This window comes from Artemia sp. Qi Xiang Cuo, chromosome 7 (genome assembly GCF_049724085.1).
Source record: "Artemia sp. Qi Xiang Cuo chromosome 7, ASM4972408v1, whole genome shotgun sequence".
NCBI lineage: Eukaryota > Metazoa > Arthropoda > Branchiopoda > Anostraca > Artemiidae > Artemia > Artemia sp. Qi Xiang Cuo.
In genome coordinates, this window is record NC_142800.1 from 76,448,636 (window position 1) to 76,592,814 (window position 144,179).

The 144,179-nt window shown below is 35.4% G+C and overlaps 1 protein-coding gene, 1 non-coding gene and 1 pseudogene across 2 annotated transcripts; 2 read left to right on the forward strand and 1 right to left on the reverse strand.

Moving 5' to 3' along the window:
• Positions 1-5,539: 5,539 nt before the first annotated feature.
• On the forward strand, positions 5,540-94,160 carry LOC148950699 (retinoic acid receptor RXR-alpha-B-like). Its single transcript, XM_089092574.1, has 10 exons — positions 5,540-5,659; positions 27,172-27,293; positions 53,253-53,432; positions 62,828-63,006; positions 69,466-69,680; positions 80,674-80,815; positions 82,907-83,009; positions 85,648-85,842; positions 88,126-88,263; positions 91,518-94,160. The coding sequence occupies exons 1-10, from the start codon at positions 5,625-5,627 to the stop codon at positions 91,604-91,606; spliced, it is 1,398 nt and encodes a 465-aa protein (XP_088948700.1). The 5' UTR covers positions 5,540-5,624; the 3' UTR covers positions 91,607-94,160.
• Positions 76,033-76,105, reverse strand: TRNAV-CAC (transfer RNA valine (anticodon CAC)). The gene has a single exon. It is a non-coding gene; the product is annotated as a tRNA-Val (tRNA).
• Positions 94,161-122,471: 28,311 nt separating the features above from the next.
• On the forward strand, positions 122,472-124,029 carry LOC148950701 (signal recognition particle subunit SRP54 pseudogene; annotated as a pseudogene).
• The last annotated feature ends 20,150 nt before the right edge of the window (positions 124,030-144,179 follow it).

Genomic DNA, 144,179 nt, shown 5'->3' on the forward strand with positions numbered 1-144,179 from the left:
TTTTGAAATTGACAGCCGACAGATTGTCTCTACAGCTAAATTGTAAGTTTGCACACTTTTTTTTTGCTGTTATTAGATAAGATTTTCTTAATGTTCAATACTCAATTGTTGAGCGCCAGATAGAAAATACAATCTTCTTTCTGAAACATTTTTACCCCCCCCCCCCAAAAAAAAACCTTCTATTGAGAAAAAATTTAGCTATAAACTAAGCTCTGCACAAGGTTGGGGAATTAAAGATTGAAACGTAATTTACCCCAAGAATATGATTCATAAATAAATTGTAAATTATTGCCGATAGGGGGGCGGGGATAGGGGGATATCATTTTTAAATGATAATACCTCATTTTTTTTTTATTATTGAAAGCAGGGATGCCAAAAAGATAGTTTTTTTTTTCATTTAAAGTAGAGACAGAAGAAAACGATATCAAATTCCCTGGGAAACCATTGAAATACTTGGATAGACCCAGGGCCCCCATTAGAACTTGTTCATTGTCTTGGGTATTTTGCGATTTCTCATAGGCTACTGGCCTAATTTGGCTTTTGTGTGTGCTCCCTTTTAATTAGATTCTTTGGATCTTATTGAATACCACGGCGAATCTATGACTCAGTTTTCCAATAATTTGAGGTATATCTGAATAATTTCGACATTTTTGTTGTTGTTTTTGTACCCCTTTACTCATACCCTCAATTTTTTTCAAGGAACACTAAGCTGTTTAAAGTTATTTTGCGTGTTTGTTGGAACCATATAGTGACCTAGTTAATTATTAAGTAACTTATTTTTCTAATGAAAGCTGAGACGGTATCCTATCAAGGTGGTATCCAGAGGGGGGAGGGGGTATTACATTTAAATGATAATATCTCGAATTTTTTTTATTGAAAGCAGGGATCCCAAAAAGTTATTTTTTTTATTTAAAGCAGAGACAGCATTTTATCAAGGTGGTATCCGGAGGGGGGGGGGGTAGTGAGCTATAATATTTAAATCGTAATACCTCGATTTTTTTTGAAAGCAGGGGTGCCAATAAGTTAGTTATTTTTTCTTATTTAAGCAGAGACGGAATCCTATCAAGAGAGTATCCAGAGGGGGGCATAGGGAGTTATTATATTTAAGTGATAGTACCTTGATTTTTTTTTTATTGAAAGCAGGGATGCCAAAAAGTTGAAAAGTTGACAAAAATTAACAAGATTTTCGTGAGTTATACTTGATACAGCACTTGCATGGCTTTATCGTCCAAAGGGAATGGGACATATCCGTCCAACCCGTTTTTTTTTTCTTATTGATGAAACGGGTTTAATTTGAAAACATTCATTAATAAGTAACAGATACAGTTACACTACAGCAAATGGGTGTAATGAAAGTGATATCGGCATACCTACTTAATTCTGCGCTCGAGTGACAACGACCCCCTTGGTCCAGTGCCCAAGTTACATTAAAAGGCCAGGTCTTAATAAAAGCTTTCAATTTGGGAGGTTCAAGGAGGAGTCTTTGACAGTCTTATGACCTCAGGGTACGAGATGTTGCAACGTTCTAACGTATAAGTGGTTTAAAAAATTCGATCACCCCACAAATGATTACCAAAAATATGCACAAATATAACAAATGTAAAATTTGAAATATTATAACACTTTTTTCAAAGCTTTGAAGAAAAGCAAAAAAGGCTAAATTCCCCTAACTACGCTTGAAAGCTATTTTAAAAAGAGACTCTTTGGATATTTCCGTGGAAATCTCCGTAGCAGAAGCTTTGAGCCAGGGTGGGAATCAAAGAGGAGTCTTTGAGTATTTTGACCACAGGTGACTTATTGTTGCGACTTTCTTAAATTTGGTAATTTTTGTGAGCATTTGGAAATCAAAGCTTAAACTCAAGAACTGATACTAAGTGTCCTAACATTTTGCTTGGATTAAAAGTGACGAACCAGGATGAAAATCTCAACATCTTCCTGGAGCTACTTCAGTCTGCATATTATTTCATTTAGTTACATTTAAAACGGATGAGCTTTTCATTTTTTACCAGAAAATAGCTGGCACTTCATTTTTCTTCATACCGAATCAACCATTAAGTGTTTTTTGTTTCATTGTAATTGAAATGTTCTCATGTGAAGTGTTCATCATGTATTTTTCAATTTGATAAATTTGCTCCTTTTAGATGCAGTTTATAATTTGTCAAATATTAGGTATTTATCAATTTATAGTTTGGAATGAATCCCCAAAAGAAAAAAATGAATCATATCCAAAAGAGCAGCCAAAAGCAATAAAACAGCAGCAGTTCAGCCTTAGCCTACATGACATATATTCCATAAAGAAGCCAAAACAAAACTTTAAAATGCACTTTTTTTAAATTGTTATTAAAAACCACTTTTTAATACAAGAAGCCTTTTTAAGAATCCAAAAGAGCAAAAAAAAACAACAAACAATCTATATCAAAGTCGACCATTTCAACTGTTTTAAAGGTGATAGGCAAAGGGCATTATGAAAAAAATGAAGCTTCTAAGTTCAAAGCTATATTCAAAGTTTTTACCCAGATAACTGACGAATTTTGTTTTACGGTATTTGAAGTTTTGTATGCAGTAATGCTCGATGAAAAAAACTACTAATTTTGATAATTATTTATGTTAAGAATGCATAGCTAATAGATACTTCAACTACTCGTATTATGCAAGGGTTCTGAAACGCCACAGCCATTTCGTTTCTACCAGATTTCTACTTCTCTTAATGAATAACGAAGTAGACCAGTTTCCAGCAGGTGACTTGTGAATTTTTGAACTCATGAATAGGCTCGAATCTGCTGTAAATTTAAGCTGTGATTTGAAAAAGACTGATGAAAACATTAATGTTTGCGGTCAACATTGATCGGGCCGGCGGCGCACCACCGACATCTTACCGCCGGCGTGGCGTGCTGTTTTTAGCCCCACCGCCCCCGGTCTTGCTTCATCGGCGCGGCGCCGGGGTCTAATTAGAGCTTTCAATTTAAGATTGAACCGCTTTCGAAGTTTCAACAACAACCCTTTCTACACGATGTGCCTTGGTCAAAACTAAAAAATAAATAATAACCTTATCTTTCTTTCATTCATTAAATGAAAAAATAAGTTTCTCTACTTAAAGTAAGGAGCAACATTAAAACTTAAAACAAAAAGAAACTATTCCTTATATTCGAAGAGCTGCCCCTTCCTCAATACCCCTCTCTTCACGCTAAAATCTTTCAAAGAATTTTTAAAAAAGGTCTTGATTCAACTACAAGGCACTTGTGTTTCAAGAATCGTTCTTAAAAAATTACACAAGGTCAAACATTAGCGTAGGGAGGGGGGTATTGAGGTGGGAGTAGCCCACGTGATATACGGAATAATTTCTGTTAATTTTAAGTTTTAATATCACTCTTTACTTTCGGTAGAAAAGACTTTTTTTTATTTATTCTGATCATTTTTCAGATAATCCCAGGAAATCCACCCCTCTGTGGAAAACTTCCCCACAAAAAATTCCACTATATGGGGAATTTCCTCTCATGTAAAATTCTTCCGCCGGGAAATTACCCCCGGACAACTCCATCCCTGCTGCAAAATTCTTCCCCGAAAATTTTTTGCTTACAATTCTGGCTGAAAAATACTCCTTAGTACAATTTTTTTTGAAGAAAGACTTGTTTTCATTTAGTTTCTGATCCTTTTAAAGATCATATCCCTGTGTGGAAAATACCTCTCCTCCTCCCTTGGAAAGTTTCTCCCCCAGAAATTTTCCATGGAGAATTTCTCCTGGTGATAAGTTCTCCATGGAAAATTTCTCCCGTTAAAAATCCCCCCATAAAGATCCCCAGAGAATTACAACTCCGCTGAAAACTTCCCCCTGACAATTCTCTATAAGTGTCTCCACATGTACAATGGGATCAACAACGAGAAAGTAAGACAAATAACACAAATTTTATATATAAATTCTGGCAAATTCTGCCCATGTGAAATTTCCCCTGAACAGGTCAACCCCAGAAACTTCCATCCCAATAGGAAATTCTCTCCGTAGAAAATCAGTCCTCATAAGATCTCTGTCCCCCCTTAGAAAATGTCTGTATCATTCCCTATAACAAATACTATATTTAAAAAATGGGCAATTTTCACAACTTGCGGCCCTTCCTCTAGAGGTTCTGAGGGGTCATGTCATCTCCAAACACATATTTATTGTACCTTTTAACTCTAATGTACAAAGGTCTATCTAAACATTTTGATCAGGCTACACTCGGGAAAAAAGGATGTGGGACGGGGGCTAGTTGTCCTCCAATCTTTCGGTTACTAACATGGGACAATGGATCTTTTAATTTTCGCTTAAACGAGTCCTCTTCCAATACTTTACCACCAATGATTCAGTTCGCGCATGCCTTAAAAAAGCAACAACAAAAAATAAGCATGATTCGGCCATCCTTCTTCTCGGAAACACTACAAAATTTCATATTTTTATAGATAGGAGCTTGGAACATCTACAGCGGGGTTCTCTGATACGCTGAACCTGATGGCGTGATTTCCATTAAGATTCTTTGACTTTTAGGGGGTAATTTCACCTTTTTCGAAAATTTGGAAAATTTTTTCAGGCCCGTAGTTTTTTATGGGTAACACTAAACTTAATGAATATTATATATTTGGAATCAGCCTAATCAGCTAATTCTTTTTTTACATCTATCGACATTGTCATTGATTCAAGATCATCAAGAATCCAATTGATTTTCTTTAGCTAACTTTTGATTTCAAGTTAGTAATACTTGATAAATAGATAGATGGTTTTGCCTGACTATTTGAAGCCGGTAGCGATTGTGAACGAAAAAGGTGTTATCTTGACTGCTTGCGTATTGTCTTGACTGTAGGGTTAAAGCAAGGAGAAATAAAATCGTTTATAGATGATAAAATACAAACTTGTAAAGAATATCAAGAGTATTTGCAGATAGTTGTCTGCAGGAAAGAGCAAGCAACTCCCAAAAATACAGTATAAAACGTAAAAAAATAGTAGAAAGTAAGTAGTTAAGTAAATTTAGTGCTAGATAAGTATTTTTAGCACTAATTTGGTGAAAAATGATATTTATGTTACAAAAATATGTATCCAACAGGGAAATATTCTATTTTATGTCATAACTATGCAAAATATGTCCCAAATTTCTAAAATATGTCCCATTTATGTCCTATTATGTCATTGTGTCCCGGCACATAGGAATATGCCCTTTGGACATAAAACATGTCCAGTTGGCAACCGTGACTACGATATCAAAAGCTTAAACCTCTTGGTGAATCAGAAACGAAATTCTTTACCTCCTCCCCCTCTCCACAACCGAAATTTTAAGTCGCCTTCCTCAACAACATCTGTACTTGAATTTCCCCCCAAATATCGTCAGATCGTAATTACATCTCCATTAATCCAAAATATGGCCTCATTTCATTTTAAGGTGTACAGAGTTACTACCTCATATTAAAGAGGAAATTACGATAATGATATGGAACAAGTTCTCCACGGTTGGTTCTTTCAACTACGCCGTCAAAAGGGAAAACCGGTTTTGGGTTCACAACCTGGGAGCATTCTAAATGTGCAAGCTATGCTAGAAGGACAGAGAAAGTTGATAAGTTAAGGAGTATAATCCAGTTGATAGACAATATTATTGGATTTTATGGATATGTCCTTGTTCCCTGTTAGCTATTCGGGGTAAGTGTGAGAATTATCTCCTTTTTTGACCTAGTTATTAAAACTCTAATTTGAATGTAGGCTATTCTCTTTTTGGTAAATATTTAGCCTAGTGGTTGGCCACTTCCGAAGGAAAAAATGAAGCTAGTGGCCAACTATTTACCCTTTTTTTGCTGTATGAAATCTAGGCTACCTCGTTTAACTTGTGGATTGGTCTATGTGTGGTGTCTAAGGAATAGTAGGCCTAGGCTATCAGTTATAGACTTGTTAGTTTTACCAAGTGACTAGCCTATCTACTGAACTAGGCTAGGTTTATGGTCTCATTATCTTTTTTGATTATTTCTCATGATCTATCGGTTCATAGCCTAACACTAGCCTAAATAAAGCCAATTCAAAAAAGACTTTGTTGTCTGATTTCTGCCTTACAATGAAAGTCACCAAACATGGGCTGCAAACATATAGTGGCAAAACTAGGCTACTCAGAGGCAGAGCCATTCCTAGGGCTTGTGGCGCCCTTGGAAAAATTAAGCGAATCAAAGTGAAAGATTTGATCAAAGTGAGTAACCTCCCAGCCGCGGTGCCCACCAAGACCTTGGTACCTGGGGCAGCGGTAAATATAGGCTAGGCTATACCAAATCATATTATTGAGTTAGGAATAAAGTTAATACAGCATTCGATGCCTTTTATGTTGATTACGAATATAATAATCATTTCTATCGGAAATGATTTTCATAAGATGGGTCAATTCTCTTTCCAGATATAATAATCACTGCCGTTGTAATTGCGTCCCAGACCTTCCCCTACCCAACAGGGCCTGATATAGCCCTAGGCTTTATACAAAAATTAGTTGATTTTATGAGTAGCCTATTTCTCATCTGTCCATGTGGACATTTGCTGATCTGGGTGTTCTTGTGCTTATTAATCATCAATATTAGACGTTTATGTGAAGCTAGGCTATTTTATGAGTTTTTTTTTTAAATAATTTCAGCTAACTTTGTATATAGCTTAGGGTCATATCTTGGTCCATGGGGGTGGGGTTGAGATACAATTTGTGACATCAGTGACTGTCATATCCCCAAAAAGTACCGAATAATATATTCTTTTTTTTTTACCTGATACCTTTCCTACAAGGAACACTGGTAAAGTTCTAAGAAATCATATTATTGAGTTAGGACTAAAGTGAATACACCATTTAATGCCTTTTTTTATGCTTTTTATGAATAAATAACGCATTAATATTAGAACTGGGAGTCAGTTCCCCCCCCTATAGCGGCACTACCTACCCAGCAACGGAATGGGCCGACATCGGGGAGGGAGGGCTGAAAAAAAATCCTGACAGAAGATCTGTTTTATTTCGTTCACCGAATAAAAAAAGGCCGTAAATTGTGTAGTAACTTTATTCATAAATCAATAATATGATTTCGTAGAACTTTACCGGAACACTAACCAAAATATGTAGGCTATATGTATTCACAACAAAATTTAGAAAATATCGAAAAGTAGAGCGGGGGGGGGGGTACTTGAAAGCACCTGAGTTAGGGCAACCAGTGTCATTTGGAGAAAGATTTATGACCTTGACCCTTCCCTAATTTTAAAGAAATGATTGACAAAATTCCAGGAAAGTCCTTTTGAAGAAAATAGTGGAAAGACTTTATGTCAAGGCGAAACGTAGTGACTCCCTCCGGGTTTTGTGAAATTCTATTCCTGTTGGAGCCTAGCCAGAAGGTCCATTTGGGGAGCGTAAGTGACTTGATTCCTTGCTATAAAATGATTACTTGATCCTAAGACTATAAAATGATTTATTTGTGCTGAAATGGAAAGTAATTTAAAAAAAGTAAAAATATTGCTTACGTTCACCCCCCCCCCCCCCCTTCAGGGAAATTCCTTGTCGTTGGCTCTCAAAGACCATTTGAAAACTGATTCATAGGAGACCCAAAAGAAAAGAAACAGTAAACTATACTGATCAACCTGAAATTATTGTGAAAGTAAAACATGTGTTTTTAGGGGGGTAGGCCCACAGGCTCTTTCTGCATGTTTTTCTGACTGGGGCACCTCATACTATTCATCGCGTCATGAATATTACGATAAACAAAAACATTATATGGCTTTCCTGGCCAATTGCCAATTCTCCTACGAGATTAGCATTTGAAACATTGTTTTCGTGTGTAATGCAAAAATTTAATTCGCCTGCCAAATTTACAACAATTACAAAAAAAACGATATGGACTGACAGGGCGAGGAGAGCCTAATTTGACTGATTTTTCCGTTTTGCCGCATCTTCCCCCTCCGGAAATATGGGCCCCAAATGCATTTCTGCGAATATGCCTGACTGTGGCCATACTAAGTACAAACGTGGTTGTCACTCAACATGTTTGCCAATGGGGCCAAAATAATTCCAAACATAACTAACCCCATGCATGTTGGCATGATTATGGCTCGAATATTAAGTTGATCAACAAAATTTTGTCAAGATATATCCTAGAATAGAATTATTTGAAGGTATTCGTTTTGGGGAAAGGCCTGGGTAAATTCAAAGACAATTCCATAATTACATATTAACAAGGCGAACACACTACTAAATGCCTTTTTTATGCTCTTTGCATATGTAATAATCGTTTCACTTGCAAATGCATTCCACTCCTCTAATTGTCCTAGATATATCCCATGGGCACTAGGCCGTGTCCAAGGGAGAGTAGCCCCCCTCTAAATGTTTGTCTGACTGGTAAAAATGTAACAAAAATGGATATAAACATATTTTGTATGTGTTTTTTGAAGTTTTTTTGTGTAACCCACCTCCCCCCCCGAAAAAATCCTGGATGCGGCCCTGCCCATGGCTACATACAATTTTTACTTTTTGACATAAAGTGTGCCCCTAGTCCGGTGATATTCAAAAATCAACATGCAGTTGTATATGACATTACGATTTTCAGGATAGGCACCACAACTGTGTTCAAAACGGGAATGGTTCCAGGTTTGACTCCCTGAAACGTGAAACATTTCGTAAGATTTTTGTTATTCAGTGAAAAGCTACTATCAAAGAAATGGATTTTCCATAGTTGGATCCCTCCAAAAACAAAATGGCCCCTCTCCCACTCTGTATTTTAATAATAATTAAAATGCTGGATACATCCGCAATAGATGGTCTACTAATCTTGAAAAAGAAGATAAAACAAATAATTCTTTGTTTGTCGTCTCGAGTAATTTGACATTAGAGACAGCCTAAAATTTAAGACTAGTGCAAAAAGTACAGCTTTTTTAATATGCAGAAGTTTTCGGCAAGTTTACCCACATGTCTAATCTTAACAATACACCGTTTTTTCGTCAAGCTGACCTGTGCTTTTAAATGCTTATTCTTCATTGTTATGGTTGCAAAGCACTCGTTTAGCAATTTGTTACTTATCATTTCTGAACACGTTAATCAGACTTACTTCCAATGAGATTTAGTAAACGCCAAGGTTTAGCAAGCGCTGAACTGAATTTCAATTTGTTGAACCTTTAAGGATTTAAATAAGGTCAGTCAAGAAGAGAGTTATCTAGAAAAAAAAGGGCTGGACAGGAACTTAAATATTTTCTAGTCCTGAAGTGGCGCAGTGGGTTTGATATCAGCTTGATAATACGGGACCCAGGGTTCAAACTGAGCTGTAGCAAGACACTGAAGGACTCAAGATTTGATCTCGGAGGTGGGATTATGCGAAATTGTCACCATATTAATCCAAAAAAGAATAAGATGAAAGACATATTTTCTAGTCCTGATCACTGTGCGCTGATCACTGCTTGGCAATACGGGCCCATGAGTTTGATCTCATCTACAGCAACCCTCCGCAGGGCCTGGAACTTCATTCCGGCAATGAGATTCTACGAAAATGTCGTCAAAATAATCCAAACAAGAAGAAGAATCATTTTCTGTGTCACAGGGCTTAGAATTGCATGAAGATTATGCATTAGCGTCTCCAAATAATCAAACAACAACAAGAAGAAGAAATATTTTGGATCTGGATTAGTCAAAACTAGCTAAACAGATAAACATTTGATGAATGGATCTAATATTAGCTGAATCTGAGCGTTTGCTAGATTGCATTGTATATGGACCTTTGATTATATTCCTTAGGTTCCTTGATTATATTGTAAAAAACCCCATAAAAATCAAGGATCTTACAAAAAGAATTATGAGGAAATATGCCAAGAATATAAGAATCATAGATGCGCACTTTTGAAACCTTTAGGGGATGGGGGGGGGGTCATCGATTTTTCTCTAGAGTGGCTACAAAATTTTCAAAGTGTGTTTATTGGCGAAAATATGCTGATTTCCTGCAATCCCTGTCATTTCGTCAAAAACAGATTCTTGGACTAGCCTCGTGACATAATTTCTGACAGGGAATTCTTCCCCAGCTTAAAAGGACTCGAAATGCTCTCTGGGAAACTTGAACTAAGATTCAATTTAATTTGTTTTTGATCTCGTCTCAATGAGGAATCGGCCTGATAACCCCCTCCCTTCCAGAGCCTCAGACCTGTTTGCGCCTATGCCTGGGGGAATTTATACCAGTGATTTTCCTTGTGGAGATTTTCCTTGTGATTTTCCTTTTCCTTGTGGAGCCTAGGTTGCGGATTATATTAGGTTGTTTGTTCTTCGTTTAGTTTGTACCAAATATACGTATATTTAAAAATGGGATGTCAAAAAACCGATATGTTACTTGTCAGGTTTTGTTTTATTAAAGTGGGAATTTTTTCCCCCATCTTCTTAATTTTCTTTTGTATTTCCGTTGGAAATGGTTTTATGAAAAAATCGACCCTTTTTACAATTTTTTTTTCAATCCATAAGACGTGTTATTTAAGAGACATTTTTGCTCTTCAAATATATTAAAAGAATAGGCAAAGTAACAACTAGAAACATATAATCTGGAAAAAGTCATAGAACTAATACTTAGAATCGTCCACAGAAGCGGATGGTGAGCTAGTTTCCTCCCGTGCGCGTGCATGGGATTTCTTGCTGGGGTGGGGGGCAAATATAAATAGCAAATTTTATGGATAATTTGAATAAGAATTGCCCAGAAAATCAGGAAATTTATGATTCCATGGAGGGGGCCCCAAGGCTTCCCTGTGTACGTCTCTCTTCCCTAAAAAGCGCATGAAATCCTTCGTGATTAAAAAAATTTACCACAAAAAGCTACCAAAGTGCTAAAAAATCATGGTTTTTGGGCCAAAGAGCACGATTTGTGAAACATCAAAACTTCCTGGAAATAACCTTGACTCCTCTTAGCTTTTGACTGTGTACACCCTTAACTGGAATCTCAGGTGAAGTGAGGTGAAGTGAGGAACGATTCTGATTTAAAATAGAACACTTCACTATTTGAGGCATATGTTTAAGCCAATATCCATCTCGACTGGGGGGTTTAGAGACGTTCGTCAAACACGTTTAGAGGCTCGTGAAATTTTCACTAAAATTCTATTTATCCCCCATCTACGGCTTTCCCAAAAAATTGAGAAAAATATTTGGGTACTTTTCTATTATCAAGTACTTTTTCTATTATGTCAAGCTAAACTATGCCACATTTAATTTTGTTATTTTGTTTCAGTTTTGTGGCCTTTTTTTAATTGTTCTTTTAATATCTTTCTTGGTCCTTGTTGTTTATTGGAAACAGTCAAGAATTATGGTTAGGTTACATCTCAGAAAACCGGTTTCATAGCTACAAAAACAAGTGACGGATGATACAATGCATTTGACAGACAAAATACGTTGGACTTGTATAATTCGGGCTATATATTTGCACATTAGGGTTTAATAATTTTGTTTTAATAATTTGGTTAGATTTTCATAATTTTGTTTCTAAAGTATTATTATATTATCATCTTTTGTTATTTTTAATTAGGATTATCCTAACTTCACTTTTTGGGTGTGTTTCCAGTAACCGACAAGTACCTCTTTCTTTTTCTAGAGAAAAAAAGTATCGGGACATGCGATAGATTCATCTGCGCAAAATTTCTTATCTTAAAAATGTTGTCTTTTGCCCCAAACATTACCTGCTTGTCTTAAAAACCTTCGCTTGCCACCAAAAACCATTCCTTTGCAATGCCAATTTGAGTCCCAATTGATGTAAAAAACTTACCTGTGATCGTAATGGCAATCTTACAATCGAAAAAATATCTTAAGGTATTTAAGAGATCGTTCCTAGAAGGGGACCTCCATGGATCCTTAGGAGGGTAAGCATAACTAAAATGACCTTCTTAACCATCTGTTGCAATACTTTGAAATATGTGTGGCTCGATGGTTTAATTAGGATCACCGTTACATCTAAAGGAAGCTGGATATTGGTTCATTGGATGTGAACTTTTTGTCTAATGTAGATTTTTCATGGAAGACCACGTAATGTTCGTGTAGATGTTTTTTGTAGTAATCTAAATGCATCATGGGCTTTAAAAAACTGGATGGGGAGTGACCTTTTGACCCCACACCTAGGAAAAGCCGCCAAGAAGCACCTTAAGGTTCGCAAAACTTGTGCATTCGGGGATTAAAATACAGTTAGTGATGCCTTAGACCAGGCACAAGTGCAAGGGGGGGGGGAGGTCTTGGGTCCGAATACCGTCTCCAAAAGCTTGTTATTTTTCCTGAATGTATGTATTTTCGATGGAATTCGCTTGGTTTTTCCTTTATTTCAAAGTTATCCTCCTTCTAAAAAAAGTCCTGCCTCAGACACTCTGATTTTCCTGAAGTTTTGGCAGAGAGCACCCGTGTATCTGAATCTAGTTTTTTGGAAATATTTTTGGTATTTGGTTAAACGGAACACACCCAAAAAGTGAAGTTAGGTTAATTCTTTCGAAATATACCAAAACAGTATGATAATAAAATACTTTAGAAAAACAATTACGAAAACCACGGCAAAGAATTATGAAAAGCAGGCCGCGCAGAACGCATTATATTAAATACCTAACCTAAATTAACCTAACCCCTAACCACCTCTAAATATTATATATTTAATTAAAATATACCTATATCGTAGTTTCTCGCTCAAAATAAGCAAATCATCATCGATTCAAGAGAGGCAAATCGGTTTTTGTCAGACCTTAGAGAGCCTAATTCTCGAGTGTGTTCAGTGTAACAGACAAGTACCATATGTTTTGCCTTAATTGGACAGCCCACCGGTAAAATAATAATAATAATAATAATAAAAAAGCCTTTAAAAGACGAGGTTTTGAGGTAGACTTAAGATTGTTCTGATTGTCTGAAGTTTGCTTTTATGCTAAATTTTCCAAAAACTTCTGTTTGAACCTTTCGTTATTCAGCTCAGCTGTGCATCCGAATTCCTGCCGTTTGTTTTATTTGGGTATATCTAAAAAGGGGAGGGGGGCTTCATTGGCGACGTTACTCAGTACAGGGGAGTTCAGTGCTATTCTGATATTGTCTCCAAGTCTATATATGTTCACATAAAAACTTTTCGATAGGGTTAAGACTATTTAAGAAAAATAAAGTGTCCGTGTATATAATTAGGGTGTTAGCAGCATAAGATTTCATGTTTACTTGATAAAAACATATCAAATAGTTTTTGTACACAATTTCTAAGCGTTATTTGCTTATCATAACATATATAGTGCAGTCATAATTTTCTTGTTAAGTACGGTATTCTATATAGAATAATAGATATATCGGTCGTGTTTTATAAGATATGCCATAAACATTAGCAAGGGCACATGCATCTTTCAGACAAGAAGCGATATAATAACAAAAAATCAATGCAAAAAATCATAACTATTATGAAAGAAAATACGAGTACGACAAGACATAAATGATTAACTGTTAGCTAAGAAGTGCTCTTATTTTGCATACCGATCCTGACATATTTAGTAACACTAGTAATAATGAATATCGAAATTATTCTTCGGATTTGTTATCATTCAATCCCAGTATGTACGTGAAAAGGTTTATCGGGGGGGGGGGCGGCCCAGTTATGAAAGAAAACAAATTTAATTTGACATTTTGAATAAGAAGTGCCTAGAAACTTGGAAAATTTTAGGATTTTTTTTTTAAAGATAAGTTAAGTTTTATTCTTCATTAGATACACATACAATATTACATGTTATTATTTCCCCAAAGGCTCATTGGCTTCTACAAAGGGGGAAGACATATGAATTGCTTACTCAGAGATGAAACAAAAGAAAATTTAAAATGATCACTTACTCACATACGAAGGAGAAGAAAAGAAAATATAGATAAAACGAAAATTATAGAAAAAATAGAATAAATAAACTAAAATAATTAATTAGATTAAATAGACTAAAAAAAATATAAATAAAAATAACTTCCCAAAGGCTCATTTGGCCTGTACAAAGGGGGAAGACATATGAATTGCTTACTCAGAGATGAAAAACAAAAGAAAATTTAAAATGAGCACTTACTCACATACGAAGGAGAAGAAAAGAAAATATAGATAAAACGAAAAGTATAGAAAAAAAAGAATAAATAAACTAAAATAATTAATTAGATTAAATAGACTCAAAAAAAATATAAATAAAAATAACTTCCCAAAGGCTCATTTGGCCTGTACAAAGGGGGAAGACATATGAATTGCTTACTCAGAGATGAAAAACAAAAGAAAATTTAAAATGAGCACTTACTCACATACGAAGGAGAAGAAAAGAAAATATAGATAAAACGAAAAGTATAGAAAAAAAAGAATAAATAAACTAAAATAATTAATTAGATTAAATAGACTCAAAAAAAATATAAATAAAAATAACTTCCCAAAGGCTCATTTGGCCTGTACAAAGGGGGAAGACATATGAATTGCTTACTCAGAGATGAAAAACAAAAGAAAATTTAAAATGATCACTTACTCACATACGAAGGAGAAGAAAAGAAAATATAGATAAAACGAAAAGTATAGAAAAAATAGAATAAATAAACTAAAATAATTAATTAGATTAAATAGACTCCAAAAAAAAAATAAAAATATAATAATGAAAAACATAAATAAAAATACCTTCTAAAGAATGTTTAAAATTTTTTTTAAACAAACCGAATGAGTGGCACCCTGATTCAGGCAACTTATGCCAAACAATATGATACGCCATTAGAGGATTAAAATCTGACCTTATGCAAGGAGTAAATGGAACTTGAACATGATTTGTCATATTGCGAAGATTATAATTATTTTGATCAGAGGTAAAACATAGCGGAACACTTAGGGGCCGGGGACGTCACCATGAAGCTGAGCAAAAGTAAAACATGCACATGAAAGAATGTACAGTGACTCAAGATCAAGTAATGGTATAACTAATGAACGATTAGTCTCCTGAATAAGGTTTCTAGCTTTATTGTAAACCTTAGAAAGTGGTTCTAACAGTGAAGGAAAAGTTGACATCCACACAATTGGACAGTGAAAAACGTAAGATTGGATCAAGCAGTGAAAAATGATTTTTAAAATCGATCCTTGAAAAGTATGTCTAAGTTTCCTTAAAATTCTGAGACTCCTGCATATCTTCATTTTGATAAAATCAATGTGACGTTTGAAAGAGAGGTTTTCATCAACAAGAATGCCCAGAAAACGAACATATCGGCAAGGCCGTATCCAGGGGGGGGGGTTACCCGGTTTACCCCCCCCCCCCCCCCGAAATTTTTGACCGAGTCGAAAATTAGTAAAACCTAGGTAAAAATCAGTAAAATTAATCGAAAACTGAGTCAAAAATTAGTAACCCCCCCCCCCCCCCGAAAAAAAATCCTGGATCCGCCCTTGCATATCGGTCTTTAGATCTATGAATTATTCCATTTGGCTGGTGAATTTCTGATAACTGGGGATAAACCTGAGAAACACGTGAAAAAATCAAAAAACTGGACTTAGAAAAATTCAGAGTAAGATAATTAGCATCAAGCCACAAAATCACCCTCTCAAGCGAACTTTCCAAATTCAATAGAAGCTCGGATTCGCAGTTTCCCAAAGGGCCAAGTGTGCTGTCATCAGCAAAACAAACAAGGACATCGGAAGAAAGCGAACTATAGTTGACACTATGGGCAAGGGAAGGCTTAGGATGACAAAGTCGACAGCAGTTAATAAGTTTCTGCTTTTTTACAACATAATATAGATCATTTACATAAATCAAAAATAGCACAGACCCTAAAACTGATCCCTGAGGGACACCGAAATTGACTTGCGAGGGTGATCGGAAAAGTGGATCAACAGAAATTAACCTATCCTTCAAATAAGACTGGAACCAAAAATATACACTTCCCCTTATGCCAAAATGAGACTTCTTTGATAGAAGAATTTCATGGGTTAAGGAATCGAAAGCTTTACGAATATCCAGGAATACAGCAGCCGGAATCAATCCCGAATCTAACGCAGAATGAACAAAATTCAAAAGGGTCATACAGGCATGTTCAGTGGAGTGCTTCCTTCGGAAACCAAATTGAAAATCATGAAGACAATTTCTAGATTTTAAGAAAGTAAGGAAACAAGAATGCATAGCCTTTTCAAATATTTTACTGAATAGTGATAAAATTGAAATTGGTCGATAATTTGCCGGAAAATTTCTTGGTCCACCTTTATACAAAACAATAATCCGAGCACACTTGAGAGCATCCGGAAAAACACCACATTCAAATGAAAGATTAACAAGTTTTGTTAGATGCAATACTATTGAAGGAAGAATAGATTTAACTACCTTAGTAGGGATAGAATCTGGCCCAGATGAAGACGAGTTTTTCAAGCCATTAACAATTTTAGTAATTTTCGAGGCGGGTTTTCTGACACGCTGAATTTAATTTTGTAATTTATATCAATACCACTCCACTTCTTTGGATTCGTTCCCCTCTAATATATGGCAAGTTTTCTTAAGCTCCTAACTTGGGATGGGAGATTCTGAGTTTTATATTTTAACATATTTAGAATCACCATGAAAAGCCGATTCTTTTGATGTATATGTTACTACCAAATTCTATTTGATGATGGACGCTAATGCTACTGCTAATTTACGAGGGTATTCTTTACATGGAGTTTGTTGGGACGAACTATTTGAAAGAGGACAGATAGTCTTTCTTAAAAATTCACTTTATTATTGCTGTCTGAATAAAATAATGCACGTTCTTAAAATTGTATTCTCTCGTTTGTTATAAATGTAATACACACAGAGAAAAGCTTAAAGCCTTGCTGAAACCTAGTAAAAGAACGGGCAACTTTTGAAGCTGTCGCCCTTTATTTGGATTTATTGCGATCTGACACCATTTTAGAAGGGTTTTGGCAGTTTTTGAAATCGCCTGAAATTTGTTTTGCAATGGATTAGCCGAAATAACAGTTACCAATGCTGAAACAGCTTCAATTCTTCCTCAGCTGACAGTTTTTTAACGCGTTTTCAAAATTTTGGTAACTATAGACTGGAGTTCGCTCTTTACTAGGCTGCATCTGATGCTGCAACCATGACTAGCACCGAAAAAAAGGATACATCAATAACACATGCTAAAACATGAATTTTTTTTCAGATTTTGCACAGGGCCTGAAAACCTACGGCACAGGAATTTTGACCATAGTGATTCCTAAGGTACACTTCTCATTTCGACCCGCTGCGATTTTCACTGATCAATATGAAAATGACATAAAAAAATGGGGTTTTCTTGAGGGAAATTGCATTTAATTAAGCACTACCAAGACGAACCTAGAAAATATAAGCAAATATACCTTTAAAAAGCTTTTCAATGTTCCAGTATCCTGCTCTTGAAAAAGGATATGTTATTTAAGTGTTTTCAGACCTGGGAACTGCAATGGTATTTTTTATTTCAATTAACCACTGTTTCTGAGGGTTTCAAACCTCTTTTTTGAAACTCATAAATTTTTTTTGTCTGCACATTGAGTATAACATGGATAATATTTACCATTCCTAAATCATTGTCAGTTGGTGATTTTTTTTTACATTTCAAAATCTATTCAAAAACAAACGATTGCCGATTGGAATAACTACCTCCATGAACTGTGCGTGTTTTCTGTGCAACAGAAAAATTGTGGGAAAATTGGAGGAATTGGTCATATAGTGGAAATAGATGAATCCTTGTTTACAAAAAGGAAAACTAATGCAGGACGAACCTTACCACAACAATGGGTATTTGGTGGAGTGTGCCGGACTGCCGGGAAACAGGTGAAAGATTTTTAGTGGAGGTCCCTGACCGAGGAGCAGAAACTTATTCCAACAAATTAAGCTTAACATATAGACAGGATCAAGAATCACTTCAGATTGTTGGAAGGGCTACAACACAACTGAGCTGGAACAAGCAGGTTTCACTCATCTGGAAGTGAACCACAAAAATAATTTTGTCGACCCAGAAACCGACTTCTCTACCCAAAAAGTAGAGAGAATGTGGGGTTCCGCAAAGTGGAGGAACAAACGGCACCGAGGTACATCCCAATATCATTTACATTCATACTTAGTAGAGTACTTGTGGCGGACGGCAGTAAAGGCTTAAGGCCGAGTTCATTTTAACGCGATTCTTGAGGACATTTCTGCGTTCTGGGAGCATATTTCCAAATTGCAGTTTTCAGAATTTTGCTTATAAAGTATTCTATTTTCATCATTTTTTTTTCATTAGCATTCACCAAACTTCACTTTTCGAGTGTGTTTTATATAATAGACAAGTACGAAAATTTACTAATTAAAAAAATTGCTCATAAAAAATTCTATCAAGTTGCTGCTATTGATTTTTGGCTATCGACTCTTAACAAGGTTGCGCAAACTGCGTAACGCAAGATTCAAAGTGGAGCTAGAGTCTACTCGACACTGTCTGGTACGGACAATATTTGCTCCGTAAGATTGCATAACCTAACGTAGTCTTATTAATCTATGCCAGTGTGAAAGCTTCTATGGCGTAGTGTGAAAAAGAACCATAAGGATTAATTAGAAATTCAGCAGAAATTTTGAGAAGCTCAGCAGAAATTTTGACTCAATTTTATGTAAAATAATAGAAGACTGTTTTTTGTGACTCATTGTCAATTGTTGAGCCTCTTACGGTTTTGATCCAAGTCAAACATCCTGTCGACTTTGTTTGTTTATATATTGCGAAAGACAGCGCCTAACTGCTTACGCCTAATTGACCTCAATAGATACCGTGATAAATTTATTTCTATCTAAGATACTGATCTAAAGGAAAATCTATTCACTATTCCAAGAAAACCGCATTTGAATTAGACTTGTACTAAAGAATTCCTATTGCCACCAAACAATCAATTGATCAAGTGGTTTCAGCTGTTAAATCTCAAAAGATAATCTCGAACAAAATTGTATTTTGTTAAAACTAGGAAAAATAATTGTTCCGGTAATAGGCAATATTTGTTAATTTCTAATGTCATGTATTCTACAAAGAATAGTTTTTTAAAAAATACTATAAATTTCTTACTAAACATGCCTGCTTAGAGTGAGGGATAGTAACAATTTCCCCCCTGAGACTGGTTCCAAAGACCACCCCCCTCTCAGAAAAAGGATGACTTAAGGGATTTACTTCCTATGTTTCTGAGCCCCTATAAAAATCACCCCTTACCCCCGCCCCCACTCGAAATCTCTAGATTTACTAAACAATTTTATCCTACTATACTTTTATTTTAGCGTTTTCCTTGAAGTTGCCCCCTCCCCACCCGAAACAAACTTCTGTGTACGTGCTTGCGCTGGTCATTCTTTTTTTCTAAAATGCCTTATTTTATATTATCTCGCTTTTAGAATAGTTGCAGAAGGGACCAGATCTAATCTGACCAAGAAAAGAATTTATGAGTTATCGATGTTAATGTTACTCCGCTTGTGTGTCATTTTTCAAAACTACTTACATGTTAAACTGTTAAGCTATATACATAGCTATGGAATTACTTTTTTCCCTTTTTTCCATATAATTTTTGTTTGGTAATACTTATTTTTACTTTATACTTGTTATACTATACTTATTTATACTTTGTTTTGTTCGTGTCCTCTTATACTTATTTTTATAGAGAGCAAGCTTTTGTCGTAAAACTTACTATAATCTGCATATCAGGGTCCTTTTAGGACCCCCTTCCCCGTGGCGCGTGTCAAGCGTCGCAGGGAATTTCCGACGCTTGGTGGAACTGTGCGGCACACTTGCTGCTTCGAGATGTAACACCAGGTGGCCAAAAGTGGGCCACTCCGCGGTTGAAACATGTTTTTCATAGTGCTGAAGCATGTTTTATTGTGTTAATCTGTTTTTGTTTTTTTTTTACCTTAGTCTATTTAAAGTTTATCTCTATTTGTCTTCCCGAGGAAATTCTGAAAGTTGTGGTTTGAAGGGGAACTATTCGTACACTTATTCCCATTAGAAATTATAGTTTCTAATAAAAAACTTAATATATATAGATATTAAGAAAGTTGGTATTAGTATTAAGTATAGATATTAAGAAAGTTGATATTAATAAATATATCTTAATGTCTCCACCTCCTCCTGCTTCTCTGGTCCTTGTCAATCTATGTCAAGGTATACTAAAATATTTGGACAATATTTTCTGGTCCCCCTCGGAAATTTGCTTGTTTGTGAGCTCATTTAGTAAATTTTGTAAATACAATTTTTCGACGAGTTTAATGTTTAAGATTTGAAAAAATAGGAAAAATTGTAATTTCATAGTATTACCGCACCTACGAGGGGAAAAAATGGGAGGGGCAATATGCAAACATATAGCATAAATTTGCTATATATTTGGCAATGTGCAAATATATAGCCCAAATTTGCTCCCGTGGAAGACGAAAATACTTCTAAGTGTAATAATTTATAATTTCTGTGTGCGTTTTTAATCAGGCCCTATGCAGGGCAGGGGTTTTCGGGATCATGTCCGCCCTCCATATATTAGAATTGTTACTGTTTACCACAGTTCATATAATTATCCAGTAAGCTTATCGCAGATCATTTCTGGTCTTCGTTCTCGGTGCGAACAAAAAGCTCCTCCCACTTCTTCGTGCAGTTATTAATAGCGGGTTTCCACTTGTTTCCGATTGTTTCGCGTCTGACTTGTCTACCCGTGAAAAGATCTGATGCCGCTTATGTTTCTACGTTCTCTGGAGCACTCGCACCCCGGTCAGGGTTTTTATAATGGGTGAGATAGGGAACGATCATACTGGATAATTATATGAGCTGTTTACCTACTATTTCTTTCATCTCCTACATGGTTAGACTTTTTTTTCAAATTGCTGTTCTTCCCCACGGAAATAGCTTTCGAGTACATTCCAATTATTAAAATTTAGCAGTACCACCTTCTCTAGAATTCTGATGAAAATGAGAAAGTATAGAGTTGGCAACCTGTCTGGGTGATTTTTATGACATCGAGGGTACTCTGCTCTAAATTGGAAAAGCCGGTGACCCAGTTATTTCTTTGCACAATCATTCACCCCAAATCGTCATTGAAGGATGCATAGGGTGAAATTAAAGACTGCCCAAGTTGCATATTTTGAAAGCGTTCTTGAATTTAAATAAACCATCTGCTCTGAGTGAGGCGACCGCTTTAGCCCTGAGCTTTTCGGTGACGGTGATTGAAGTGGCTTGGCTATTACATTGACTGTATTCTCTGCATAACAATACAGTTCAAGTTACTCATGAAGGATTTTCAACTTAACAAAAACAGTTAGGCTACTTATGAGGAAGGAATTTCTCCGGGGGGGGGGGGGGGTTAAGGAAAAGTTTGAGAAAATATGTTTTGTCTGTTTTTAGTTCAGGGGGAGCTAGAGCCAGAAGGACCGAAGAAACTGCGGAAAGTGTGAATTTTGGTAGAATGATGAAGGGTAGTACTAGGCTAACAAAAAACAGGCTTTACAAGTATGCTTGACCTGTTAATAACGCCATTTCGTAGTTGCAGCGAGGTAAAGGGCGAACCACAGCCCATAGTAATCGAAAGTTTAAGAACATGTCTTGAAAAGTGTCTAGTGAGGAAAAAAATGGCATTTGAAAACTGATTCAGGACTTTAACTGCTATTTCCGTTAATCTTAACTGTAAAAGTCTATCACGAAAAGCTAGTAGCCTTATCTACGTGTTTTTTTATAAACTGGTCTCGACAGAGCCATTTGTAGGTACCATGTGGCACTCTCTGAAACGAAAAAGCTGGGAAGCCTAAAAATAATATCAGTCCAATCTTTTTGGTCTAAAGCCCCTAACTGAAAGTTTATCTCCCCTCTTGTATACTATTCCTCCCATGCCTTAGTACGTTTCCTAAATCATCTAATGACTAGCAGAACTAACTTGCTGTTGGACCATCATAGATGTTTAGTGGCTCATTTCAAATTTCTTGATCATATCTACATGCTTAAATTTGGGTACTTGAGTATTATATGGACAGTTACAAGGAAACCAGTCACGAAAAACCCGTTTTTGACGGTTAATTCCAGACACCGCTATAACGTAATGGAAATGGAATGCATAGCGTGATTTTCATTGCGTATACGTTATTAAACTGTTGTTTTTTGAGGTTTAGGGGGAGGGGAAGGTACCTATGTTAAGTTAGGTTACGTATTTAATATATGCAATGCTCCCCCCCCCTAATGTACAAATATATAGCCCAAATTTGTTTATAAACTATTATATATTCATCCTATTTTATTTTATTTCATTAGCATTAACCAAACTTGACTTTTTAGAAATGCCCAAGTACCTAAATTTGTCTTTATAATGCCATCGTGAAGTACCACATGACACTGAAAATGGAGTTTATATTTGTCTTGACAACCCCATCTTAAGATGACACATGACACAAAAAACTGTTATATCTGAAATGGCTTGGAAGCATAAACAGTACACCATTCGAATTTCTATGACCAAAAATACTTAACCGGATTTTTAAAATCCCACTCTTGACTGCTCCTCCCGATCCCCTTAGTAAGAAGAAAAATAAGTAAACGACGAGTTTTGGAAAAAGTGACCAGTCAATAAATGTTTTCACTCAGATACACAGCTTATTCTGAAACAATGGTAAATACTACTTATGTTGATTCTAACAGTAAAAGTAAGCTGCGAAAACACCTATTGGGGAATCTTGAGGAAGAGCTTTGAATTCCTGATTTATGTGTTTGTTCTTAAGTGCTAGCGCGATACTGGGGCATTTACTTCCCCCACCCTATCAAGACGTGTGTGAATTGGCCATAGGTTTTGAGAATATCTAGTAACCATTAGGAAAATTTCGTATAAAGGTTTCAAAAATCAATGTAGTTCTCTGTATTTAAGTATGAAAGTAGTACGTTTTATAGAAACGTCAGGGGCCCATGCACAAATTATATGGTATACTTACGGGTTGTTTACTTGCCGGAATTGGGGCTGACCTCCAAGTGTCACCTGTTCCCCATGCAACGTCTCTTGATGGTACTTCTTTCCGCCACGATCCACCTGGTGTAAAATTACTTACCTAAAGCTACGAGCCTGAGGAAATTTGCCTGATTTTCGAAAAAAGGGGAATACCCCCTATAAAAGTCAAGGGATCTCAATGAAAATCACATTATCAGATTAAGCGTATCCGAGGATCCTATTGTATTTCGTATTTTTTGCCAGCAGAGGGGTCACGGTCGCGTGTTTATTTATTTATTATTATTTTTTCTTCACGGGTGATCGCATCGAACCAATAGTCTTATGATATCGGGAAAGGGCTCATTCGAACGAAAATTAAAAGTTCTAGTTGCCCTTTATAAGTGACCAAACACATTGGAGGGCAACTAGCCCCCCCTCTCAGTCCCTATTTTTGTGAAAATCGTCCAATCAAAAGTAACTATTTTGTTTCAGCATAGTTGAAAGGCCCGATAATTATGCCTTAGGAGGTAACATGGCCCCCCACAGCCCCTGGGGAAAGGTCTTTAAGTTAAAAATGTGCCCATTGTTTACATATAATATTTGTTATTGGGAAATATGCATACATTTTCCGAGTGGGATGGGGGGTGAATTTTCTGTTGGGGGATTTTCAACGGAGAAAATTTTCCTTGAGGAGGGAAAGTTCCAGGGGGTGAACTTTCTAGGGAAAATTCCACACTGAGAGAATTTGCCAGAATTCCTATACGAATTTCTTTTTATTAGTCTTGCTTTCTCTTTGCCGACTCAATTTTACATGTGGAGTTGTTAGGGGAATTGTCCGGGGAGATATTTTTACCGGGTTGGAGCTGTGTAGAGTATCTTTCCGTAGGGAGGGGATTTTTCATGGGGGAAATAGGGGAGTATTTCACGGAAAAACTCCTTATACCGAAACGTGATTGACGGATTGTTACAGGATCGTTGAAAGAAACATGGATCAGCATATACTATGTTTTTTTATGTATAGTATTGCCTTTATACGGGAGCCTTAATTTCGTAGGATCCTTTAGGAGAGAGTGAAAAAATGAAACTTTTTAGCTCCTGAAGCACCCTTTAGGGGAGCTAAAAACTTTTAGCTTTTTAGCTTCCTTTAGCGGAGAGTGAAAAAACATTTTTTAGCACCTGAAAGAATCTTTTCCGATCTTCTGAATGTGCTTTCATCAGATCTGACCTTGAAGGGATCAGAGCATTTTGGGTGGAGGGACGGACCTACCGAACATTTAATTTTTGAGTGATATAAATAGATGAATACACAGAGTTTTGTCAATAGGTTTTTCCGAAGTCCATTACTATTTCATCCTTGCCAATCTGTTTTCTGCTGTACGCAGAGACTATGTTTTGTGTTTCTAATATTCCGCAGTAAATTTTGCTTCTGAAATCCGCGAAAATCTGATTTTACCCCTGTAGATACTAGATCATTGCCCAGAAATTATAGCAAATAGATAAATTCTGATTGCGCCATTGGGGTTGCTATGTCAAAATCGAGGGAGGACCCACCTTAACTCAAAATCTTATTTTATATTGATACTTGGTTTTGGCAGAGGGTAGCAGGGTCGTATCTAAGATTCTTTTTTTCGGTAAGGGGGGTGGGGTAAAAAACTTAAAAACGCAGCAAAAATTTGTTTATATTTATGTTTGTTACGTTTTTACGAGCCGGATAAACATGGGGGGCTCATACCCTCGACCCCCCCCCCCTGGATACGGCCTTGGAACCCATCTTAAAAGGCAGCCCGAGGGATTACCCATTTTTTGCCTCCTAGTGTACATCTCAAAGCGCCATAAATGCCGCACAGTTTTGGCATGTATGGCACAGTCACTGCAACTTTTGGTGCAGCTCCGCCATGCTTGGCACGCATCACCTGGTGTTCGTGATTTTTTAATGTTTGCGACCCCTGGAGGCCAATGGTTTCTTCTTTAATCAGTTCCCCATACTTTTTGTGATAACCAATCCCAAATAATATTCTGGCAATCAGAATTCATTGCAAGAATAAAATCGAAAGTCTTCCTTTTAAAGAGGAAATGCTCCATTTTAAAATGCAATTCATATAATTTATATTTACGCAAGTTCCTGCATTGTTACATCACGGGCCAAAACCTTTTCAAATACATCTGCGCGAATGGACGTCCCATAAAAGGGAGGGAATGGGAGGTTAGGCGCGTCACAGATTAAAGAAGGTTATATAGGAAGGGCGGAAAAACAACTTTTTTCCGGGTTAATAGCTCGCCTTTGTAGACATAGTAGTTCCTTTTGTGTGATGGTTTAGAGTGAGAATGAACGAGTAATGAATTGATTAGAAAAACGATTTTACTGTTAATTCTATTTTATCCTTGTTTTTTTTTAAATGTTTTTTAGTAATGACGAAGATAACTGTCACTTACGTATGTTAATGACTGTCACACCCCTGGAACTTTGAGGTTTTCAGATTGGGTAGTTTTACGAACAAATAAACCTTCATATGGGGTTAAGTCCACTTATTAGACAGTGAAAACAAATACAAATCTTTATATTTCTACCACATATATAGCAATCGTCTTCAGCAGAAATATTGCTTATGTATTTCTGCTGATGACGATCGCTGTATGTGTGGTCGAAATATCCGAACTTGTATCTGTTTTCCCTGTCTAAAAAATGGACTTATCCCCATTTGAAATTTTATTTGTTCGTCATAGAAAGGCAGTGTGGTCTTGGAAAAAACAAGATAATTTAAGGTCTTACGTCAAAAATGGGTGGCTCTATTGTCGTATGACAACCAAGAGCTGGTCACCATTCTGTATATTCAAATACACCACTTCATTCAGTAGGTTTTAAGTGGCTTTTACGTATTGGGAGGTGGTTTTGAGTCCGTGCCTTCAAAATATTGAACATCCCTATCGTTCCTCATCGAACATCCCTTTGTCGTGTATGTAATACGCCTATTTTTTAAGCTGCCCCTTCCCCGAATCAAAATCACTGTACACACTGGAAAATAGCATGCATATTAGGTTATTAGGCTTTCTAAGCAAGTAATTAAGCTCTTATATTTTTAGTCTAATAGAAAACAGTCGATAATTTCGGTGTAGTGATAATTGTACAAAAGAGCTCATGGTACTTGTATACGAGCCCTGCCTCATGTTCTTCTTGTATGTTTCTCCGACCCTCAATCCTAACGAAATATACCAAAGTAAGATAAAAATATAATACTTTAGAAACAAATTTGGGCTATATATTTGCGCATTAGGAAGGATGGGGGTAAAGTACAGCGGGTCTGTATGCTTAATATGTTATGTAGAATTATTCTTCATATTATATAGTCAGAATTGTTTTCTAACTTCACACTGTGCAAATACTTTATCCCCCCCCCTAATGTGCAAATATATAACCCAAACTATATATTGTCACTTCGCTTTGTTTTGTCTCACGCTAAGCTGAAAGAAACTAACGAAAAAAGCGGTTCTATAATGCGTCAATGAATGAACAACTTGAGCGGATGGGCGTTTATCATACAAGTACAGAGCTCATTTATATCACAGATTTAAAGTAAGAAGGACATCAAATCTATAATATTTTTTAAAATAAAAAGCTGCGTTTGGTGACATGGTTTTAGCTTATTTTTCGCTGTTTTTCAACCATGTTTCTTTTCTTTTTTTAATTTGATGCCCGACACTACCAAAAGCTATATAGCTCTGTATGGGGTTGTTTTTCATTAGAAAGTTCCCCAGTTTTCTGAATTTTCCACAACTTTCCTTAGCCTCCGATTGTATATTTTATTTGTGCTCAAGAAGATTGATTGGGTTGAATACCTATGGTATTTGTCATTTTGGTACACGTGTGTTATCCAGAACATACTCAAAAAGCGAAGTTACCTTGATCATAATGAAATATACCTAAATATGATGAAAATATAAGATATTAGTAACAAAATTAGGGAAACTACGTAAAAGAATTAAGTCAAGCGGGCAGCCCAGAACACACTATATTAAATACCTAACCTAACCACCTCTATATATTAAATATTTAATTAAGATATACTTTCATCATAGTTTTTCTCACTAAGACTAAGCTAATTATAACCCATTGCAGACAGACAAACCGGTTTTCTCAGATCAAATAGAACAAACATCTGAAGTGTGTCCTGGATAATACACAAGCACTGTCATTTTTGATAAAAATTGTGCTAACTTAAAATTTAGTTGTGATTTTCAATTATCCCGAATACATATATAAAAAGTAAAATCCTCGAATATACTAAACCTCGTTTAAATTTGTTTCAGAGATAAGATGATGACGAATATAACAGGCCTACAAGGAATGCCTACAAATCCAGTTTGTCGAATGACCAGATCTGGCCACTTAACTACTGACCTATGTAACGTTTGCGGAGATTCCGCTTCAGGTATTGATTCGGCCTAATAAGGCTTCTTCTTTTTTTCATATACTAAGGTTTCTTGATAGAAAAAAAGAAGGAAGAATAGAAAATGACTGCAGCAGGGGCGTAATCAGAGTCTCGTACATGAGACAGGAAAATATATTTGAGAAAACTCTACTAAATGATGGACCGTTCACTGTGACCTGAGAGCAACTGACAAATATTCGTTCCTTGACAAAAAAAAGGTTTTCTGAAGGAATTGAAGTTGCTTTATTTTTCGGATTCCTACATCAGGAAATAAATTTGTACATGAGACAGCATGTACAAATCAGGAAGAAAATGACTGCAGCAGGGGTGTAATCAGTTTCATACATGAGACAGCAAAACACATTCGAGGGGGCTCTACTAAAGGATGGACCGTTGTATAGCAACTGTGACCTGAGAGCAATTTTGACAAAAGTGCCTAAGTAAAGAACGATGTGGGCACAATGTGTGTTTTTTTCTCCACACCCGGGCACTTCGTATCGAAGGAGTTGTCGTAGAAACTTCGAAAAGGGCTCATTCGATTGGAAATTGAAGTGGCTAGTGCCCTTTTTAATAGTCGAAAGTGATTGGAGGGCAACTAGCCCCCCCCCCTACTCCTCGCCCATCATTCCCCCAAACACATCCAAGCAAAATTTTGAGATAGCCATTTTGTTCAGCGTAGTTGATTTCTAGATAAAAAATATATTTTTGAGGAGGACCCTCCCCTGCAACCCACGGGTCAAGGGTTTTAAGTTATGCCCTGGGGGCATTTAAGGTTTTTATAGAAGGCTTTGTCTTAGAAACTTCAAGAAAGGCTCATTCGATTGGAAATTCACTGATAGTTGAAAGTGATTGGAGGGCACTTAGCGCCCCCCCCCCCGCCCGTCATTGCCCCAAACACATCCAAAAAAAATTTTGAGATAGCCATTTTATTCAGCGTATTTGTTTTCCAGACAGAAAATATAGTTTTTGAGGGGGACACTCCCCACGACCCTTGGTGCAAGGGTTTTGAGTTATGGCCTGTGGGCATATAAGGTTTTTATAGAAGGCATTGTCATAGAAACTTCAAAAAAGGCTCATTCGATTGGAAATTCAAAGGGCTAGTGCCCTTTTCATTAGTTGAAAGTGATTGGACGGTAACTAACCCCCCTCTCATGGCAAGCTTTTCATAGTTACCGCGCTAGCACTGCCTAAGTAAATAACAATGTGGATACAATGTGTCGTTTTTTGTTTTTTTTCTCTATCCCCGGGCACTTCGTATCAAAGAAATCGCCGTAGAAACTTTGAAATGGGCTCATTCGATTGAAAAATTGGAGTGGCTAGTGTCCTTTTCAATAGTCGAAAGTGATTGGAGGGCAACTAGCCCCCCCCCCCCCCCCAACGCCCATCATTCCCCAAACACATCCAATCAAAATTTTGAGATAGCCATTTTGTTCAGCGTAGTTGATTCCAAGATATAAAATATGTTTTTGAGGAGGACACTCCCCCACAACCCTCAGGGCAAGGGTTTTAAGTTATGCCCTGGGGGCATATAAGGTTTTTTATAGAAGGTGTTGTCGTAGAAACTTCAAAACAGGCTCATTCGATTGGAAATTCAAAGGGCTAGTACCCTTTTCAAAAGTCGAAAGTGATTGGAGGGCACCTAGCCCCCCTCCCACGCCCAACATTTCCCCACATACATCCAACCAAAATTTTGAGATAGCCATTTTGCTCAGCGTAGTTGATTTCCAGATAGAAAATATGTTTTTGAGGAGGACACTCCCCCACAACCCTCAGGGCAAGGGTTTTAAGTTATGCCCAGGGGGCATTTAATGTTTTTATAGAAGGCGTTGTCGTAGAAACTTCTAAAAAGCTCATTCGATTGGAAACGGACTAGTGCCCTTTTTAATAGTCGAAAGCGATTGGAGGGCAACTTGCCCCCACCCACACCCATCATTCCCCCAAACACATCCAATCAAAATTTTTAGATAGCCATTTTGTTCAGCGTAGTTGATTTCCAGATAGAAAATATGTTTTTGAGGAGGATAGTCCCCCACAGCCCTGATGGCAAGGGTTTTAGGTTATGCCCTGGGGGCATATAAGGTTTTTTATAGAAGGCGTTGTCGTAGAAACTTCAAAACAGGCTAATTTGATTGGAAATTCAAAGGGCTAGTGCCCTTTTTAATAATTGAGTGTGATTGGAGGGCGACTAGCCCCCCCCCCCCACGTCTATCATTCACCCAAACACATCCAATCAAAATTTTGAGATAGCCATTTTGTTAAGCCTGGTTGATTTCCTGATAGAAAATATGTTTTTGAGGAGGACACTCCCTCACAACCCTTAGGGCAAGGGTTTTAAGTTATGCCCAGGGGCATATAATGTTTTTATAGAAGGCGTTGTCGTAGAAACTTCAAAAAAAGCTCATTCGATTGGAAATTCAGCGGGCTAGTGCGCTTTTTAATAGTAGAAAGTGATTGCTGGGCAACTAGCCCCCCCCCCTCCCCCACGCCCATCATTCCCCAGACACATCCAATACAAATTTTCAGATAGCCATTTTGTTCAGTGTAGTTGACTTACAGATAGAAAATATATTTTTGAAGAGGACAATCCGCCAGGCCCCTCAGGGCAAAGGTTTTAAGCTATGCCCTGGGGGCATATAAGGTTTTTATAGAACGCATTGTTATAGAAACTTCAGAAAGGGGTTCATTCGATTTGAAATTCGAAGGGCTAGTGCCCTTTTTAATAGTCGAAAGTGATTAGTAATATTTGTTGTTGTTGTTGTTTAGACCAGGGCACTTCGTATCGAAGGAGTTGTCGTGGGAACTTTGAAAGGGGCTCATTCGCTTGAAAAGAGAAAGGGCTGATGCCCTTTTTAATAGTCAAAAGTAATTGGAGGGCAACTAATCCCCCTTTCACTCCCACCCTCCCATTTGCCCGTTATTTTTAAAAACTAAATGTTTCCTCAAAAATAAATCAAAATGCAATGTTATAATTCTAATTCCCAATAATGCATCTCAGCAGTATCCAAAGAACGACTGAGGGTTCTGTGTTCAAACTTTCGAGGCTACTTCTGCTCTTAAAATTTAACCGAATCAAAATAGTTAAAGTATATCCAAGCTATCAAAGAAAATAAACAGATTTTTTTGCGAATGGTATCAAGTTTTCCGTTTCAGGTCAACAAGAGGAGGTATGAAACTAAGTTAAACAGTACTATTTGTGTCCAGATTTTTAAAATGGTGTATGTTGCTAAAAATTGCTGAAAATTTTTCTCCAGCATACAAATAGCAGGCCAAACTATAAAGTCTTAAAAAACGAAAAGATTTAAAGTGTTATTTTCTTTTTCCTTGAAAAGACTATGTCAATACAAAACGAACAGAAATTAATTAAAAAAAAAAATTCCACAAAATAAGTTTTTCAAAGAAAAGTAAAGAACTCCATTAAACAAAAAATAAGCAAAAATAAAATAAAATTATCTACCAAGCTCGAAACTACCACAAATCAGCATCGATAAATAAATGAAACCCAAAACGAACAGAAATTATAATAAATAACTGAGGCAAACTCAAAACGAGCAGAAATTAACATAAGTTGGGCGCAAAACCCCTATGTCTTCCCATGGCCAGAACAAAATTTACACTTTACTGAAACAAATATAAATGTTTTTACTTTTATAACTTAAATAAATCAAATAATTTTAACATTTTGATTACTAAATATCAATATATGTATATTAAACTGACAATGCACATTCATTGTATTTTTGCTTTCATTTGTATTCATTTGTATTATACTTTCGTCAGTTGTTCAAATTTTTTAGCTTAACTTAGTCACTTAACTTTGGGATATAGTAGGCCATCGTCTCTCAACCTTTTTAGGGTCGAGAACTCCCAAAAAAGATCAAAAGGTGTCTGTTATCATTTAAAGCCATTGATCTAAAAAACACATTTGTACTTTTTAAGTCCTTCTTTTGTGTGTCAGTTTCCTATGCATTTCTAAATGAGTGGACCAATTGGCGCATCTGAACTTTTGACAAGGGCAGATCAGGGGGGAGGGTGCGGAGGAAGTAGTGATAAATCATGCTTTCTTCAAATTGTTTATAGCAACAAGGACTTCCTCTTTCAGAAGGTCAAGGAAGGTTGGGGAGGGGAGCTTATTAGAGGATAAGAGAAGAGAGGGGGTGAGAGATTCGTTTTCATGCATGGACTGAAACTCGACGAATATTACCATTTGGTAGGAGAAGATTAAAAGGGATCGAGGGGGTATTAATATAAGGTTCTCTGATTAAAACCCGTATGCTAATTCTGAATTTCTCTGACAGGACAATGTCGAAACGCGGACAGGGATTTTATTGAAGAGGGAAGGAGACCTTAAGACTTGACTTCTACCATTTATGACGTCATATAAATGCTACGTCTTGCGTTATCTATGTTTCATCTTGCATCGTCCTTAAAAATCGTCCCAGGATTTTATATGTATAAGAAAACTAAACTTAATGTTAAGCTACCACAAAATTTTCGCCCAAACAAAAGCATAAGAAGAGAAAAAATTGTTTTATCGATTGAACCGAATTATCTTGTTAGTTATTAATTGATGCATGCTTATTTATCTTCTAGATCTCTTGATTTGTCCGTTTGTATGTATTTGAATCTAACTTTGCGAATTAAAAAACACAAACTTCTTTCGTTGATAAGTGTTCAAATTGTTTCTAATTTACTGTGACCCTGTTTGTTAGTCGCCATCCTCGTGGTGAAAACCGCTACTACAGATTATTTCGAAAGCACAGTGTAGACCACAGTTTATAGAATTAGCAGTATGATCATACCCTATCTCACCCATTATAAAAACCCGGACTAAGGTGCGAGTGCTCCAGAGAACGTTTTTGCAGATAGAAACATAAGCGGCATTAGAACTTGTTCACGGGTAGACAAGTCAGATTTCTCTTGGACACAAAACAAGTGGAAACCCGCTATTACGGATAATGCACTTTGTAACCATTTCTCATTGATTGACGGAAACAGACTAACCCGCTAATGCAGAAAGAAGTGGGAGGAGCTTTTTGTTCGTACCGAGAATGAAGACCAAAAATTATCTGCGATAAACTTACTGGATAATTCTATAAACTGTGGTGTAGACATTCCTTATGCTTTTTCCAAATATATAAAATTAAACAGGAAACCCGGAACGTAAACCCTGTACGTAAGGAACGACCCGGCTCAATAGTAACCGAAACTCTAAAAAACAGAATTTATTAATATCAATAAATACATCAAAAGAACCAGCTTATTATGCTGATTCCAAATATATAGGATTTATCAAATTTAGTGTTACCCGTCAATAGTTACGAGCCTGAGAAAATTTGTCTGATTTTTGAAATAAGGGGAAACATCCCCTAAAATTAAAGTTCAAGCGTACTTAATGAGACGTACTAGAGAACCCTACCGTAGAAGTTTCAAGATCCTATCTGCAAAACTGGAATTTTACTATTTTCGCCAGAAGAAAGATTACGGATGTGTGTTTTTTTTTCAGGGGTGATTGTATCGAAATAATGGTTCTAGAAGATCGGAAGATGGTGTATTCGAACGGAAATTAAAGTTCTAGTCTCTCTTTTAAGTGACCAAAATGATTATAGGGCAACTGGGCCCCCTCCCGCGCCCTTTTTCCCAAAAAAATTATCTGATCAAAATTTTGAGATAGTCATATTGTTCAGTATAGTTGAACGATCAAATAATTATATCTTAAGGTGTAAAATTACCCCCCACAGTCCGTAGGGAGAGGCCTGTAAGTTATGAAATTCGCCCACTGTTACGTATAGTATTTGTTATTGGGAAGTATACAGACATTTTTGGGGGGGACTTTGCTTTGGGTGGATTTCTATAGAGGGTATCTACCTTGGGGAGGAAAATTTCTGGGGGGTGAATATTCTAGGGGAAATGTTACACGGGGGGATTTGACTGAATTACTGTACGAAAGTCTTTTTAATTGTCTTACATTCTCTTTGCCAAAATTTTCGTGTAGAGATATTCCGGGTCAACTATCCAGGATCTTTTTTCCGCGTGTTTTGATTTCCGTGAAACAATTTCCACGGAAGGGGGGCATTTCTGGAGTGATCGAGAAACCGATTAGGAATAAAGTCTTATCCAAATGAAAGAATGCTAAAGAGAATGTTTCAGGGTGAATCGTCCGCAAGCTATTTTACAGTGAGGGGGATCCTCAGCGAGAATGGAACTGTCTGAAGGGACTTTGACGGGAGGGGGGGGTGAATTTTACGTTGGATGAAATTTCCTCGGAGGAGTTTTCCGTGAGGGGGAGGGGTGTATTTCAAAGAGGGTGAGCCAGATTTACCAGTATTGTCTGAGAAACGAACAGAAATTATTCCATAAATGAAGGGTTGCCCCGTCCTCAATATCTTGCTCTTTACGCTTAATTTAGACGGTTTGTCTCAATTTTCTTAAGAGCGACTCCTGAAACACGGGGGCGGTTTAATTAGTATAAGAAGCTTTTTTAAAAGGGCAAACAGCTTTAGCGTAAAGGGCAAGGTATTGAGGTGGGGGGAAACCTTCACATAGGGAATAAATTTGCCGAAATTTTATGCAAATTCTGTTTTAATTTTTCATGTAAGGTGAGCCAAATTCGAACTTGCATTAGTTGGAAAACTGTTCAGTAATTAAATAAACAAACTAGTTTTTTTTGAACTGAAAGTAAGGAGTGACATTAAAACTTATTCTGTATATGAAAGGGGCTGTCCCCTCCTCAACGCCTCGCTCTTTACACTAAAGTTTTTATTGTTTTAAAAAGTAGAGTTGTGACAAAGAGTTAAACTTTAGCATAAAGAGTGTGGCGTTGAGGAGGGGACAGCCCCTTTCACATACGGAATAATTTCTGTTTGTTTAAGTTTTAATGTCGCTCCTGACTTTCAGCTTAAAAAAACTTGTTTTTTTATTTAATTAACGAGGACGTGCATTCAGCCCTACTTGTGGTGGTACATCCAAACTAAGATAAGATAAGTTTTATTCTTCATTAGATACACATACAATATTACATGTTATTATTCCCCCAAAGGCTCATTGGCCTGTACAAAGGGTTAAAGCATATGAATGGCTTATTCAGAGATGAAAAGCAAAAGGCAATTAAAAATGTTCACTTATTCACATATAAAAAAGAAGAAAAGAAAACATAGATAAAATGAAAACTATAGGAAAAATCGAATAAATAAACTAAATTAATTAATTAGATTAAATGGACTAAAAAAATTAAAAATAAATAAATAAAATAAAAACATAAATAAAAATAACATCTATGAAGCCAAAGAATTTTTAACAATTTTTTTTAACAAACCGAATGAGTGGCACCCTCGAGCTGATTCAGGCAACTTATTCCAAAAAATATGACACGCCATTAGAGGATTAAAATCTGACCTTATGCAAGGAATAAATGAAACTTGAACATGATTTGTCATATTACGAAGATTATAATTATTTTGATCAGAGGTAAAAGATAGCGGAACACTTAGGGGCCGGGGAAGGTCACCATTAAGCTGAGCAAAAGTAAAACATGCACATGAAAGAATGTATAGTGACTCAAGATGAAGTACTGGTGTAACTAATGAACGATTAGTTTCCTGTATGAGGTAGAATTGGACAGTAAGAAACGTAAGATTGCATCAAGCAGTGAAAAAGGATTTTCAAAATCGATCCTGGAACATCGAAAAACTGTTGTCTATTTTTGTCTAGCTCCATGGTTGTGACCTAATACTGATATTTTTTCTATTTCTGGGAGGCTAGGGAAGTGCCAAGGGCAACCCCCAAGTGAGATCTTCAAAGTTCAAAATTTTTCGAAATCGAAAGTTGTAAAAAAGTGTTAAAATATTAAGTTTCAAATGTTTCTTTTAATATTGATCAAACTCAAGGTGCGAAACTTTTGTTATTCAAACGTTTATTATACGCTTGCGGCAAATATACCGTAAATCTTGTGACGTCTGCTAAAAAGGCAAATACTTATCATTCATGTTGTTATCTTTTCGGGTTCATCTTTGGGTTATCCTTAAAATCGAGCAATTGAGTTTACGTCAAACCCGTTGACTGAGGGTAATAACCTTTTCATATTTTTGCCCTTGCATGTAGCTTTCAGCTATAATTAACTGCGGTTTTTATGCTTGACTATTACATTCTCAAAAGAAAATAAATTCATCCTTATTGATCTTCTTAACAAAAATCTTTACTTTTTAACTTTCAATGAAAAAATAGAAAACAGTAATGTACTTTCGATAAAAATGATGCTTTAGTACGTCATTTCTCAACCGTTTTTAGGGTCGCAACTAAGGATCTTATCGGGGGGAGGGGAGCCAGGTTTGAACCTCCCTCCCACCCCGAAATATTTTTCTGAGTCATAAATTAGTTATACTCTGCAGGTGAAAAGACTATATTTCATAAAAACTAAAAATTATGTCTCCAACTCCTAAACTGGTCTTTAAAATGCCGGTAAAAAACCTTAACCTTTTCGAACAAAATGTCTTTTAGTAACCTTCCTACCCCTCGAGCAAACATACTTTGGTAATCCCCGCCCCCCCTTGTCCTCAGAAGAAAAATCCCGGATACGGCCCTATAGATTAATATAGGTTAAAAAGAAGGTTAGGTAAAAAATATCGTTAGTTAGTATGCTTCTTGACCACCGTGTGTTAAATAACGGTAATTGGATAGATTTAGAAATATATTAGTAAATAAATTGAAGGTTCTTAATAACATAAGTGTCAATTTTGTATGCCCAAGTGCGATCCCTTGTGTTGGATTGTGACCTCCCCCCTGTCCTTCCGGGGTCAGAACTCAAACGTTTTAAGAAACGTCGCATTAGAGTGGTGATGCACACACACCAACGCAGTGAATATCATGGCAGAGTGAGAAAATAACAAAGCAATAAAAAACAGCTAAGTGGCTCCTACTTCGCTGCAAGAGTCCGCTCACTTTCCATCACCAGGTGTACATCTCGGACCGCTACGTGTGCTGCAGATTTCCGCCTCGCTCGGCACAGTTCCACCACGCGTGGCAGAATCGCTGCAACGCCTGACACAGTTCCGCTACGCTTGGCACGTGCACCTGGTGTTGTGATTTTTGAAAGTTGGCGGCTTTTCTGAGCCTACCACACTGACTTGTATGTCTTGTGTCGTAACATTTTTCGTAAAGTGATGTTTCGATGTCTTCATTTTGTGTATTTTGTCTGTAAATAGCAGATAAGTTTTTTTTGGTACTTCTGTAGAAAGCGGTAAGCGCGCGACAGTTGTATTGAAGATCAGATGGGATAAAACCCGGCACTTGTACGAGACGCTGTATAAAGATAGGCATTATAAAGGGTTTCTCACTCAGGGAACTATATTTAAACTTTAGGTTTTTGGGGGTTTAGGGGCACTAAAAGGTACCTAAGTTGGGTTGGTTAGGTTATGTATTTAATATATGCTATGCTTTACCCCCCCCCCCCCCCTAAGTGCAAATATATAGCCCAAATTTTTTTATGAACTAATATATTCTCATCCTATTTTGTTTTATTTCATTAGCGTTAACGAAACTTCACTTTTCGCGGGCTCACTGCTTTCTACAAAAGTACCGTTTTTTTCATAACTTAACGAAAAATTAATAAGAAGGCTGTACTCAATTTCGCATTAAATTGTGTTTTAAAGTTTTAGGAGACGGAGTCAATATCGTACTTATGAAAATCTGTGGCGGTTCTCCTGGAAATTCAGGAGTGGAGCCGAATATAAAGTTGAACTGCAGGTGTCGGAATTAAGCGTTTGATCCCGACTCAAATGCATAGTAATAATAAACCTATTTATTAATAATAAACCTAATAAAGCATATTTGAAGCTCCCACTTTCGCCTGTCTATTTTGTCAATTTCGGAAGGCTAGCGAGTATCCTGCTCCTGTATAAACTTATCTAATCGATAAATCGTCTTGAACTTCAAGCCGTCATTTCTTCGGACGACAGAAAGTCGCTTTTCTGTGTGAAATGTATTGACATCCAAGTTAATGTCATGAGCTCAGATTTGCCATTAGTACAGGCACGTATGTTTGAACATACTGGATGAGCGGATGTAAAATTATGTAATGAGCAGTGGAATCCTTATAATAAGATTGAGTTGGTCGCAAAAATCTTGCCCTTTGGGGCGGGGGGGGGGGGTGAATTCCCCTTACCTACAAGGCTGCTCGTCACTACCATAATTTTTCTTGTCAGAATCGCACTTGTGAAAAAAATTTGTTACATTTATTTGAATTTTTTTGTTTATGCAGTAAGTTGCCTTGAGTAAATTAATAATTAACTGAGATAACTTAATTAGTTAAATAAATCAACGAAAAACAGATGCGCCAATTTTTATGAAGCATAAGGGGGTGGGGCAATTGGTCCCTTCAGGGCCCGAATTGCCATTTGTAGATCTAAGTTATTCATTTCTAAACTATCAAACACTACAAGAAATACACAAAGACAAATAAAAAGAAACATCACAGTGTTAACCAGAAGAGATGATATTATATGTTTAAACACTGAACTATAGTCACACATGCACTACTTCAAAATCACTCTAAAAGAGGGTGCTTGAAACTGAATTTTTGCGGTTTGTCTCGAAATAAGTTTTGACAAAGCTAATGGGTCGACAATTTTATATTTGCAAACCAATGCTGAATTTCGGGTCCAAGGGGATAAGTGAAGTAAATATTTTGTGAATTTCCAGATAAAAACCTTCCAAAATGGTGCTGTGTGTAGGAAATGTCGAAAGTGCTGTTGAATTACTTTAGCAAGGGATTATTCGGTAGGAGTGTTCTTAAGTTTCGAACAACCTAGGCACTCCTCTATTTTACAAAGAATTTGCTCCCTCCCGAAAGTTGTCTTCAGAAAACTTTCCAGGTGAAAAAAAGAAAAGAAAAATGCCAACAGAAGTTAAAAAATGCTCAGTGTTAAGGTCTTTGAAATCAAGAATCAATCTTTGGCTTCCACTAGAGAATAGGTTATATCTGCATATATTTACTTTTGTTGTTTGCGAAGCCTAGACTCCTCTTAGTTTTAAACCTAAACATGTCCTCAAAAAAATTTAAACAGCTCTGAAAAGTGTCAGTTCACAGATTAATGTGCTAGTGGCAACTCTGTGCTTGCGACGTTAACTTCGGTTACATCCATTCTTCTCACCTCAGCTTATGCATATGAGCTAAGAGCTTTTCTTTACCCGTATTTTTTTTTCTTTTTTTTTACAGCTACCCAATTTCAATGACCTTAGGTAGTATTTCAAAACAATTCCTATTCAGCAAGGTATAAAACCGGTAGGAAAAGTTCAAGGCTTTGTCCTAAGGCTTGTTCTTTTGTGTTGATGCGTACTAGATGCCTGCTAAGCGTAATTAAATACAGTGTTAGGCAAGTTCTTCTTTTGAAAAACTTATTTTTACTGTCACCAGTTGATAGAATGCCTAATGGGAAAATTACTTATAGGTATTACTCTTTTACTCTGTGACAATTGACATGAAAGTTGCTTGTTTTTTGTTTTTTTTTCAATGCGAGCCATTCACAAGTCGATCTGAACAATTTCTGTTTTTTTATGTCTTTTGAGGGTTTTCCATCAAAGCACTTCAGTACAGGGGCGGATCTAGAGCTTTTTTTGGGGGGGGAAATTGACATGGGCACCAATAAGCAAAATCTTGGGGGGGAATATGATAAGGGGGCCAATAATTGACCAAATTGACAAATTTGTCTTTTAAAAAGAGTGAAAAACAGAAGAAAAGAAAAATGTTGAAAGGGCCCTCCGCCCCCTCGACCCGCCAGTGCTTCAGTAACTTTTAGCTTCGTACAGTTAAATTGATATTCTCTAAAAAATAAAGAATAAAACTTCCTTTAGAAGCTAATTTGACTTATAACATAACAAAAATTAAAGCTCTCTAAGCTCAAACGTACGAAGAAATACCAATAATTTGTGTCTTTAACCATACTTCTAGTGAAATAAATTCAGAACCAGTAATAAATATTCCTTTTGAATTTTTCTCGTTTTTATGGACGTTGTCGAATGGCTTCTAGACGGTTGATGTTAATACAGGCACTTTCGTATTATATGGTACATACTCGAGAAGTGAAGTTTGGTGAATTTTAATGAAATAAACCAAAATATGATGAAAATACAATACTTTAATAACAAGATTATGAAAACTACAGCAAAGAATTATGGTAGCGGGGCCGCACATAACGCATCATATTTAATACCTGACCTAACCAAAATACCAACTAAATATTTAATTAAAATATAGCTACAATTTAGTTTTCTACCGAACCGAAGCTAATTTTCTGGTATAAAGACCGCGAAAACCGGTTATTATCTCATCTACGTGACCCAAATTCTCGAGTGTGTACCATATAATACGGAAGTACCCAGTGACGTAACTAGAGGGGCATATAGGGGGAGAACCTAGTCCTAGAAAGTGTAATATTGAATATAAACATTTGATTTTAAATAATATAATATGCATTAGATACATTCTCGTTTTTTAGATGACTAGCTGAAATGGTGAAAATAACCGCCATTATGTGACATCTTTTATTTTTCAAACATATCCTTAACCTACATGGTTAACTTTAGCAATCTTAATCGGTTCAATCAGTTTTCCCGTATCCTATTTGGTTCTTAAGAAATTCCGTATATTTTTTAATAATCCTTGTATTTGATTTTTAACAAAAGAGAAGGTGCTTTGATAATGTGTTTGTCTTAAATCTTTTTTTTCTCTCAAAATACATCAAATACCAAAAATCTTGATCATCCCTTAGTTCTATGGCTATTTACTAGGGGCCGGCGCCGTTTCTGTTTCTGTTTCTGTTTTTTTTTCTACCGTTTTCTGTTCTGTTTTTTTTGGGGGGAAAAAGGAAAAAACAGAAAAAAGGTAGCCGTTTTTTTAGTACCGTTCCTGTTTCTGTTTTGTTTTTTTTCTGGCCGTTTTTGCCGTTTCTGTTTTTTTAAACCCGTTTTTATTAATTTTACGTGTTTTGATTAAGAATATCAACAAAGCGCAGCCTAGCGACTTTTGTTGGATTAGCGATACTTGTCATCTATCGAAAAGCGCTGTCTTTACGTCTTCCGAAGAAAAGATTTGCTATTGAAGAAAACATTCGCCATAGTAAAAATTAATCTAAAGCAGTCTACTTGGATTTAAACCTTTGGTTAGTCATTGAAAGTAGATGGTTACCTGGTTGGGTAAGGTGCAGATTAGCTACCCCAGTAGCGTAGGGTGCAGAGGCCCTGTAAATAGAACTAGGATATACACTAAAAAGTGATTTCTTTACATCCAGCTTCTACTGAACCCTATCTGTGCAAATTTACAGCCCAATTGACTGAATAATATACAGTAAGTAATAAGTTGTTTTTATCAGGGGTTGCTAAACTGCACCTTCACCCAGATTAGTTCCCCCTGTAGTGTAGGGCACAGAGGCCCTGCCAACAGAACCAGGATATACAAGGTGAGTTCCAACCATTTAGTTTTCATTACCCTAGTCAGCCCCGTAGCACTAGTAGAAGTGGAACTACAGAAAATCTTCGACATCCAATGGTCAGATATAGGAGCTACTAAACAAATCTTGCTGATTTTGCCTCTGCTAGTGCTGCAGGGCTTACTAGGCTTACGAGAAGTAAAAGGTTGGAACCCAGCAACAGTAAGAGATTTGTTTTTATCCTGTTCCTACTGGACAGTATATGTGCAACTTTACAGCCCAATTGACTGAATAATATACAGAAAGAAATAAGTAGTTTTATCAGGGGGAACTAATCTGCACCTTTACCCCTGGTTTCTCCCATCAACATAATTGAATTAGTTGATTGCAATTCATAATCAAGGGACTGTTAAATAAAGGAGTAGGCTGAAGATGTTGATGCTCTACCCTTCAGCATGAGGGTATAAAATTTCCAAATGACATGTTGATTTTACACATGTTCACTTGCAGCACCCAGGAAGGAAATGTGAATAGCCTCGATATTCTTTACCCTGCAAATGTCATATACTTTAGTAAATATTTGGAGCAGCTTATTTCCAATGGTCTAATTAGTCAATCTATTATCTGCATTATAAAATCTTCTAGCTACATCAGAGAGTCCTGGGCCTACGCTTTACCATTTCCTGCTATTATTAATATTATACTTTTATTTCCCTTAATATACCATATGAGGAGTATTCACAAATACAGAAAAAAGATACTTGCTTATGGAATAAAATTATGCTCTGTCCTACAGAGAAGTGTCTTTTTTCCTTGAATTGTTCTTCTTTCATACTCTTATTTGCAATAACAGGAGTAACTAGAACTGCACTGCTCCATGCACTTAGTAATGGTATGCTTTGCAGGTACCGATACACATGCTGTCATAAATGGCATCAAATCTGGCATCTATTATTTCATCAGGTTCTGACTCAGAACTTGGAGAGGGCCCGCCATTACAGAAAGTCAAGTTCTGGGAGCAACATAGGACCAGGAATAAGGGAGCAGCTGTAATTACCTGCAATTACTGCAAAAAAGATGTGAAGTCAACAAAGGGGTCTGGAACATCGTTTAAAATCACCTTATGGCTAAACACAAAATTGCTGAACAACCTAAACCAAGTACTGTTCCAAAGAAGTCACATTCTACAGTCTTATCTCAGCTCAGCATGCCGAGCACCTCATGTGAAACTAACCCAACTCGATTTGAAGGCACTGGAAAGAAAAGGGATATAAGAAATTTTTTGAAGTCAACAAAGCAGCAGCAGCTGAAGCTGAAAAAGTTGTGTGGAAAAACAGTTTGCATTGACAAGCTTCCTATTTCAATATTTGAAAAACCATGAGTAAAAGCTCTAATCTCTAAACTTACAGAAGGTATTAATGGCCCGTCAGCTCGTACTCTTGCAAGACATCTAGTTACAGCAAAGAAAAGCAAGGTTAAGCAGCTCAAAGCTAAACTCCAGAAAGCCCGGAAAGTGAATTTGACACAAGACTGCTGGTCTTCAAGAACGGGGTCTGGCTTTCTAGGTATTACAGCTCATTATGTGATGAAAAGCACTGATGGCAAGCTAACTTTGGTGCATAGAACTCTTGAGTTTAAGAGACTAAAAGTTGCTCACACTAGCGCCAACATTCTTCGTGCAATCCGTAGTAGCCTCCAGAAGTTCAGAATTCTACGGAAAGTCTACTTTATAATTACTGATTCGGGAGCTAATATAGTAAAGGCTCTCAGAGACGGTGAAATTATGCGAAGCTCATGCTTTGCACACAACCTGCATAATGTGGTGACTAATGTGCTTAAGCTGTGGGAATGCAGAAACCAGGCAGATTTAGTGAGTGTTCCCCTCCTAAATGATTCAGGATCCAGTTCAGAATCTGATGACAACGTTGATACTGCTGAACAAGATAACTTTCCTGACGTGATTGTAGGAGATGATGACATTGAAGAAATTGGGTATACCGACTGCAGTAATGATGATGATAGTAGCTCAGAATTAAATGATCCAGACCTTGACAGCGATAGTGAGACCTCAATACCTAGACAAAGAGGAGTCTCTAGTGAAGTATTGACGCTGGGACCAGCACTGGTAAAAATAAGAAAGCTGGTTAGAATCCTGAAAGTATCTTCCAAATTCAACGATCTTTTTGAAGCTATCTGCAAGACATATAATCTTAGTCCATCCATCACAAAAGACATGAATGTTCGATGGAACAGCACACTCACAATGATAGAAATGTATTGTCCCCGAAAAGAGCCAATGTGCGACTTCTTCAACCAAAATCTACGTGACGCTAAGATTAGAGAGCTCGAACATCACAGCAATGAGTGGTCCATTGTGGAAGCTGTCATTGAGGTTCTTCGCCCGTTCAAACAGACAACAGTGATAGCTAGTGGATCCAATTATGTTTTGGCAAGCGAAGTTGCGCTGACGATCAAGGGATTACTGCTGTTTTGTCAGACTCCAGAAACTAGTATTATGGCTGAGTCAATCAATGGGCTGAAGGAACTTCTAGTTGTTCAGCTCAGGAGATACTTTTCAGCCAGTCCTAAGTTTGATATGATGCTCTTGACAAGAGCTGGCTTTTTGGACCCTGCAATTTATGAAAAAATGACACGTGTAGACAGAGTCAGCTCGTCAGTCCATCTCCTCGCTTCTCCAGCAATTCATCTCCGAGCAGAGAAGCACAGAAGAACTCGATCCAATCCAATTGAACTCAAAATCTTTCCCTATTGACGTGACTCCTACTAAGGCAGGGACTAACCGAAAAGGGTCACCAGAGACTGTTGATCAAGAACACAGCTTGTTGTCTAAGTTTCTCGACACGACTGGGTTACGGATGAACTCTACGAGGCAAAATGCCAACAGTATGAGCATTGACCGAGTGGCAGCAAATATTATCAGGGCATATGAGGAGAGAGTTCCTGTGATTTTGAGCGAGAGACGAAGATCAGGACAAAATAATTCTGATCCACTAGAATTTTGGTCTGATTACTTTTACACTTACCCGGAGTTAAGTGAAATTGGATGTATTAATCTATCAGTCCCTGCAACTTCAGTACCCAGTGAGAGTGCATTTAGTATTACTGGGTACTTTACGCGAAAGCAGTGCTCACGAATGACTGCAAAGTCACTTGAACTCCGAATGTTTTTAAGTGATAAATTTTAATCTATGTGGTCTTTTCATATATTTGGTCTTTTTGTATATTTGGTATATTTTATTAATATATATCAATAAATATTCACTTTACACTCTTAAATCAAAAGAAACTTAAAAAAAAAACAGAAATATCTTTTAAAAAGACCGTTTTTTAAGTAAAAAAATGTCGTTTCTGTTTTTCGGTAAAAAAACGGAAAAACATAAACGGATTTCCGTTTTTTTTTTCACCGTTTTCGTTTCTGTTCCGTTTTTTCATTGCCGTTTTTTACCGTTTCTGTTTTGGCCAAAAACAGAAACGGTGCCGACCCCTACTATTTACCTTAGGTCTACCCTAGGATGGATGGATGGATGAGTTGACAAAATCTAACACCAAGTGAAAATGACATCATTTTTTTTTTACAATCCTGAGAAAGCCTTATGCCTGCTTTGCCTCTGGCTCTCCAATTGGCCAATGGCTTGATGGTAACTTGATTTTAATTAAAAAATGGCATCATTTCTTGATTTTAATCCTGAAAAAGGCTTATGCCAGCTTTGCCTCTGGCTCTCCAATTGGTCAGTGGCTTGATGGCAAGTTGATTTTAATTCAAAAATCAACGGACAAAATCTAACAACAAGCGAAAACGACGTCATTTTTTATACCAACCTGAAAAAGGTTTATATAAAAACTCTTCAGAGAATAAAATGTTACTAGAAATTAGGACTTAATTAGCAACTTGGTTTTTCGCTTAAAAATAATAAAAAAAACATGAATTTTGATATCAAAATGGTTTTGAACGTATCTTTGATGACAAAAGATATTATTTACATAAACAAACAATTGTTAATAATAGTCAAATGCTAAAAAAAGTATTCTTCTCGCTGCCTTAACCAACATATTGCCATAACGCCTTTTGAATTGCCATACTACACCGGACAGGCACCAAAATACACGGTCGAACTGCCACCATAATACACGTCCGAACGGCCACCATAATATAGAAACTCTCCAGAGAATAAAATGTTACGGGAAATTAGGACTACCTTATTCACCTGTATCAAAGTTTTGATATTTTAAAGATTGGGATATGTTTAATTTATAAAATTGTATCTTAATATAATATATTTTTATTCTTTGAAATAACATTTAGATTGAAAACAACGTCGAACCGGCGTTAAATTCAATACGAATTTGGGTTCTTGGTGCTGCAGGGAGTTGCTATTTGCTAGTAATAGAACTCATCATTGTATTGGATTTAGGGTATTCTGTTTTTATAAATGAAAGCATTGCTTGTCACCCATTTGAAGTTGATGCAAAAAAGTATTTAAAGAAGAAGCTGAAGTTATGCCGCGTTTTCGTTTTGAGTTTTACCGCCAAAACGTCAAATGAATCTGGCGATTGAAAAATTGGATTTTTACGCTAAGTTGTAAAAAGTTGTTTTGTCGCAGCTTCGTTAGTTGGTCTACTTTTTCGTCGCTGCTACGACTAAAGGTCATATCTGACATTTTCACCCTTGTGAGATAGCTTTTAAAAACCGTTGCTAGGCTGTTCTAAAAGCAGGAGTGGTTTTAGGAGAGACAGAGGAGGCACTTGCCCTGGGCTCAGAAATTTTAGGGGCACACAATTACAAATAAATAATTTAACATTTACAATCATTTGTAATTTTCGGAATTTTATTTTTATTAAGATAATGTAGAGGGTGCAGTTGACAGCAAGTATAAGCAAATTGACTCCGAAATTTTCATTTTCCCATATCTTTTCCCATATACAGTAAGAGAAATCAGATTTAAATAAATACAAATTTTGTTAATAAAAGAAAATTTTGTTCAAATTTGACCTGAAAATTTTTGGTAGACAGATGGGCGTTAATCAAGGTTCTGTCCCGGGCGTAAGAGAGGTCACAACCGTCAGTTTCTAAAAGGAAAGATTAACATGGCAATGCATGTTCAATCACGCTTTGATCCTCTCGATCCACGTTGACCTGGGGATCTTCTCTGCGTACAGCTCCGTCAGGTTTCATTCGTATTTTGCTGCAAGTTCATGCGTTCTAACATTTTAACGGCTGCGTCGAAATATTTCTGCTGAGTCCTTAAAAAAGGCGTCTGTTATTTTTAATTGAAAACTGTTAGGAATCATACAACTGAGGTAATTGAAAAAATAATTATATTTTTCAGAAGTATTCTATTAATCAAACAGTTCGTGGCAACGAACTGTAAGTAAGGAGCGATCCGGCTCAATAGTAACCGAAACTATAAAAAACAGAATTTTGAAATCAATAGATGCATAAAAAGAATTCGATCTTTATGCTGATTTCAAATATATTAGTTTCATCAAGTTTAGCCTTACCCATCAAAAGTTACGCGCCTGAGAAAATTTGCCTTATTTTCGAAAAAGGGGGACACACTCCCTAAAAGTCATGGATCTTTAATGAAAATCACGCCTTCAGATTCAGCGGATCAGAGAACCCTCCTATAGTAGTTTCAAGCTCCTATCAGCAAAAATGTGGAATTGTTTATTTTTTGCCAGAAGAAAGATCACGGATGCGTGTTTATTTATTTTTTTTTGTGGGGTTTTTTTCTAGGGGTGATCGTATCAATCCAGTGGTCCTAGAAAACCGCCGGAGGGCTCATTCGAACAAAAATTAAAAGTTCTAGGGCCTTTTTTAAGTGACCAAAAAAATAGAGGGCAACTAGGCCCCCTCTCACGCTCATTTTTTCCCAAAATCACCCGATGATAATTTTGAGATAGGCATTTTGTTCAGCATGGTCGAAAAATATAATGACTATGTCTTTGAGGATGACTTAATCCCCCACAGTCCCCGGGGGAAGCTCTGCAAGTTGTGAACTTTGCCCAATGTTTACACATTGTATTTGTTATTGTGAAGTATACAGAATTTTTCAGGGGGGATTTTTTCTGGTAGTTGGGGGGATGGGTTGGGGGTTACAGATCTTTCAATGGAGGAAGTTTTCATGGAGGAAGGGACATTGCTATAAAGGGGGCGCCGGATTTCCCAGCATTATTTAAAAAAAACGGTCAGATATTAAGTCAGATATTAAATAAAATAAAAAAAAATTTAGCTGAAAATAAGGAGCAACACTAAAACTTAAAACGAACAGAAATTATTGCGCATATGATTGGGTTCACCCCCTTGTCATTACCTCGCTCTTTACGCTAAAGATTTTTTATTGTACTTTCATCAGAGCTATTTATTCTAATTAACGGTCTTCGTGATTAAGAGGTCATTCTGAAAGAATCGGAACAAAATTTGAACTTTAGCGTAAATAGCGAGGGATTGACCATGGGGTAAACCCCGTAAGATACGTAACAAAAATATACGAATATAGAAGTTCGTTACGTAAGTTAATTCGTAAGTTACGTCAGATCAAAATTTCGAGAAAGCCATTTAGCCAAAAAAAAGTAAAATTAATCCGCAAATTTCGTTTTAATCAAAAATCAAAGCTACATTAATTCAAAAACTTTCAGAAATAAAAAAAACAAGTTTTTTTTTTAAACTGAAAGTAGGGAGCGATATTAAAACTTAAAACAAACAGAAATTATTCCGTATATGAAAGGGACTGTCCGCTCCAAAACGCCTCGCTGTTTACGCTGAACTTTGACTCTGTCTCACAACTTTATTTTCTAAAACAATAAAACACTAGCGTAAAGAGCGAGGTGTTTTGGAGGGGACAGCCCCTTTCATATACGGAATAATTTCTGTTCGTTTTAATGTCGCTCCTTACTTTCAGTTAAAAAACTTGTTTTTTTTTTATTTAATTTCCGATATATGTAAAGGGCATGAGGGCCATTCTAAGAAACATTTCGAATGACCTGGGAGGGCATTTCCGGTGAAATAAACATAAAATATAACAATTAATCATTAATTAGGCATAACTAGCCAAGCCCTATAAAGGCTAGCTGTTAGAATGTTTTTTCTTGGCTCTCAGAACTTGATTTAGCCTATTCCTATACATGTGCTGTTTGATTGTATTATGCTAGTTTTTGTGCTTCAACGGCTGCAATGAACCGTTTCTTTGTGTAAATTTTAGCGATTTCTCTTCATCCATTTTCCGTGAGCCGTATTGCGTTAAAATTATCGTAACAGACAAAGGGTAAGTGGAACATGTAATGCTGCCTATTTAACTGACGAAATAGATGGCGAAAGTATCTAAAGAATCTGTAAGGATAAAATAATTGCCCTATTTAACGCCAAAAATTACCCTGATGTGGTTAAGTATTAAAACGAGCCAGGCAGGTACAAACTCTAGGCTTAAGTGATCTCTCTAGAAAAAAACTGTGATAATTGAAAATTTCCTATCTGGAAATGCAGTAAATATTAGAACATCAAAATTTCCTGATTCCTCCTTTGCGGTTTTTTTTTATAGCTAATTATGTCAGGTAAAAACGATTTTAAGTCCAGTTTATATCAATGGTATAAGGTTACGATGGACAGGTGAGGCACCGATAACGGCATGTAGCTCTTTGTTACGATAAATGTGGTTTTTGAATAACCTTTTGAGAATTATTGTGCTTCTGATTATGTTTCGCAAATTTTGCAGTTTTTTTTTTAAAGCCTTGTCAAGTCAAATTAGTTGGTATAATAATTAAACACATGGTTTTCGCTTCTATGGTAAATAAATACTCGTGTAGAAATATAATTATTTGTATTACAGACAATTATTAATATAAGCCAAAAATAAACCAACTGTGTCATCTCTTAGGTAAAATAGGTATTTCATGTAATAAAACCAAATTTTCGTTTTTGCGAAACCCGCAAACGAGATTTAGCAATACAGAAATGGAATGCAAAGTGTGGTTTTCATTGCGATTACAATATTGAAACTGTTGTTTTTCGGGATTTAGGGGGGGGGAGGTACCTAGGTTAGGTTACATATTTAATATATGGTATGCTTTACCCCCCGCCCCCCCCCCCAATGTCCAAATATATAGCCCAAATTTTTTTCTAAACTACTATATATTCATCCCTTTTTTTTTGATTAGCATTAACCAAATTTGACTTTTTTCGTGTGTACCATTTAGTGCACAAGTGCCGTATATATACTATATATATATATATATATATATATATATATATATATATATATATATATATATATATATATATATATATATATATATATATATATATATATATATATATATATATATATATATATATATATATATATATATATATATATATATATATATATATATATATATATATATATATATATATATATATATATATATATATATATACAGATATACATCTGTAATTATGCATTTAATAATAATATATTAAAAACCCATCGTATACAATAAATGTACATTGAGAGAGTATATAGAAATATACGAAAAGAGGAAACAGAACGAAAACATACTAAAAAAATAACAACAAAAACAATAACTTCTTCAAAAATAACAGCAAAAAATAACAACTTCTGGAAGAAAAAAAAAGAAGAAAAAAAAAAAAAAAAAAGGGAAACAAGTAAATTAATTAAACAAGCAAACTCGCCCACTCGTTTTTTAAAATTACTGGTTTCATTTTTTGCCGGCTGATAAGTTTCTCAACAGCTAGATTTGGGTCGGCTAGGTTATAGCGCCGAGTCAGATTTTTGTCTATATATATATATATATATATATATATATATATATATATATATATATATATATATATATATATATATATATATATATGGAAGTATTAACGATTGTTATTTTTGGTTATGTATAGTTAACGGTTATCTTTGATTGGACCTTTTTTTTTACAGCTATTAGTGATAATGTATTGTCGCCACCAAATTTGAGCTTGTTTATAATCATGAAATCATGCACGTCGCGAAGGGTGTTAATAAATTAGTTACGAAAAAGTGTCGGCTCCGATTACACCCTCAAAAACAAACATCGTAACTGAACACAATGGCCCCCTCATGAGGGAATTGAAATATTGTGACAAAATGCGCCTTTTCTAGTATTCACCCCCCCCTTCTAAGGGATGTAATGCTACCAGAAATATGTTAGTGAAGCTTATCTAGCCGTCCCAAGGGTTCGACGCGACGAAGGCGAGTTTGACACGTCGTATTGCCGCAAAAAGAAATCCAGTAGTCCGTAACTACCAGTTAACTGAGTTACAACCATCAAAAGCCTCCACCCCCACCCCACCCCAAAAAAAGAAAAAGAAAAAAAAAAATTACTGCGCTATCAGCAATTTACGTTTCTATTTCCACTGTGTTTACCTTCGTTAAACTGAAAGCTATATATTGCTTAACAGGTACGCAATGACCTCAGACAATAACTTTTTTCTTTGCCTCTTCAGATCTTATATAGTAAGAATTTATTAGAACCTGCTTTTTGCATGTACAAACTTAGCCAAGTCTCTGATTCAATAGATTTCGCAATATTTGTCGAAGATACGCATTCCGAAATGCCCCTGCGTCTAAGGTTACTTTCATACCGCTGTTGCTGCCTTCACGTCTGTATGACCTCCCTGAATCAACCTAAAACATAACCTCTTGCCCCCTTTTGCTGGTTTTAATCTTTGATTTTTTCGGCTGATAACAAAAAGCTTGCTGAAGTGCAGTTTCATTTTTGCCTGTTCAAAGACCTCGTATATATTAGGCTATCGTTGTTTTTGTTGGCTAGTAAAGTGTAGTCTTCTAGATGCCGGGTGAGGCGTCTGCGTCTGGTCCCGCAACAAGTAAAAGGAAGTAAGTAAAGTGTAGGCCTACTCAGCAAGGCCGTATCCAGGGGGGTTACGGGGTTTGAACCCCCCCTTCCCGAAATTTTTGTCCGACTCGTAAAAACGTAACAAAATTGAATGTAAACAAATTTTTGATGTTTTTAAAGTTTTTAACCCTCCCCCCCCCTCTAAAAAATTATTTTGTAACCACCCCCTCCTTGAAAAAAAAATCGTGGATACGGCCCTGGTACTAAGTAAAAACCCATTGCAACCTATTCAAAAGTTGTTTTTATTTCATATACAATTTTTTATATTTTTTTGTATATGTGAATTATGTTTCCGTTTTCTTGTAAATGGTTTTCAGTAAAATTAGTGGCTAATCAGTCAAAATCTCAGCTGCAGAAAAAAAAATGGCTAAAAATGCTTTTTTTTTATCCGAATTCTCGGTTTCACTTCGACTCACAAGATTTTAATATAACTCACATGATTAGATATTCATTCATAAACCAAACGACTAGTAATGTGTCGCTTTTCTGCTGGAAAAGTAGATTTTGAGATAAGTGCAGAATGGGATTATTTCATGCCTTGATTATGCTTACACGGTCACTTTTGAGGAAACCTATATTATATTTAAATATAAGGCTTCTTTCGAGGTCTTACGTAGAAAAAAAAGTTCAAAAGGGAAGGGGCACAAATTAAAAACTAAAAAAAAGAGTAACTTTGTATGGAGAATAAGGAGTCATGGAAAAAATCGTAAAAATCTAAAATCTCAGGGAGGAGGGGTGAACAGGCCAGGATTTACCAATGGCCCCACTAGGCCCGGGCCTCGGGGCGCAATAAATTATCACCGAGTGATTTTTTTTCTTGTCTAAAACTGGACCAATGTTATTTATCGTCAACTTGCCAGATACACTCCACTGCCATGCAGCCTATTCACAGAAAAGTGATTTTAAAACAGTACTGAAGTTCCGTGGCCACTTACAAATTGTCAGATTTCTCCCAAAGAATGGCAGCTGAGAGTTCGATATCACCTCTCTCTTTCATTCCTTTGGCTCATCAGTTGCGTTCTGTTCAGTTCTTCCACTTTCCCAAAATTTTCGGGGACTTCCCCGAAAATATCGCAAAAACGCTTGGGTTTAGGAGCGTCAAAGCTTTAATTCCGGCCGTCGGGGCGAAGGAGGGAGAAGGTGGGGATGTTCAGTGGCAATATTTTTCAAAAAGAGGAAATAGGATGATGATTATTGATACTGTTTTATTTTCAGGGAGGACTGATCCGATGGACCTTCTGAGATAAAATCTTTTGAAAGAACAATTTAGTTTTCTGCGCAGCATCTTATCTTCTGACAAAACCGGACACCGGCCCTTTAGATTTTTATCATTTTGGAAGTGGTGATTGTCGGTTACTCCCTTTTGCTCTCCGGTGATCACAAGAGCTACATCACGTACTTAAGAATTAGCTTGTAGAATCCTCTGTAATTAGTTTAGTTTAGATGTAATTAATTTAGTATACTTGCCTAGCAGGTATTCACAATTCAAGTATGCATTTTTTGGACTGGGCAGACCTGTTTTTCTTGATTCTCAAGATAATGCCTCTGATGAATGCATGCGCTCTTAATAAGTGGTTTCTTTGCCCTGCATAATCAAATGCATTATATACGTTGTTATTATTTTTCAGAGGACGGGTGGGTTTAGTGCAGCAAAAAGTTCAGCTTTAGCCGCGAAAGCCCATTGTTTTAATCCTATAGGTCGGTATGGGAGGGAGCAGAGACGTCACCAGGAAGTTTTGCTAAGGGGAGGAGGGGCAATTATCCAAATGAATAGGTGTAGCCGTAAAACATTTAATTACTTTGTAAATGACGTAGTTTTAAACAGATCTGAGGACAAGGGAGAGGTGGGCAAATGTGCAGAGAGCTCAGTCTCAGAGTAAAGCTCTATTCGTCTCCCCTTTCCCAATAGTTTTATGGTCCTTTCTCCCAACATTCCCTTGGACCCACTTTTTTGGCGTTCATGGGGATAGGGTGTGTCCTCATGCTGAAAGCCTTATTTTGAGTTTCAATTTGTTTTAATTATTTAGGGAAAAACAAACAAATCATTAATCAAGAAAAGGAAACGGTGGAGAAATGTGTACATACATTGATTTTGGTGGGTTTGGGGATAGGAAGGGAAATAAAAAAAAAAACGCAAATTTGGGCGAATTACATGAGAATACTATGCGAAATTATTCAGGAAAATCTCGAGATTTGGGAGGTACAAGGGCCTGAAGCCCCCCCCCCCCCTTGTAAAGCCTACGTGTCTTTGGAAAAAGGAAGTTAAAAAAATACAATTTAAAATTCGTTTTGTTCTCTATCAGTTTGAAATGTGTGGCCGCACCATATTTGTATGGTTTCAACTTCGACAATATTTGTTTATATATTTCTTCTAAAGATTAGTAAAAGTCATAAGCAACCATAAGGAGTAGTAGGGCCACTCCCTCTGGGAGACAAAATTACATATGATATGTATAATTTTGAAATAATTTTTATCGCGGGAAAAATCTTGCGAATTGTCCAACATTATTTTTTATTTCAATTAAATTTTTTTTTTTTGGATATAACTAACCAACTATATGTTTCTTTTTTCTTTTTAGGAAGACGCTATGGTGTATTTTTTCTTTTTAGGAAGACACTATTATATATTTTTTCTTATTAGGAAGACACTATGGTGTGGTTTCCTGTGAAGGATGTAAAGGTTTTTTCAAAAGATCTATCATGAAAGCTGTGAAATATGTCTGCCAATTTCAAAAAGTTTGCCCAGTTGACCGCTTTCAACGAAATAGATGTCAGTTTTGCAGATTACAAAGGTGTCTCAGTGTAGGAATGAGGATTGACTGTAAGTAACTAATTTATTATCACCCTTATGTTAGTAATTAATTAATTATGTATTAACATATAATAAGGTACTTTTTCTTTGTACACATACGTGAATGTAGACAGAGGAGCATAAGATATAAACGAGCATAAAAACTGAAAAGTAGCAAAATAACACTCATGAGGGGAACATTGATACCGTCTAATAATAAATAGCTTACAATTAGACTAAAAATCTTGAATAAAATTTGACAGTAAAATATTAATAAAAAATTGACAATAAAATATTGTCAAGTTCGTGTAGTAGCAATAAAACCCTAACCGTTTCCACCCGAACGGTATCCCGTTTTGGCTTCCGGACCAAAATTCTTTGCCACACATATAATCGATTATAGACAAGATGAGTGCCACTTGAAGATGAGTTTGGAGTAGTCTCCAAAACAATTTGGAAATTTCAAAGATGTCTCAGTGTAGCAATGAAGATTGACTGTAGGTAACTAAGACGGAAAAATAAAAATAAAATGAAAAATTAACAAATTAATGCTTTTGAGGAGAATTTCGACATAATAAAAAACGAATTTCATAGTAAATAGCTCACAATTATGCTTATAATAAATTAAAACAAAACATAAGAGATAAATCAATGTTAGACGATAAAAATGAAAATGAAAAATAACGCAACAACACTTCTGAGGAGAACGTCGATCTCGTAATAAATGAATATCATAATAAATAGCTCTCAATTACACTAATAATGCTCGTAACTCATAAATACACTCATAATACTCGTTATAACATTTATCTAGCACTAGTTTTGGGAATCATTTTTAACCAAACTCATTTACTTGAGAGATTTAGTTACCGTCCTGAACTGGATTGATGCTCGATCGATTTGAACTTATTTAAGGCCAGGCCAATCAGAATTTTTCATAGGATTTTCCAATTGTCTAGTACCCGATACTTGATAACTTCAATTCAAAATAAACGGACTCGGTCGAGGCCTTCGGCCTCGACCTCGTACCTTATCCAGATGAAGAAAAAACTGCAAACAAGAAATAATCAACAAAAGGGAAAGTGGAATAAGAAAGAAATGAAATATTGGGGGAAGCTTCTGGAGCTTTTCAGAGCTCAAGAACATTTGTACGATAAGATAAACAAGGACTAGCCTATATGAGATCTGCGATAAGATATAAGATAAATACTGTAATATTTGATTTCAGTGTTTCAATAATCCATTGCGAATTGTAGAATCTAATCACTAGCATCAGTTAATGCTGGGTTTCGGAACGGACTGAGTTTCAATATTAGTGAAAAATCGTTGTGAATGGGCCTTAAAAGTATGGCGACAACGCTATTTATTCATCAAACGAGACAGTTGAGGATAAAATTCGCCGAAAAAATTGATCATATTGCTGACTCGTTCCGTATTGATATCAAATATTCTGTTTTTTGACAATATACCTGTTTTTGAATCGTAATGGGATTGCAATGAAATATTTGCAAGATAGGAAAATATATTTATGGGTGCGCTTTTTTTGCTGTTAGTTAGGATCCTCCAAAATGGAAAGACGAAAAACACATGAGTCTTGAACATTATATAATACGGTTTATCAAGGGTTAGCATATTAAAACGACCTTTCACTCTGAAAAGCAGTCCATCATTATTAAAAGATGAAGGTAACAGGAAGCAATATAAGGAATCATACTTGCGAACAGGAGGGGGAGTAGTAGGATGAATCTCCCTAATATTGGGAGAATTCCCTGATATTGTTCTGAATGGCCCCCTGAAAAAAAAAGGAAAAATAGTAATATATTTTTTTTCAATTCGAAGAATGCTTGTTTAAAGCATGAAACTACAACTTCGAACTCGTCTTCCCTTGCATCGGCTTATTGGCGAGATCATCAACTTGGCCAGAAGTTGCTAAAGTCCAGTTCCTTAGATACATTTGACTGTTTTCATCAAAGTCTTCCAAAAAGCAACAAAAAAAAAGAAAGAAAAAAGATTGTGCAAAATATATGGATTACAGCCGGCAGTATCAATCTTCTCGTAGCTTCAGCTGCCGGACCAAGGGGTAACCAAAGGTATTTAATAGATTCTTGGTTAAGCATATCCCGTTGACCCACCCTAATTCTGCCTTAGAAGGTCGATCGCCCGTCCTTTTTTGGAGAACCCTATTTTGTTCTGGGGAATTCAGGAACCACGGAAAATCTCGGAATAGTGGAATACTGGTGGGTAAATACCGTTTAGCAGTTATGATTGTGCTGTTAAATATTACGAGACTACGGATTGAACCTTGTGACCCCGCAGCGTAAATTCTGTATGAAGATTGTCCCCTAGAAAATGTTCTCATAGACAGAATGAGGTTACTCTTATCTTCTAACGACAGAGAGCGTTATTATGTAACATAACATTGAACGCTTTAGAAATATCTACGTCACGTACAAAGATTTTTTGCAAGCTTACGATGGTCCTCTAATGTTTAAAATACAGTACGTGCGTTTTTAATCTCAGCTGATCTGATAAATCAACTGAGTACTGTGTTTAGCTATTAAATTTATTGAGAAGTTACTGGATTTATTCCTAACCATTGTTGTTATGTCTTTTACTTGGTGTTTCTGATGTTGCCCCTAACTTGAGGTTTTTTGTTGTTGATAATTTAATTATCTGCATTAGGGGGCCGTTTTTTCGGTCTGTTACAATGGATGGAGCCCTATGGAACACCAATACTCTTGACGTTTATCAGATTTGAATAAACCAATTTAATTTTTCTGGTCAAAAATTTATGAGTAAAAAGTGGTTATCTTTTTCCCCCAGAATTTTCCATTGTATCAATAAGAAGCTGGTGATCTATCGTGTTAAAAACTTTTGATGTCATAAAACATGAAGCAACATGATGATAATACCAAAGGAATAATTAATTCAAACTAACAAAGCAGCTATAGCCCATTCTATTGATTGCCCTGCTCTGAAACCAAAATAATGTTTAGAATATACAAGGGGTTTACCCCTCCCCTAATACATTTGGTCTGTTGGTAAAAAATAAAAATGATTGAGTAAAATTTCTGTTCGAAGCACCGCAATTTAATGATTTTACCAAGTACCGTTATATTGTTTACTTACAGTTTACTCTACTAGGCTATATAAAATACTATTATTCGTATGTTTTACTCACTAACGATCTCTAGCTTTTCCCCATGTATATTTTGGACACGGCCCTCCACCCAGCCCCAAAAAAGGATTTTGGACAGAACTACATTCTCAGGTTAAACATGTGTAGGCCTTCTATTGTGGAGGTTTCAAGCCCCTATCAACATAAATACAAAATTTCGCTTTTTTCCGAGAAGGATATCTTGGATTTCTGTTATTTTTTTGTAATTTCCTGCCAACCTTTAATTTATCAAACTAAGAAATGACATCAAGTGTCTTTTCAAAGCTTTCTCCGCCTATTCCATCTCCCTTCTTGTAGAGAGTAATAACTCGAATCTACAATCTACTCCAATCCCCATTCCGCAGTGACTTTTAATTTCATCAAATTTTCGTGTGAGAAATAACGAAAAATCCGAGATCAGACAAATCCGAAATTAGAGCAAGAATCACTGGGAATAAAAATTGTGGAATCAAGGGATGAGTAAATATTGTCAATATTCGATGCTGACATATCTATAACTCTCGTAGGAAAAAAGCTCACAGAATAAATGTAAAGAGAACGGATAAATTCTATCAAATCTGGGTCATTTTCAGCAGCTATCTGTTGATAAAAAATATTCCGTATGCAGCGTGATTTTCTGCGAAAAATTTCGTCTAGTCCTAATTCACCAGTATAAGACTGTAGCAGACAAGATTCCATTACTTCCTCACTGCTTCTCAACTCACGGCAATTTCCAAACTGAAATCCTCATCACTTTTGCATTAACTTTTGTTTTCTTAATATCATTTAAAAACAAGCATTGATTTTTTGGTACAAATTGCCCCCTGTGCAGGGCCAATTACACTTCAATTGGCCTTGAAAATACTTTTTCACGATAAATTTATTTGATTCCGACACACAAAAACGTGAAATCGAAGTTCAATGAAATTGAAATCATTAGGGAATTATTTAGCTATTAGGTAGAAATAAACATAAAGATATGTTGAAAACAGAAAAATACATGGCACTTGTATATTACACGAAACACACTCAAGAATTTACGCTCTGTAATATCTGAAAAAAAAAAACCGGTTTCATAGCCACAAAGACAAGTGATGGGTGACAAAAAGCATTGGACTTACATAATTTGGGCTATACATTTGCACATTAAGGGGGGGGGGGAGTAGAGCAGGTCATAGAGGATACTGTCTAACCATGGATGTTGAAATGAAGATTTGGAATTTGACAAGGACTTATAAAGAAGCAATTAGATTTTTCAAGGATAAAGGGTTGTTGCCCAAAACAAAACAGCCCGTCACCATTTGAACTCATATCTAGTGGAGTAGATGTGGCGGACGGCAGTGACGGCAGAAGGCAGAGTTCTTTTCAACGTGATTCTTAGTGACATCTATGCGTTCTGGGCGGCCTGATTTCAATAGTTTTCTGATGTAGTTCCCATAATTTTGTTACTAAATTATTATATTTTCATCATATTTAGGTACCTTTCATTAGGATTAATAATTAGACAAACCGGTTTTTCAACAAATCTTACGTAGAGTAATCCATGAGTGTTTTTCGTTTAATTAACAAGTACCAAATCATATTAAAATAATCTTACTTTACGGAAATATCTTTCAGATTTTTGTTCTTTTATGCTATATATCCATCACTTCGCTTATATTTTCTACTTAAAACCAGGTGGGTGTACCAGCTTACAAACATAGTATAACACATTCAAAACATTCGTATAAAACCCAAAAACATACAAAAACATTAAAATAATCTTTGTTTTCACATCAAATTTTTTCTATACTATACATCCTTCGCATCTATCTTCTATTTAACCATATTATAAAATATTTAAAATCCTTGTAAGTTTTAAGCTATAAAGTAAAAATAAACCAAAAGCATAAATAACGAAAGCCAAAAAAACATTACTCACGCCACGTTACAGGTTGGTAAACATTAAAGGTTGAATTATCCTAATTCAAAAAAAAAAAAAAAATATCGCCATAAATGCATGTAGCACTTTCCCCTGCGAAGCAGTGGGGTAAGTGGATAATTTATGGGCGAGAGTGATGCTAGAAGCAAGCATGTGTTGTTTTCGTTTGTTTATTAGACTATTGTCGGTAAAACCTTGCATGGACCTTGGTAAGGGAATATAGGGATACAGGTGTATGAACCATCATAGGTGTGCCTGAGTACGACTCTTAAGGAGAAGGGGGTAGGGATTATCCTGGGCACGCCAAAACACGACTAGAATTGATTTTTTCAAATTCTACTTCGGGGTAATTTGAATGTCTTAAGGGAAACCCCCCTCAATTCTTCTGTAGTTTATAGGCATGCGCACCTTTTATCTATCTAAATTTGTAACTTCAAGGCGAAATTGTTTACATCATATTTAACTAAGCAGCCAGTTTAGTTCATTTTGGGTTACAAAATCGCCCACTTGAAAGGGAAAGTTGCTGTTCAAGTTGGAGATTGAAACAGGCTAACAAAATCTATTTGGGTCAAGAAATTTTTGTATGTTACAATAGCTTATTTGGCCATGTACTATTTAAAGGTTCAAGCCAGTAACTGAGTATCAGAATATTATGCGTATGTTAGTTTTACGGATTTTAGTATTTTGAGGAAAAAAGAATCTAGAAGAAACGGAAAACCGTGGTTTATGTTATTTTCCGCCAGTTTCTATTTTTTTTTGCATTTATGTCCCTCTCAAGCCCAAGAAATAATACAGTAACTGAAGGATATATTTAGGGGGAGGTTGAGACACCCCTTCACCGGACTGAAAATTTTTATAAAGATATGCACTTTTTATTTATTATTTCCACAACTTGCTTTTTTTTTCTCCAGTAAGAACAAAATATCTAAAAATAATGGTTTTAAACATGTGTGACCCTTGGGGTGGGGGGTCAGATTAAAAAGGCAAAAAAACAGTCTTAGGCCATTATTCCAATTTTCAAAAAGGTTCATATCAATCTCTGAGAAGGGAATAGTTTCCATCTGATCCTAATATGCAATTACGTGAGATATAGTGCTAGAAAATAAGTCTTCTTTTCTTTACGAAGACTGTTATAGCATAGTACTCATCGACCAGTGACCAAAAAACAGCGCGAATTCATGCTTAATTTTCCAATGCTTGGCTGTTGTAATTCTTTGGGTAGAATAAGCAATGTCTTTCTAAGTTTCTGATTTGGAAATAGTAGGCCTACTTTTCTGTAAACGTTACGTGGTTTATGGTTGGATTCCTAAAGGAGAAACCAAATGAACCTTATTTTAATTCATCTTGCTACTACCCTGGTGCAATTCGCCTATATTGTTTTTGTTGTTGTTTTTTTTTTGTGGGGGGGGGGGGGGTAAAAATGTAGCAAATAAAAATTTTATGCTTGCAGATAAAATTTTTAAGTCTGAACTTTCAAATTTAAAGATGTCTTCACCTTCATTAGAAAGGTGGTGGCCTAATTTCTTCGAAATGCAATTTCGTTCAATATTAAGTAATGGGATACGTGGAAAAACTTTCTTCTGGAGCTTGATAGCTTTTAAGTGCATTATAATAATAATAATAATTCATTTGTACCCTCTATGTACAAAAATGAACGCTAGAGGAGTAAACAAAAAGAAAAGAAGAAGAAGAACAAAAAGACAAGGACTACGCAAGAACAACAATAATATTCTCATTCAGCAAAGACAGGAAGTATAAAAAAGTTCTCTCATAATAGAAAACATACCTTAATTGACCTAATACACACTTTAACATGCTATAACTTCTAATATTTACTCTTTAATGATACTATAATGCAAAATAACTCTAATTTGGCCTAATACAATTCAAATAGAAATCAACTGTTTTGTCAAACCGTTTATGGAAATTAATCGATAGCCCATCCATCTTTTCAGAAATTTCAAAAACACCGTTCCGCTAATCCGCTTAGAAATATAACTATTTCTAGTTATTAAATCCTTTAATCTGATCTAACTGATCGTGTAGATTTTTTCAATAAATTAACAATCTTGTAAAAAAAAACTTTTCAAAGGCAAAGGTCTGAAGATTGGTTTTCCCGACAAATTGTAAAATTTAATCTGTTTTCTTCTGAATTCTTTCTTATGACCTTTTCCCACCATATTTGCAGACGACCTGCTTTTCTTTTTGTCCGGATGGATGGCCTAAGAATGCAATATTTGAAAATCTGCAATCCTTCATCTTTAAAACGTGGCCAAGCCAATACCTTTCTGTCGCTATAGTCCTAGGAGGGATTGAACCAAATTTTTCGTACGGCTCATTATTTGGAATATGGTAAATAAACGTGTGCTTAAGACTATCCTTGGGTAAATCTTTTGGAAAAAATCGCATAAATTCGAAGCGCCCACGTTTCAGTCATACTTGATCACTGTCCATACTGTGACTTCCAATATTATATTCTTAGTTATTAGGCTTTACCTTCCTCTTCTTCACAACTCCATACATTCTGCACCTTCACTATTATACTGTTTATATCTCCACGGTGTTCATCATCTTAATTAATAACACTTACCCAGTTAAGTGAAGGTGATCGATTTTCCCACCTGTCCCAGTTGATCGATTGTCCTGTTAACTAACATCTTCTCTTCACCCTCATTTATTGTTTGTTTAAATGTTTGAAGAAATCTGGGGGAAAACACAGGAAGGATCGGACAATTTGCCCCCCCCCCCCCCTGAACCACGCATTGAGCTCCCAGCCGAAGGCAGATAATTAGGAGATCGGTACCTGCGCTACGCGGACCATTGGTCAGCAGGGAAAAGCTAATCGAATTTGTCTTCTTAAGATTTATTTTCAATCTTATTCTTGCACCCTCAACTCTTAAAAAATGGCTTTGCTGGGCTCCTTAGAGCAGTCTTTCAAAATAATCCATATCAAAGTTTCTAGGACGCAATCCTGCTTAATTCCCTATTCTGTTCTGAAGAATCCGAACCAACTACTATCGTCACTTCCTACCTTAACTGCAGTAATATCATTCACGTACATAGCACTAATCGTTTATTTCCCTTGTCTGGTATAACTTACAAGGATAGAACGTGTATGTTGGTAGGCTTATACTACATAGGTTTTTACCTGCATGCTACGATAGAGGGGGGAAACGATAACTGCGTTTCCCTTCTTGAGCTATTTTCGCCCATGTTCGTTTGTTTTTGTTCTTTTTTTTACTTTAACTTCTCTGTTTTTGGTTTGGAGTTAAGAGTTTGAGTACAATTTGTAAATAACATGTATATAAAAGCGGAGGAATATATCCACAAATTAATCTTTTTGACCCTATCCTTGTCCAAGAAAAAGAATTAGCCGTATTGTTAAACGCAGAGATGTAAGGAAAGCTACTTACTGTTGCGCACAAGCCACAAAACAAAAATCAAGTATTTATTTTAACCACTTTCGGTTGCATTTAACAAGATGTTTACAAGATAAGTCATTGCGGCTAAGTTCCCACTGAAATAATCTGCTATAAAAAAAAAAAAAAAAAAAAACGTCCCTTATAACGAGGCTGAAATCTGGCCAAAGGGAGATAATAACTGGCTTCATATTTTTTGTCCTATATCATTACCTCTGTTTCCGTTGGATTTAAAACTCGTTCAGGCGTTATAACCACAGAGCAGTTTTATATTTACAGCAGTTTTGCTTAACTGTATAAATTCCAGCAAAATTTTTAAGAATAATTTCTCTTCAAATCATATTAGGGTCTTTGCCTTAGCTCCCTTATTGCATGTAACCCTTGTCTTGTGATTTTTTATATGCATTTATGAATAAAAAATGATCTTTTTCTAAATAAATGATACGAAAAGGAGTTAAATAAGAGGCACTCGAGCAAATTGATTAGTTCTAATACACTTATTTTGGACTTTCACCAAAGTCCCATTCGCAACGAGCTTTTATTAACATCAAGGCTCTGCTAATCCTAATTTTTGGATTAGTTAATTTTAAACGAGGAATGATAAATAGTGTCCTAAACGAAAATTTAACGAAATCACGAGCACAGTTGATTCGAACTTAGTCAATGCGACCCGATAAAAATTTCTGGGAAATTCTTGATGGGTAACATTTTCGGAATTTTAGCTTATACAATAAGATATAGTTATACTCGTGCACAGGGGGAGGCCTGTGGGAGAGCAACTGACATATGCCTGATGGACCCAATTGTTTTATGTTTAACATTTCCCCCGTAAAATCACCTGCGCCCCCCCCCCCCCGAGTCCAAAGAGAGAGAATCTTTTTAGCTTTTTATCTTGCTTTGATCTTAAGTTTAATTTTCTGACTTTTAGCCGTACAAATGTCACCAAGAAGGCTTGGGAAAACTAATGGCTCGAAGTCCCCGACAAATAATAACGGAATTGGGGCAATAGAAGAAAATCAGAATATTATCAACTTGAAACAGGAACCCATGACAGTAATGAATTTCTCACAAGATTCAATGTCATCATCACCAGCTACACTAACAGAGGTATGTTTTTTTTTTTAGAGTAATAATATCTTGTTTACAGTAGCGACAATTCAAGGGAGAGGGTGGAGACCGCACCCATCAATTTGCTCTTTTTTTGTTTTACAGAATATAAAAAAAGTCTCTTATCTGTTAAATCTCTGCGATGTTTGTTTTATTGAATTAATCGACCTAAAACCTTAGCCACGCCCAATTTCTTAAATACAATTCAGTTGAAATAACCAAATTGAAATGTCCAAAACGCAGGGTATTTCCTGAAGTTGCCTGCTAACAGAGTAGCCTAGTCAAAGGGAAACGCAGGGTATTTCCTGAAGTAGCCTGCTAACAGAGTAGCCTAGTCAAAGGGAAACGCAGGGTATTTCCTGAAGTAGCCTGCTAAAAGAGTAGGCTAGTCAAAGGGAAACGCAAGGTATTTCCTGAAGTAGCCTGCTAACAGAGTAGCCTAGTCAAAGGGAAACGCCGGGTATTTCCTGAAGTAGCCTGCTAACAGAGTAGATTGCATACACCTTGTATATTATTCTAACGTAATTTTCTGTATTGATTTTTTGTATAAATATTGGCCTAGAAACAGAGGCGTCCAGACTAGGGCCTGCACAAGTTATCTGGTCTGATTTCTTTCCAAACGGCCGACAAAATCGTTTGATCTGATGTTTTTAGTTTATTATTTTAAAAAAATGTCAAGTTACTGTATATAAAATAACGCCGCCAGCGCGCCAACGGCGCGCCACCACCAACAGAGGTGGCGGCGTTCGGTCGACTTTAAATTAATTTTGCGGCAATTCTTTATTGCGTCAACCGCAAAGTCGGAGCTTTTCCTTCTCGTGTGGTTTAGTATTTCGATTTTCCTGATTAGAAATCAAAAAGGGTTTGCACTATCCCCGAATTTTCGGGTATTTCCCCGAAAATCTATGCGTCACCCATAAAAAAAATTGGGTTCCCCGAATCCCCGAAAATCACGCACTCACGGTACCACCCCTCGCGATTTATCACCAGTGACTTTCCCTGCCAAATATTACTTTGCATACCATAATTCTTCACTACTCTCTTGTTCATTAATTTTCGTCTCTTTTGTTACTTTGCATAAAAACCAGACAAATGCAATATGCAATATCAAATATTGCAATATACACAGTTCTTCATAAGTTGACAAAAACAGTATCGTCTTTATGAAATGAGGTTAAATCATTTCGAATGTAGTTTCCCAATCGCTATTTGTAACATCGTTCGTAGTCAAGAATTTTATTTTCAAGTCGAATAGAATTATAGAACGAATTCACTACTATTCAGCTTCAGCCTTCAGTTGAATTTTGAAATTGACAGCCGACAGATTGTTTCTACAGCTGAATTGTAGATTTGCAGACTTTTTTTTTGGCTGTTTTTAGATAAGATTTTCTTAATGTTTAATACTCAATTGTTGAACGCCTGAATGTTAAATACTCAATGTTCGGGAGCAACCCCAAAAATATGACTCATAAATAAATTGTAAATTATTGCCTATCGGGGGGGGGATCGGGGGCTATCATTTTTATGTGATAATACCTTATTTTTTTTATTGAAAGTAGGGATGCCAAAAGGATAATTATTTTTTTCATTTAAAATGGAGACAGAAGAAAATGATATCAAATTCCCTGAGAAACCATTGAAATATTTTGATAGACCCAGGGCCCCCCATTAAGACGTGTTCATTGTCTTGGGTATTTTGCAATTTCTCATAGGCTACTGGCCTAATTTGGCTTTTGTGTGTGCTCCCTTTTAATTAGATTATTTGGATCTTATTGAATGCCACGGCGAATCTATGACTCAGTTTTCCAATCACTTAAAGTATTTCTGAATAATTTCGACATTTTTGTTGTTGTCATTGTACCCCTCTACTTAGACCCTCAATTGTTTTCAAGGAACACTAATCTGTTTAAAGTTATTTTGCGTGTTGGTTTTAACCATATAGTGACCTAGTTAATTATTAAGTAACTTATTTTTCTAATGAAAGCTGAGACGGTATCCTATGAAGGTGGTATCCAGAGGGGGGGGGGGGTAGGGGGGTATTACATTTAAATGATAATATCTCGATTTTTTTTATTGAAAGCAGGGATCCCAAAAAGTTATTTTTTTTTTAATTTAAAGCAGAGACGGCATTTCATCAAGATGGTATCCAGAGGGGGGGGGGGGGGGTAGTGAGCTATAATATTTAAATCATAATACCTCGATTTTTTTTGAAAGCAGGGGTGCCAATAAGTTAATTATTTTTTTTTTTATTTAAAGCAGAGACGGTATCCTATCAAAATAGTATCTATAGGGGGAGGGGGGCATAGGGAGTTATTTCATTTAAGTGATATTACCTTGATTATTTTTTTTTTATTGAAAGCAGGGATGCCAAATTTTTGAAAAGTTGATAAAAATTAAAAAGATTTTCGTGAGTTATACTTGATACAGCACTTACATGGTTTTATCGTCCAAAGGGAAAGGGACATACGCGTCCAACCTGTTTTTTTTATTGATGAAAAAACGGGTTTAATTTGAAAACATTCATTCATAAGTACCAGGCCGATTCATACTAAAACGAATTGGTGTGACGAAAGCGATATCGACATCCCCACCTAACGTTGCACTCGAGTGACAATGGCGCCCTTGGTCCAGTGCCCAAGTTACATGGAAAGGCCAGGTTTCAATTTGAGAGGTTTAAGGAGGAATCTTTGGCAGTCTTATGACATCAGGATACTAGATGTTGCAACATTCTTACGTATCTATAGTGATTTAAAAAATTCGATCACCCCAGCATATTTTACCAAAAATATGCACAAATATAACAAATGTAACATTTGGAATATTATAACACTTTTTTCAAAGCTTTGAAGAAAAGCAAAAAAAGGCTAAATACCCCTAACTACGCTTGAAAGCTATTTTAAAAACAAACTTTTTGGAGATTTCAGTGGATATGACCATAACAGAAGCTTTGAGCCTGGGTGGGAATCTAAGAGGAGTCTTTGAGTATTTTGACCACTGGTGACTTATTGTTGCAACTTTCTTAAATTTGGTAATTTTTGTGAGCATTTGGAAATCAAAGCTTAAACTCAATAACTGATACTAAGTGTCCTAACATATATAAGACATGTCCTAACAGATATAAGCAAAGGGCATTATGAAAAAATTAAGCTTCTAAGTTCAAAGTTATATTCAAAGTTTTTACCCAGATAACTGACGAATTTTGTGATACGGTATTTGAAGTTGTATATGCAGTAATGCTCGATGAAAAAAAAACTACTAATTTTGATAATTATTTATGTTAAGAATACATAACTAATAGATACTTCAACTACTCGTATTATGCAAGGGTTCTGAAACGCCACAACCATTTCGTTTCTACCACATTTCTGCTTCTCTTGATGAATAACAAAGAAGACCAGTTTACAGCCAGCGACTTGTGAATTTTTGAACTCATGAATAGGCTCGAATCTGTTGTAAATTTAAGCTGTGATTTGAGAAACACTGATGAAAACATTAATGTTTGCGGTCAACATTGATCACGCCGGCGGTGCGCCGCCGACATCTTACTGGCGGCACGGCGTGGTGCGCTGTTTTTGGCCCCGCCGCCGCCGGTCTTCCCTCATCGGCGCGGCGCCGGGGTCTATATGTATATATATATATGTATATATATATATATATATATATATATATATATATATATATATATATATATATATATATATATATATATATATATATATATATATATATATATATATATATATATATATATATATATATATATATATGATATATATATATATATATATATATATATATATATATATATATATATATATATATATATATATATATATATATATATATATATATATATATATATATATATATATATATATATATATATATATATATATATATATATATATATATATATATATATATATATATATATATATATATATATATATATATATATATATATATATATATATATATATATATATATATATATATATATATATATATATATATATATATATATATATATATATATATATATATATATATATATATATATATATGATATATATATATATATATATATATATATATATATATATATATATATATATATATATATATATATATATATATATATATATATATATATATATATATATATATATATATATATATATATATATATATATATATATATATATATATATATATATATATATATATATATATATATATATATATATATATATATATATATATATATATATATATATATATATATATATATATATATATATATATATATATATATATATATATATATATATATATATATATATATATATATATATATATATATATATATATATATATATATACAAAATATATACATGTAGATATATTTTTATTTTTGTCTTCTTGGAATAAATACGGTTTCCTAAAGGAAATGGGTTATACAGTCATGGTGTCACAACCCTTTCATGCATAATTCAGCAGAGTAGTTAAGTGTAACTTATTGTTAGTCACGTAACCAAAATTATGTCTGCTCGTTTAAATTTAAACACCTAAACTTTTAAAATTGTCAACGGGTTGAACAGAAGGCAGTGGCGTCAATTCATATTAATTTAAAGGGGGGAAAAAGGTATTTATTTTAATGTAGAGGGGGGGGATTTCCGGTTTGTTTCAAATCATTCAATTAAAAGGCTGAAAAGGGCTTTTTTTTCAATTAAACAACCTCCTAAATAGATATTTTTCAAAATCTAGGGATTTCGGGGGGGGGGGGGAGAATAGAGTTGGCACATGCCCCTCGTCCTCCTTCAATTGACGCCACTGACATAAGACAACTTATTGTATACCGAAAACAGGCAGCTGCGAAATAAATTAACTTTGGGGGGATAGGGAATAGGCTTTTTCGTCAAACACTGCAAAATAGGTGAATTGCGGAATTATAAGAAAAATGTGGATGAACCTTAAAAAAAAAAAAAAATGATGCTCTGGAATAGGGGCAAAACCCAAGTTCTCCTTCTAAATTCGATATATTTATTATTCGCAAAAATGGATCCTATTCACTGACTTGAATTGAAACACCTGAGATTTCAATATTGGCAAAGGGTTGCACACGAGGACAGGTTCTTTGTACATCAAAGGCAGGTACTTACGTAAAACAAAATACTTTCGGGGGGGGGGGGGGGTGGTAGGGTTTTTTATTCGTTAATTTCCCCAAAACAGATGAATTATGGGAACAATATATGAGAGAACCCGAAAAATATTGACACTTCGAAGTTGGGACAAAGCCAAAGTTCCGCTTCTGACTAAGTGCCTGACTGGAAGTAGGGTTTGATCTACGGACGTAAAATCGGCTTTTCGTTAGAAGTTACTGGAAGAATAATAAAGGCACATTCTATGGACTATCCATAATTTAAAATGTCGAAGCTGGAATTTTTGTGATTTTTTCGCGACACATTCGTTGGGAAATGCTACTACATAATTCAACTTATAATCTAGAATTGCAACTATCTAACTTTAAAATATACATTTATGAAAATGTTGTGACTGTCGTTTTTCCTCGACAGATCCCTGGAATCTAAAATTCGATATTTGATATGGATCACAAACACAAACAAAATCTAAAAACTTAACATCCAGGGCCATATCTCGGATTTTTTTTCGGGGGGGGGGGGTATCAAAAACCTATAAAAAAACATAAAAAATTTGTTAATCTACCTCTCGAAACCCATTATGACTAGTCCACCTGTAAAAATTTGCATTTTTACTTGTAGCGTCAAAGCAGTTGATTCACTCTTAGCTTTATACGTTCTTAAGGATGTTCCCTAAAGATAGAATGAATAACTAAATAGTACTAACAAATGATGGTAAAATGATAAAAAATTGACAAATGTTTTTTTGGGGACCAATATTTTTAGAATATTGTTTTTTTTTGGCAGAAATCGACTTGTTTTAGTATTAACTGCATATGTTCTTTAGCCCCAAATGCATAAGCACGCAGGGGAAATTCTGGACTAGAATGTTTTAGAAATACTTGGAAACATGGACACAAGTTACTTTACCGGAAGGAAAACGCTAAGATTAATTTATATTTTTGTTTTTGACCTCAATTTTATGAACAAAATGGGCTGACTTCCAAAACTGAGTTATGTCTTGCATACCATCTCAGAGAGGGGGGACACATAAGCTTGCAGTAGAAATTCTGGACTAGAATGCTATAGAAATACATGGAAATCTTGACAGAAGTTACTTTACCGGAAGGAAAACACTAAAGATTGATTTATATTTTTGTGTTTTGATCTGAATTTCACGAATGAAATGGACTGATTTCCAAAACTGAGTAATGTGATACATACCATCTCAGGGGGTGTGGTATGGGTAATTATAAAAATATATTTGTGTATCATTAATTGAAGGACACATATTCTAGCCCTTTCATCTTTATTTCAGGAAGACACAACATGGACAATGATTCGCAAAAGTTTCGAAGATTTCACACCTCAAGAGGTACCCCTCCTCTCGGAGGCACACTTTAGATTCACCATATCCGACATTGATCCAGGTCTGATAGAGCATCATCACGCATACATTGTAGAAACCACTGCCAGAGTACTTTTTTCCACCATCAACTGGGTCTCCTCTATTGATAGCTTTAAAAAACTCCAGTAAGTGACAAATAGTCTCTAAAACCTTTTTGTTCTTCGGGCAGGGTAGAAACCACTGCCAGAGTACTTTTTTCCACCATCAACTGGGTCTCCTCTATTGATAGCTTTAAAAAACTCCAGTAAGTGGCAAATAGTCTCTAAAACTGTTTCTTCTTCGGGCAGGGTTGTCAATCCTTGAGACTTGAGTTGTTTCGAATTAAAATTGGCTCTGGTCAAACCGGTTTTGCTATCAGGGGCGTAATTTGCTATGGGGCAGGGGGAGCAACTGCCCAACCCAGACCTCGGTTTGTCCTCTCAGACCCTAGTCCCCCCCCCCAGATGAAATTTAGTTTCTTCAAAAATCTTCAAAACTAAGATAAGACTGCATAATTCAAGCATCTACAGAAACGTGTCAGTTTTCTTAACTATGTTTTTACCTTTATGGCAATATATGGCTCATTTTTCAGTTTTCACTTTAATTTTTTCTTGATTTGAAAAAATTGGCACCAACTCCAAATACCCCCCCCCCCCCCCACACGAATTTTGATGCAATTACGCCACTGTTTGCAATGTCGCATTTGGGTCAATCCACGCCAAATCATCCAATCGTGACTGCGCGTGAAATTCCAATTTTGCTGAAAAAATTCTCAGCTGTTCTCTTCATTGATAGTACACACAGGATTTTTTTTTTTTTTTTTTGAAAGCTAGTTTTTCGGGAAAAAATTTCCAAAGTTTCAAAATTCGCAAAAAACGAGGTTTTGAAAAAAAAATCCAAAAAGTTGGTATTTTTTTCCCACTTATTTATCCAATTATCTACATAGCCAGGAGAGGTTGGATAGAAAAAATTGAGGCAATCCGATAACGACGGAAGAACTGACAGCCAACCGAAGTTTTTGAACCCTTGTGCGAAAAAGCAGAACTTCAAAAATCTGTAAATTCTTAACGGTAAGAGCTAGGATACCATATTTTTTTTATTCTTGTCCTCTTGTCACCAGGTACAAAGGGAAGTTTTGCATTTTGTCTTCTCGCTTTTATTTTCGGAGATATTTTCATAGAATTTTGACAAATTGTGAAAATTGTCACTTTTCATCCCCAAAAAAAGCTCTGTAGGCAACGCGATCCAGGAAAACTACTTATTAGGTCCTAAACTACCAAACATGACCTACCTGAAACCGTAAAAACCTCGATGGTAAAATTATATCCTGATTTTTAAAAGAAGATTGAAGTTCGACCGTTTTTCAAGTTTCCTGTTATCATAAAAATGCTGATTCTTCTATCGCCAATTATCGCATTTTTATTTGGTTAGCGAACATATCTTTTAATATGGCCACTCATGCTGCATCTCGTGTAACCAATGTCAAACTTTTCTAGTTTGAATGTAATTCATCAATTCAGGCACCTGGTATTCTTAGTATGTAGCATAGTATACTAAAGTTTTTTAGCCTACCCTTCATGTGAACTTGTCCGGAAATGGCTGATTTTATGTTTCTTGAAACAAATAGACGCTTCTTCAAAACTACTTAGATCAATTAAGTTAGAAAAAAATGAAATAATGAAAATAAAACAATTAATGGTTGCTTTCTCTGCTTTTCTTCTTGTAAGTTTTGAATGTTTCTGTAACAACGGCTACTACATCTGGCTCTAAAACAAAGTTTCTTGCGGAGCGACTACGAGACTCAAGAATAGGCAGCTTTTGTAGTAAGTTAGCAGTTGGTACTATGCACGTGTCGTCAGGCCGAGGCCAACGAAAACTTGAGCATGGTCCATTTGGGTGCATAAACTTAGCTTCAACTTCGCCACTCTCCTCATCAATGCTTACAACACACCCCACCCACCAATCAAAGCCATACACACAGGCTACGTAGTCTCCCGAGTCCAGATCGGTTAAAAGGACGTTCTCGAAATCTAACCGCAACACAATAAATTCTTCTCTTGGCAAGATAGTACCCAAATCCGATAAAACGCAAGCACTGATATTATTTTTTGCCTTTGGGCCTAAAACTGTGAAATGACTGAGTTCCAGGAATAGTAATAGCTTTCTCAAAGCGGTCTTCGAGGCAACTTTCAAAGTTTTCATTAACGTTATTTGACGAAACGCATAATACTGTAATGTTGGGTAGGGACTTATCTGCCCACTCATAAAGATCGTGTGCCGTAAGTATCTGATTGTCAAATAGCCTTTGCAAGCTGGCGCGAGCTGCTAGTCTTTTCACAGTACCGCCAATCCCATCACACGCATTCTTTCCATGACACGAAGCAAAGAAATTCCACTCAGCATCTAACCCAAAGCCACTGAAATGGCAGCTCAAATTTGCAAAGTTTTTTCTGTTTTTGTACTGGGATCCTGCACCGTCGCTGAAATAATAGATTTTGCAAAGGCCGGGAATCATAGCCTTAACGTGAAGCAATACGACTTTCAAAAAAGCGTGAACTGCAGGAGGGTTATGGTCCATGTGGTCGCTGATAACACACAAACTGTTACTGAACAGTCTATCACCCCTACGCCAATATACCACAAACGGATGTAATGTTGCCTGAGAATTTTCCCAGTGAAAACCCTGAACTGCGTCTTGGACCAAAAAGAAAAAATTTTCTGCAAAGTCTAAAAGCAGGAGGACCTCATTGGAGCAGAGATTCTGCTTTAGTTGTTCTATGTAATTTTGCTGACGGACTGAAATGAAATGGTGTACTGTAAGGTTCCGGATTGACTCGACGAAATTCGGTATGAACACATCTATTGTTTCTTCTACTTGTCTAAGAACTGTTCGGTACACATGTACCCGCTCTTTATAGGTCACGGAATCATATTCAGCTAGTTCCTCCCAGAGAAAACTCTCCAAGTCGTTTTTTTTATCCAAACAGATACTGCCCATGTGTAGCATTCACAATTAATTTATGATAGAGCATACAACATTGGAGATCAAATCCACGAGCGAAATACTTATATCAGCGCCTAATGATTTAAGCTTAGCATTTTGGTGGTACAGACAAACACATACCGAATGAACCCCACTTGAGCCAGCTGTAACACACCAGGGGGGCTTAAGCTCAGCAAATTTGCTGCGTCCGATTTTGAAATCCGGCTTGTCCTCATTGTCCTTCTTAAATAACCCGTAAAGTTCAGAAATATTGGCCAGCAGTAATTTCTTTGTTTTTGTTCCCTTTTGCCATCGATTTTTACGGAGACGAAATCTTTCTTGCCTGGAAGCTGCCGGCTGTTGACGTCAGATTCATAAAAGTCCAGAACAGCCTGAACTACATGTGGCTTAAGAACATTAGGTGGCTTTTTTGAGGTCAAAAGAGGCAATATTCCTCCCTCCTTTCTGATATTCCTAGCTTTCCTAACAAGGTATTCCGATACTTGGAAAAAATCAGATACTTTTTGCCGGGGCCATGTCGGAGGCACTAGAGTGAGAAGACTAAGTTTCCTAGATAATGTATCCGAGGTTTCAAGTTTGGTTTTCAGGGAAATACAGAAATCCTTTGTTTCTGTGTTGTTCATCAGAAAGGGGACAGATTCTTCAGCAGACTCCATAGAATTCTGAACCAATGACGAAGCTATGCATTTGCGCTTCAGCACAGGAGAGGAAGTAGCACTGGTTGGAACACTCAAAGCGACATTAATGATTTTGGAAGCGGATTCTGCTACCGTTTCGGACTTCCGTTTAACGTAGTCTTTTTTTTGTCCAACAGAGAGTTTTAAGGAATAAGGCTTGAGCGGCGAGGTCCCAATATTTTCAAATAAACTTGAAACAACTGTAGCTGCGTTCGCTGCAGATTGTCTTGAGGAACAATCAGGCTGGGAATTGTATGAGAAAGATCCGTCGTTAGAAACTTGGGGGATATTAACAATGTCATCATCGGACTCTTCGTAGGCACGATCGTCAATTTCGGTGCGGCATTCAGCACACACCTTGTAACCGGGAATAAGTTTGAAACGAGACAAGGTTCTAGCGTTTTCTAGTGTTATAGCTCTTGTTCCTGTCCGAGGACAAGAGGTGTGCAACTCAAATGGATCACAGCAGATTCTCGGAACAGCCTTAGCAAACTGATGAAGGTAGAATTGCTCATGATGAAAGCAAATACGCTCTATGGAGCTAATAAATGTTCTCAATAAAATTGTCTCGCGACTCTGATCTGAAAGTTCGGTAAATTGTCTAAGTCCTTCTTTGCGAAAAAATGTTTTCTTGTGACACTCGCTATTTAAATGAAGTCCAACACAACATTTTTCAAGAGCTATTTTTTCTAATTCCGACGTCTAACAATCCTCACAGTACGGTATGAATTATACTTCATTCACGGCCAATAGCAATTATTCGACTGTGAGTGAAATATCTGAACTTCAAATAATTCGATGACGCATCCCACTAACTTACTCTGGAGAAAGGAATCGCTCAATTTGTGTGATTTCGATATTTGAATAAACTGCTTGGCAACAAAGAATTTAAACTTGCAGCAGTTCATTCCGCATGCATTTTGTTAACTTGAAAAACGGTCCAACTTCAATCTTCTTTTAAAAATCAGGATCGAATTTTGCCATCGAGCTTTTTACGGTTTCAGGTAGGTCATGTTTGGTAGTTTAGGACCTAATAAGTAGTTTTCCTGGATCGCGTTGCCTACAGAGCTTTTTTTGGGGATGAAAAGTGACAATTTTCACAATCTGTCAAAATTCTATGAAAATATCTCCGAAACTAAAAGCAATAGGACAAAATGCAAAACTTCCCTTTGTACTTGGTGACAAGAAGACAAGAATAAAAAAAAATGGTATCCTAGCTCTTACCGTTAAGAATTTACAGATTTTTGAAGTTCTGCTTTTTCGCACAAGGGTTCAAAAACTTCGGTTGGCCGTCAGTTCTTCCGTCGTTATCGGATTGCCTCAATTTTTCTATCCAACCTCTCCTGGCTATGTAGATAATTGTATAAATAAGTGGAAAAAAATACCAACTTTTTGGATTTTTTTTTTCAAAAAACCTCGTTTTTTGCGAATTTTGAAACTTTGGAAATTTTTTCCCGAAAGACTAGCTTTCAAAAAAAAAAAAATCCTGTTTGTACTATCAATGAAGAGAACAGCTGAGAATTTTTTCAGCAAAATTGGAATTTCACGCGCAGTCACGATTGGATGATTTGGCGTGGATTGACCCATTTTCAGGGGTATCGATAGGTGCTTGCATGAATCTGTTTGATGGCCCCAGCACGACTCCAAAGGGCGTCCGATTTGTTGTTTATCGACAATTTAAACATAAAACCGTTTGAAATTTCAGAAAAAATTTAGATTGGGGGGGGGGGGAGCTCCCCTTGCAAACGTCCTGTAGGGTACCATTGGGCTCATTTTCATTCAGATTGACAAAGACCCAGTAAACTTGGTTCTTTTCGAGTGTAATCCCACGAAATGAGGGGCAAGGTAAAAAAAAGGGTCAAGAATACGGCATTGGGTTTTACAATCCCTACCAGCATTTCTCATCTCCGTTCGAAGGGATTGGAATTCTTAAAAAATTGTCAAACTATATCCTAGTTTGACTGCGATTGGCTGCGATTCAAACTCAGTTTAACTTGTCCAGCATTTTTTATTTGCTGGTATCAAAATTCCGCTTTTTAGAGTTTCGGTTACTATTGAGCCGGGTCGCTCCTTACTTACAGTTCGTTACCACGATCTGTTTGGTTCTTCTTTTTTTTTACTATTTAAATATAATGAGTAGGAGGTGTTAGGATATAAGAACATATATAAAGGGTAAAGAATTTTAAGAGAGAGCAGAGCGAAGTCATGAACTGCGTAGGGGAGAGGGAAAGCATTGTAAGCAGTGTGACCTAATTTGGCATGGTGTTATGATGAGTTGTTAGTAGTAGTTTTTTATTTATTTCAATCGAACATGTGCATTTTACTTCAAAATGGTCGGTTTCGCCAACTTTTTGTCTCCATACTTCCCTTGCTCGACCTTTTGGCTCACGCAAATACAACATTGTGACGCCTCTAAACTTTCATGATTTCAAAAATATTCTGCACAAATGCTCTCAACTCTAGCTGGAACAGTTTAGCTTATTTTACAGTGTAATTTAAGTTCGGTTAATTTCTCGATTCACCGATTGTTGAGATAGCTAAGATATACTTTCTGAATCCATATATAACATTTATTTCCGTTATAAATTTACTTAACCCACATACATAATTATTTTCTTCAAAATTATTTAACGGTTTGTCAAAACGATGGAAAATTCATTGCATATATACCATTTTGGATATAACTTTGACTCAGCGTACCCATTAAACCGTAAAGCAAAAAAAAAAAAAAAAAAAAAAAAAAAAAAAAACGAACGTTGTGATTCCAGATATAAACTACACCTTTAAGTACAAAAATCATATACTCCACTAAAAACATGTTCCCGCCCGGGTTCGAACCGGGGACCTTGTGCGTGTGAAGCACACGTGATAACCACTACACTACGAGAACTTATAAAACTGTTGGATTGATTTTACGTATCAAACCAAAATAATTGAATTTGTAAACTGCTATTGGACACAGCATGAGCATCGAACCCAAAAAACAAACTAGAAACATATTAATGTTCTCGTAAGCAACCTGTATTTATATTGCTCTATAAATATGTAATGAATGTGAGGATTTAAAGCTTCCGCAACCAGTGGCGGATCCAGAATTTTTTTTTTGGGGGGAGGGGGGTGGGAAATAGGTTTATCCGATAAATTTGTGTTAGGAGCAAGTTTAATTAACGCAAAATTGTATTAATTAATTAAATTACACTACTTTAGACTATGTTAGGGGGTGCGCCCCTCTCGCCCCCCCCCCTCGGGATCCGCCACTGTCCGCAACATTGAGGATGAGTAAGAGTTGTGTTAAAATTGCAGTATAGGCTAGTGGTTTTAGTTACTCCTAAAGTTTTTGTACCAGATAAATTAGATTTTTGAAAGGGATATACTCCTAATACGTCTCCTCCCCTGCCTCTTTAAGTAAAAAAAGAAAAAACAAAACTCAATGCTTCTCTTGGGCTGTAGGCAGTGGCGGTTCTAGGACTAAGCAGCTGCAACCCCCCCCAGGTTTCTGACATCTGACGTTAAGTTCCTTTTATTTTATATAAAAGATATACCTAGGGTATGCCCTCCCCCCGGATTATGAGACCTAAAACTACCATTGTCTGTTGGCCTTTACAAGGTTGTTCTCAAAATTTGAGCCACGTTCTAAGCGAAATTGGAATTTTCTAAAAAGTTAAGAATCATCTTCCTAGAATTTTTCAATCCTTCTAAGTAAGGAATAGGTAGAGGAACGAGGTTAAAACATTGTCTTCATTTTCTCTGTAGATAGGCTGTATTTCTTCAACCTTTATTCAACCAGCACAAAATGTTTCCAAATTCATGAAAGACCGTGTCCAGGACGGGGGGGGGGGGATTGAGCTAGGATCTTAGAAACGTATTTCTGTACCAGATTTGGACGGCAGATGCATTGGTGAGTTCTATTCAGTCAAAACGAGAGAGGACCCAGAGAGCTTTCTCTGGGTCCGAGAGCATTCCGACATCATCAGCGTATTCAAGGTCTCCAAGTGAAAGGTTCTGTCCAATCTGAACTCCTGGATGAGAAGATAGTGCATTTTCAAGCACCCAATCAATACAGTAGCTAAACAGAGTCGAAGACAGGACACAGCCCTGGTTTACTCCAAACTCAACCGGTAATTCTTCACTCTCTTTTCCGTAAACTCGAACTCGGCTCACAGACCCCTTGTAGTGTGCTTTAAGCAGTTCGACAAATTTTAGGGGCATTCCATCATTTTCAAGAATTTTCCAAAGTTTTTGGCGAGTGGTCAAATCGAAGGCGGAAACGAAGTCCAGAAATATCAGAATCAGGGGCAAATTATACCTTTCAAACTGCCGAATAATGAGGCGGAGTGCAAAAATATTATCAGTGCAGCCTCTACCAGGAATGAAACCGGCTTGACTTTCACGAGTTCTTTTCTCCCTTGCCTCCTTGAAGCGTTTAAGGAGGATAATCCACAAAAATTTTACTGCAATGTCAATTAGACTTATTCCCCGGTAATTTTTGCACTAAGTTTTATCAGCTTCCTCGTGAAAAGGGAGAATAACTGATGGCTTCCAATCCTTCGGGAAAGTGTTGGTCCTCCTTACTTCCTCAAGGATACCATGGAGCTGCTCCGCTGTGATCTCAGGGCACTGTTTGTATATTTCCGGGGGGAAGCCATCTTGGCCTCGGGCTTTGTTGTTCTTCTAGGGCTTTAATCGCTTTGAGTATTTCCGCTCTTGTTGGGACGACCAGCTTAACACTGTAAGTTTCTTTTTTTAATAGAAGGGGGAAACAACTAGGAATTGATGACGGGGATTGGTTAATTAGTGTTTGGAAGTGATCTATCCGTCGGATCAAACGTTACTTTTGACAGCTAATGACTTTTCCTGATCTTTCTCTGATAACTTCAGACACAGCAGCTTTCTTGCCAGTCAATTCCTTGAGAATCTGGTAGAGTGTTCGGGTGTCATGAGCGCGTGCTGCATTTTCTAAGGACAAAGCAGTCTCTTCCGACATTTCGTGGCGGTCTAGACGAGCAGAGCGCTTGACCTGTCTGTGCAACTCTTTCGTGATATGTTTAGGGCTGCTCATCTTTTTCCTACGTTCTTCGGCTATTGACATGGTTCTGGTGGCTATCCAATGCTGTTGTTTCACTTTGTTCGGCCCACGATCTCTTCAGTGGTCTCTCTTATCACTATTTTGAAGGTCTCCCAACTTTGTTCAGGGTCGCAGTTTTACTCTTCCTTCAAGTTTAGGGCATCAAAACGGTTTGTAACTGTGAGCTCCGTATTTAGAGTTTGCCGGATTTCTTTATCTTGCAGCTTACCAATGTTGATTCGTTCTTTCGGTTTATTGTTTCTCCGAGATGCAAGACGAAATAGGATTTTTGCAAACACTAGCTTTCCTGATTTTGAGCCTGTGTCTGCACCTTTATAAGAGTGGGAGTCTATTACTGAACTTCTCCAGCATTGGTGGACGAAAATAAAGTCAATTTGGGCCTTAGTAACACCGTCGTTGGAATGCCAAGTCAGCAGATGGCTTGGCTTGTGCTGAAGTATGGTGTTGGTTATAACAAGATGATTCATCAAAGCATAGTTTACCAGCCTTTGCCCATTTTCACATCTATGCCCCAGTCCGAAATTTCCAAAAACTTGTGTGGGGGTATATGATAGACCAACTCTCAGGTTGAAGTCTCCTGTCTCGTACAGCAACTGAAGTAGACAGTTGATGCAATTCCGAATAGAGTTTATCCTTAGCAGTAACTGTGGCATCGCCAGTAGGGGCGTATGTGGAGAGAATGGATACATTTGTAGGGCTTCCTTTAAGTCCAATCATAGCCAGTCGGGGAGAAAAAGGACTCCAATCAAGAACTGCGTTCCGTTTCTTCGGTTCATAAATATACGAACGCCATGGAGGCCCAAGCTACTGTATACTACAAAGTAGACAAAATTGAATTGTTGTGACATTTCGTGTGCTATAATTACTGGTAGAACTGAACCCAGAGATTGTCGCCTAATGAATGCATAATATATTAGTATTGTACTTCTCCATCTCATGGACAAGAAAAGCTTGCGTAGCTTCTTGTTTAACAGATCTGACGTTCCAACAACTAATTCTTATTCTTGATTTTGCTTGTTGTATGACTGTAGTTGGTTTTCCCAAGGATATGGCTTGTAGATTTTAAAACTTCGTCGCCATATTCGAAGTCAGTTCGCCTGTCGGGAACGCCGTAGTATGGTTGACTTGCTTACTTCTCGACACCCGCTTACTTCTCGACACCCAAGGGGGCCGCGTCGCTTGCCGGGAACGCTGTAGCCGTATTCGTAATTTTTCTAGGTCTAAAGTCCATTGATATTTCTTGGGAATAGAGTTAACCGCAAGGTCTCCAGTCTTGTGGGTGCCCCGAAAGGGCCGAGACAGCCCTTTGCAGAGGCCAAATCTAAGCTTTACATTACTGTGGATATTATAAGAATTATTCAAGATTAACAACTTCAAATTATTAGTTGATTGACTTACCTACAAAAACATCTTTTTAAAGAGGACAACTAGGCTATCCTATTCTGTTACATTTATTCCTTTAGTTGACCTGTTGACATATCAACAGAATCCCTATTTCCTTCTAATTTAAAAATATCACTTTTAATACTTGATTTCTGCATATTCCCACTTGCCTATATTTGTTCAATAGCCTGACTGAACACAAGGGTTGTATCAGCTTGTTGATCGATGGTCAGGTGCAGATAAGTTTGGTGTTACAAGCGTTTGGTTAGTCTTGTTTGTAAACAAGTAAAGTTTCTGCTATTTTCTTTTCATGATTCAGGTGTGTTCAGAAAAGAGGTAATTTATGCAACAGAGATAATTTATGCAACAAAAAATCTTAATAGTTGTATAACAACAAAAATAAGTCATAGGAAATTCCGGTTTCCAGTAGGAATAGACCGAAGATGGAGCCAGAGTGCAAAACATGTTTTCATTTTGATGTCCTTGGTGCTTTAATAAATGGACTTAAATATTCAAGATACAATACTATCAAAGGCGGCATATGAGGTGTGTGTTTTCTTTTCTAGTGTCCTCACCTAATTTTAAAAATGTAAATTTTAGACGCAGATAACGCCTATGTCATTTTAAATAACCCTACTTAATGAAATCCGGTGCAAGTTACTCTCTTTGAGTCTTTTATCTAGTTTTTCATTTAGTTTTTTTTTGTCATTTTATGCTTTTGGGTTGGTATTGGTTTAGTATGGTCTTTTTTTAGAAGTTTTTTTTTCAAGTTTTGTGTTCTTAGTCTTTTAGTTCAGTACATATCTTTTTCATTACTCTGGGGAAATAAATTTATTATTATATTAAAATATAAGTTGTTTCGCCTCTTTTGGCTTCTTTTTCCTCTTCCGTTTTACAGGCCTGAAAATTTTTTATCCTGTCACGGCTTGTTAGTTCGGCTATAAATCCTTTTCGAAAAAAAAACACGCTAAAACGCCTCTTTATTGTAGTTTGAACCTACAGTTGACATTACTCAAAGGAAGTTGGTGTCAGTTATTCGTCCTGGGTCTAATTCAGTGCGCAGGAGAACTCGGCCTATTCCCTGTCCTGGATTCCTTAAGAACAAGTCATTTTACTGACCTTGCTAAACAGGTAAGTGAAAAGACAGTAGAACTAGGGGAATGCAAAATATTCTTCACATGGGGCAAATATCAAAACTGAATAAAGCACATTTTTAATTAATATATATTGGTGGAATATTACTATAAAGCATAAAACAAACAAAAAAGATTGAAGCATAAGTGGCCTAAACCAATACACCAGTGCAAAGCTTATGTTAGCTTTCTCGACTATTTCCTTTTTTTGTGCACTGGCTGAAAATCACCTTTGTTTGGTTTCTTAGTTGTTGTTTTTTCGTTTCTTGTCGAACGCTGATTGGCCTTACCTCGAGAGTTTTATTCCCGAAGTGGAGCTGCCGCCTCTTAATGGGTGCTGGAGCAATTTGGTGGGACGGTGATTGCCACACTTGTTTTATAGTTATTGCATATATTGCATTGCGGTGACTTACGGTGACTCACCAGCGAATCATGGGGACTTAAGGTTACTACTGACAAAAATAGTCGAGTATTACTAAGACTGTACACCAGTTTTATCATTCTCCATAAGATGATTCTGAATGTTCGAGTTTTGTTAATTTCAGATTAATTGTTAATGCAGATAATTTTGAACACTTTCAGTGTTCCTAATTTACACCTTTCTTTACGAAAAAGGTAGAAACGTTAATATGCATATCTTTCTGTTTAGTCGCTATTAATATTAAAAAATAATTAATCCACGGTGTGCTGAGTGCACTCCCTGGGCTGTATAAAACAATAATTGTTTCTAAGGAAGGAGGTGGCGTGCCAAACAATCTTGGGAACCAATAGTCTGAATCTACCTCGAAATCTAGAGCATAATGCTGGATAAACCTCTTCCAGTGAAATTTTTTTTGTTTTAATTTGATTAATTTTCCTTACTTTTTCCTGAACAAAGTTCTAATTTTTGCTGAATAAACATTACTTTATAGTTTTTATTTATTTATGTTTTTTTTTCTCCTTTTGCTCTTCTTTCTGTGACTGTGAGTATAAGTGTTTTTTTTTGTGCCTTATGCGCAGCCTTTCTCGTGTCTTACTTTTGTGTTTTGTATGGTTGGCAATAGTTTTTCATTTAATTGTTTTTCGTTTCTGTTATTCTTTTCTTTTTTTTCTGTATAATATGATTGTGACCAATGGATTGTAGAAGGGTACGAAGATCCACGTTTTTGATTTGATAATAATATGTAGAGAAATGAATTATGTTATGCTTTATTGATGTTTGATTTTTTTTTTTTTTTTTTTTTTTTTTTCTCAGTAAGTAATTTGCTATTGTTCTCTGAGTTTGTGATCCGTGTATAGTACACTAATTACAGGCCAAGGGGCCTTTGGGGGGACTAGCACAGTGTATTATTGTATGTGTATTGATAACGAATAAAATCTTGTCTTAGTAATTTTTCCTTTCTTCATTCTTTCTTCGTTTAAAACATAACCTTTCGCGACCTTTCAAGTTGCATTTGGACGTTTGTGGTTGTAGGTACAAAGATATTCCCATTCAATAATTCAGTGTATTTGTTTCAAATTTTGACAAGGTTTTTAAGGAATACCTCGTTACTTATGTCATGTTTTTTTTTTCGAAAATGTTAAATTGACGAAAAAAGAATAAAAAAAGCCAAAAAACCTAGCTTCCAGTTATTTCAATATTTACCATAGTTTCAATTTGATTTAACATTGATATGATGACATATCAACTGTTGGCTATTTTCTCATGAAAAGTAAACTTGGTAGTTCAGTTGCGTTGTTTTTTAGAATTTCTGCAGATAAACAGTAAAATATATTCGTTGTAATTTTCTTTGGTCATAAATTCTGGTAACTAAACTGATCATTTAACCCTTGATCTATCGATTGACAACGTCTGAGAAACTATTAGATTTTTATTTTGCCAGGTCTAGATAATATTTTGTAACCTTAAATAAAAATTAAGTACTGTGAAACGTTTATAGTTAACAATTTCTTTGTTTCTCTTTTAATTTTAGTGAAAAATTTTAGGCTTAAAAATCTGTCTTGATTAGAAATACTATAAAGCTACGTATTTGGTGCCACACAAATTGTAAATTTTAAAATGGAAGAACTTTCATTTTATTTGCCTATTTTCATTTTGTTATTCTTAAAGGTAATATGTGACAAACTCCTGAGACACGCCTCTATGTTAAAATCCTTGGATGTCGATGAAATGGAATTAGCTCACATGAAATGTATGGTGCTCTTCACTCCAGGTAAAATAAAAGTTTGTTGAAAGTGTTGGAATTAATGTGCTGAACTAAAAGTTTTTAAACGTGTTTTATTCGACAACTCATGTGCACATCGTGAATTGTTTGGTGACCTTCACAACAGGCAAAACAAAAGTCAAAATCTTGAAACTTCTTCTTATCTATCCTTTCTAACAGAGCTTCTTTACTGGTCCTATCTAATAGTGTGCCTTTAACTTTACATTTTTTCCCCCTCAGAGGTCCAATAAGCAAGTCTTTGGGGAAGAATGTTCAACCTACCCATCTTGCTTGTATAAATTCACGACCATTGGTATAAGCTTAAACCAGAGTTGCCACTCAGGTTATTTTTGTTGCCATTAATTGAGCCGTAGGTATTATCAATACTCTCAACATTTATCAAACTTAACACAATTATAATAGAGACCAACCAAAATTGAGCAATGGAATCTAGTAAAGAGGGGACTTGACACACTTCAATCATTTCTAAATTATAAAACACTAGAATTCACGAAATTTGCAGAAATCGCAAGAAGTGACAAAAAGGGTTCTTTGGTTTTCTGGAAAGTATTTCGGCTGAGAATGATATTTTCGAGACTGCACCCAGAGCCAAAATTTTACTCCCAGAAGGTTTCAAGCTAATTTAAAAAGAAAATTTTGGCTTCATTTTATCCAGGGATAAAAGGCCTTCAGAAGACCTTCCTGGGGCATAATTTTGACTCAGTCCATTTTTAGAATTTGTGTTCGTTTGAGAATATAGGCGAAATTGGTGCGCTAATTCTGTACCGTTGCTGAAACCTTGTTGAATTTTTGCTTATATGTCTGTGATAAAATTTTCAGCCCAAAGAATTGCTCATTATGTCTTTTGGGAGGAGTATTCAACCTCCTCATCTTGCTTATATAAATTCATGATCATTGGTACAAGCTTAAGCCAGGTTTTCCATTCAGGTAATCTTTGTTGCCATTAAATTAAATTAAATATCTGAGCTCTAGTAGTCCTATTGTTTATTTATTTTACCTTGAATGTCCGAAATACTTTTTTCTCCTTGGGTTTAGTCAGCATTGCCTGTCAACTTTTTCAGCTTGACGCAAGGTTTGATGCTGGCAGTTTAGGTTAGACTGGGTTAGGTTAGGTATTTAACCCATTTTTGAGATTTATAACCTAATTTAACCTAACCCAACTTAACTTTAACTTCTACCATCAAAGCTTGCATAAGTCTGAAAAAGCTGATTCGCAAAGCTAATTGAATCCAAGCAGAGGAAAAGGATATTTCGGACATCCACCGGTGATTGTCGACATTAACTAGATTTCGGAAATTCACAGTAACATATACATTTACTAGTAAAAAGTAATAATAAGGCTCATCGTACGGAGAACTTAAACTAAAAATACGTGAATGCAAAAAAAAAATATGGCAAATTAAATATAACATGGTAAATGTAAAGGAAGAAGAAACATAAATGAAGAAGTATGGCAAACTGTCAACGAATGGAAACCATAAAATAAAAAAAAAAGGAAATGTAAAAGCACTATGTGTGCAATGGAATTACTCTATTAACGGGTTGATTTTTGGGTATGGTATTACACAGAGCCATGGTATGTTTTTAGTTGAAACTAAATTTAGCTCTGTTCTAGAAATAGAAAAACTTAGCTAACAAATGAAATGAGAAGGCATACACAAAAGTTACGTAAATATGACGAAAAGCCTTGGCAAACTTGACAAAATTAAGTTAGCAACTTATAGATATTATGTATTTAGTGTTATTTATTCATTTCATTTATTAGCGTGCATATATATTGATCTATTATGTTTTAATTGTCAGTACAATTTAGATGTTTTAAGGATGACATTTTCTTTCTATGCAGATAACAATTCGTCATAAAGGTATATTAAAGTTTCAAGTAAGTATCTGAAACTTTCATCTTACGTTCATATATCTCTATTACGATCATAGACAATATAAACTTCTTGAATAAACTTTTTATCTAATCTTAAACCCTAAAAAGAATGCTCTTTTTATTAACAAATAAAAATGTAGTTTTGCCGGTCTATTTAATTACTTTCATCATTAAATAGCTCTTGAATAAATAAAAAAAAGGTAATGTGCTTTTTTCTGTAATCTGTATTTTTATACCTTCATAGTGCAAGTATTGAAGTTGAAAAAAAAATTTGCTTTGCTCTATCAATATTTTACCCGACACCAAACTCAAAATTTGGGTAGGCGAGTGTCCAGTGGTGCTTATGGAGGGCATTTACATCTCCCTTTAAATTCCCTCTCCCTGTATTTGAATAATACCGTTTTTTCGTAATTTCGTTGCTAAATACCTTTTTTTTTACAATCTATTGGAAAAAATTACCCCTCCCCTTAGATTTTGGAAAGTACATCCCCCCCTCCGCCCCAATCACAAATCTGTTAGTAGACAATTCTGTATTTTTCATCTATGTTTTATAAGAAAAACATTTCTAGGTGCCATAAACAATGTGTTTGGCAAAATTAGAAACAATACATTTGAATTTGCTAAAAATCGGACTCGAGAATCATTTCGGAATCGCATTGGAATAGGGAACAAGAAGTGGAAATTGTAATGAAAAAGTATTTGGTTACATTTTTTATTTAATTGTTCATTTTTATGTCACTATTTTAGACTATGCCCCTGATGACTATAAATGTGTTGTTGAGCTTCTCCGTGGTCGTGCCATTACCGATCTTCAGAACCATCTCGAACAGATTCGACCACAGGATAAAGAAGAGCGGTGTTTAAAGTTGCTCCTTGAACTGCAACCGCTTCTTGAATTTGAACCAGAACTCATTGAAGATATGTTCTTTAAAGTTGTACTAGGTAAATTTTACACTCTTATCCTGAAATAATATTCCTGTATTTTGATGCTTTGCTATTTTATAATAAATTCATAAAATTAATTTAAATTTTCTAGCCTGAAAGTGTCTTGAAATGATAGATTTTAGTATATTTCAGATGAAAGAAAATTTGAGCAGAAGAAAAAAACGAGGATATATCTAGCCAGGGAAAAATTGAAAATGCAATGCCAGTATTTTGACGAGACCTCCGCTCAGCCGTCGTCAGTGCAAAAATTGAAAAATATTAAAATACAAAAAAAAAACAAAAAAACAACCACTAAAATAAATACAAACAAACCGTTAAGTAATGAACTTATTACTATAGATATTTCGCTTTTACATTATAATATTCGCAGCCTTATAAAATGTGAGATGATATCAGATCTGGTAAGCGGTTAAATTTTAAATAAGGTGAACTCGATTTAGGTTCTTGAATTGCAATTCAAAATTGTGTTTTTTATTCTGTTATCATTTCACCGTTACATGGAGAGGGTCTATTTTCAATGATGTTGATGTAGGAATTATGGAAAAAGAGTTATTAAGTTTAATTAATTAGTTTTACTTGTTTTATATTCACGGTTCAACATCGCAACACTGACGAAACTGTAGTATTATTACTACCACCACTAACAACTCGCTGCAGAACCAAGCCACTTGCGGCTACCACAGCTACGCACATTCCTCCTCCATGCTAGTCTATTCAAAGCCTACCTCTTCACACCCTTCCAGAAAGCTCTCATTTCCCTTGCATCTTTCTGTACGACATCCTCCCAACCCAAACGCGGACGACTTGCTTTCCGTTTAGCCCTAGGCGGTTGGCCGAAAAGGGCAATGTGTCATCCTTCATCTGCGAAGCGTGCCCTAGCCATCTCAACCTTTCTCTCATTAAAGCCCTAGAAAGCGGGACTGAACCACTCTCTTCGTACAGCCTATTGTAATACTGCTCTCAAAATTTATTAATTTCGAAACAACCAAAAGAAATATCTTAATTTCGCAAAGTTCAGGAATGAATAGACCTATGGGCCCAGCGATATTAAATGTTTTTATCTCAATGTCGTGGATGAGAAATTCAAACTGAAAACTGATTTCTAAATGTTCCTTTTTTTCTAAATTTTGTAAATGCTAAACATTTATAATTAACATGAAGCAAAGATCCTCATAATGACGGCGGCTAATACAAAGGAGGAGACTGGGGGAGGGTGTATCTTGATTTATTTTGTTTTAAACACACCAATTGTTTCTACACTACCCCCTCTCCCTTCCCTCACCACACTGCCAACAATTATTTTGTGATATTTCTCATTAGCGTGGAAGCTGCTTAGGTTACAATTATGCTTAACATTGAATCGTTGAAATTAGTGAGCTTATATATCTTTTAGAATGGATTACATTTGACTGGTCTTTTGGCTGATCAATCTTAAGATTTTGTATCTTTTGACTGCTCAGGTCGTTTTCTTAGAAAATCAAAAGTTCATTATGCTCTGATTAGTTATCTAAGGACTGACTTTAATGAAGAGTAATTAGCCCTCTGTTCACTCTTACTGGGCATAAGAATTTAACCATAAGCATTTTTGACTTAGGCTATTAAGTTCTAAGATCTAAGTACTAAAGATTACTCGTCTTATATAATATATAATATAATGTATTATAAAAATTAAAAAATCCATTATATTATATATTATATAATGTACATATATATTTATGCTTTATATAATATGTATTATGCTTTATATAACATTATAAAGGGTTATTACCAAAGATGGAGTAGAATGATGTTAAATTAGAGAAGTAGGTCTTAGTAGATTAGATCGCTTGTACCAAGGCCATTTTTTCGTTTATTTTGCGTAAAATTTGTTTGCATTTCATATTCACAGCGGTCAAACTTTGAAAAATAGCTAAAAAAAAACTTTTGTTCACATGAAATAATAAAAAGAGAAAAATTATACCGTTTAAACAATTAACAAGTAGCTGTCCATGAAGAAATAAAGCTCCGAAGACGGGCAGCTGCAACAATCAACATTTATAAATTAAAGCTAAATATATCTAAAAAAAAGTTTTGTTTCTGCATCCTTAAGGGTGATACTTATAGTTTTAGTTAATAGTGTAAATTATTAATTGTTAAGTAGTTGCTTATGAATTAATTATTTTTCAGAATTCTTCTGGTTATCTATAAAAACAAAAGATGTTTGACTTGTTTGATAGATTCTTTTACTTGAATTTTTTTTAGAGTCTGCACTTTTGATTTTAGATTTTTCTCTTCCGATAGGTGGCATTCCAATGGAGACAATTTTACCACATTTACTAGCTTTAGACGAAGGAAAAGAATTCGCATCAACTTGCGAGATGAAGGTTTCTCCTCGTTTTTATTCAAGCCAAGAGGGACCAAAAGACATGGCCATTGAATGTGAGTCATCAGTTTTGCATTCAAATAAAGTCCATATTACCAAAGAGAAGTAGATTTAGTTTTACCAAAAAGAAGTAGATTTAGTTGAAGGTATCTCCTCGTTTTTATTATTACCAAAACATTTTTATTATTACCAACTCGTTTCTAATATTACCAAAAAGAAGTAGATTTAGTTGAAGGTATCTCCTCGTTTTTAATATTACCAAAACATTTTTATTATTACCAACTCGTTTTTAATATTACCAAAAAGAAGTAGATTTATTGAAGGTATCTCCTCGTTTTTTTATTACCAAAACGTTTTTATTATTACCAACTCGTTTTTAATATTACCAAAAAGAAGTAGAGTTAGTTGAAGGTATCTCCTCGTTTTTATTCAAGCCAAGAGGGACCAAAAGACATGGCCATTGAATGTAAGTCATCAGTTTTGCATTCAAATAAAGTCCATATTACCAAAGAGAAGTAGATTTAGTTTTACCAAAAAGAATTAGATTTAGTTGAAGGTATCTCCTCGTTTTTATTATTACCAAAACATTTTTATTATTACCAACTCGTTTTTAATATTACCAAAAAGAAGTAGATTTAGTTGAAGGTATCTCCTCGTTTTTTTATTACCAAAACGTTTTTATTATTACCAACTCGTTTTTAATATTACCAAAACGAAGTAGATTTAGTTGAAGGTATCTCCTCGTTTTTATTCAAGTCAAGAGGGGCCAAAAGACATGGCCATTGAAAGTAAATCATTAGTTTTGCATTCAAATAAAATCCATATTACCAAAAAGAAGTAGAGTATTGGTGTCAATTTTGAGGAGGGCGCTGTGCACACTAGATCCCCCTCCAAATAAAAAAATCAGGGCATTTTCATTGAAAAAATTTTTTTGATCTTTTTGTTGAATAAAAACCACAACCGCCCCCCCCCCCCTCGTTAATTTTTGTGAATTTGCGCCACTGAGAGAGACTTTTTTTTGTAATCTCGTGGTAATGAATGTGCTTTAATTTCGTTGGTTTGTGTCTGTAACGAATTTTTTTACGTCAATCACGTAATTCTTTAAGCGTATGCCAGAAAAAAAGGGAAATAGGCAGAAAGGGAGGGGTTTTTAAAACTTGATTCTTTCTGCTGTGTTCTGGGGCGCAATTGTAAGCCTGTTTAAAGATCGAGTTTTTTTTATTCGTTATATTTTATTATATTATAAAATAAATATAATATATATATAATAATAATAAACTATTATATAATACTTGTATTACATTTTTTTTTGGTTTTTTTCATAAGCAGTCTTTCTATTTCTCTATGATATTACTTTACCGTTATTGATATCATAAAATCGTTCATTACACCATGTTTATTTAAAGCCTATATTATCTTACAACTATTAAATATGAAGTTTGAATTAAAAATAAAGAAGGTTTAGATTATTTAACGTACGTAATAAGGTTAGATATTTATAGGTGTTTATTTATATATAATATTATAGACATTTATAGATATATTACGTAATGAGGTTAAAAAGGTTAGATATTTATTTTAACATAATAGAAAAACAACAGTTAGAAATGTCCGACATTAAAAGAAAAACGAACAAGTTCGAGAAAAAAGAGCAAAAACTTTTTTAAAAACTAAACCCCATTTAGTATGGATGCAATTATACATAACAAAAGACTAGAGATCTTTTCGACTTGAATCAGTAGTTCAGGATAAACATCTCTAAGAATTGTTAGAAGACAAATTAGCTAATAAAGGAATTGCGATGTATTGCACAATCCTGATTGGCTTCACAATTTTTCCTAATGATTTGAGTGAAGCCCTATTAGCTTAACCGCTGATTGGAAAACGATTTAAAAGAGTACTCTTATAAAAAATATAGGAATTAACTAGGGTGAAACACTAGAAGATAGAAGTGTACATACAAGGCTCAGGATAATTTCCGCAGTTGAATAAAGTTTGGAAGAAAAGGAAGATAATTCGAACTAAGATTAGGGTATTGGAAACCACGGTAATAACAGTGCTCGGGTATGGGTCAGAAACGTGGATGCTTCGAAGGGATTGGGAAGATGTGCTAGATGTTTTCGAGGGGAATTTTCTAAGGATTGTTTGAGGCACTCGTTTGATTGATCGAATATCAAACAATAAGCTCTACGAACACGTGGCCCAACTTCACTCTCTAGGGCTACAATGAAGAATTATAGATAGCAAAAAATTGGGGTTTTGGATTATCCATTTAGGGCTTAATGAGAAGCAGGCTGTCCCCCAATAGGGGAAGGAGAGGAAATTGGATTTTTTTTTTGGAGGGAATAAAGAGTGAAGCTTTGAATAGATTGAGTTGAAAGGGAAGGGTGTGGTGCAGAAGGCAAGGTTAAAGGAGAAAATTTACGTTAAGACTTTGAATGAACTTTGTCATTGAACTCTCGCTGAAGAAAATCTAGTGAATAACCTGGAAGTTTGCTATTTTGTGAATAACCCGAAAGTTATTTATTTTGTTTTGTATAAATATATTAGTTTCTATTATAATACTTTATTATTTCTACTGATGACGGTCGCTGTATAAGTGATCGAAATCCAGACTTTTGTACCTGTTTTTACTGTCTAAATAAATGGATTTATCCCCATTTGAACGTTTATTTGTTCGACATAGAAAGGCAGTGTGGGCTGAGAAAGGGATACCTAATTTAAGGTGTTACGTCGAAAATAGTTTTGTGTTTTTTGATGGCTTAGTTTGCAATATCTGAATGAAACAGACAGTGTAAATTGGGAGTTGTCCTTGCTTCTATTGGTTGTCTAAAATGCAGTGGCGTAATTTCGTCAAACTCCCGGGGGGAGGGGAAGTTAGAGCGAATTTTCCCAAATCAAGTGAAAATGACAGTGAAAAAGGAAAAATGAGCCGTATAGTACCATAAGGGCCAATATATACTAAAGAATACTGACCTTTTTCTCTGGCCGCTTGAATTATGCAGGCTTATCTTAATTTTGACAAGATTTTTAAGAAACTAAACTTCAACTGGGCAAAATGAGGCCTGGAGGTCCCCTCGCCCCAAAGCAAATTACGCCCCTCCTAGAAAGCAGTGAAGAAAGTGTTTCAAAACACCAATAGTCTTTTTTGCCGCAGTTTTTCTGTTCTGGGGGGGGGGGCATCAAACTAATATTTTTCTAAATTGTATTGCCAATATGTTATCATTTATTTGAACAAGCGAATCAGTAAATTTTACTTGATTTAGAAATATTTAGTGCAATAATATATAACAAAATTATACTTTTTCAGCTTTAGAAGTTGCAGCAACACCAATGGTTTCTATCGAAGACATGGATGTTTGTCAAAATACCGCATCAAATGCTGAAGTTCCTTGCTAATATTTATGTATGCATATATATATATATATATATATATATATATATATATATATATATATATATATATATATATATATATATATATATATATATATATATATATATATAATATATCTGTTTACACATATATTATAACATATATGTGTAATGTAATCGTTGCATGTGCGCAGGGTTTGGGAAGTATGAATTGTTGGGGCATTTGTATTTTTAAGACTATTGTATGTATGGGAATAATTTATAGTTAAAAATTGTATATAGAAGGTATATCTTCGACTGGTTGTATAGTTGTCCTGTCAGTATGTGTAACTCAGAACATCTCGAGTTTTAAGATCGTAGCTCAAATAATGACTATTTGTCGCGTTTTGGATTAGTTTCAAACTGGAACCTAAAGCTGTTCTACAGACAAATAAAATTGAATATAATCATGAATTTTTATTTAAAAACAGCTGTCATAGTCTTTGATGACCAACCAAATATGGACAGTGTCATTTGCAATCCTAATCCTTTTTTTAAGGAACATGAGTACGTGACATTGAACTGACCTATGAGTCGATGTTTTCATTTAGTTTTAAAGGTTGTTTACCATCAAGATCTGCTGTCCTTCAACATGCAGTTAGAGTGGTGCTTTACATAAAGCTAGAACAAACCCATTGCAAATCCTAACTCCGAACGGAAATTTATACGAAACTGAGGTCACAACTCCAGTTTCACATTAGGGACACGACAATCATGCAACCAGTAAAAACTTATTTTTAGCTAGTTTATATGTAAAGTGATCCACTGCCGAATAAAGTAAATGTCACAAAAACGTATCCCAATCCTCCTTTCTATCCTTGAAGACCCTCCTATTTAAAGCTTTGAAGACTACCCCCCTCCCAGGTTTGATTTGATTGATAAGGAACTATCAATATTGAATAGATTAGTTGTTTAGTTATTTTTAGTTATGATAGTTTGCCGGGCAACTTTTTTTGTTTGCTGGGCAACTGGGCTAGTTGCTGGGCAAGTTAGTCATTGCTATTTTCTTGAAAACTGGTTTAGATATCACTGGGTTACTTTTTTTGTTACGCTTTGATTCCTCAATTGCAAATAAGGTCCTTCGTAGTCCATTTCGGTGAGGAGACAAGCCTCCTGGTAGTTCATACCCCTTAAGGGCTTAAATATATCTTAAAGAATTATAGCCAACGGTTGCAACAGTATTCATGTTGTTAACTTCTTATCTAATACTAAGCCTATAATTGAAGATATTTGAACATACCTTGTATTTTTACAGCCAATTTTCCTTCCCCGCCGAGATAAATGCCCGTTTCATAGTCCTTGGGAATCAAATACTCAATGCTATTTGAATCCAGGTGAAAATAATAAAAGATGAAATGCAAGACAGAACAGATAAGGAGAAAGGATATAGCAAGGAGAAAAGGATAACTAATACCCAACCTTTCAAAAGATACATAGCGCATGGGCAGGTCCCTCACGTTAGAAAATGTGTTCGTTTGAAAACGCATTAGTATTATTATAGAGACTTTTTTTTTTTTTTTTTCTAATCACTTTACAATGTATGTAGAAACTGAAAGCTTCGTTAGTATCTCGGAGGCTAATGCCATTTTAAAAGTTCTGTGTATTTTCCATATAAGCTGCAGTTTTATAATATACAATATATTTTAAAACGGCATTATCAGGTTTCATATTCTAGAACCTGACTTCTATTTTTATATTTAAACATTTTTTTATTTAACATTCCAAAATTTTTTGTAAGTTATGGGATTATTTGCTATTCGGCTATTTATAGTGAATGAATAATTGATTTACAGACTAATTTTTCGAAGTATTTCAATTTTAACTTTACATGAGCTTTAAGTACTATTTTATTTTCTAGTTGTGCTTTTCCAAGAAAGTTTTAGTTTTTATATTTTGTTTCATGTTTTACTCTTTGAAGTCCTTTTTAATTTCCGTGCTTTACGTGTTGATATATTTATTGTTTTTAGAGTTGGGCTTCTTTCCATGAAAGTTGTAGTTTCATATGTTTTGTTTTATGTTATATGCTTAAAAATTCACAACAGCAACATCCGCCCCGATCTCGACAAAGTGCACATCTGGAATTTAATATTCTAGTAGTGTAGAAGAAAAATTCTAGTATTTCATATATAAAAAAAAGAAAACAATTAATAAAGAAACAATAAACGACAATAATTAAAAAAGGATAAAAACAATTAAAAGACGATAAAAGAGAAGAATTAAAAAAAATAAGAAGAACAATAAACGCTTGTGTTCATGGTAGTGCCTCCCTTATATTTAAAGATAATTGTGCACAATTACACAAGGGAAGTGGCAAAATTTCTTAACATTACTCTGATATTCCCCCCCCCCCTTTCCACGAAAAAATTCGTAACATAATGTGGATAAGGTCAGGTATTTGAGCATACACTGTGCCTTTTACAGTATTTTTCCCCTCCGAGACAATACATATCTGTTTCACGCTCCCTGGGAATAAAAGGTTTAATAAAATTGGGTCCTGGCGAAAACAATAAAAGATGGAATGCATAATAAAATGTCTAACGTAAAAAAACGTTACGTTAGATGTCTAACGTAAAAAAACGTCCAACTACGTTGAACTGCTCGAAAGCTATAGAGTACGTGGACGGATTTCTTGATTTACGAAATGTCTTCATTTCAAAACGCTTTAGTATATCGCTTTAGTCTATCGCTTTAGTACTATAGGAAGAATGTAAAAAATAAGTAAGGAAGTAATAAGTAAGGAAGACTGATTAAAAAATCGTCATCACTTTTCAATATGTATAAAATTTGGAAGCTTTGTTATTATCTCCCGAGGCTAATAATATTTAAATGTTCGAAGTCCTATCCATATTTAATTTGAGACACCCATAGTGTGTTATGAAATCACCATGTTTCGTACTCCCTTGAATTGTAAGCCTTAACATATATGGGGCCCAACGAAAAAGTGAAAGATGGAATGTAATGTAAGAGAGATAAGATAAGAAATAGAAATAACATTTATTCATTTAAAAATCGTTTTCAAAGGTACTGCACCATGGAGCTTAATTTATGATCTACTAAAACTTTGAAATATATATTATTATAAAGCTCTTGTACTGAAGATATTGATAATTTACAACTTCTACAGGTTGCATCTGTCTTATCAAACACCTTTTATTGGCCTGCTATACTAATGTGATTGAAAAATACTTTTTTTTTGCATTTTTATTCAAAAATGCCTTCTTTGGTTGTTTTCATTGTAACAGCTGAAAAAACAACGAAATTGAGCCCCTCCCCACCCTGTATTTTGACCCCTCCCCCCTGCGTTTTCGTAAATTGACGGTGTTGGTGACCAGAAAACGCCTTGTAAGAAAAAAAAACAACAAAAATATCAGCTGTGACCGCGTAAGAAAAAACCCTCAATTTTCATTACGCGTTAAGTAAAAAAAAAAAAGTTGTACAAAAGAAGAAACTCGAACAATGAAACCAAATTTTTGCAGAATTTGGAATTAAAAAAAAATCCATAGTCAATTTCCCCTAACAGAGACGTTTAAAGTCGATGATTAAACTCGTGGTATTTTGAGCTTGGAATTTAGGGCTCAAAGTTTTAATGGAAGCATTCATTTATATTTTAATCAATATATTATGGACATGAAATTTTTATTTCATATTAAAAATTATTTGAAACTCCCACATTTATTGGGAGCAGTTACTGATTTTAATCGTTCCTTGGAAGTAGTCTCACATTATGTTTACCATCATTTAGGTCTTTCAGCTTTTCTAGGATAAGGGGAGGAGATTCTAAGAGCGAAGAATATTCCTTGACGATAGTGGGGGGATTAGCGCAATAAATACAGCATTTGAGATCATTCCCTAGAAGTGCCCCTTCTTGGGAGACATATTTTATGGATTTTAAAGCCTTATGTGGTCTGTTGTGTCCTATTCTCCCTAATTGTTTCCGTATTTGTGGGCGATCGCCATACAAGGTATGCAAAATTTTTATTCTGGTAAAACCAAACTTTCATGGCTAGTATCTCATTGCGTTTGTTTGATCATTACGGATCGGACTTTTGATTTCGCTCGTAAAGCTGCCTTTATATGCGCTGTTTTTCCCCGGAGTCAGGATACACAGTGACTGGGGTAATTCAAAACAGTTTTACCGCAACTTTCTAAGCTCCCATAATTTTGATGTATGCATCCCCTATTATCCCTTATATTAATAGTATTCTGATTTTTTTTTTTTTTTTACGGTATTTTCATACTTTTTTTTTTATTGTAAGGTGTATAAAAAGTGATTTTTTTTAATTTTAATAACTGGCCACAAGTCTCTATAAAATTTCTGGTGTTGAACATTCGAATTACCACTTTTTAATTAAAGACCGAAGTCCAGTCGTACTGTTTTGTGGCAATGACAGCGTTACCATTTACCATTTGAATTATCAAAGGTAAAGGGCCTAATTACAGTTACTCTGCTATATCTAGTAACAACAACAGCAGTTATTGTTTTTAGTCGAAAATAGCAATAAATGCCTGTTTCGTGCGTTTCCTGACGAATTTTCGATATTTTAAAGCTATTTCTTACCTCTGAATGCTCTTACTGCGTGCCTTTGGATGTTTTCTTTTATCTCCGTTTGTGTTATAACTTGATACGCATGTTAAAATAATTCCATAGCCTTCATTCGTTTTTACCCAAGTTTTATTGTTATTTGACTAGTCGTCTAGACGTTTTTATTAGTGCGTGCCTTCATTATATGATAATTGTATATTTCTATTAAATAAATTTTTTCCATAAAAGAAAGCCTTCACTGGGATTTAATTTATAACTTAGAAAGAAAAAAAGTATCGAAGCAGAAACTCACGCAGGTAGAAGGCGGGGGAGACTACTCGCCAAATCTTCTAAATCTATCGTTTTTCTGTATCAAGGAGGCACACTTGTGCCTCTATAAAGAGGCGACCCACCACAATGTTAAGCGATTTCCGGTCCTAGAGGTCGAAGAGAGACGGCGGTGATCGCATTTTGTAGCCCAAGCTCAAACTAAGAAACGTGCAAAATTTCATCCTCCTCCGACTTTATCTTTATGGGGTAAACTGGGCCGAAAGTTTCGACCCTCCCACCACAGCCCCCCTTTAACGTAATAAAAAAAAAAAAAAAATTTAAACTGAAAGTAAGGAGCGACATTAAAACTTAAAACGAATAGAAATTATTCCATATATGAAAGGGGCTGTGCCCTCCTCAACGCCTCACTCTTTACGCTAAAGTTTTTATTGTTTAAAAAAAAAGAGTTGTGAGAAAGTCAAACTTTAGCGTAAAGAGCGAGGTGTTGAGGAGGGCAGAGCCCCTTTCATATAAGGAATAATTTCTGTTCGTTTTAAGTTTTAATGTCGCTCCTTACTTTCAGTTTAAAAACTTTTTTTTTATTTAAAGGCTGCGAAAGCGGGGGGTTTGGGGGGCGCCCCCCCCCCCAACTGTCCTTCTGAATACTTGCACGTTTTAAGGTTGGACCTTATAACTTAGTTTCTCCAACTATTTCGAATATATATTCTTTTTCAAATAATATTTTATCGATTCGTTTATGTCCTTTGTCTGTTTTGGGGGGTTTGTTGAATTCACCAAATCTCGAAATATATTTCTTTGTACGCTCTTCTGCCCAAGGTTGGACTTTACTTCCTTTCTGATAACTTTCCCCGGGCGCAAACATTTAAGGGGTGCAAGATTTCAAATAAATAATCTAACGGCTATAATGATATTGTAATTTTGAATTTTTTTTTATTAAAATAAAGTAGAGGGCGCAATTGGCAGTAAGAATAAGGGCATTGAATCCAACATTTTCTTTTTTCCTATATCTTCATCACCACTCCTTGAAAATAAAAGCAAGTAGCAATAAACTTAAAATATTGGGATGATTTAGATCCCTTTTAATTGTTTCACGAACTTCAAGACATAAAGAAAATAATTCAACACACGACACATTTCCTGAAAGAAGCCTGTAGATGTGTTATAAATAATTGATGGGTCTTCGCAAATGTAAGAGTTGCCTATCAAATTTTATTAGCGATTGCAGTTTCGGTGACCAGTAATGAGATGTGGTTATCGTAGATCCTCCAGAGCCAAGAATGGCGCATAAGGCGTTAACGAAACCTCGCAAGACATCAAGGAGGTGAACTGCATTTTGATGTCCTCCCACTGTGGTTGAAGAGACATCTCCACTCTACTTAGATCGTGTTCATACTGCCGTCGCAAGGCGCGTCTTAGACGACCTCTTGCGTCTTCCTTCAGGACATTACTCATAAAATGTACATGGGAGTCAATTCTCTGGCGCACGAAGGACGCGGCCAAGGTACGTCCATCTTCTACGTTTCAGAAGCTCAGTAACTAATGGTTGACCGGTTTTCTTGGAAACTCCTATGTTCGTGACCTTTTCCTGCCATGACGTGTTCAGTATTCTTTTAAGGCACATGTTTTCAAAAGCTAGGACGCCTTTCTCCAGTTGGACCTTTAGTTTTGGACGCTTTAGTAATTGGACGTAACAGATTCAGTTGTTTAAAAAAAAAAACCTTTTAAGTTTGTTATTCTCCAAAAGTTCTACTTGCCTTACATTTAAAAGTATTTAGTAAATATTTATTTTTCAAGCAAACTTCACTTTCCTTGTGCCTTTGTCATTGCCTGCCTTAAAATGTTTCATCGTAAAGGACCTGAAAGGATTTCATTAGCATTAACCAAACTTGACTTTTTAGAAATGCCCATATAATGCCCAATTACCCTAAAATGTATATAAACACATTCTGATGTGTTTTTAAAGTTTTTTCGTACCCAAGATTTATTTTGGGTTTAAACTGTTTATAGGGACTTCTATTATGATAGGGAAAATTTACATAGGTAGAAACAGATAGGAATAGATAAATTTGGTCTCTTATGGCTCTATTTTTCCAATTAATAAAACTCATTTACGTTTTAAACTATTTTCAAGGATTTCTATCGTAACAGGATAGATTACCTAGAAAAAAAGTCGTTGATTTATCCTGTTAGGAAATATTAGAGATTACTATACTTATGTTTTAATATAATTTAGTAATATAAGGTTAATCATGGTTGCACCGACAGCTGCATCCTTACACTTTCCGTTAATAAAGTAAAGAGTCAAGTAGCTTCTATGTTTGTCTCTTTTCGTTTTTTTCGAAAACAGAAGTCTGGAGGGGGGGATGTTGTTGAACTAAATCAAAACACACTAAGTCTATGCAGGTTGTCAAAAGGCCATATCTCAGGAACATCTTAGGTTATTAAATTAAAATTTGAAGGGAATATAAAACTAAATAAAAAGACACTATTCAGACTGTCAAAAGGGCGTCTCTGCAACATCCCACGAATTGCTAAGGGTAATACGTTGAAATTTTCAGGGTATGTTGTTACGGATAATGGAAATCAAAAGACTTTATATACATCCAAGGTTGTCAAAAGGGTGTATCTGCAATGTCTGAGCTGAGCTGAGCATCTTCAGTTCAAACTTTCAGAGCATGTTAACGGGAAACTTGAAGTAAATCAAATGAAACTGTGCATCCAGATGGTCAAAAGGACGTGTGTACAAGAACAGCTAAGGATAATAACTCAAAATTATCAGAGCACTTTGAGGTGGGTTTTGAGCTAATGACATGCGCATCTAATACAATTTTTACTTAAAATTGGTTAGGTATTTACTCATAAATGCTTTCAATACAGCACTACAGAACTTTAGAGCGAAGGGTGGTGGATTATGAAGTGGAAACTTGGAATAATTTCTTTTCGTTAGAAGGTGTTTGTTTTCGTTTTTTGTCGCTATTTGCTTTCATTTGAAAAAAAAAACTCTTATTATTTGGGTTCATAAAGCTAATCCATTGAATAATATAACAGTGTTTGATAGTTTCTACAACTATCAGCTACCCTTAGTTTTTTTTGAAGATGCGGGATACAACATGCCCTTTTTTCCAATAGCAAAACCTATTTGTAAACAAAGAGAAATTTTCATAGCTAAGAGCCCTTGCCCAGAGGGCTTTAGGGGGTCATGTAGGTTTTTATATTTCCAATCGAATGAGCCCCTCCGAAGTTTCTAAGACAACTCCCTCCACAAGACGTATTCTGGGAAAAAAACAACACATTGAATCCTTATCGATCTTTATTTAGGCAGCGCTATTGCGCCACATATGATAATAACGTGCATCTTCCTCACCTATCCAGTTCGTGGAAAAGCAATTGCAGATTTTTTGCCACATTTCAGCTCGACCCAGGTATCTTAAAACTAGGTCCTATTTTTTAACACTGAAAAAAGTCTGTGGCCTTTTCTTAGCTGGAACCTAGTAAAGAGCGAATGGCAGCCATTGTGTTTTTTCAACTATCTCTCAGAGTTCCCAGCCAACTTGACGTCCGGGATCAACCCTTCCCCCTTTCCATTATAAAACCAATATAATTCCTGAGACCACACTGGCTAATCATGATAAAACAAAAAATCGTGAAGAAAGGAAGAAAATTGCCATTTAGACTTGTGTTTTTTATTCAGTTACCCTTTCACCGTTACTAGGAAAGGGTCGTCCAATTTTAGTTTGGTGTTTTTATTTTAAGGCTTGGTTTTTATATTTTTACCAGTTTTATAGGTTATCTGAACATAATTCCTCAATCGACAAGGCCATGAGATTACGCCAAAGGCCTGAGGTTTTTTATTCCGCCTTGGCGCAACATGTGTACGAGAGTCCACGCCATTTCATTTTGTTTGACGAAACCTCCATTGTTGCCCACGTTAAGGGTCTCACGCAGGTTTTCAGGGAGGCAGTTAAAATTAAAAAGCACATTCATCAAAAGGTAGCTCTCAATAGGGACACCGGAGAAGTCCCATGTATGACAAAATTATTAATTCTGATCGTTTTTACATACATCCACAAAGTTATATTGTGCAATCGGATAGAGTCTCCGATAATAGTCAAACTCGAAAGCAATCAGCCTTTAAAAGTGCTTTACGCAAAATGAAATCTTGAAATGCCATTTAGACTTGTGTTTTTCATTCAGTTACCCTTTCACCGTTACTAGGAAAGGGTCGTTCAATTTTAGTTTGTTTTTTTTATTTTAAGGTTTGGTATTTATATTTTTATCAGTTTTATTCTGCACTGAGGACGGTCAAGCGGAGGTCTTGACCGAAATATTTGCATAATTTTTCAATTTTTTCACTGGCTGTTAATTGTTCTTGTCTTCTTCCTTTCTTCACGATTTTTGTTTTATTAAAACCAATATGTAAACAATGGTGAAGTAGCATAATTCACGGCTTTTATCCTAGGGCATGTAGGGGTTACGTCATCCCCGGAGACATGTTTGCTGAGCCTTTCGACTATTTTGAACAAATGACAATCATAAAATTTGAATGTCTGGGGGTTGTAAAAGGTTTTTAAGAAGGGGAAATAGAACTTTCAATCAAATTAGCCTTCTCCAAAATTTCTATGACCTACCCTTCCATACGAAAGAGCTGTAAAAAAAAAACGAAAACAGAAAAATATAGAAGCTACTTCACTCTTTACTTAAGGGGCGACCGGTGTCGATGCACAAAAAGCATACAATTCAACTTGGATAATTGGTGGATTCGGAAATGAACGGGTTTTAAAAGGAATGACTCACATTTATTAAGGCAGTGTTTTCATGTCTCTCTGTTAAGGGTCGTTACTTCGCTGAATAATTTCCAGGTTACCGATTCTGAATTTTTTCCAGAAAATTAAAAGCATAGAGATTACTTAATCTAGTGGCAAGAATCTTTAGCATTATAGCAGGAATCTAACATTTAGCAAACTCTTACAGATGACTAGTTGTCATCAAGAATTTGTGGTTTGACTAGTAAGAAGGGAGTAAGAATTGGTTGAAGTTTTCAAATGAATAGATTGGAGCAAATTTTTCTATGCAAAACGCCTTGTACCTTGACGGAGGAAAGTGAAAAGAAATAAAAAGACGGAGGAAAATTTTATACGCGGGGAGAATTTTTCTGAGGGGGAACCGTCTGAGAAGAGAATTAGCTGACACAATAAATACTTGAGTAGCTAAAATAAACTTTCGTTAAAAACCTAATTCGAAACTTGATTTTTCATTGGGTTTGCCCTACTCCTTAAAAAATGAAATATTTTCTCAGAAGCAAGGCCGTATTGAGGGGTGGTTTGGCCCCTCTGAAATTTTTCTCAGACTCGTAAAAACTCAACCAAAATATATATAAACAAATTTTTTGTGTTTTCTTTGTCCCCCCCCCAAAAAAAAAACAGACACTGTCTTGCTTAGAAGTCATGCAATCAATTTTATTTGTCCCTCGATCAGTGGCGTAATTTTGTCAAAATACTGGGAGGGGGAGTGGGGCAAAATTGGAGCCAATTTTCCCAAATCAAATGAGAATGACAGTGAAAAATGAGAAATGATCCATGTATCACCATAAAGACAAAAATATACTAAAGAAAACTGTCTTTTTCTCTGGATACTTGTATTTTGCAGGTTTATCTTAGTAACAAATTTTTTTTGCAGAAACTAAATTTCAGCTGGGAGGGAAAACTGAGGTCTAGGGGGCGGGGGGGGCAGAAATTGGGTCTAGAGAGACCAGGTGACCCTCCTGTTCCATAGCAAATTACGCCCCTGCCTTCGATCCGTTAAGAAATGACTCGCAGATTTTGGTCATTTGCGGTACTTCTAAGCACCACAATTACTTTTAGAGCCATGACTAAGTCCTGGTCTGTATTTTTTTTTCTTTCGTGACAGAAGCAATTGTACTCCTTACGAAATTGCGCATCGTTCTATGCATGAAGGGGTTAGAAAATTCATAAAGGTTGGGCTTTCCTTTTATCTTTTGGCCCAGACTAACCTTCAAAATAGATGAATTTTTTTTAATTTCGAAGAAACTCCTACTACGGTTCTAGCATTATCTAGACAGGATAATTTCAATGACAAGGACAGCTAAGAAGTGTAAATTTATTTCCAGTATATAGTAATAACATACATATGTATAAAATCATTCGTTTTCAGCATTTGAGACTTTTTTTAGTGTACGCAGTAAATAATCACTAATTCCGAATTACATTATCTTTGAAGCCATGTATGCAGTTTTATTCACCCGTCAACTCATTTAGAAATGGCTCTCGGATTGCCATATTATGAGGTCTTCTTCCGTCCAGTATTTAGGGTAATAAAGCTTCCATATGTAATTTTGATCTAGCCACTATGCTACCATTGCTGAAACATAGAACACAAAACTCGAATACAAGAAGTGCTCAAACCACAAACAAATACTTTTTTGTCATTTGCCTGCCTCTATGGTAGGCCTACCCTATTTCTAGGCCTACCCTATGGTAGGCCTACCCTATTTCTTCAAATATTTTTATAATTTACTTTACTTTATTGCTATTAGCCAAACACTCTTGATACTAACGAATTATCTATGAAGGGGGGTAGATCTGTAGGAAAAAGAATCTACTTCTAGTCTGATCGCTATTTTTTATGGATGGCTAGATTTGTTGGAAAAACAGTCAGGTTCTTTTTTTTAAATGGGGTATTAAGACAATTATTGAGTTGAATTATTGCTATTAGTCAAACGTTGCAATGTGTGCTTGTGTGCGTGTGTGAGTGTGTGCGCGCGTGTGTGTGGGTTTGTGTGTGTGTGTGTTTGCGTGTGTGTGTGTGTGTGTGAGTGTGCGCGAGTGAGAGTGTGCGCGTTTGAGCGGGTGTGTGTGTGTGTGTGTGTGTGTGTGTGTGTGTGTGTGTGTGTGTATGTGTGCGTGTGCGTGTGTTTGTGTGTGCTATTAACAAAATTCGTAATTTATTATGCACATGTTTTATAAATAATGCTATAAGCAAAATTTTTAATTTATTATGCATTTGTTTGATAAATAATAATACAAATCCAGTTAAGTAAAAAATACCATTTGTTTGATAAATAATGTGAATACAAATCTGACTAAGAAAAAAAATAAATAGTGTGTTATAATTGTGATAAAACTTTCCTCAAAGAAAAAAACTCAATCCATTCATTTTAGTTTCATGGGGGGGCTACAAAAACAAATGCCTTCCCTGGCCCAGGACTTCAAGATATCATGGGTAATTGTCCACTCTTGCCGGAACAATCAGATGATGTTAGTGAAGGTACGTCATTTACTATTCCCCCGGATTTCTAGTTTACAACGGAGGAAATGAATAGTCTTATGGAAATTGTTGGATCTAATGTTTCCGGGGACATTTTTGACGATGACTTTATTATTAGTGAATTGGGTCCTGTGCAAATAGGTGCAGGACATGAAAATAGTGTTGTGTCCCCGGAACTACGTGAATTTTATATGTAAGAATCTGCTCTAGGTCACTTGCAAACACATAGGGTAGATTTTAATCCTCCCGAGGAAAACCTGGTTGACGGAAGTGTCATTCTAACATACCCTGTAAATGTTCTTCGTACATACATCGACCGAATTCGAGCACTTATTGAGATTCAGATTCAGATTTGGGGGGTCAGGGAGGGATTAAGGCATCAGTCAATCAAAAAGTTTATTTACAAAAGGGGACATCAGGGGACATTTATTATTTTCATTTTTCAACTGGCAACCAAACTTTTTACCCTGGTCTAAATGAATTTGAGGGTTACTTTTTCAATAGGGTCAATAAATTAATATCAACTTTGGACACGTTCAACGAGAGGGGGAGGTGGGTCCACAATTTTATACATTGAATATATGGATCTGAATCTCAATAGATTTTAAAAAAACTTTATTTTAAGGGGAGGGCGGGGTAACAAAATAAAATGCCACCCAGATTTGTCGGCTACCAAAGGGGTTCAAGGTTTCAATTTTGAAACGGGACTGCAATGCTTTAAATGTATTTTTAGCAGCAGCTCATAAAACATTGAAAGATGATTCAACATTGAAAAATCTCGACAGACTTGGACGTAATGGTGGAAACAATTTCCCTAAGGTAAATATTGATTGTTTAGAGGGAAAGTATCCGGTGTCCTTAAAAGAAATAACCATATTTGAAAAAGCAAATGAACATCTTGGGTTGGGGGTGGTTGTTCTTCAGTATGACACAGAATTTGTAAATGGGGGAAAGAAACCGAATAAAGAGGGGTTTATATTCAGTTAGGACACCTTTGGTAGATAATGTTAAAAATTGGGTTTGGATTGTCTATGAGCCCCCCCAAAAATGTAAACTCCTATGGTCATTTTTTCCCCGTTACGGCAATAAGTCGACTCTTATCTCAAGGTGTTCAGAAAGAGGAACGTCACTAATGCCCCATGTGTCTTTCCCCATTTACAACTGAAAGAACATTCACGGATCACATGAGATATTACAAACTTCATGGCAATCAAAGAATAGAAATGCCGGCAGGAGACAAAGCTACTTTACAATTTAAAAACTTCCAAAATTCCCTTCTCCAGATTGATAAAGTATCTTTGAATTGTGAATCAAGACTGTTGGAGGTATCGGACCCATCAAGGCCAAATATAGTGAAGGAACACAAACTCGTTGCGTGTTCCTATGCGCATGCCCGACGCGATTCCAACAATAAAATGCAATTGGAAGAGTATTTTTTACTATGGATGAGGAGGGTAGCATGGAGAAATTATTGGTGTGTTTAATAAAACAGCGAACTACCCAATGTCATTATCAGATAAGGAGCACCGGGCACTAGAAAAGGGAACAATTTATTGGGTTTGTAGGGGTGCTTTTGCCTTAAAAGACGCTGTTCACGATCACAATCACCTTATTGACCCCAATTCAACGGTGAAAAGTAACTTTCGGGAGTGGGCTCACAGTTCATGTAATTTAAAAGTTAAACAGCAACTCTTTCTTCCGGTTTTTATACATAATTCTAACTATGATCTGAAGTATGTGCTACCAGCAATGGCACATCTTCAAAGAAATGGAGCTGTGGATGATGCACGGGTTATAGACAGCTTGTCCTACAAAATCATTCCTAAATTTTCGGAAAAGTTGCTTGTTTCGGAATTTATGGGGAGATATGTTGAAGACGACGTTGAGTACACGAATAAAGTTCGCTTTTTAGATTCCTTCTGTTTTTCCCCAAATATTTGAGCGAATTAATTCAAGTGCAGAAAAACGATGACGGCTGCAACGCTTTCCCCTTCTCAAGCAACAATTTCCAAATGATTTATATGATTTGTTGACGTCAAGGGCATATATCCTTATGATTATTACAGCTCCATGTCGAGATTCGCCGAGGAAACTATTCCCTCAATCGAATCGTTTTACGACAGTCTAGCCGATCTTAGGGATACACCTGATTAAAACAGTTTAGCCAAAATGTGTAGGCAGAGTGGGTTCCTAAAAATGGGTTTGACTGCTGCGAGTTTTATTTTTCAAGGAACGTGTTCACTTTCTTGCACAGTAAGTGTAAAAATACGGACAAAATATATGAGGAATTTAATCTTGATTTAGGATATTATTTTTCATCTCCTCATCTGGTAATAGACATCATCCTAAAAATTAGCGAGGAAAAAGTTGGGCTGGTCACTGACGTCGATCAGCACCTGTTCATCGAGAGGTCAATGAGGGGTGGATACGTTTTTCATGGGGATCGTATCTTGGAAACTGATCCAACTGGAGAGAAGACGGAAGCAAAATAGGATGCAGTGTTCCTTGATATGAATTCCCTCTACCCCTCGGCCATGTCTCATTATGCACTACCCTGCGATGACTATAAATGGCTCAATGACCCTCAAGCCTCCAATTTCCCCAGCATTGACAGTGTTGAGAGAATGGGCCGGTTGGATGGTTTTTTGAAATTGATGGAGAGATACAAGTTGAGCTTCACGATTCGGTAAAGGATTTTGTTTTTCCGTGCATCTATAGACCTGTGTATAGGGACTCTTTGAGTCCCCGCAAAAGAAGTTTGGTCGAGGTGGAGGGATTGCATTGGTCACTTTCAAAACAAAAACTTATTGCCGACCTCCTGCCGAAAAAAAATATTGTTGTACATCTTGGGGCTTTAAAATGGATGTGCAACAACGGTTTCAATGTCGCAGAGGTTCATAGAGCCCTCCAGTTTTATTCAAAAACCCAGTCTGAAAATGTTTGTTGACACTTTTGTCAAGAAACGTTCTGAAGCGCAGACAAAAGCCGAAAAAGAAATCTACAGGCTCATTTTAAATTCGGCTTTTGGTAAAATGTGTAAAAGTGTTCGCAATAGAAATCGTTGAGATGTCGTGACCGATCCCGTACAATGTGCTCGATTTATTGCCGATCCAAATTACACTTCCTTTACAATCATTGGTCCGGGCATGGTACTATTGAATAGGAAAAAAAGAAGCATTGTATTGAATAAAAATATTGCTGCTGGCAGTGTGATCTAGGAAATCTCTAAAAAGCTCATGTTGGAATTTTACTACAATGTGGCTAGGGTACAGTGGCCGGAGAAGGGGCAAGTAGAGGTCTGCTACGGGGACACAGATTCTCCACTGTTAAAAGTAAAAACTCAAAATCTACTTGATAATTTGGCGCACGGTGAAATCATCAGCTCGCGGATGGACTACACCAACTGATGTGGGGATGTCTACCCAGAGCTAGTGAAACGTCGGGCGCCAAATCAACTTTTATTTATAAAATCAGAAACTGGAAGTGACATGATTTCCCGTGGTATGTTTGTAAGTCCAAAGGTGTACTTTATACTGACACACGACGAGGAAATCAAAAAAAGCTGCAAAGGAGTACCCACGCGCTATGTGGATAAGAATTTCGACATGGACGTTTATAAGAAATGGTATTGTTGAAAATACAATTCCACGAGCGAAATTGTTGGAAATTCGTTCGTTAAACTACAGGAACTTCACTGTAAATATAGAAAAAATTGCCATGAGTACCATTTCCGACAAGGTCTATGTTTGTCAAGACGGCGTGAGTACCCTCCCCCTTGGGCACTATTCAACTTCCGACCGAGCCGAATTTGTTAGTCACAGGGAAAGTCTCGGTTTGAATAAAGTCAAATAAAATACATGGCCCAAATGTGGGGGGGGGACCGCCGCCCGGGGGACCTTGGGCCGCCTGGCCGGCCGCCAGCGGGGGCGCCGCCACCAACGGTATCTTTTTTTACTTAGAGCAGATTTTTTTTTAAATATACATGCTATTGCATTCAAATTAAAAATGGTGTAAAAAAGTGATATTATTCTAAGTGTATTTTTCATTAAATGTTGTATTTTTATAAATAAAAAAAGTATATTTACTAATATGCTTTTTTTTCTAGTGCATTTTTAAAACAAATGTTTATGTTGTTTATTATAAATAAATTTAAAAAAATCTTAAGTGTATTTTTCTTGTTTAATGTGTTTTTTTTCTGTAATGTATTATTTGTAAAGTGTTGTTTTTTCATGTCAATAGTACAAGTAATATGATTCTTTATTGATTATGTTCTTCTCTTTGTTATTGAACGGACTAGTAGTACTAATAGGGACATTATTTAGTCATTATACAACTATAGTCTACACTTAGTTGTAGGTGAAATGTTGAAGGGAACATGTATCAATTTTAAACACCATTCAGATCGTTTCTCTGCGGTCCATCAATGTCAGACAAAACAACACTCCTATTTAAAATAATTAAAAATTGCGATAAAATGTTTTTGGAAAAGCCGAAAAAATCTACTATTGTTACAGTATTTGGCAGGAGTCATACGATAAAATAAAAGCAATTGGCATATCGTGGTTGGTGCAGATAAAGTTCATACAGGGACTTGATGTTTTCAACATTATTGAACCAAACTCTTGGCTGATTATTGACGATTTAGCTGAATCTATTGAATGGTCCCAGGAAATGCTTCAACTTTTCACTGTTCGTTCTCATCATGAACAGATTTCTATTACTCTAGTTCTACACAATCTCTTTCATCAGAGCAAATGTATGCGAACATTTGCATTGAACTGCACCTACTATATCAACTACAGAGTTGTTCGTGATTTTAGCTCGCTAATAACTCTCAATAAACAAATATACCCCTTGGGCACCTAAATTTCTGATCTCAGCATACAATCAGGCAACTAATAAACCCTATGACTATATTCTATTGGATCTTAATCAAAATACACCCAAGGATTTACGTTTAGTCACAGATATTTTTTGACAATGAAATTACAGTATATCTCCCCGTGAACAGTAAAAATACCTACTAGTTGCTATCATGACACTGAAGAAACTACATCAAAATAGACATCCATTTTCAGTTCTAAGTGCTTCAGAACCACCACATAGGAAAGCTATGCATAAGCTTAATGTCGACAATGACTTCCTTAATCTAATATCTGAACTTTGTTTAAATTTGACCCAGGGCAATATTCAACTTCCAAAAGTAGTTAAGCAGCACGCAAAGCAACATTGTTCCACTGTGCGTACATTGGCCTCTAAAAAGAAAGAAAAGAATTTTAAAAGGAAACGTCTTCTTCAGGCGAGCGGTAGCTTTTTCATGCTTTTACTACCGATAATTGCAGGACTTGTAAACAGTTTTCTCTTATGGCTAAACCCTATAAATTGACTCCAATAGAACTCGCTCTCTCACCCGTGGAACACTTTAGGGACAATCTGAGTAAATTCATTGACAATGAGAATATTGATGACAATAAAAAACTACCTCCGCTTCAGAACATACTTTACCGAGTGGACGAGTTTTAACCTTAATTGTGTAAAGATCAGTTGTATTGAACACATAATAGAATGACTCCTTCAGGATTCTTCTGCTATCGCTAGTGCTGCTGCTGGAATGCAATTAAAGAAGGAGGAATTGGATTCAATAGTGTCGAGCATTGGAAATCTAATGCTCAACTCATATCGTGAACAAAGTAAACGACTCATAACATATCTCATGGAAAGTGGTCAAGATCATATTCAAGTTGATAGCAATGGGAAGGGGATTATAATTCAGGGCAAGAGCTATAATCTACTTGATTTAATCTATAATATGGTTACAAATCGTAAAGGACTATTATCATTTGACGCTCATCTATACAACTTTCTAAATACATTAAACTTCCCCAAAAGCCTTATTAGCAATAGGCAAATTCTAAAAAAATTAAATGAACATGCACCATCGTCGTCAACACCATTAAAATATGAACATGAAGAAGAAGATTTTAAATCAATCTTGAAAAATACTTGCACACCTAGTGGAAACATTGATTTGACAATGAGGAGGAGAAGGAGCATACCAATGATAGCTAGAAAAAAGCGAAGACGGATCAATTCAACATCACCACCATGACCGCCAACCACTAGTATTCAAATAAAGATGTTTTTGTTGGTAACGGCGAAGAAGACGATGTTTAGTACAAATCCTTGATCTTATCCTTGTTAGTTCAATCAAAACCGTTATTATCTTTTGCTGCGATTACCGAAGTTACCTGATTTGTTTTATTTTTTACATTTAGTTTTGTCTCATGTTTCTATTACATAGTCCAAGTAAATCTGTCCACGTACTCCGAAGGCCTGATGCATTGTCTCCCCTACGGTGAAAACACTGCAGAAAAGCAAGAAATGAATCTAATGCCATATTTTTTTAAATCATCAAGTCAAAAAACCTTGGGGGGCAACATTTTGACCAGTCATATCGCACAACTCTTGAGGATACTGTTTTTCCCCTCCCCCTTCCCTGCTCAAGGGGGAAATCGAACCAAGTCCAGCAACAAAACAATATAACTTTCATTTTTCGAGTTCTCCGCGCAGAAAAAGAGCAGACGTGAATTTCGAGCACACAATAAATCTACCCCTGATTTTTTTCAATTTTCCACCTTTCCCCCTGTTTTTTACCCTGTTCCGCCAAGGGGATTTTTGGGAACTTTGGATATGTTATACAGATTTTTTCTCTATAAGACGATTTAAAAATCTTTTATATTGCAATTTTGTCCAAGTGTTTCGTAGATTTACTGGACTCAGTCGAAATGACCCAGCAGCGCCATTCTGGTTTCCAGGTTGAATTGTGTAAGCCCTGGATCTAATAAACTCAAGGAAAATAATGAAAAATAGGAAGAAATATATTAAAATAATACCTTAAAACTCTCAACACCTTGGTCCCATAAGCCCTAGAAAATTCTAAATAAATGAAACAAATGTTAAACTATGGTAAATAATTTCTACAAATCCTCAAGTGGTAGAATATCCTTAGTCAAAATTGCCCCTAGATATATGTGAAAAAAGTATTGCAATGCCATTCCGCTCTCATGTTTGAATTTTGTAAGCCCTTTATCTATTAAACTCGAGGAAAATAATGAAAAATATAAAAAAGAATATTAAAAATAATATCTTAAAACTCTTAAAACCATGGTCTCATAGGCCATAGAAAATAATGCATTAATGAAACAAATATTAAATTGTGAATGTTAATTGCTTCTAGCCCTCCATATTTACCACGCACTTAGTCAAAATTGATCCTAAATGGGTGGGAAATTATAAGCCTTGGATCTATTAAACACGAGGAAAATAATGAAAAATATGAAGAAATATATTAAAATAACATCTTAAAACTCTCCAAACATTGGTCCTATAAGCACTAGAAAATATTAAAAAATCTGAAACATCTTAAAATTGGTAAATAATTGTTTAAAATCCTCAAGTGCTAGCATGTCCTTAGTCGAAATGGCCCTGGAAATGATTGCTAGAAGGATGGGGGGCAGTCGTATATGGTCACAATGGTGTGAAATATTCGTAAGTTTAGCCCAAAGAAAACGAGATATTTTCATTGAAAGCCCTCAAAATAATAAAATAGAGCCTAAACATTTAGCTCTAATAACAGCCCTTCATCCCTGGAATTGGCTGCTAGCACCCGTACCTTTCTTCTATTCACACGTAACATATACATTTATTTTAGTAAAAAAAGTCTGTCCCCCAGTAAATCGGTGTTTTCAGGAGTTTTGCGGGTAAAAAAAGGCTTAAAAGCTAGAATTCAAATGTCTTAGAATTACTGCAAATCTATAGGGATATTTAACCTCCTGCTTCAGAGGCGGCAATGCCGTATGAGGCGCGTTCGTTCCTAAAATGTGTCACTGGCATGGAACTGGGAGAAAATAATAGCAAGAAAAAAGAAACAATAAAATATGGAATTAATTCATATGTCTTGTAGTCTCGTTCCTCCTTTATTACTAAAAATACATTAAGAAAATCCAGAATTACATCTAGTATTGTTCTCTAAGAAAGTATTGGGTACAATAATGTCCAGAAATAGATATTCCCCGACTGCGTGCTAAATTATTGCAGTAAACACGCCGTTCGAGCATGTTTGAAAAATGGGAAATCTCCTTGCGTGCAATAGGTTATTTCTAGAATATATTGACTAGGACAGAATGCTGGGAATGGTCTGTTAGTTTTGATGCTTGGGCGCAGTTCCATTGGAAGGTAATTGACCTTTCGAGCGATGACAAAAAATTAAATAAAAATAAAGAAGAAAGAATAACAATGAAACGCTTTGAAAGAAAAAAACGCCTTGAACGCTTTGGTGAAAAATAAAATATCAAATAAGTATTATGTGACAGTGATGTGCGCGCTGTCATTACGCAACGTGTGCTGACATTACATAAAGTGTGCGCCGCCATTAAGTTAAAAGAAAGAAAAAATGCCTTGAATGTTTCGGCGAAGAATGAAATGTCAAAAAAAGGATTATGTGACAGTGATTTGTGCACTGTCATTACGTAAGATGTGCACCGTCCTTACATAAGATGCATATTTAAAATCATCATAAACATCCGATTCTTTTGATGTATCTATTGGTATCAAAATTCCGTTTTTTAGAGTTTCGGTACTTTCTAGACTAGACTAGACGTTTTTTAGAGTCTTCGGTACTTGTATAGAAAGAGAGTCGCTCTTTCTATACAGTTCGTTACCACGAACTGTTTGATCGCTTCAAAAATCAAATACCTTTGAAAAGACTGCAGTATGAAAAACCATCAAAAATGCAGTATTTTTCGTAAGAAGTGATTCTATTTATGCGATATTCTAAGACCACTGGGTCGATACAATGACCCCTGATGAAAAAAAAATAAATAAACACGCATCCGTGATCTTTCTTCTGGCACAAAATACAAAATTCCACATTTTTGCAGATGGGAGCTTGAAACCTCTACAGTAGGGTTTTCTGATGCGCTGAATCTGATGGTGTGATTTCTATTAAGATTCTATCTCTTTTAAGGGGCGTTTCCCCCTTTTTTTGAAAATAAGCCAAATATTTTCAGGCTCGTATGTTTTGATGGGTAAGACTAAATTTGATGAAATTTATATATTTAAAATCTGGGTTGCAGTGGTAGCTAGCAACCTAGTAAGAGATGACCACGTCTAATGTTAAGAAATATAAAATCCATAACTCCTAAAAATAGAGTCAGATCAAAACAAAAAGTACACCATTAGAACTGCCTTGTGTGAAACCCCTATATAGGAAAGCTTTCTAACCCCTGACTTGAACAGCAAGGGAAATATATCGGCTTGAAAATCAAGAAAAGTGGTAGCTACTACAGCATTCTGCCTAAACGGCATCTTTCTTTTTTCTTTTTTTTCCACAGATAGCTTGGAACTGGAACATCGTAGAGAGTGTTTCTATGGCTCATTTTAAAGGAAATTAATCGAATTAAAAACCTTTTGTAACTAAAACAAATTATTTTTAAAATAGAAGGAATTTTCCACTAAAACTGCATTTGTATGGCCAATCCTGATGAATGACGTCATTAATGTCATTAACGTCATTAACATATATGAAGTAATAAGGAAAGCAATATTTATACGCGCTTATTTTTCGACGCGATAATAAATGACATACGTAATGGATCGATATAGTTCATTATAAATGGGGACTATGTAAGTTTAAACGGATATAGCTGAAACCTAATAAATGAAAAACTACAGCGCATAGTGAATGAAAGTAAGATAATGCAATCATCTTTTGAATGTTGCTTATCTGAAGTATGGTGCCATACTGATGATCGTGTCTTACTATTCCAACTAAGATAAAGCCATGGGTTTTTTGCTGTTTGTAATCCGAATTTCTAAAAAAGAGCAATGCGATAGTTAGTTTAAAATTTTACATTAAAAGACTATCATTGGAATAACAAACCATTGCATACATCAGACCTAGTTAGCTGCTTGATTGTTTGAGGTTCGTCTCTTACTATTTTAAAGACCTCTTTGTAATCAGGTTGAATGTTTTTCATCAACCTGATTTTTTATGGTTTCTCATACTGTGGTCTTTTCAAAGGTATTTGATTTTTGAAGTGATCAAACAGTTCGTGGTAACGAACTGTATAGTAAGAGTGGCTCGTCTCAATAGTAACCGAAACTCTAAAAAAACTGAATTTTTATTCCAGTAGATACATCAGAAGATCGAATTTTTTGCTGATTTTAAATATATAAGTTTCATCACGTGTCATTTTACCCATACAGAAGTTAGGAGCCTGAGAAATTTGCCTAATTTTTAAAAAATCAAAAACACCCCCTAAAAGTCATATAATGAAAATCACTCAATCAGATTCAGCATATCAGAGAATCTTACTGTAGAGGTTTCAAGCTCCTATCTGCAGTAATCTGAAACTTGTTTTTTTTTCCAGAAGAAAGATCACGGCTGTGTGTTTTTTTATTTTTTTTCCTTTTCCCCAGGGGTTATCGTATCAACCCCTTGGTCCTAGAAGTTTTTCCGGGTTGCAGCGGTAGCTAGCAACCAGGTAAAAGACGATCACGTCCAATATTAAGAAATATAAAAACCCATACCTCCTAAAAAAAAGAATCAGATCAAAACAAAAAGAACACGATTAGAACCGTCTTGTCCGAAACCCCTATATAGGAAACTTTCAAACCATTGGCTTGAACAGCCAGGGAAATATAAAAGACGATCACGTCCAATTTTAAGAAATACAATAGGCCTAACCCATAACTCCTAAAAATAGAATCAGATCAGAATAAAAAGTACACGATTAGAACCGCCTTGCTTGAAACCTCTATATAGGAAACTTTCTGTCCCTTGGCTTGAAAAACAAGGGAAATATATTGACTTGAAAATCAAGAAAAGTGTCAGCTACTACAGCATTCTGCCTAAACGGCATCTTTTGTTTTCTTTTTTTCTTCCACATATAGCTTGGCACTGGAACATCGTAGAGAGTTGTTCAATGGCTCATTTTAAAGGAAAGTAATGGGGTTAAATACATTTTGTAATTAAAACAAATAAGTTTTAAAATAGAATGAGTTTTTCGACGAAAAACTGCATATTTCATGTTAAAGATTGATCAATGATGTCATAATCATTGGTTGTAGCCAGGTCGTCTCTTACTATTCCATTTAAGAAAAAGCCATAGGCGTTTCCTGTTTGTAATTTCACATCAAACAGAGAACAGATTAGATCCGACCGAGAACAGACCAGATCAGACCAATAACAGATCAGATCAGACCGAGGACAGATCAGATAAGATAACATAAAGGATCGATATAGTTCATCATAAATGGTTTCAGTTGAGCAGTTATTAATAGTAGTTTTGTTTAGGCTTTAACCCATTAGCGCTCAACGTTTCCATTTGGGAAAATATCATTTTGATTTTTTTCCCACAAGGTAGCAGCTCGGGCAAGTTTGAAGCTTTTCATAGAAATCTAAGGCTAACCAGCAACTTCCTTGAATTTTCTTTGCATTGAATTGGAATCAGGTGAGTTTTCATTATTTTCTGAAATCTAACTAAAAGTCAGTTTTTGGGAACCAGCAGTTTTGGGTGAAATGCCAGGAAAGATGAGTATTTGAAATATCGTGTTTTGGTGTTTTTTTTTCTCTACGAGGGCTTTGTAATTAAGCACCGATGTGGCTCAGTAGTAACCGAAGCTCTAAGAAATTGAGTTTTGATAACAGTAGATACATCAAAAGAATCAAATTTTGATGCTTGTTCAAAAGATTTAAAATTCTTCAAATTTAATCGTACCCATCAAAAGTTAGAAGCCTGATAAAATTTGCCCTATTTTTGAAAAAGAGGGAAAACACCCTAAAAAAATCAAGTAATCTTAATGAAAATCGCTATATCAGATTCAGCATACCAGAGAACCCTACGGTACAGGTTTCAAGCTCCTATTTACAAAAAAGTGGAATTTTGCATTTTTTTTTGCCAGAAGTACAAACAAGCTCCTGAAGTTCTGATTGCATAAAATTAGTTTGGTCGTTTTCTTGTAGTGAAAAAAATTAAGAGCGGAAAGTTACAAAGCTAGGTAGAATGCTTAACTTTGATACTCTTTTCTAATTATGTCTTTTTTCTTGACAAGGAAAGGTTTTGGAAATGCCAAACACATTTAATTTTGTTTTAGTTTATTGAAAAAATAATGCTCAAAGTCCAAATGAGGAAACTGAAAAAATCGTCCAAGCTTTTTGTTACAACTAATTATTTGACTATTGTGTTTCAGAACTGCATTAGCCGCAGTTTGTCCTTTAATTGACAGAACATTCTTGGAACATTTATCTATTACGTATTATAAGCTGGCAATATTTTTGGTTAGTTCCATAAGTTCTAAGGGCTTGCAATATATCTTATATTTTTTTTTTTATTTGTTGTGTTGGTTATTCATTTTATTGCTCAAACTGCGTTCAATAGAGCACAATAACTTCTTGAAAATAATTGTAAATTATTGCAATAACCTCTGTTGAACCCAAAAGTATATTTTCTCTTGTTAAGCAACAGAGGGACTTAGGATTTTTGTTATTATTCTTTTTCTCTATTAAAAAGGAACCCATTAAATATGAATTGTAAAAATAGGCAGTAAAACTTCTTTTTTTTGTCTCAAAGAGGTTGGGGTGATGGAAATGTAAATATCATTTAGATTCGTTTCAAGCCCTAATGCCCCAACTAATTTTAACATCTAGTAACTCCGGGTTGTCCGGGTTGCAGCGGTAGCTAGCAACCTAGTAAGAGACGATCACGTCCAATGTTAAGAAATATAAAAACCCATAGCTCCTAAAAAAGGAGTCAGATCAAAACAAAAAGTACACCATTAGAACCGCCTTGTCCAAAACCCCTTTATAGGAAACTTTCTGTCCCTTGGCTTGAACAGCAAGGGAAATATATTGGCTTGAAAATCAAGAAAATTGACTTTAACCACGTTATTCTCCCCAAACGGGATATTTTTTTCTTTTTTCTTTTTTTGTATCCAGAGATAGCTTAGCACTGGAACATCGTAGAGGGTTGTTCAATAGCTCATCCTAAAGGAAAATAATTGGGTTAAAAATCTATAGTAACTAAAATAAATTATTTCTAAAAGAGAATAAATTTTTCCAATAAAAATGTATTTTTGATGCAGTGACGTCATAATTACTATATAAGAAACGTCAAAACTGTAAATGGTCTCATTCATGAATACATAATGGTTAGATCAAAGCAAGCTACACGCAAGTTAAAAAATCAGTACTAAAAAATCAAGAAATTATAATAAATTACAGTAATGAACGAACTTCAGCCCATAGTATTATAATAAAGAACGACCACTTGCCTCTACTAAATTTTATAGGCCACTTAACTATAGTGTAGGCAAGTACAGTTATATTTAAGGCCAATATATTAAAATTTTCCATTAAAAGACGACCATTGGAATAAAAACCCATTACATACATTTGATTTAGTTAGCTATTTGATTGCTTAAGGCTAGACTCTTACTATTTCAAAGAAGAAAAAAGCCGTAGGCTTTTTCCTGTTTGTAATCAATTAGAAAAATTTATAATAAAGAACAGACTCCAGCCAATAGTAACTTAAATATTTTATATAAAGATGTTTAGTAAAGAATGGGCTCAAGTCCAAAGGAACTGAACCCTGTGGTTCATTCATATAATCTCCATTATTTTAGCTAGGGGGTAACTAAACAAGTTTTTTTTCAAATTTAAAATTTAAAAGACATTGCTTTAAATTCAATAATTTAAAAGTTTTATATTAAAGAACGGACTTTAGTTCATAGTAACTGAAGTTAGCAAACAGTTCGTGGCTATCAAACAGTTCGTGGTAACGAACTGTGCAGCAAGAGCAACACGTCTCAATAGTAACCGAAACTCTTGAAAAACAGAATTTTAATATCAATAGATGCATGAAATCCGGGTTGCAGTGGTAGCTAGAAACCTAGTAAGAGACGATCACTCCCAATAGTAAATACTAAAGTAACCTATAACTCCTGAAAAAAGATTCAGATCAAAACAAAAAGTATACTATTAGAACTGCCTTGTCCAAATCTTCTATATAGCAAACAATATAGCAAACGTTTTTTGGCTGGCTTGAATAACAAAGAAAATGTATTGGCTTGAAAATCAAGAAAATTGACTTTAACCACGTTATTCTCCACAAATAGGATATTATTTTCTTTCCGCTTTTTCTTCCCCCTCAGCCAGCTGGGCACTGGGAAATCATAGAGAGCTGTATAATAGTTCATTTTAAAGGAAATTGCTGTATCTAGTAATTTTTTTAATTAAAAATAAAATACTTTTTATAGCAGAATCAATTTTGTCAAAAAATTACATTTTTGATGTATTTTCATGCTGCAGTCTTTTCAAAGATATTTTATTTTGAAGCAATCAAACAATTCATGGTAATGAACTGATGACTGAACTGTTGAATGAACTGTGAAAACCAGAGCCCATAGTAACCAAAATCTGAAACAACGCGTTTTGAAATTTACAGTAAAGAATGAAATTCAGCCCATAGTAAATAAAATAAGATTATAATTTATGACTCAAACAAGTAATTTGTTTGCTCTGGTCTAAAATACTGTCAGGGGTGGGGTTCGAACCCATGCCTCCGAAGTGAGGGGTAGCTGACACCAGCGCCTTAAATCACTCGGCCACGCTGCCTCACATAACTATGTGAATATCTTATAATAAAGAATAAACTCTAGCCAATAGTAACTAAAATACTTTATATAAGGATTTTATAGTAAAGAATGAACTCAAGTCCAAATGAACTGAACCCTGTAGTTCATTCACATAATCTTTATTATTTTAGCTAGGGGGTAACTAAACGAGTTCCTTTTTAAAATTTAAAATTTAAAAGACATTGCTTTAATTTCAATACTTTAAAAGTTCTCCCCAACGGGGTATCGAACCCTTTTATCTAACCTGACAATTGTGTATGCTTACATTGTACCATCAGAGACTAGTAAAATGCAAGTTATATATAAAAAATGATAGTAAATTCATTAATAAACTAAAAAAACATAATATTACTGCAGATATTGGCACATATTGGGCTTAGTTTGAAGTCTCATTCTCTGAATATCGTCTGTTACTATTCCAAATAAGAAAATCCATAGGCTTTTTCCTGTTTGTAATCCGGGTTGCAGCGGTAGCTAGCAACCTAGTAAGAGATCCGGGTTGCAGCGATAGCTAGCAACCTAGTAAGAGACGATCACGTCCAATGTTAAGAAATATAAAAACCCATAGCTCCTAAAAAAGGAGTCAGATCAAAACGAAAAGTACACCATTAGAACCGCCTTGTCCGAAACCCCTTTATATGAAACTTTCTGTCCCTTGGCTTGAAAAGCAAGGGAAATATATTGGCTTGAAAATCAAGAAAATTGACTTTAACCACGTTATTCTCCCCAAACGGGATATTTTTTCTCTTTTCTTTTTTTGTATCCAGAGATAGCTTGGCACTGGAACATCGTAGAGGGTTGTTCAATAGCTCATCCTAAAGGAAATTAATTGGGTTAAAAATCTATAGTAACTAAAATAAATTATTTCTAAAAGAGAATAAATTTTTCCAATAAAAACTGTATTTTTGATGCAGTGACGTCATAATTACTATATAATTACATGCAGTGACGTCATAATTACTCCGACCATTTCTTAGATTTAAATATTAATATTTCAAATAATAATAAATTAGTTTTTAAATTATATAATAAAACGGATGATTTTAATTTTGAAGTAATTAATTTTCCATATCTTGAAAGTAATATACATTCAAATATTACTTATTCGGCTTATTATTCCCAATTATTTAGGTATGCAAAAATATGTAGTAATTACACAGATTTTAAAAATAGATGTAAAAAGCTGAGCGAAAAACTGATCTCAAGAGGTTTTTCAGCCAGAAAAATTAGTTGGCAATTCAAAAAATTTAGTTTCATGTATCATGAACTATTAAGTAAATATGAAAAAAATTATAAATAAATACTGAATGATATTTTAATCTAATTTCTCGTGCGCTTTTCTTTTTTTTTTTTTTTTTTTTTTTGGATGTTTGAGTTTCTAGGGGTTTCAAACAATCTTGAGGATATTTAAATTGGTAATTGGTTCCAGATACCAATAAAAGACACATCTGGACATGTCTTCATTTGTTCCAGAATGGTCTCTTTCAGTGACCTCTGGGATTTTATTATGGAAACATTGAAACACTTTTTGTATGTAATTTTTAATAGCTTGACTAGTATGCATGTATTTCACAGGTTTTACCTGACATAGGGTTACCATATAGATCTTATGGTAGAGGCGCCACCGTGCTGGGTAAAGAATGTAAAGCCTCGAAACCCGTTAAGGCCGGTGGTATTTCTTCTGATGAGCCCTAAATGGAAGGTTTTACTTGGAGATATTTTGCTAGATTTAAGGTGCTTTTGCTGGTAATTTTACAACGACTTACATTTATTGATGACAACTTTGCATGGATTTGGACTTTTCTATTTGGTTGATGGTTTGGGTATACTGTTTGGTCCTAGGTAGTTGGATGGATGTGTAAGGTGAGAGCCTCGTTCAAGTGCACATTTTTCTCAATTGCTGGATTAGGACGACAGTAAATGGTCTCATTCATGAATACATAATGGTTAGATCAAAGTATAATAAAGATCAAACTTCCCTATACTAACATGCATACGAAACTTCACTATAGTTAAGATTACAGTATTTATATTTTCCGGATTGCAGCGGTAGCTAGCAACCTAGTAAGAGGCGATCACGTCCAATGTTAAGAAATATAAAAACCCATAGTTCCTAACAGAGGAGTCAGATCAAAACAAAAAGTACACCATTAGAACCGCCTTGTCCGAAAACTCTATAAAGGATACTTACCGCCCTTTGGCTTGAATAACAAAGAAAATATATTGGCTTGAAAATCAAGCAAATTGACTTTTACCACGTTATTCTCCACAAACGGGATATTTTTTTTCTCTTTTCTTTTGTATCCAGAGATAGCTTGGCACTGGAACATCGTAGAGGGTTGTTCAATAGCTCATTTTAAAGGAAATTAATTGGGTTAAAAACCTTTTGTAACTAAAATAAATTATTTCTAAAAGAGAATAAATTTTTCCACCAAAAACTGCATTTTCGATGTCTTTTCACATTGCAGTCTTTCAAACATAATCGTATACCAGCGGTAAGATTTGAACCCACGCCTCCGAAGAGACTGATGGCTAACACCAGTGCCTTGGACCACTCGGTCAGGTTGCCTCTCATAAATAAATATATATGTGAATCTGGGTTGCGGCAGTAGCTAGCAATCTAGTAAGAGACGATCAGTCCAATGCTAAGAAATATAACAAAACTCCTAAAAATAGAGTCAAATCAAAGCAAAAGTACATCATTAGAATTACCTTGTCTGAAACCCTACTAGATAAATGTTGAATGTCGTCATAGTTTTATATTAGAGCTATGACGTGAATAGAAAAACACGAAAATATATTGTTGTTTCTGAAGACGTCATGAAATAATGTCATTGCGCTATGACGTCAATAAAATCATTACGCCGTGACTTCATAATTACTATATAAGAAGCGTCAGAGCTGTAAATGTTCTCATTCATAATTACATAATGGTTTCAATCAAGCAAGCTATACGCAAGTTGAAAAAACAGTACTACACAAACAACAGAGATAGTAACTTGAAAAGAAAAAAGCAAAGGTATTCAACCGACCAGGCGTATCGAGAAGTAATAATTGAGAGAGCAAAACAGAACAGCAAGATGTGTTATCTCAATAATAAAGATTATAGACATGCAAAAATTGAGACAGCCAAACAAAAGTTCAATGATAGTTATCACAATGATGAAGATTACCGCATCAAATATAAGAAAAACCAAAAGCAAATGTATTCGACCGTCCAGGTGTATCGAGAAGTAAAAATTGAGACATCGAAACAAAAGATCAAGGAGCGTTACTGGGGTGACAAAATCTATAATGAAAAAATTAAATTCTCTGCGAGGTTGTACCGAAGAACGCACAAGGACAAAGGGAAAAATTACATTCAGAAATACAAGAAGATGGCAAAAATGCAGGCTGATCTTTGTAAATTGAGAAACATTTTACGCATGTTTTATCGGGATCACGAAAAGTATTCAAATTTACAGATTAAAATTCTCTTTGAAAGAGCGGATGCTGTTGAAAATATAATAAAGAACGACCTCTTGCCTATACTAAATTATATAGTTATAATAAAGAATATGTTAGTAAATCACTGAAATAACAAACCATTCCATACATTGGACTTAGTTAGCTACTTGATTGTTTGAGTTTCGTCTCTTACTATTTAAAAGAAGAAAAAGCCGTAGGCTTTTTCCTGTTTGTATTTATAGTTAAAAAACGAGCTCAAGTCAAAAGAAACTGAACCCTGTGGTTCATTCATATTATCTTCATTATTTTAGCTAGAATGTAAATAAACAATTACATTAAAAGACGATCATTCAAAGAACATACCATTGCATATATTGGACTTAGTTAGCTGCTCGATTCCTTGAAAAAAAAATCTTATTTGTCTACAGAAACTAGAATAATTCCGGAAATTTTTAAATAAAATAATTTTATTTATCTGCAAACTGCAAAAATATTTATGATGTGTGATCAATAATTTTATTTTTTAATTAAATTTACATTAAAGAACGATCTTCAGTTTCGATCTTCTTCTCAGAAGAAGAAGAGTGCTGTGAATTAGAAGAAGAAAGTTGAGTTGGCTAAAATTAAAACAAAATGGTGTTAGCAGATCTAGGAAGAAAAATCAGTTCAGCCTTGAAATCTCTCAATTCTGCAACAACAATCAGTAAAGAAGTATTGGATGGTTTATTGAAAGAAATAGCAACTGCCCTAATTGAAGCTGATGTTAATATTAGACAAGTTCTGCAACTCAGAGAAAATGTCAAAAGTACAATATCTTTTGATGATCAAGTTGCTGGTCTCAACAAGCAACGGATGATTCAAATGGCCGTTTTTAGGGAGTTGCTAAAGCTAGTTGATCCTGGTGTACCAGAATATAAACCAGCCAAAGGAAAAGCAAACGTGATTATGTTTGTGGGTCTTCAAGGGTCAGGAAAAACAACACCGTGTACAAAACTCGCTTATTATTACATGAAACGACACTGGACGACGTGTTTGGTCTGTGCTGATACTTTCAGAGCTGGTGCGTATGACCAAATTAAGCAGAATGCCACGCAAGCTAAAAGTTCCTTCTTTGGTAGTTACACAGAGAGTGATCCAGTTGTAGTTGCATGTGATGGTGTTGAAACCTTTAAAAAAAATGGATTTGAAATCAGTATTGTTGATACAAGCGGTCGTCATAAGCAAGAGGATTCACTTTTTGAAGAAATGTTGCAAGTTTCAAATGCTGTAAAGCCAGATAATGTTATTTTTGTCATGGATGCCTCTATTGGCCAGGCATGTGAAGCTCAAGCTAAAGCGTTCAAACAAAAGGTGGATGTTGGTTCTGTGATTGTTACTAAATTAGACGGACATGCTAAGGGTGGTGGAGCTTTAAGTGCAGTGGCATCTACAAAAAGTCCTATAGTTTTTATTGGTACTGGTGAGCATATTGATGATTTTGAGCAGTTTAAGGCTGAGCCTTTTATTAGAAAGTTATTGGGACTTGGAGATATTGCTGGACTTATCGATAAAGTCAATGAACTAAAATTAGATGACAATGAAGAATTGGTTGAGAAACTGAAGCATGGCAAATTCACTCTTCGTGATATGTATGAACAGTTCAAGAATATTTTGAAGATGGGTCCATTTTCCCAAATTATGCAAATGATTCCAGGTCTTGGACAAGAAATTTTAGGAAAAGGCGGCGACAAAGAATCGATGGCAAGACTAAAAAAAATGATGGCTATCATGGATTCAATGAATAATCATGAACTGGATCATGAAGATGGGGCCAAACTTTTGAAACAGCCAGGTCGAATCAGAAGAATTGCCAGAGGCTCTGCAGTGACAGAAAGAGAGGTTCAAGATTTAATCAGCCAATATTCAAAATTTTCAACAATGGTGAAGAAGATGGGTGGCATCAAAGGACTTTTGAAAGGTGGAGACATGGCTAAAAACGTGAATCCAATGCAAATGAATAAATTGAATCAGCAAATGGCAAGGATGATGGACCCTCAGATCTTACACAGGATGGGGGGAATGAATGGACTCCAGAATATGATGAAGCAAATACAATCTGGTGGAGGTGGATTTGACAATCTTTTGGGGAAGAAATAAATTTGGTTTTTGGTTGCCAAGAGTTTTTACCATTGTATACTAGTTTTTGTATTTTTTTTTGCGGAGGATTTAAAAATGTACGTTTATTTAAAAAAAAATTTACAGTAAGGAACGAACTTCTTCCCATATTAACTAAGATAAGATTACAGTTTAAGACTCAAAGAAGTAATTTGTTTGCTTTGGTATAAAATACTGGTGGCGATGGGATTCGAATCCACACCTCCGAAGACACTGGCGCGTAACACCAGCGCCTTAGACGCTCGGCCATGCTGCCTCACATATCTTTGTGAATATTACGTATAATGCCAAAAAAGATTACCCAGTATCATATTTATAGCATTAGCATATTAGATTTGAAAAATTTTCATTAAAGAATGAACTACAGGAACTGAAGTATTATGCATTGCTAGCAACCTAACTTACTTAGCTTCCTGATTCTCTGAGGTTCGTCTCTTATTAAATACAGAAATAACGAGGGTTATCATCTGAATACCATCAAGTCTGCATCAATCCGAGAAACATTAAATATTGACACAATGAAGAGTATCGCCAAAACTACATCAAATCAGTCTCTTGGAAACAAAGAAACAAATACATGAATGATAATTTGCATCACAGAAATAACGAATAAAATAAGATTATAATTTAAGAATTAAACGACTAATTTGTTAGCTTTGGTATAAAATACTGGCAGTGATCGGATTTGAACCCACACCTCCGAAGAGACTGGTGGCTAACACCAGCGTCTTAGACCTCTCGGCCACACTGGCTCGCATAACTATGTGAATATTACGTATAGTGACAAAAAATGATCATCCGGGTTGCAGCGGTAGCTAGCAACATAGTAAGAGACAATCACGTCCAATGGTAAGAAATATAAAAATCCATAACTCCTAAAAAAGAGTCAGATCAAAACAAAAAGTACACCGTTAGTCCGAAACCCCTATATAGGAAACTTTTTGCCCCTTGGCTTGAACAGCAAGGGAAATATATTGGCTTGAAAATCAAGAAAAGTGGCAGCTGCCACAGCTTTCTGCCTAAACGCCATTGTTTTTTCTTTTTTCTTTTCTTCCACAGATAGCTTGACAGTGGAACATCGTAGAGTTGATCAAAGGAAATAAATGGAATTAAAAACCTTTTGTAATTAAAACAAATTATTTTTAAAATAGAATGAATTTTTTTTACGAAAAACTACATTATTTCATGTTAAAGATTGATCAATAACGTCATAATCGTAGGATGTAGCCATGTCGTCTCTTACTATTCCAATAAAGAAAAAGCCATAGGCTTTTTCCTTTTTGTAATTACATTGGGTTGCAGCGGTAGCTAGACACCTAGTAAGAGTCGATCACGTCCAATGTTAAGAAATATAAAATCAAACAGTTGGTGGTAACGAACTGTAAGTAAGGAGCGACCCGGCTCAATGGTAACCGAAACTCTAGAAAACGGGTTTTTGATACCAATAGCTACATCAAAAAAACAGATTTAAATGCTGATTTCAAATATATAACTTTCATCAAGTTTAGTCCTACCCATCAGAAGTTACGCGCGTGAGAAAATTTGGCTGATTTTTGGAAAAGGGGGAAAGACCCCCTAAAAGTTATAGAACCTTGATAAAAATCACACCATCATATTCAGCGTATCAGAGAACCCTACTGTAGAGGTTTCAAGCTCCTACCTACAAAAATGTGGAATTTTGCATTTTTTGCCAGAAGAAAGATTGCTCAGCTAGCTGGGCACTGGAAAATCATAGAGAGCTGTATAATAGCTCATTTTAAAGGAAATTGCAACATCTAGTCACTTTTGTATTTAAAAATAAAATACTTTTTTTAAAGTAGAATCAATTTTGTCAAAAAAATTGCATTTTTGATGTATTTTCATACTGCAGTCTTTTCAAAGATATTTGAATTTTGAAGCAATAAAACAGTCCATGTAATGAACTCTATAGTAATAATAGCTACTTGTCTCAATAGTAACCGAAACTCCTGGAACCAAAATTTTCTTTTTTGGCTTAATCGCTAAAATTATTATGTAAACTGCAAAAATATTTATGATACCTAATCAGTAATAGTAATTTTTTAATTTAAACAACAAAAATACATGAAAATTCTAAAATTAGTTTTGCTTTTTGTCTCCTGGAAGAAATTTTTTTTTCATCTCAGTTCAAATTTATTATTGTATCCTGGAACCAAGCTTTTTTTGGTTTGTAACCCGTAAAGTACATATCTCCATATTATTGTCTCATAATTGCAATTATTTTAGTTTTCAGTCCAGAATCACTAAACTTATTATGTAAACTGCAAAAATATTTATGGTGTCTAACCAATAATACTAATTTTGTAATTCAAACAAGATAAATACCTGAAAATTTTAAAATTAGTTTTGTTTTATGCTAGGTTTTAGATACTCGACACGGGATTTTGTGTGCTTAATAATTTTAAACCATTGAAAAAATATGATCTCACGCGAGTGGAAAAAAGAAAGAATAACCAAAAACAATATCAAAATAGAACAATCCAAATTTCTACTAATAGAAAACTTTACTACACAAAAAATAAAGCTAACATCCTGAAATATCAGAAAAGTTTATTTAAAAGAGATAAAAATACCACCAAACGCAATAAAGCTCGAGCACGCGTAAGGATTGCTACTAAGATGTCTTGTGATCCAGGATTTAAGAAAATGAAATATGACAGAGCAAAACAGAGGTATCTTACGGATCAGGGGTATCGAGAAGGGAAAATTGAGACAGCGAAACAAAAGAGCAAGGAAAGGTATGATAACGATATAGATTACCGAAACAAACATAAGAAAAAAGTTGCTACCAGAATAATGGGTAGATACTGGGGTGACAAAAGCTATAATGAAGAAATTAAATTCTCTGCGAGGTTGTACCGAAGAACGCATAAGGACAAAGGGAAAAATTACATTCAGAAATACAAGAAGATGGCAAAAGTGCAGGCTGATCTTTGTAAATTGAGAAACATTTTACGCATGTTTTATCGGGATCACGAAAAGTATTCGAAATTACAGATTAAAATTCTCTTTGAAAGAGCAGATGCTGTTGAAAAGTCGGCTAGAAATGCTTTGGCAAAGCTTCATAGCAATATCCAAAAGAAATTTTGTCAGTTTAACGAAAAGCTTCCAAGGTATGGATTGGCAACTGCGGAACAGTTTATAGATGCAATGGAAAATGTTCGACAACACAGTGAATATACGGAGGCGTACTTCTTGGAAAATTCGTATATTAATTTTGGAAGGAGCAATTGCAGTTTATGTAGCAGCAATAAAAATATATATACAAGCATACCTATCAACAGCGAAGGAAAAGCAATGTTTTTCAATTATGGCGAAAACGAGCCTGTTAGGGTTATTAGTAAATGTGTTTGTAAGACTAATGATTCAGAACAAATTCCTGGAACACCGACTCAAGAAAAAAGCATTTCTAACTGTGTTTTAAACAGTTCGTTTAGTTCTACTGAATATTTGGCAAAAAATTCTCTGTGTAGTAGAACAAACTGTCCTGAAAAGTACGAGACAACTATTGAAAAATGCTCTAAAACTAGATCTGACAAGGAAATTATGATGGCTGAAGTCACCTATAACAATCTGAGTAAACATTCAAAACCAAAAATTGGGCAGCAGGTTACTTGGCAATGTCACCCTGATATCCGCAAGCTCTATCCGACGGATATTGAATTATGTCAAATTCTTTCTGATATCCTTGAAAACAATATAGCATTAAAATTTTCAACTGACAAAGTGGTTAATTTCTACCTTGGCGGCTTGGATTATTGTGAAATCAATTACAGGGACACAAGAAAGCATGGGCATTCGTTATACTGTAGCCCAAATGAGGGATGTCAGAGCTATTTGCGTTCTCTAAGGGCACTAGCTCCACATTTTCCTGTCTTGAACTGTTTCATTAATAGCGTATATAAGGCAGTATCAAAATGTAAGATTATACAACATATTAATCTACTAAAAGTCGAGGGCTCGTACAAGGAACTAAGTCATTACATAGAAGAAGTGTCAAGTAGACTCTGTCGTAATAATAGTCAAGACTTCATTTATGGTGATAGCAATATTAGAGTTTCTGTGGATGAAAATACAATAATAAAATTATTTGGTGAGAGCCTTGATAAGGTAGCTAACATTAGGGATGTATACCCCACAATGCATTGTGACAGTTGTGAGCAGATAAAGACAAAATACCAATTGAAGAGTCTAAGATCCCTTTCAAATAAGAAAGGTTTTGATGTAATGATGGCCACGATTTTAGAACACCTACAACAGGACATACCCAAAGATGACAGAGAAGAACTAATTCAATGTACAGGTTGGAAAGAGGATGTCATAGATTCATTCTTTGTCTGTGATTACTGTGCTGGGAAAATGTTGAAAAGTCAGGAGAATGTCCGATCAGTATTAAATAACCTTCATATAGACTGTACACCGGAATGTATAAAGTGTTTAAATAATTTTGAAATGGCAATGATTCGATTTGTAATGCCTTGTCTTACGATCGTCAGATTAGGACAAGTAACTGCATTGAAGAGACCTAGAACAGAACTTGTTGACGCTCTTAAGGGGAGAATAGTATATCTACCTGTTGATGTGCAATCAAATGCAGATATTCAGCCTGAAAAACTTCTTAACATTGATAGTTTTGTAGTCATTGTCAATGGTCAGCCTACTTACAACAAGAATGTTTGGACTGCACTAATAGATCTGAGAAAAGTCCATGAAGCACTGTTGTGGTTAAGAGAGAACAACAGTCTCTATAAAACAATACATGCATACACCCTAGAAGATTTAAAAAAAATACTTGAAGCCCGTCTTGCTGAAAAAGCGGTTGGTGTTGATAATTTACCTGATTTATAATAAAGATCGAACTCTTCCCTATACTAACTTGCATACGCAACTTCACTATAGTTAAGATTACAGTATTTATATTATGCATCATTATAAATTATAAAAGGTTCAAATGTTCGAAGATTATAGAGTTAAAAATTTTCCCACCCCGGGAATCGAACCCGAGCCTGTTAAGTGAAAGTTAAGTATCCTAGCCACTAGACCATATTGAGCCATAAAGAAGTATGATTTAAGAGCCATATGCGTATTATTATTTCACCATACCAATTATAATAAGGCCAAAACAAAATCGTCGACTTGCAACCTTACTTTTGACACATTAGTTAAATCTTCATCAGGCTTAAAAAATGTTTTGCTAGTTTATAATAAAGAACGACCTCTTCCCTATACTAACTTGCATACGCAACTTCACTATAGTTAAGATTACAGTATTTATATTATGCATCATTATAAATTATAAAAGGTTCAAATGTTCGAAGATTTTAGAGTTAAAAATTTTCCCACCCCGGGAATCAAACCCGAGACTGTTAAGTGAAACTTAAGTATCCTAGCCACTAGACCATATTGAACCATAAAGAAGTATGATTTAAGAGCCATATGCGTATTATTATTTCACCATACCAATTATAATAAGGCCAAAACAAAATCGTCGACGTGCAACCTTACTTTTGACACATTAGTTAAATCTTGATCAGGCTTAAAAAATGTTTTGCTAGTTTTATTACAGTAAAGAACGATCTCTCTCCCATACTAAATGATATATGGTGGTTCCAGGTGTAGTTACATTTACAGTAAAGAATGATCGCTCATGCATAGTAACTGATAAATGGTGGTTCCAGGGGTAGTTTCTTGTGGTTCGTCTCTTACTATTTCAAAGAAGAAAAAGCCGTAGGCTTTTTCTTGTTTGTAATGATATAGCATAAAACGAATTCCAAGTTGTAACTGACGTCATCCTGGTTGTTATAGTAGTCCGGGTTGCAGCGGTAGCTAGCAACCTAGTAAGAGACGATCACGTCCAATGTTAAGAAATATAAAAACCCATAGTTCCTAACAAAGGAGTCAGATCAAAACAAAAAGCGCACCATTAGAACCACCTTGTCCGAAACCCCTGTATAGGAAACTTTCTGTCCCTTGGCTTGAACAGCAAGGGAAATATATTGGCTTGAAAATCAAGAAAAGTGGCAGCTACTACAACATTCTGCCTAAACGGGATATTTTTCTTTCTTTTTTTCTTTTTTCTTTTCCACAGATAGCTTGGCACTGGAACATCGTAGAGGGTTGTTCAATAGCTCATTTTAAAGGAAATTAATTGGGTTATTACACTAAAGAACTAACTTTAGTCCATAGTAACTGAAATCCGGGTTGCAGCGGTAGCTAGCAACCTAGTAAGAGACGATCACGTCCAATGTTAAGAAATAAAGAACCATAGTTCCTAAAAAAGGAGTCAATAAAGCAAATACACCTTGAACCGCCTTGTCCGAAACCTGTATAGGAAACTTTCGTCCCTTGGCTTGAACAGCAAGGGAAATATTTAGTTTGAAAATCAGTCAAGAAATATCCGGTTGCAGCGTATTATAATAGATCAAATCCATACTAACTTGCATACGCAGCTTCACTATAGTTGATTACAGTATTTATATTTTTACATTAAAAGACGATCACTGAAATAACAAACCATTCCATACATTGGACTTAGTTAGCTACTTGATTGTTTGAGTTTCGTCTCTTACTATTTAAAAGAAGAAAAAGCCGTAGGCTTTTTCCTGTTTGTATTTATAGTTAAAAAACGAACTCAAGTCCAAAGAAACTGAACACTGTGGTTCATTAATATTATCTTCATTATTTTAGCTAGAATGTAAATAAACAAGTTTCTTTTTTAAATTTTAAATTGAAAAGATAGTGCTTTTAATTCAACATATTAAAAGTTCTTCCCAACAGGGAATCGAACCCCTTCTCCCAGGTAACAAGTGGGCATACTTACCATTAGACTATCGAAGACTTATAAAATAAACGTTACATATAAGATATGATAATAATTTTTTAATCCGGGTTACATAAAGGCTCGATGATTGAATTTTTACATTAAAGAACGAGCTTTAGTCCATAGTTTATATTAAAGAACGATCATTAGAAAAGCACACCATGGCATATATTGGACTGAGTCAGTTTTTCAGTTTTTATAATAAAGAACGACCTCTTGCCTATACTAAATTATATAGGCCACTTAACTAGTATAGGTTATCCGGGTTGCAGCGGTAGCTAGCAACCTAGTAAGAGACGATCACGTCCAATGTTAAGAAATATAAAAACCCATAGTTCCTAACAGAGGAGTCAGATCAAAACAAAAAGTACACCATTAGAACCGCCTTTTCCGAAACCCCGGTATAGGAAACTTTCTGTCCCTTGGCTTGAACAGCAAGGGAAATATATTGGCTTGAAAATCAAGAAAATTGACTGTTAACCACAATTATTCTCCCTAAACGGGATATTTTTTTCTTTTTTTCTCTTTTCTTTTCTTTTCCACAGATAGCTTGGCACTGGAACATCGTAGAGGGTTGTTCAATAGCTCATTTTAAAGGAAATTAATTGGGTTAAAAATCTATAGTAACTAAAATAAATTATTTCTAAAAGAGAATAAATTTTTCCACCAAAAACTGCATTTTCGATGTCTTTGCACACTGCAGTCTTTCAAACATAATCGTATACCAGCGGTAAGATTTGAACCCACGCCTCCGAAGAGACTGGTGGCTAACACCAGTGTCTTGGACCACTCGGCCAGGCTGCCTCTCATAAATAAATATATATGTGAATTTGGGTTGCAGCAGTAGCTAGCAACCTAGTAAGAGACGATCAGTCCCATGCTAAGAAATATAACAAAACTCCTAAAAATAGAGTCAGATCAAAACAAAAGTACATCATTAGAACTACCTTGTCTGAAACCCTACTAGATAAATAATGAATGTCGTCATAGCTTTATATTAGAGCTATGAACGTGAATAGAAAAACACGAAATTATATTGTTGTTTCTGATGACGTCATGAAATAATATCATTGCGCCTTGACGTCATAAAATCATTACGCTGATGACGTCAAAATTACTACTATAGGAAGCGTCAGAGACTGTAAATGTCTCACATTCATAATTACATGCAACCTGGATATTCAGATCCAAGCAAGCTGCACGCAAATTGAAAAAACAGTACTACACAAACAACAGAGATAGTATCTTGAAAAGAGAAAAGCAAAGGTATTCAACCAACCAGGCGCATCGAGAAGTAAAAATTGAGAGAGCAAAACAAAGGTATTCAACCGACCAGGCGTATCGAGAAGTAATAATTGAGAGTTATAATAAAGATGGAACTCTTCCCTATACTAACTTGCATACGCAACTTCACTATAGTTAAGATTACAGTATTTATATTATGCATCATTATAAATTATAAAAGGCTCAAATGTTCCAAGATTATAGAGTTAAAAATTTTCCCACCCCGGGAATCGAACCCGAGCCTGTTAAGTGAAAGTTAACTATCCTAGCCACTAGACCATATTGAACCATAAAGAAGTATGATTTAAGAGCCATATGCGTATTATTATTTCACCATACCAATTATAATAGGGCCAAAACAAAATCGTCGACTTGCAACCTTACTTTTGACACATTAGTTAAATCTTCATCAGGCTTAAAAAATGTTTTGCTAGTTTTACATGAAAGCTTTTTCCTGTTTGTAATATTTTCCTGTTTGTTATCAGGGTTACAGTGGTATCCGGGTTGCAGCGGTAGCTAGCAACCTAGTAAGAGACGATCACGTCCAATGTTAAGAAATATAAAAACCCATAGTTCCAAACAAAGGAGTCAGATCAAAACAAAAAGTACACCATTAGAACCGCCTTGTCCGAAACCCCTGTATAGGAAACTTCTGTCCCTTGGCTTGAACAGCAAGGGAAATATATTGGCTTGAAAATCAAGAAAATTGACTTTAACCACGTTATTCTCCCCAAACGGGATATTTTTTTCTTTTTTCTTTTTTTTTTTCTTTTCCACAGATAGCTTGGCACTGGAACATCGTAGAGAGTTGTTCAATGGCTCATTTTAAAGGAAATTAATTGGGTTAAAAACCTTTTGTACTTAAAACAATGTATTTTCAAAATAGAATAAGTTTTTTACGAAAAATCGTATATTTCATATTAAAGATTGATCAATGACGTCATAATCGTATACCAGTGGTAGGATTTTACATTAAAGAACAAACTTCCAGCCCATTGTAGCTAAAATAAGATTATAATTAATGTTAAAGATTGATCAATGTTACAGTAAAGAACGATCCTCTGGGTCTTTTAGTAACTGATATAAGGTGGTTTATATTATCAGGGTTTATAATCAAGAACGACCTCTTACCTATGCTAAATTTTATACGCAATTTAATTGTAGTATAGGTTAGTAATTCAGCAGATAGCATGGCACTGCAACATTGTAGAGAGTTGTTCAATGGCTCATTTTGAAGGAAATTAATGGGGCTAAAAACCTTTTGTAATTAAAACAAATTATTTTTATTACATTAAGAAATTTTATATGTTCCTTGAAATCATCATAAGTAAAAATTTTTCATTCAGAAATTGAACTCAAGCCTACTGGTGAGAGCTATCCCAACCTCTAGACCATATAGATATATTAAAATATCCGATTAATGAAGTTTATGTTAAAGAACAAATTATAAACCTAGTTAGCTGCCTGATTATTTGAGGATCGTATCTCACTATTCCAAAGAAGAAAAGCCGTAGGCTTTTTCCTGTTTGTAATTTTTTCATTATTAAAAGACGATCATTGGAATAACAAACAGTTGCATACATTGGAATTAGTTAGCTACTTGATTGTTCGAGGTACGTCTCTTACTATTTCAAAGAAGAAAAAGCCGTAGGGTTTTTCCTGTTTGTAATCAGTTTATTATCCGGGTTGCAGCTGTGGCTAGTCCGGTTGCATGCGTTAGCTTAGCAACCTAGTAAGAGACGATTATCACGTCCAATGTTACAGAAATATAAAAACCCATATAGTTCCTAAAAAGGAGTCAGATCAAAACAAAAAGTACACCATTAGAACCGCCTTGTCCGAAACCCCTGTATGGGAAACTTTCTGTCCCTGGCTATGAACAGCAAGGGAAATATTGGCTTGAAACATCAAGAAAATTGACTTTAACCACGTTATTCTCCCCAAACGGGGTATTTTTTTTTCTTTTTCTTTTTTTGTATCCAGAGATAGCTTGGCACTGGAACATCGCTGGCAGGGTTGTTCAATAGCTCATTTTAAAGGAAATTAATTGGGCTAGAATATACATAAGGAACGACCTCTTGCCTATACTAAATTTTATACGCCACTTAATTATAGTATAGGTTAGTAATTCAACAGATAGCTTTGCACTGGAACATCGTAGAGAGTTGTTCAATGGTTATAATAAAGAACGACCTCTTGCCTATACTAAATTTTATACGCCACTTATCCGGGTTGCAGCGGTAGCTAGCAACCTAGTAAGAGACGATCACGTCCAATGTTAAGAAATAAAAAAAAACCCTAACACCTAATAAAAGAGTCAGATCCAAACATAAATTACACCATTAGAACCACCTTGTCCAAAACCCCTATTAAGGAAACTTATCACTCTTTGGCTTGAATAAAAAAGAAAATATATTGGCTTGAAAATCAAAAAAATTGACTTTAACCAAGTTATTCTCCACAAACGGGATATTTTTTTCTTTCCGCTTGATTTTCCTCCTCAACTAGCTGGGCACTAGAAAATCATAGAGAGCGGTATAATAGCTCATTTTAAAGGAAATTGCAACATCTAGTCACTTTTGTAATTAAATATAAAATACTTTTTAAAGTAGAATCAATTTTGTCAAAAAATTGCATTTTTGATGTATTTTCATACTGCAGTCTTTTCAAAGATATTTGAATTTTGAAGCAATCAAACAGTTCATGCTAATGAAATCTAGTTTTGAGTTCAGAATCTCTTAAGTTATTATGTAATTCCTTAGATAGCTTAGCACTGGAACATAGTCCGGGTTGCAACGGTAGCTAGCAACCTAGTAAGAGACGATCCCGTCCAATGTTAAGAAATATAAAACCCCATAGTTCCTAACAAAGGAGTCCGATCAAAACAAAAAGTAAACCATTAGAACCGTCAGCCAAGGCGGTTCTAATGGTTTACTTTTTGTCAGACAAGTCTATCTCATAATAACTGTTGTAACAGGGAAAATAAAATAGGTATGTGGTATATTTGACGTCATACGAGGTTACATGTGATTTTATCCGGGTTGCAGCGGTAGTACAGTAAATTATATTAAAGGACGATCATTAGAAAAGCACATCCGGGTTGCAGCGGTAGCTAGCAACCTAGTAAGAGACGATCACCTCCAATGTTAAGAAATATAAAACCCCCCAACTCCTAAAAAAAGAGTCAGATCAAAACAAAAAGTACACCATTAGAACCACCTTGTCCGAATCCTCTATAAAGAAAACTTACCGCCCTTTGGCTTGAATAACAAAGAAAATATATTGGCTTGAAAATCAAGAAAATAGACTTTTACCACGTTATTCTCCACAAACGGGATATTTTTTTCTTTTTTCTTTTTCTTTTTTATAATAAAGAACGACCTCTTGTCTATACTAAATTTTATACGCCACTTAATTATAGTTTAGGTTAGTAATTCCACAGATAGCTTGGCACCGGAACATCTTAGAGAGTTGTTCAATGTCTCATTTTAAAGGAAATTCATGGGGTTAAAAATATTATTCTAAAATCCGGGTTGCAGCGGTAGCTAGCAACCTAGTAAGAGACGATCACGTCCAATGTTAAGAAATATAAAAACCCATAGTTCCTAAAAAGGAGTCAGATCAAAACAAAAAGTACACCATTAGAACCGCCTTGTCCGAAACCCCTGTATAGGAAACTTTCTGTCCCTTGGCTTGAACAGAAAGGGAAATATATTGGCTTGAAAATCAAGAAAAGTGGCAGCTACTACAATATTCTTCCTAAACGGGATATTTTTTTCTTTTTTTTTCTTTGTTTCCAGAGATAGCTTGGCACTGGAACATCGTAGAGGGTTGTTCAATAGCTCATTTTAAAGGAAATTAATTGGGTTAAAAATTTTTTGTAACTAAAATAAATTATTTCTAAAAGAGAATAAATTTTTCCACCAAAAACTGCATTTTCGATGTCTTTTCACATTGCAGTCTTTCAAACATAATCGTTTACCAGCGGTAAGATTTGAACCCACGCCTCCGAAGAGACTGGTGGCTAACACCAGTGCCTTGGACCACTCGGCCAGGTTGCCTCTCATAAATAATATATATGTGAATCCGGGTTGCAGCAGTCGCTAGCAATCTAGTAAGAGACGATCAGTCCAATGCTAAGAAATATAACAAAACTCCTAAAAATAGAGTCAGATCAAAACACAAGTACATCATTAGAATTACCTTGTCTGAAACCCTACTAGATAAATATTGAATGTCGTCATAGTTTTATATTAGAGTTATAATAAAGAACGACCTCTTGCCTATACTAAATTTTATACGCCAATTATTTATAGTATAGGTTAGTAATTCAACAGATAGATTGGTACTGGAACATCGTAGAGAATTGTTCAATGAATCATTTTAAAGGAAATTTATGGGGTTAAAACTTCTTCTAATTAAATTTACATTAAAGGACGAGCTATAGCCCATTGTAACTGGAATCCGGGTTGCAATAATAGCTTGCAACCTATCTGGGTTGAGGCGGTAGCTAGAACCTAGTAAGAGACGATCACGCCCCATAGTAAAAATCCGGGTTGCAGCGGTAGCTAGCAATCCGGGTTGCAGCGGTAGCTAGCAACCTAGTAAGAGACGATCACGTCCAATGTTAAGAAATATAAAAACCCATAGTTCCTAACAAAGGAGTCAGATCAAAACAAAAAGTACACCATTAGAACCGCCTTGTCTGAAACCCCTGTATAGGAAACTTTCTGTCCCTTGGCTTGAACAGCAAGGGAAATATATTGGCTTGAAAATCAAGAAAATTGACTTTAACCACGTTATTCTCCCCAAACGGGATATTTTTTTCTCTTTTCTTTTTTCCTTTTCCACAGATAGCTTGGAACTGGAACATCGTAGAGGGTTGTTCAATAGCTCATTTTAAAGGAAATTAATTGGGTTAAAAACCTTTTGTAACTAAAATAAATTATTTCTAAAAGAGAATAAATTTTTCCACCAAAAACTGCATTTTCGATGTCTTTTCACACTGCAGTCTTTCAAACATAATCGTATACCAGCGGTAAGATTTGAACCCACGCCTCCGAAGAGACTGGTGGCTAACATCCGGGTTGCAGCGGTAGCTAGCAACCTAGTAAGAGACGATCACGTCCAATGTTAAGAAATATAAAACCCCCCAACTCCTAAAAAAGAGTCAGATCAAAACACAAAGTACACCATGAGAACCGCCTGGTCCGACTCCTCTATAAAGGAAACTTACCGCCCTTTGGCTTGAATAACAAAGAAAATATATTGGCTTGAAAATCAAGAAAATTGACTTTTACCACGTTATCCTCCACAAACGGGATATTTTTTTCTTTCCGCTTTTTTTTCCTGCTCAGCTAGCTGGTCACTGGAAAATCATAGAGAGCTGTATAATAGCTCATTTTAAAGGCAATTGCAACATCTAGTGCCTTTTGTAATTAAAAATAAAATACTTTTTAAAGTGCAATCAATTTTGTCAAAAAAATTGCATTTTTGATGTATTTTCATACTGCAGTCTTTAAAAGATATTTGAATTTTGAAGCAATCAAACAGTTCATGGTAATGAACTCTATAGTAATAATAGCTACTTGTCTCAATAGTAACCGAAACTCCTGGAGCCAAAATTTTCTTTTTTGGCTTAATCGCTAAAATTATTATGTAAACTGCAAAAATATTTATGATGCCTAATCAGTAATAGTAAGTTCTTAATTTAAACAACAAAAATACATGAAAATTTTATAATTAGTTTTACTTTTTGTCTCCTGGAAGAAAATTTTTTTTCATCTAAGTGCAAAGTTATTATAGTATCCTGGAACCGAACTTTTTTGGTTTGTAACCCGTAAAGTACGTATCTCCATATTATTGTCTTATAATTGCAATTATTTTAGTTTTCAGTCCAGAATCGCTAAACTTATTATGTAAACTGCAAAAATACTTATGGTATCTAACCAATAATACTAATTTTGTAATTCAAACAAGATAAATACCTGAAAATTTAAAATTAGTTTTTTATGCTAGGTTTAGATACTGACACGGGGTATTGTGTACTTAATAATTTTAAATCTTGAAAAAATATGGTCTCACTTGAAAGGAAAAAAAGAAAGAATAACCAAAAACAATATCAAAATAGAGCAATACAAATTTCTACTAATAAAAAACTTTACTACACAAAAAATAAAGCTAACATACTGAAATATCAGAAAAGTTTATTTAAAAGAGATAAAAATGCCACCGAACGCAACAAAGCTCGAGCACGCGTAAGGATTGCTACTAAGATGTCTTGTGATCCAGGTTTTAAGAAAATGAAATATGACAGAGCAAAACAGAGGTATCTTACGCATCAGGGGTATCGAGAAGGGAAAATTGAGACAACCAAACAAAAGAGCAAGGAACGGTATGATAACGATATAGATTACCGAAACAAACATAAGAAAAAAGTTGCTACCAGAATATTGGGTAGATACTGGGGTGACAAAAGCTATAATGAAAAAATTAAATTCTCTGCGAGGTTGTACCGAAGAACGCATAAGGACAAAGGGAAAAATTACATTCAGAAATACAAGAAGATGGCAAAAATGCAGGCTGATCTTTGTAAATTGAGAAACATTTTACGCATGTTTTATCGGGATCACGAAAAGTATTCAAAATTACAGATTAAAATTCTCTTTGAAAGAGCGGATGCTGTTGAAAAGTCGGCTAGAAATGCTTTGGCAAAGCTTCATAGCAATATCCAAAAGAAATGTTGTCAGTTTAACGAAAAGCTTCCAAGGTATGGATTGGCAACTGCGGAACAGTTTATAGATGCAATGGAAAATGTTCGACAACACAGTGAATATACGGAGGCGTACTTCTTAGAAAATTCGTATATTAATTTTGGAAGGAGCAATTGCAGTTTATGTAGCAGCAATAAAAATATATATACAAGCATACCTATCAACAGCGAAGGAAAAGCAATGTTTTACAATTATGGCGAAAAACGAGCCTGTTAGGGTTATTAGTAAATGTGTTTGTAAGACTAATGATTTAGATCCGGGTTGCAGCGGTAGCTAGCAACCTAGTAAGAGACGATCATCTCCAATGTTAAGAAATATAAAACCCCCCAACTCCTAAGAAAAGAGTCAGATCAAAACAAAAAGTACACCATTACAACCGCCTTGTCCGAATCCTCTATAAAGGAAACTTACCGCCCTTTGGCTTGAATAACAAAGAAAATATATTGGCTTGAAAATCAAGAAAATAGACTTTTACCACGTTATTGTCCACAAACGGGATATTTTTCTTCTTTCTGCTTTTTTTTCCTGCCTCAGCTAGCTGGGCACTGGAAAATCATAGAGAGTTGCATACATAGCTCATTTTAAAGGCAATTGCAACATCTCAGTCACTTTTGTGATCAAAAAATAAAATACTTTTAAAGTAGTATAATAAAGAACGACCTCCTTGCCTATACTAAATTTTATACGCCACTTAATTATAGTATAGGTTAGTAATTCCACAGATAGCTTGGCACTGGAACATCGTAGAGAGTTGTTTTAATGGCTCATTTTAAAGCAAATTAATGGGGTTAATTTTATAATAAAGTTATAATAAAGATCGAACTCTTCCCTATACTAACTTGCATACGCAACTTCACTATAGTTCAGATTACAGTATTTATATTTCGGGCTGCAGCGGTAGCTAGCAACCTAGTAAGAGACGATCACGTCCAATGTTAAGAAATATAAAAACTCATAGTTCCTAAAAAAGGAGTCAGATCAAAACAAAAAGTACACCATTAGAACCGCCTTGTCCGAAAATCCTGTATAGGAAACTTTCTGTCCCTTGACTTGAACAGCAAGGGAAATATATTGGCTTGAAAATCAAGAAAATTGACTTTAACCACGTTATTCTCCCCAAACGGGATATTTTTTTTCTTTTCTTTTGTATCCAGAGATAGCTTGGAGATAGTAATCCGGGCTTGCAGCGGTAGCTAACAACCTAGTAAGAGATCCGGGTTGCAGCGGTAGCTAGCAACCTAGTAAGAGACGATCACGTCCAATGTTAAGAAATATAAAAACCCATAGTTCCTAACAGAGGAGTCAGATCAAAACAAAAAGTACACCATTAGAACCGCCTTGTCCAAAACCCCTGTATGGGAAACTTTCTGTCCCTTGGCTTAAACAGCAAGGAAAATATATTGGCTTGAAAATCAAGAAAAGTGGCAGCTACTACAACATTCTGCTTAAACGAGTATATTTTTTTTTCTTCTTTCTTTTCCACAGATAGCTTGGCACTGGAACAGCGTAGAGAGTTGTTCAATAGCTCATTTTAAAGGAAATTAATTGGGTTAAAAATCTATAGTAACTAAAATAAAGCTCGCTTCTAAAAGAGAATAAATTTTTCCACCAAAATCCGGGCTGCAGCGGTAGCTAGCAACCTAGTAAGAGACGATCACCTCCAATGTTAAGAAATATAAAACCCCCCAACTCCTAAAAAAAGAGTCAGATCAAAACAAAAAGTACACCATTAGAACCGCCTTGTCCAAATCCTCTATAAAGGAAACTTACCACCCTTTGGCTTGAATAACAAAGAAAATATATTGGCTTGAAAATCAAGAAAATTGACTTTTACCACGTTATTCTCCACAAACGGGATATTTTTTTCTTTCCGCTTTTTTTCCTGCTCAGCTAGCTGGGCACTGGAAAATCATAGAGAGCTGTATAATAGCTCATTTTAAAGGCAAATTGCAACATCTAGTCACTTTTGTAATTAAAAATAAAATACTTTTTAAGAGTAGAATCAATTTTGTCAAAAAAATTGCATTTTTGATGTATTTTCATACTGTAGTGTTTTCAAAGATATTTGAATTTTGAAGCAATAAACAGTTCATGGTAATGAACTCTATAGTAATAATAGCTACTTGTCTCAATAGTAACCGGAACTCCTGGAACCCAAATTTTCTTTTTTGGCTTAATCGCTAAAATTATTATGTAAACTGCAAAAATATTTATGATGCCTAATCAGTAATAGTAATTTTTTAATTTAAACAACAAAAATACATGAAAATTCTAAAATTAGTTTTTGCTTTTTGTCTCCTGGAAGAAAAATTTTTTTCATCTCAGTTCAAATTTATTATTGTATCCTGGAACCAAACTTTTTTTTGGTTTGTAACCCGTAAAGTACATATCTCCATATTATTGTCTCATAATTGCAATTATTTTGGTTTTCAGTCCAGAATCACTAAACTTATTATGTAAACTGCAAAAATATTTATGGTGTCTAACCAATAATAATAATTTTGTAATTCAAACAAGATAAATACCTTAAAATTTTAAAATTATTTTTTTTTTATGCTAGGTTTTAGATACTCGACACGGGATTTTGTGTACTTAATTATTTTAAACCTTGAAAAAATATGGTCTAACGCGAGTGGAAAAAAAGAAATAATAAACAAAAACAATATAAAAATAGATCTATCAAAATTTCTACTAATAAAATACTATAATACAAAAAAAAATAAAGCTAACATCCTGAAATATCAGAAAAGTTTATTTAAAAGAGATAATCCGGGTTGCAGCGGTAGCTAGCAACCTAGTAAGAGACGATGACGTCCAATGTTAAGAAATATAAAAACCCATAGCCCCTAAAAAAGGAGTCAGAACAAAACAAAAAGTACACCATTAGAACCGCCTTGTCCGAAACCCCTGTATAGGAAAACTTTCTGTCCCTTGGCTTGAACAGCAAGGGAAATATATTGGCTTGAAAATCAAGAAAATTGACTCTTAACCACGTTAGTCTCCCCAAACGGGATATTTTTTTTTCTTTCTTTTTGTATCCAGAGATAGCTTGGCACTGGAACATCGTAGAGGGTTGTTCAATAGCTCATTTTAAAGGAAATTAATTGGGTTAAAAATCTATAGTAACTAAAATAAATTATTTCTAAAAGAGAATAAATTTTTCCAATAAAGAACTGTATTTTTGATGCAGCTTATAATAAATAATTTCAGGTTGCAGCGGTAGCTAACCCTAGTAAGAGACGATCGGGTCCAATGTTAAGAAATATAAAAACCCCTAACTCCTAAAAACAGAGTCAGATCAAAACAAAAAGTACACCATTAGAACCGCCTTGTCCGAAACCCCTACTAAAGGAAACTTACCGCCCTGCGGCTTGAATAACAAAGAAAATATATGGCTTGATAATCAAGAAAATTGACTTTAACCACGTTATTCTCCACAAACGGGATATTTTTTTCTTTCTTTTCCACAGATAGCTTGGCACTGGAACATCGTAGAGAGTTGTTCAATGGCTCATTTTAAAGGAAATCTCTAGATCTAGCGCTATGTGTACTTAATTTTTTTTTTAAATTAAGTTTTTTTTTACGAAAAACTTAATTTTTTATATAATATTAATCAATGACGTCGTAGTCTTTGGATGTTGTATAATAAAGAACGATCTCTTGCCTATACTAAATTATATAGGCCAATTAACTATAGTATAGGTTAGTAAATCACTGAAATAACAAACCATTCCATACATTGGACTTAGTTAGCTACTTGATTGTTTGAGTTTCGTCTCTTACTATTTAAAAGAAGAAAAAGCCGTAGGCTTTTCCTGTTTGTATTTATAGTTAAAAAACGAACTCAAATCCAAAGAAACTGAATCCTGTGGTTCATTCATATTATCTTCATTATTTTAGCTAGAATGTAAATAAACAAGTTTCTTTTTTAAATTTTAAATTGAAAAGATACTGCTTTTAATTCAACATATTAAAAGTTCTCCCTGACGGGGAATCGAAACCCACTTCTCTCAGGTAACAAGTGGGCATGCTTACCATTAGACTATCGAAGACTTATGATATAAAAGTTACATATAAAATATGATAATAATTTTTTAATCCGGGTTTAATATTAATCCAGGTTGCAGCGGTAGCTAGCAACCTAGTAAGAGACGATCACGTCCAATGTTAATCCGGGTTGCAGCGGTAGCTAGCAACATAGTAAGAGACGATCACGTCCAATGTTAAGAAATATAAAAACCCATAGCTCCTAAAATAGGAGTCAGATCAAAACAAACAGTACACCATTAGAACCGCCTTGTCCGAAAACCCAGTAAAGTAAACTTTCTGTTATTTGGCTTGAACAGCAAGGAAAACATATTTTCCGGGTTGCAGTGGTAGCTAGCAACCTAGTAAGAGACGATCACATCCAATGTTAAGAAATATAAAAACCCATAGTTCCTAACAAAGAAGTCAGATCAAAACAAAACGTACACCATTAGAACCGCCTTGTCCGAAACCCCTGTATAGTAAACTTTCTGTCCCTTGGCTTGAACAGCAAGGGAAATATGTTGGCTTAAAAATCAAGAAAATTGACTTTAACGACGTTATTCTCCCCAAACGGGATATTTTTTTTTCTTTCTTTTCCACAGATAGCTTTGCACTGGAACATTGTAGAGAGTTGTTCAATAGCTCATCCTAAAGAAAATTAATTGGGTTGAAAATCTATAGTAACTAGAATAAATTATTTCTAAAAGAGAATAAATTTTTACACCAAAAACTTCATATTTCATATCAAATCCGGGTTGCAGTGGTAGCTAGCAACTTAGTAAGAGACGATCACGTCCAATGTTAAGAAATATAAAAACCCATAGTTCCTAACAAAGGAGTCAGATCAAAACAAAAAGTACACCATTAGTGAGCGGTACCGCAACTTAGTACCGAAACCTCCTGTAGATAAGGAACAGCTTGTCAATCCAAAAGTACCCTTGGCTTGAACAACAAAGGGAAATATATTGGCTTGAAAATCAAGAAAAGTGGCAGCTACTACCACGTTATTCTGCCTAAACGGGATATTTTTTTCTTTCTTTTTTCTTTTTTCTTTTCCACAGATAGCTTGGCACTGGAACATCGTAGAGGGTTGTTCAATAGCTCATTTTGAAGGAAATTAATTGGGTTAAAAATCTATAGTAACTAAAATAAATCATTTCTAAAAGAGAATAAATTTTTCCAATAAAAACTGCATTTTTGATGTCAGTTACATTACAGAACGAACTGCAGTCCATATTCCGA

What these genes read in the sequence shown, in the direction of transcription:
- LOC148950699 (XM_089092574.1), top strand. Translation starts at nt 5,625, where the DNA reads ATGGATATGTCCTTGTTCCCTGTTAGCTATTCGGG. An exon ending in TTGCGGAGATTCCGCTTCAG is followed by an intron (nt 27,294 to 53,252) that starts GTATTGATTCGG and finishes TTTTCTTATTAG; the next exon opens with GAAGACACTATGGTGTGGTT. An exon ending in TGTAGGAATGAGGATTGACT is followed by an intron (nt 53,433 to 62,827) that starts GTAAGTAACTAA and finishes TCTGACTTTTAG; the next exon opens with CCGTACAAATGTCACCAAGA.